The 144,179-nt window shown below is 37.1% G+C and overlaps 5 protein-coding genes, 2 long non-coding RNA genes and 2 other non-coding genes across 23 annotated transcripts; 4 read left to right on the top strand and 5 right to left on the bottom strand.

The window, feature by feature from the left end:
* The first annotated feature begins 2,276 nt into the window (after positions 1-2,276).
* Positions 2,277-4,369, top strand: LOC127418706 (uncharacterized). Its single transcript, XR_007893537.1, has 3 exons — positions 2,277-2,397; positions 3,028-3,107; positions 4,187-4,369. It is a non-coding gene; the product is annotated as an uncharacterized LOC127418706 (long non-coding RNA).
* Positions 4,370-8,093: 3,724 nt separating this feature from the next.
* LOC127418691 (transcription factor 21-like) lies at positions 8,094-9,837 on the top strand. Its single transcript, XM_051659402.1, has 2 exons — positions 8,094-8,685; positions 9,394-9,837. The coding sequence occupies exons 1-2, from the start codon at positions 8,245-8,247 to the stop codon at positions 9,481-9,483; spliced, it is 531 nt and encodes a 176-aa protein (XP_051515362.1). The 5' UTR covers positions 8,094-8,244; the 3' UTR covers positions 9,484-9,837.
* A 32,770-nt stretch (positions 9,838-42,607) lies between these two features.
* On the top strand, positions 42,608-84,072 carry LOC127418669 (eyes absent homolog 4-like). 12 transcript variants are annotated; one of them, XM_051659371.1, is made up of 20 exons: positions 42,608-42,938; positions 46,600-46,671; positions 56,296-56,345; positions 58,982-59,100; positions 62,911-62,979; positions 63,256-63,333; positions 66,684-66,750; positions 66,863-67,005; positions 67,163-67,306; positions 67,799-67,872; positions 69,318-69,498; positions 70,339-70,475; positions 71,667-71,750; positions 74,633-74,722; positions 74,888-74,946; positions 75,187-75,347; positions 76,457-76,571; positions 78,198-78,319; positions 80,658-80,758; positions 83,388-84,072. In XM_051659371.1, the coding sequence occupies exons 2-20, from the start codon at positions 46,639-46,641 to the stop codon at positions 83,466-83,468; spliced, it is 1,908 nt and encodes a 635-aa protein (XP_051515331.1). In that variant the 5' UTR covers positions 42,608-42,938; positions 46,600-46,638; the 3' UTR covers positions 83,469-84,072. The 12 variants fall into 12 exon arrangements, with proteins under 12 accessions (XP_051515331.1, XP_051515324.1, XP_051515323.1 ...); XM_051659364.1 differs by having other exon boundaries at positions 67,796-67,872; positions 80,658-80,772; XM_051659363.1 differs by having other exon boundaries at positions 62,911-62,994; positions 69,321-69,498; positions 80,658-80,772.
* Positions 84,073-84,922: 850 nt separating this feature from the next.
* Positions 84,923-87,472, bottom strand: LOC127418694 (40S ribosomal protein S12). The gene is made up of 6 exons (XM_051659407.1): positions 87,414-87,472; positions 87,238-87,284; positions 86,694-86,810; positions 86,401-86,503; positions 85,483-85,584; positions 84,923-85,015 (listed from the first exon to the last, which is right to left on the bottom strand). The coding sequence occupies exons 2-6, from the start codon at positions 87,249-87,251 to the stop codon at positions 84,953-84,955; spliced, it is 399 nt and encodes a 132-aa protein (XP_051515367.1). The 5' UTR covers positions 87,252-87,284; positions 87,414-87,472; the 3' UTR covers positions 84,923-84,952.
* LOC127419578 (small nucleolar RNA SNORD100) lies at positions 86,576-86,660 on the bottom strand. The gene has a single exon (XR_007893700.1). It is a non-coding gene; the product is annotated as a small nucleolar RNA SNORD100 (small nucleolar RNA).
* Positions 86,885-86,959, bottom strand: LOC127419574 (small nucleolar RNA SNORD101). Its single transcript, XR_007893696.1, has one exon. It is a non-coding gene; the product is annotated as a small nucleolar RNA SNORD101 (small nucleolar RNA).
* A 5,590-nt stretch (positions 87,473-93,062) lies between the features above and the next one.
* LOC127418695 (SH3 domain-binding glutamic acid-rich-like protein 2) lies at positions 93,063-116,635 on the bottom strand. The gene is made up of 4 exons (XM_051659408.1): positions 116,396-116,635; positions 98,431-98,616; positions 96,049-96,129; positions 93,063-94,908 (listed from the first exon to the last, which is right to left on the bottom strand). Exons 1-4 carry the CDS (start codon positions 116,438-116,440, stop codon positions 94,894-94,896), a joined length of 327 nt encoding a protein of 108 aa, XP_051515368.1. The 5' UTR covers positions 116,441-116,635; the 3' UTR covers positions 93,063-94,893.
* A 632-nt stretch (positions 116,636-117,267) lies between these two features.
* Positions 117,268-123,932, bottom strand: LOC127418702 (uncharacterized). The gene is made up of 3 exons (XR_007893533.1): positions 123,839-123,932; positions 119,637-119,705; positions 117,268-119,529 (listed from the first exon to the last, which is right to left on the bottom strand). It is a non-coding gene; the product is annotated as an uncharacterized LOC127418702 (long non-coding RNA).
* A 460-nt stretch (positions 123,933-124,392) lies between these two features.
* On the top strand, positions 124,393-142,092 carry LOC127419487 (lebercilin-like). 4 transcript variants are annotated; one of them, XM_051660909.1, is made up of 9 exons: positions 124,393-124,712; positions 129,465-129,823; positions 132,756-133,288; positions 133,526-133,663; positions 133,778-133,874; positions 134,539-134,672; positions 136,136-136,171; positions 136,624-136,870; positions 139,378-142,092. In XM_051660909.1, exons 2-9 carry the CDS (start codon positions 129,466-129,468, stop codon positions 140,184-140,186), a joined length of 2,352 nt encoding a protein of 783 aa, XP_051516869.1. In that variant the 5' UTR covers positions 124,393-124,712; position 129,465; the 3' UTR covers positions 140,187-142,092. The 4 variants fall into 4 exon arrangements, with proteins under 4 accessions (XP_051516869.1, XP_051516870.1, XP_051516868.1 ...); XM_051660910.1 differs by having other exon boundaries at positions 136,627-136,870; positions 139,375-142,089; XM_051660908.1 differs by having other exon boundaries at positions 139,375-142,089.
* Positions 142,093-144,179: the final 2,087 nt, after the last annotated feature.

The following is a 144,179-nucleotide window of genomic DNA, read 5'->3' as shown; positions in this document are numbered from 1 at the left end:
GGATTAGTCTAGACCAGCGCTACTCAACACGCGGCCTGCGGGCTGCATGCGGCCCTCAAGTGATCTTTTGCGGCCCGTGTTATGATATCATCATCAGAAATATATTTATCAGCAGCCTATCAAATCTGTATGAATTGTGAGGTGTCCATTTTCATGAGGTTTTATGTTAGTTCTCTACATTGCTGAATCACAATAGAGAGGGAATTCGACTGCAAAAATAATAAAAAATACTATCAGAGCATGGCTGATGTTATGAGAGCGGTGGGCCTGTCTGCGCACGCGTTCATACACAGTACATCTGTCAATCAAACATGAGCGCTCAGAACCTCACTTGAGAGTCACTCAACATGGCGCGAATCAATCTCTTGAATAGCTCATCAGAGATACAGTATGTACTCGTCATTACAACAGTATTTACAGGAAAAAGAACAGTTTTTCCGGCAGTGACGCGTTGAGACACCTTCATGCTTTTTAGTGATTTACATCGGCACAAAATGCTAAGGGGGTGAACAAATCTTTATGACTTCACTGAAGGAATTTTGGTGCTAATAATGGATATATATCGCTTTTGTTTTTGAACACGTCTCTGGTATATGTAATGTTGAACACTCATGATGTTTGTTAGTTGACAACAGAACTGATATATATCAGAAAATCGAACTGTTAAACCCCATATGTTTAAAATGATTACTAAAAGGGATAATTCACCCAAAAATGAAAATTCTCTCATCATTTCCTCACCCTCATGCAGTCCCAGATTTGTATGACTTTCTTTCTTCTGCTGAACACAGTCGAAGATTTTTAGAAGAATTTCCCAGCTCTTAAGGTCCATACAATGTAAGTGAATGGGTGCCAAAATTTTAAAGCTCCAAAATCCACATAAAAGCATCATAAAGTACTCCAGATGACTCCATGGTGGTAAAATCCATATATTCTGAAGCAATTTGATAGGTGTGAGTGAGAAATCAATCAATATTTAAGTCCTTTTTATACTATAAATTCTCCTCCCTGCTCAGTCAATTTCCACTTCACTTTCACTTTCTCATTCTACTTCTTCTGTTTTTGGTGATTCACGTCCTTCTTGCATATTGTCCACTAATGGGCAGGGAGGAGAATTTATTACAAAAAATGACTTAAACATTGATCTGTTTCTCACCCACACCTATCATATCATGTCTGAACTCACGGATTTAACCACTGGAGTCATATAGATTACTTTTATGCTCCCTTTATGTGGATTTTGTGGAGTTTCAAAATTTTGGAACTAGCAGTGCAAAGCTTACAAATTGCAACTCTGCTGTCATAGTCACCCAATTCAAAGTAATTCCACATAGGAAACATTTTCTTTCACACAGCATTTGAGTTGTATTCTAATTTTCTGACACGTTTTTCTACTCCCTTTTGACAGTAAATAATCAGCCCTGATTATCGGCTGTTTTAAAACAATGTGCTGCTGTTCAAAAGTGCAGATAATTGCTTCTATCAGCTTGCACCGATGTTTGGCTGATACGTTAGCACACATCTGGTGCTTGCAAATTTCACCACTACAGTGATAGTGAGGGAGTTACTATATGGTTGCTTTGGTGTTTTGAAAGGCTGCTAGGGCACTGCTAAGTGATAATTAGGATTTTTTTTTTTTAACCTAAGTATGTGCAATACGTAGTAATAGTGATGGTTGATGTAAGCATGCAACCAGACAATGCTTTTTTGGCTGGTAGAAAGCATGGCGGTCTCATGCTGGTCTTTTCAGCAGAGTTTCGAAGGGAGTGACTCAGACAGGATATCGGCAAGCCTGTTGGACACAGGAGGTTTGATACCAGAGTTTTGCTGGGAATTTTGGGGGTTGTTAGCTGTACGAGCTGTCCTCAATGGTCTGCACTCTTTTCCTGATGATAACAGGCTCTCTGTGGACATGGAATCATTTAGCTTCATGGATTGCTCTGGCTTTGCTCATTTGAACATAGAGAATTTGTCCCCTGTGACTGACTCCTACAGTAATCATGCACAAAGATTGCATCCTTCCATCTCTATTTTTCTTTTTCTATCTGTCTCACTCCTTCTCCATCATAGTTACACGCTCATGCATACAGTATGATGTTTCACGCACCTGGAGTGTGTGTGTGTGTGTGTGTGTGTGCATGTGTGTGTGTGTGTGCATAGACTGTAAGTGATTAGAAGAGGAGCAATAGGTTGAGTGTGATGAAGCTCATAAAAAGGAGAGAGTCGTTTATCTCTGGCCGTGTGAGAGATAGAATGTAAATAACCTAAGCCTCACACGATCAGTTTATCAGACACTTCAGGCTCAATCTCACAAAGCGTCCCATAAACACAGCTTCAGGGTGACCCCACATCTGTAAGACCGTCCCCACATGCACAACTTTAGGATGAACCCAGAATGTGAGAGTGTAGGAAAGCCTGTCTTTCTTTTATATAAACATAACTTTAAAAGAACCGTCCATTGAGAATTATTAGACTTTGAACTGTTTTCTTACATCCTGACCACTCCGAAGTGGAGCTGCCAACATTTTCCACAGGGTTTGTAGGGTCAGAGGCAAAATGTTGTTTGTAAATATTTCACTAAATATGATTTAATCTGCAAGACTCAACCATTTGAGGGTTGGATAATCCTACTAAATACAGTTGTTGGAAATATTCTAGAGAAACTTTTTATTTCCAAATTGGAAAATTAACTGTTGCAAATGTAACTGTTCCAATATGTTTCACATCACTTGCCTACATGGAAGGTAGGAAAACTACTAAGATTTATTCCTAACAAAATATGTATCAAGACTTTTATATTACGGTTGTGGAATGCGCATGGTCAAGTATGAGGCTGAGGCTGATTAGAACATTATTTGTGTATGTTGTAACCTTTTTGGAAAAAACAATCATGGATTATAAATCACACTCTTATAACAACAGATACATACTGAAAATAGAATATTATTTCTGTATTCATTCGACCATGTTACAAATCCTGTTTTAGGTGAAATATTAACTTCATTGTCTTCTGTGCCATCTCCTTAGTCTGGCTGAGATGATCGAGTTGGCAACTACACTATGAAAGTGTTTGACTCAACACCTGATGATGCCCACCAAAAGTGCAGGTTTGTTCTTGTCTATCCCCTTTCATGCAGTTTTATTCTAAATATTCTATTTGAGTTGTAGCTTCTAAAAGGGTTTTACTCTTAAAAGTATTCATGCTGTTGTATCCTCCCTAAAATTTTGCGACAAGTCAAAACACTTGTGCATTCCGACTATGGACATTGACTTTGGGAGTTAGCAGCTCCAGTGTAGGGGAGTAACACCACCACTCCCAGCCTCCCTACCCAAAAACACACAAACATCAGGCACACACATACACAAATACAACACACACAGCTGCAAGACATCTTGATAATATCGGACAGCTAATCCATTCCAGGTCAGTGTTCATCCCTGACTGCACGTCATACCCTTGTCTCCCTTCTTGCTTAGGTCCATGTCCCATGTGACACAGTAACGATGCTACAGGTTAAACTCACACACACAACTATGTGTTGGGGCTGATTGGCCCTTTTCATTATTATCTAAACAAAGAAGTCCTAACTCACAGATTCATCTGGTACATTCCAATATCTCATATGTGACAGATGACCTCTTTAAGTCTTTAAGCAGCATTTAAAACCACACCATCAGTCTATATTAAACAGTTTGTCAGTTATAAAGTCTTTCATGAGGTGTTATATTTTTATTAACTGACTCAACAATGTTTGACCCTGAGAGCTGCCTAACTGGATCATTTGTATTCAAGCCAGTAAATCACATTTTTGTCTTGTTTTGTTATTCTAATTCATCTTTTTATTTTAACCAGGGTTGTCACTTAAAATTTTTCCCCTTTCTAAAGTTTAGTTTTGGCCTGAAACTGCCGTTTGTTAGATGCCACGTTGCAGAGAGTGAGCCGTTGAGACACATGTAAGATTAAGTGTGTGTGCAGTTGCTGTGATCTGTCATCTTATGAGTTGGGTGACCGCCTCTACTGTTTGTGTGTGTGTGTTTGAGCTTTAAGTCGGATGCGGACATGTGAGTGTCCAGTTTCCAGTAACCTTTGACCCTACAGGGCTAATTAGTGATATCCCTAACACCACTGTGAAAACCACATTATAAGGCATTTGTTCAATCTCACTCCCTCATTTTTCATTTATAGAGGCTGCTGTTCACCTGTTGCTGTCTGTCACAATTACAATGGAGGGACTGAGAGACAAATCTGAGTAATTGCAGTCAGTAATGACAAAGAACTTTTGTAATCAATTAATTATGTGTCATGGAGTCACAATTTGCATGTATTGTGTGTGTAGTTGTTAAAATGTGTGCAGATTTTGCTTGCTGCGATGCCTATGTTGACATTATTAATAATAATTATCAAATATTAATATGAAATATTATTTATAAATTATTATTATTATTTCTCTGTGGCATTTATATGGCTCCTCAAAAAAAAAATTCTCTAAGAATAATTCACTTTTGATCAATCTGATTATGTATGAGAATGGATGCTCTGATTGTTTATATGAGATTTGAAAATGATAAATAAAAATCCTTTTATACTAGTTCTTTTATATATTGAGTACAGTAAAGGGGCTGTTTTGTATTAACCGTCTGTTTATCTTTCTGGGTTTTATTGTCAAGGTAGATGAGAGAGCTTAATCTAAGTGTGACTTCGGCCTTCAGGAACACAGAGGTTATTTTAAGCTCTTCACATAATGCTGCACTAGGACAGGACGATTAATCTTATATACTTCTTTTGTTTTCTTTTGACCAGCCCACCCACAAGGGAGGGAGATACAGACTCAGATACAGACAGTGAAATACAGACAGTGAAACTGTATGGCCCTACCATATCCTCCTATCTTTTATATACCTGCAACTGAGCATTCATCTTTTACAGTTTGTTCAGTTACTTTTGCATGATATAGAATTGCTACTTAAATTAGTATGCAACTTAAATACACTAGCAAACAGTTGGTGTGCAATTCAATTTAAATCTATCTATCTATCTATCTATCTATCTATCTATCTAAGTAAAATGTAACTTTGAACACAATTCTCCTGTCAGGTTAAGAACTATGGCAAGGTTAAAACACTTTTGGTAATTTGCTGCTGTAGAGAGAGAGGAGATATGCTGTTTCTAAGAGACACCGGAACTCTGAGGTGTCAGAGGGCAGATCTCTGGAGAATCAGTCTTTTCTTCTTTGGAAATGTCTACCCTGGTAATTAGCAGTTGGGCGTATCGTTCTTCTTGCAATTTTACGCACGCTTTCATTTAATCTGCGTCACCATAACTAGGGGCATCTGAGGTTGATGGGCACTAGGGAGACCAGACACCCCCGCGTGTGTCGTAGCAATCATCGCCTGATTTAAGTCGCCTTCAACCTCGCCACTTAGAGCTCGGGCAGATCGGGATGTTTTGGCTTGAATTAGGAGGCTGCATTAGAGACCGGTGTGGGGTGCCATTAAAAAAGCAAAACAAGGGGTTTGGGGACGCGGAGTATCCATTTCACGTGCCCCTCTGGAGGCGCCAGTGGGCCATATGAGACGCTTCGAGGGCATCGTTGCTGAAAGCTGGACGGACTCTCACGTGAGCAATGCGCGATTACGTGTGGGCTCATCGCTGTACCATCTTATGAATCCCAATGTTCCATTGCGCGCACAACTGTTATTTCCGGTCAGACAGACACCATTAAAACATCCAGCATACCACCTGTCAACTTAAAGGAATTCAAAGGGCACGTGCAGGTGCCACTTGCTGCCTATGAAACGCGCATAGAAGTTTAGACTACCTAAGTCTGACTCTGTAATTATAAACTAACTATTTATTCGAACCGATATGACCTCAGCCATACAACAGTTTTGACAACATATAATAATATATTAATATAAATATTAATGTTAATATATTATGAATTACAATATTATATGGAGTTATAGTCAGTTTATCAGTTTGGTTTAATAAAATGTAGAACAATATCACAGTTCAGAGAATATATAGGCTACTAATAATACTTGTTGTTATTGTTATTTTTAATTATTATAACAACAACAATAATAAGATTAATTACTATTATTAGTAGTAGTGGTGGTGGTGGTAGTAGTAGTCAGGGCCGGAGTGGCAATCGGGAAGATCGGGAGAATTCAAGTAAACTCAACGAAACAAACTGCACAGAGTGCCTTCAATGTTGTAACATGCGATAAAACCCTCTTAAAGAGACAGTAACCATTTTGCCTTTGTCCTGAACATTTACATTCCAAGTAAAAGAAAAGTACAAATGTGTTATTTGTAGTCTTTTATTTCACTCTTATCATTGTAAAATGGCACGTTTTTGAATAATGGCATGTAAAAATGTAAAAACAATCACTCAACCTTAATTGTTTCACTGGATCTGTTGCTATTTTAATGATCTAAAATACAAAGCACTGACCATTTAAAGTGTGAGCATGTTCATCTTGAAAGAGTTATAAACATTTACAGTTCTACAGTGTTATTATGTGCCTAGATAGTCTTTAAAATAAACTTAAGTTTACCCAAAAATGAAATTTCTCTCATCATTTATTCACCCTCATGCCATCCCAGATGTGTATGACTTTCTGTCTTCTGCTGAACACAAATTAAGCTTTTTAGAAGAATTTCTCAGTTCTGTTGGTCCTTTCAATGCAAGTGAATGGTGATCAGAACTCAGAAGGTACAAAAATCACATAAATGCAGCATAAAAGTAATCCATACAACTCCAGTGGTTTAATCTATGTCTTCAGAAGCAATATGATAGGTGGTGGGTGAGAAACAGATCAATATTTAATTTTTTTTTTTTTTTTTTTAATATAAATTCTCCTCCCTGCCCAGTATGGGGCGATATGCTTATTTAAATCACCAAAAACAGAAGAAGAATTCTTAAGAGAGAAGAGTGCTTATGAAAGTGAAAGTGGAGATTTATAGTAAAAAATGACTTAATTATTGATCTGTTTCTCACCGCTTCTCATTTACTTGCATTGAATGGACCAACAGTTCTTCTAAACATCTTCATTCATGTTCTGCAAAAGAAAGTCATACACATCTGGCATGGCATGAGGGTGAGGAAATTATCAAATATCCCTTTAACATTCACTTATTTTTACAACACATACAATGATGTCTTATGACAAAGTGAAAATCTTAGTGAATGCCGTATGTGGTATAATGACATGGAGAGCTTAAATCATTTTCAAGTAATTATATATATTGCACATTTTTGCTGTGATCTTTTTTTATTGTTATCATCTTCACCTCCAACCACCCTTTTGGGTGTGGGCTGACTTGGACAAGACATCCCGGGCTGAATATGAATCCCACTCCGGCCCTGGTAGTAGTAGTATATCTTAATAATAATTTTGAGATTTGTTAAGAAGCTACCACTAAACACGTACCGTACCGTTTACTCCAAAAATATTACGATTTTAGATTTCATAACAAAATTTCATCGAATTAAATTGTCATTTTAACAAAATGTAATTGATCAAACCTAAAATATTTAGTTTCACTGTGAAACACTGTATTTATTGGAGAGAAAAAAAGGCCTACAATTATTCGTTACACTCTGCAGTTGTTTAATTTCTGGGTATTTGATCAACCGCTGACCTTTATTGAAAATAAGTGGGATTGGCAAGAATGTTTTAATGAAACAATAAATAGTGAAAGAGCTAGAAACTGCATTATGCTCGAGAAATGCCAATTTCAGCTTAGATTAGAACATGTACTTTTTTTTTCAACTTCATTTTGAAATGTTTGAAGATTGCAACAATAATTCTGCTGAATGCATGAGTTATGCTTGTGTATTCTCTTGAAATCCAATAGACTATAAAGGATGAATTTGAACTATTGCACATAAAGTCTATAAATTGTTGAGAAATAGCACTATCACTGTACAGTTGGTATGAACTGAAATTGTATGAGTGTTTTAAATTAAAGTGCAATGATTCGATCATACACAGAAGAAATGATGTGAGTAACTTCCCACTATCTTGCCGCGTGCGGGGGCACGCCCCTGAGCGCGAGAGATAAATGGTAAGATTCTCCAGCGTCTGAGTTACAAGTTACTGTCATCCTCAGCTCGCACATGACACGTTTCTACACCAAAGACAGTTGCACTGTCTCAGGATTCGTTTAGGGAACCACAAACATCTTCTCTCCTCAGACTCGTTCTTCTCCACAACTCATCAGGTCTCCACCTAAACATGTCCACCGGTTCCATCAGCGACGTGGATGAATTTCATGAGGCTGAGCTGTTGGATGGTCTTTTGAAATTCGGTAAAGACCCGGGGACATTAAACGAGAGCGAGGACAGCTCCAACTGCGAAGGAACGTCTGTTACAGATCATACAGAAACCACGGGAAAGCGGCGCAAATCAGCCGCCATGCGGAAATCGGCGCTCAACGGTGTGGCCCAAGAGGGCAAACAGGTCCAGAGGAACGCGGCGAACGCGCGCGAGAGAGCGAGGATGCGAGTGTTGAGCAAAGCCTTCTCCCGGTTAAAGACGACGTTACCGTGGGTTCCACCGGACACCAAACTCTCCAAACTGGACACGCTGCGCCTGGCCTCTAGCTACATCGCGCACCTGCGACAGATACTTGCCAGTGACAAATACGAGAATGGCTACGTTCATCCTGTCAACCTGGTAAGAGACCATTTTATAAATGGCTTCAGAATTTCACAACACTTTATTCTTGTCCAAATGCGAATGCGAAACTATTTGACATTCCACAAGTAGATCTGTCACTCTTAAAAATAAAGGTTCTTTTTCGGCATGCATGCTTGCAACATGAACCTTTAACCATCCATGGAAAAGGTTATTTGTAGACTATTAAAAGGTTCTTTGGGGAACCAAAATGGTTCTTCTGTGGCATTACTGCATATACTGTAGAAGGCCCAAATTATTTATAGAATTGTTCTGAAATTGATTGGGCCCTTAACCCGTTCATTTTCATATTGATGATGACAAGCTAAATGTGCATATCCATCGCCCTGCTTTTTATAAACCAGTTTATAAAACTAATAAAAAAATGTCTGTAGCCCACTTAATAAAGACATTATATATCTGAACTGTATACTCTAAATTTCACACATAGCAGCATACTATAAAATTTAACTACAATCACTATTTCCTCTGTTGTTTTGTGTTTAGTATGACATTTTCATACGTAGAATTGTAATACAAATTACATTTTAATTAATTGTTATAAATATGTAATATATATATATATATATATATATATATATATATATATATATATATATATATATATATATATATATATATTATTATTATTATTATTATTATATTTATTATAATATATTTATTTATTTATTTATTTATTTCCCACAGACTTGGCCGTTTATGGTGGCGGGGAAACCGGAAAATGAACTGAAAGAAATGTTGAATTCAACACGTTTATGCGGGACTACAGCTTCCTGAAACACCAAATGGAGCTCATGGGCAAACATGGACCTATTCTAATTATTTTAATTAAAGAATAACGTCACGTTATCTCCTATCTAAAAACACACGAGTGGGAAGAACTGAGGGACAACATCCTCACTCGCATTCCTGTAAAGAGAGATTGATATCTATTTAAATATTCACAAATAGGCCTTGCTGGTTCGAGGCAATAATGTGTGATTTTATTCAACTGTTTTTATATAGATGCTGCCATCACTTTTTTGTAATAAAAGAAAAACACGAAAAATCTTTCTAGGTAAAATGGCTATGATGGAGTGTCAATAATGACATTAGAATATTTGTAAATAAAAAAGTACTGATTTTATAGTTTCATGGGATCCAAGTTGCCTTTCCTGAACTTACTGAGTTTTGACTGAAAAAAGACGGATAGTTTATGTTTATTCCAACCCGATCTATGAAAAGTCGTACATAAATTACGAGTTGGCTATTTCGTATGGTCTCGCACGATGTTGTTCATAAACTCGTAGGACTTGACTTCATCTAAATTTATTCACTTTGCTTTGACCTGTGTGAACCTTGTTATCATTTTGGCCCACCTTTTTCTCTCAAGATCTTTCACGAGAGGACATGTCACCCTGCCTGCAAGAGATAACATGATTAATTCCCTTAATCGGATGAAAAGTAAGCCTTCTCTTAATCATGATATATCTGTCATCAGATAAGCAAGTCTTTACCATTTTGGAAATCAGATGAACGCTTTTAATAATAGGAAAACAGTCCTTTTGTTCGTTTAAAGCCTTCTCCAGAACACTGTCTCCTGACTCTGAAAAAAAAAAGTTACTTTTTTAAGTAGTCAGTCCAGAAAAATGTAGGCTGACGTGGTCTGTGTTTAAGGTCAGTTGTTTTTAGACCAGTAAATCGCGCGGCTCTTAATCTCGCGGAGGAGCTGTTGTTTAATTTCGCGCGGGGTTGTGACCGTTCTGTTTATAGCGCGCGGACAGATATTTATGCGTCACTCCTCTGAGGGGCGCGAGAGTCTGAGTTACCCGGAGTTACTGATGATGGGATGCCCGATGTCACATCCACGCTGGGGCCTTAGAGTTTAGGAAAACACTGCCCCCGCGCACATAACTGTACTACACATTAAACTAGTCATCACAGAATTACAGAAAACCGCGCGGTGAGAACAAACGGTTTAATGGCGCAAGACAATAACAAACCCGCCGCCATCATCCATCACGCGCTGTTATTATAAGGAGAGGCTGATGGGTGATGTGCGCGAGGCTGAGGGAAGCTCTCTCTCACACACACACACAAACACACACAACACACACACACACACACACACATGTTGGTGCTGCTATCATTATGAGGACTCTCATAGACATAATGATTTTTATACTGTACAAACTATAAATTCTATCCCCTAACCCCTAACCCTACCCCTAAACGTAACCCTCACAAAAAACTTTCTGCATTTTTACATTTTCAATAAAACATCATTTAGTATGTTTTTTAAGCGATTTGAATTATGGGGACACTAGAAATGTCCTCATAAACCATATTTATAGCATAATACCCTTGTAATTACAAGTTTGTAACCTAAAAAAAAAAGTCCTCGTAAACCACTTAAACCTGCCCACACACACACACACACACATACACACACACATACACACATACACAAACAGGCAATAAAGCAGCACCGATCATTGTGAAAACGTTTGATAAGTCTTAAAGTGAGAGATTATTTTTAGGAGTACTCCGGTACTATATTATACTATATTATTATATTTTATTAGATATTTCTACTTTTTATTTAGCATAAATTGAACATAGTTCAATGGCAAATGGAGACGCAATTCATAGGAAGTTCTGTCGTCAGCATTTGTGGCATATGCCTAATGATGATTACTACAAAAAAAAAAAAAAAAAAAACTTGAGATTACACTTAGAATGGAAGTGAATGGGGCCAATTATAGGATGGCTTTAAGGTAAAGCTATTAATTTTATAAAAATACTTACATTAATTCTTCTGTTAAAACTTTTGTATGAGCTGTAAAGTTGTTTAACGGTCGTTTTAGGGATGAAGGGTTTATGGCGTTACGTCGTCATGTAAACGAAGTTGTAAAATTGGAAATAACTTTACACAGAAAAGGTTAGTAAGTGATTTTATCACACTAAAATCATGTTAACACAGGCTATATTGTATATGTCTTGTGGCTATACTTTTGAAACAGTCAGTATTTTCATGTTTACGTATTGGCCCCATTCAAATCCCCTCTCTGTGCCTCTCTGCAGCCTACATTTTTGCTGCTTTTTAATATATATATATATATATATATATATATATATATATATATATATATATATATATATATATATATATATATATATATATTACATTTTTAAGAAAAGGAGGGGTGAGTCCAAATTCATTTTTTTTGTGGTAATCAATATTATGCCACAAATGCTGACGACGATCTTAACTTCTAATGAACGCGAAATATTAATTTAATGTAAAATCCCTACGCAACAATCAAACAGTATAGTACAGCAACAATCAAAGCAGCAACTTGATCAGCGTACAACACATTAGCGACAACTGAGAAGGAAATATATTTCAGTGTTGCCCTCCAGGCCCGGTTCCAGATCACAATCACTGAGGGTGCTTCTGAAAATAGTGGGGGTGCTCTGTATAAAGTGGAGATGTAGCATAATTACACATTTTTAATAGATTAAATCATGTTTAAATGCTACTTAAACAGCGTAAAGAAAAGTTTGTTTTTTTAATTTACAAAACATTTATTGTTAAGTGTATTTTGGTACTGGGGCCACATCAGCCATTAAGTAGAACATGGAACAGAGAAGATAAAAAGTTCTGCATAGTTTTATCTTTTATGCCCTAAGTAGTTGTTTGTTTGTTTTTTGCAGAGAGAAAGCGCGTGCACTCGCATGCATGGTTGCCAGATTGCATAAATTAAGTATGACATAAGGTGAAATATTTCCTATTTGAGAAAGTATAAATCTCTGATTGGGGTGTTGCATCTATTATCTGGCAACATTGAGCATATTACAAGTTTGTGGATGCGCGATAGGTCCCAAAGCCAGATAAATGAAAGATCTAATAAAAAACTTTCTTGATAACTCGACCCGCAGGCAGTAGTTTGCCCTGGTCTACAATTGAGGGTGTTCTAAGGTTCGTTTGAGGGTGCTTATCTAGTGGGCCCTGGATTCCCATGCACTGCGGGAAGATGGCTAATTGTTTTGTTGGACGGCCGAACCTCTTTTTTATAGTCCAAAAGTCTCTTGAGAGGGAACATTGGCATGTGGTCTAGATGCACATACTGCAAAAACTGCCACAGATAAGTGTGTGTGTGTGTGTGTGTGTGTGTGTGTGTGTGTGTGTGTGTGTGTGTGTGTGTGTGTGTGTGTGTGTGTGTTAAAGTTTATGAGCGTTATAGGTTGTTTTAAAACAGAGCTAATTTTAATCTACTCATGCATGGACTGTATCTAAAGGCGACATATTGCTGATCTGTCACTCTTCACTTAGAGCCTCCTCTTTCATTATATATATTTTTTTTTCCAGTGGCTTAACTTTACTTAAACAAAACAATACAGAAACTAAATGACTAAGGTCTTTCAAATTTTCTCTGTAAACTAAACTATGTTGCAGAGAACTGAACAATGTGGGAGAAACTGCATCAATCATGACACGATTGATTTCAGCACCTAGTCACTGAACAGCGACTGTAAGAGCTCTATCAGCCCCACTACTGTAGGTTACATCGGTAACATCAACATTGCAGCAATATTCATTTACTTCCTGCAAGCAGGCCAGGCCTAGTTTAATATCTTTTGTTTTTAGAAATGTTACAGAGTGTTTTAAGATTGAAAAATGTGTGTGAAAAGAAATAATAGGCCAAATCAATGTTTTGATTACATTTTTAATTTTTTTTTTAAAGGTGGCGAAGGGGGTTATTGTGATATACAGTAGTGTATACAGGGGCAATAGTTATGCAAAATTTGTGAACTTATGCAAATACCTTTAAGACAGCAAGATGCTTTTTTTGAATGACAATTTATGATTCTCAAGACATGCTTATTCAAAATAACCACTTCAGGAAAAGGGTGCACCATTTCCTGTTAATTTCAATTACATTTGGCATTCCATAGCATCTCAAGCAATCTGTAAGCAAATTAATCTCCACTGTGGATCAGTCGTTGTGAGCAAACTCTGAACATTCTTCACAGCAAATCACTCACTTTAGCTGAAAAGTGAATAGTTTGCGTCCCTGAAATTACCTCAAAATCAACATTTTGACATTGCACACCACCTCATAGATCAGGAAAATGTTGCATGTATTTTATTGAAAACTTATCAATTAAAATTGATTTAATAATTAAGTATAGGCTACAGCAGGGATACTCAATAGGCGGACTCTGGTCCGGATCCGGACCGAAGGACATTTCAATCCAGACCGAGTTCTAAATCTTTGTGCTAGTTATCTGACACCTGGCTAGAGAGAAATATTTCTCTCTGGAGTGGGAATAAAGTGCGTTCTGCGCTATACGCTTTATTCCCGCGCCGCGCGTGTTGCCTCTCTCCCTGCCATCCACAATATTCCTGAGTCCCATGATGTTTTGCGGGCGATGTGGGCGGAACTTCCGGTTAAGTGTAAACAATCGTTATGTTATGTACTAATGCAGCATTAAAAATGACAGAAACCTGAGAACAAATGATCACAGAATTATATTGGCGATATTGTTCTTATCTCACTTCATCCGTTAATGATTATGGGTTTCAGGATGATGGCCACCAGAGGGCAGTGCCCCCTCAGCCAGACCACTGTGCCCCCTCTGTCAAAGTGTTGTATTTTAACCCATTTTTATAATTTAGTTATTATCTTTTAAATGTGTTTTACTTTTTTGCAAGCCTAACTATTCAAATAAATTGTAAAATAAATTAAATAAATAAAGCAAATTAATCCTTAAACTATTTGTAGTGAGTAATTGAACATTTCAGGTGGAAGGTGGGGACAGGAGATTCTCTGTCTGGCCAATCGACTGCTCTCTTCTTAATTAGAAAAATGTTTTCTGCGATTAAATTCAGTCAGAGCTCAGAGGCTCAAAGACTAAAAGAAGGAAATGGATTTAAGAAAAGGATTTTACCTATAGGATAAGGATGAATGAATGATGTAAATGATGTAACTAAAAAGTGCAAGCATAAGTGGAGAGATGTGGTCCTCAAGACAAGAGTTTCAACACCAGCACTCGGTGCATTCAGTTTCTAATTGTGAGTACAGCGGTTTACTACCTTTTGCTGTGTTTTGTTAATGAATACAAGTGAAGTTGTCTTAAACATTATTTAGGTTGATAAATGGATAGAATTTCATTCACACAAACAAACAAAATTCATAATAAAATTCCATCAAATTGAATTAAGTTTTATTAAAATTAAATTAATAGAAAAAAAAAGTATATGTAAAATGTTTTATTCATTTAATTTTGTTTAAGATTACTCAAATAAATTTGAGTACTCAGGTATTGTTGTGCACTGCAAGCTCCTGTCACCAAGACAAATCCCTTGCATGTGTAAGCATACCTTGCAATAAAGCTCACTCTGATTCTGATTCTGATCATGCACTCTGCTTTAGGAGGTGTTTAGGTTTTTGTGGTTTGCAAGCCCAGAGAATGTTTAGCAGAGACGGGTCACTTATATTAAATTGAATGGGAGAAATTGGAACGCCCAGCAGTCACCAACGGTCAACAGATGTAGAAAGGAAGTCCCCCCTTCAGGTAAAAGAGCCAATTACCTTTTAGATACAGACATTGCCTGTCAATCAACTTGAGAACGCGCGTGCATTAGCTATACAAGACGTGAAATTTTCGTTTTTTAGCGTAATCTGAGGTAAAGAAGCACAATTTATGATACCAGTGTAGTCATAGTTTACTGCTTGAAATTTTGATTTGAAATATGTTCTTTGATCATAATCTTGACTAACTGTTTTGGAGATTTTGGCCTTTCCCCATTCAAGTAGATAGGAGCTGCACTTGCATGCATTCCAAAGATGGCCGCCGAGTGAACAGCTGATGTTAGAAGCAGCATCTGGGACAGGAGGGCTGTGCTTTGCTAGTGGTTTCTGATCATAATATTGCTGACCATTAACTGCACACATTGTCCGGGATTTTCTTTTAGACATTTTACCACATTTAAAAATCAAGAATTTAACCGCATGACACGCAAGCAAGCAGTGATCGACTACACAAAAAAACCAAACCTATCGCACTTCCGCTAGCCAACCGGAAATTCCGCCCACCATGCAAAACACAGTTGACTCACTGAGAATATTGTGGATAGACATGAGGCGCCGCATACAGCCTGATTTACTGTGCGTTTAAGTTGTAGGTGTGGTTATTTTAACATCAAAAACATTAACATCAAAAAAGTTAACGTGGCACCTTTAGACTATCAAATTTTTTCCCCCGTCTAAATTTAGCTTTATTAATCAGCATGTTAGGAGTCTTTCATAATGAACAAACAGATATTTGTTCTAAATGTGTGAAAATTAGATGTCATCATGTATGGCAAGGAAAGCCTATTATACTTATAATGCAAACAGTATTTTAATGCTTCACGGATGTTATGTAAATTGTTTGTTTGTTGTTAATAGATTCTCACTAAGAATTTACAGAAAATATAAAAATGGTCCATTCAGACTTATACATTTTTATAAATGTGCTCTCAGGGGATATCCCTGAGCCCCCATACAGTGTTTTTTATCTATCAAAAGGCCTCCTGTGTCCCATACATACATACATACATATATATATATATATATATATATATATATATATATATATATATATAAATATTTAAACACAAAAACTTTACTGCTGTCATTCAGCTTCAAGATCTTATCTTTTAATATTCATATCCAAGTGCATTCGACTGATGAAGTCTTTATGAAATAGTTTAATATTTTGGTAAAAAAGATCTCTCTGATCCCACTACTTTGGCTGTCTCTTTGGCTGTCCTAATCCCTGCCCAGTTTTGAAGGGACTATTTTGACTGTTTAGGATATATATATATATATATATATATATATATATATATATATATATATATATATATATATACAGTAAATGTTGCAGTAAATGTGGTGAGGATGTCTTTAAAAATAAATAAATAAATAAATAAATAAATGTATCACTTAATGTCATACAAAGTCCAGTAAACATAAAAAAGCTAAATCAATATTGGGTGTGGCCACCTTTGCCTTTAAAACAGCCCCAATTCTCCTAGGTACACCTGGACACAGTTTTTCTTTAAGAAATAAGATGTTCCAAGCTTCTTGGAGAATTCGTCACAGTTCTTCTATCTATTTAGTTGCTTTAGTTGTCTCAGTTGCTTCTGTCTCTATATGTTATCTCAGACTGACTCAATGTTCAGTGGGGTGCTTTGTGGGGGCCATGACATCTGTTGCAGGGCTCCCTGTTCTTCTATTCTAATCTTTTCTATTGCAAAAGTAAGGTTTGTGAGTCTAACATTTATATTTCCTATTGACACACTAAAGTTGAAGATATAAATAACCATCTTAAGACAAATGCAAATATATATATATATATATATATATATATATATATATATATATATATATATATATATATATATATATATATATATTTATATATACAAATTTTTTTTTACAAAGTACTATTGCTGCCAACGTGGCAAGTAATAAAAAACTATTTATATTATAACTATTATAGATACATATTTTCCAAGCCATATAACTACTGACAACATGTAAGCTACATATTATTATCCGGAACTTTGCTGGGAAGGAAATGTAGAGACGGACCTCTTGGACCTTTAATTGAGTACCCCTGTGCTACAGTATAATAATAACTTTAACAAAACAGATCTATGGTTCTTACCAGATCTAAAGTGGCCATCTTTTTGTTCCTTTTAGCCTCTGTCAAATTCAGTCACAATGCAAAACTGTCACTCTATACTAATTATTGTGTAGCCTATTATAAATATTATACTAAATATTAAGTGTTTAGGAATCGGTAAATATCACAGTGTGTGGTATGGTGTAGGAAAGGGTTAGTGTGATCTTTAATATTTCCAATGAAAAACTTAAGATGTTCCTGGCTAAAAAGTGCTTAGGAACGTCTGGTGGACCCACTTTGATGCAATATTTAAAGTGAAAGTACCTGATGTAGCAGCCTCATCCTGCATATGGCGCTATAAGACAGTACTTCACAGTGCATTCTGAACTGAGGTGCCTTATAAGTTCATGAATGCTTGTTTTGAAAATGGCCACAGGGTGGCATTGTGACTGCAGGCAAGCAATTTGGCTTTCTTTACTTTGTTCTTCTCGTCTCTTATTTACCCCTTCTATGTAGGGTGCGTTTAATTCAGAACTGATCATCCCTATGCCCTATTACTTTCCAAGACTTTACCATACACCGTGAGCGCTTTGGAGGGCTGAAAGGTGTAGGGCTCAAAAATAAAGTTTATTTGGAACTCACCTGTTAAATAATTTTTATTGGAAATGTAATTTGAAGTGATCTTACTGCATGGCTATCATGATTGTTCTCCGATTGAAGTGCCCTTCAGAGGCTGATTTATCCCTGTGTTCCACATGATAAATCGGCCTCTGAAGGGCACTTCGATGGGAGAACAATCATGATAGCCATGCAGTAAGATCACTACAGCTAGTCATTGACTTTCCATGGCTCACACACAGACACACACACACGCACGTACACACACAAACACATATAGTGTTTGTTTCACTATATAAGTGAGGACATCTAAAAGACTTCCACTGATTTCATAGCAGGCTAATTAAATTTTCTATCCCCTAAACCTAACCCTCACAGAAACCTGTGCACATTGGTAGATTTAAAGCTAAACATGATTTGGCCCATATATGGGCATTTTTTACTAGTGAGGACCTCATGTGTCCTCACAAGTGGGTTTTTAACAAGTTTCTCTATATTAGTGAGGACATTTTCAAAAACTTTCAATCACAAATATAGTGGAACCTGCACACACACACACACACACACACACACACACACAGTAAGCAAAAACAGTATGTATTGCAGAAATGGGGTTTCTACTCAGGCCCACAGCTGTGTCTGTATATAGTATGTCTTTGGGTGTGCTTATACATATGCCTGTTCCTGGTGAATCAAGCGTAAACTGCTTCCACTTGAGTAAAATTGACCAGCTTCTTAACTGCCCCTTCCATATGCACTCAATAAAGAGCTTTAAATTCAATCCAGAAGTCCACTGCACATTAAACACACAAACACATACACACACACAAAGAGTGTCCTTCATCTCATAAGTATTTCATTAGAACCGTATTTTAAACTGAAGTGAATATGCGTGTGTGTTTTGACTCATTTGGATAAGTGTGCAGGGGTGGGTCATTGCTAAGTCTTGTAAACGTTGCCATGATGAAAGTGAAGTGAGTAAATGGCTCAGAGGATCACACAAGGTAAATATTAGAGGAACATGAGCATGTGCATGTGTACAGGGTGTGAAATGTTTGCCCAGGTGGGGGTGAATACTGATTGAGGGGTGGGCTAGGAGAGTAATTCACTGTGAATTGTGTCCTTTGAGAAAAAGGACAAATCTGTGTCTCTTTTTTGTCTCATTCTCCCCAGTCGCTCTGGATTCTATCAAAAGACAGCACAACATATGCATAAAATTAGATGTTTTTCTATGAATGAGACAGACAGAAAGCTATTGTATATGATAGTTGAGGGTGTTTGAATGTGTATGTTACAGTGTGCACTACTTTCTGCCCAGTATACGCCTCCCTGGTAGCTGACACACGGATCCAATTAAGGCTGGAATTCCCAACCTAAAGACTGGAATCATTCACTTCTCCCACCTCTGTGATATTCCAGGGTGTCCCCAACCATGTGCGCTGTGTTTGTACGTGTGCTTGATGCATCAAGTCTACATGTGTATGAGAGTACTTGTGCATAAGCATGCAAATGTGCGTGCCTCTGTGTGTGGGGGTAATTTTAAAGATAATTGAGAGCGGGTGAGGTTCCCACTCTCCGGCAATGAACGCTGTAATAAGACTGTGTTTGGGCCGGGACAGGGAGAATGTCTGATTTTAGCGTTCCTTTAAACAAAACTGAACAGTGCTCTCATTCAAAACAGATGGTGAAGGTCAAATTGAGGAAACAGTGACAGGAGTGAGTGAGGGAGAAAGAGCAACAGGCAGAGAGAGTGAGAGAGAAAGAGAGGGAGGGTTGGAAGGGGGACAATAGAGAGACAAATCGAAGAAGAGGTAGAGGGGAAGTGAGGCGAGGTGCAAAGGGGAAGAGAAAGCGACAGAGAAAATGAGAAATCCTTTCTCCTTTCTGCTGAGCAATCAAGTAATTAGAAAAACAAACTCAGCTGGACTCACTGATCCTTTGTGTGATGAGAATGTTTTTCTTCTGGACCTGGATAAGTGTGTATGTACGTGTACAGTATGTGAGCATGTTATAACCCAGAGGTTACTCAAAGAATTTTCTAGTTAAGCTTAAAGTGATGAAGCCACATGCACTGGGTAACAGGCACACTTTTTACACACTCAAAAAATATTTGTAAGATTAGTATATAACAGGGCTAAAGGCCCCCTGGGGTAAAAGGCACATTTCATTTATTTTTTTCCCCATAACACTAAATAGCAACAAAACCACAGCACTTTCCTAAACACATATTTGTCACTATGCACTGCAAATATTTTCCTTATCCATTAGATCATTGCGTTTAATATGATCTAATATTTTATATGATCTCATATTTTATAATATAGATCTGATATTTAATAATAATAATAATTTTTTGAATGTCACAAATTTCTGTAACTAATGAAATCCCTGAAATTATCACATTTATTTTGAGACAAAATACTTCAGATGTTGTGAAATGCCAACTGTGATTGGAATGAACTGTGATTGTGATTGGTGCATCCTTTTTCTGAAGTAATTTTGAATAAGCGTTTTCTTAATTTTTTATTTAATTTGTTACTCAAAAAAGCATCTTTGTAGCCCTGCTGAATCCTACGCATTTCAATTTTATAAAAATTTGATTTCCATCAAATTGAATAGAGTAGGCTAATAATAATAATAAAAAAAATGTACAGGCTACTGAAGGGAGTGTTTAAATGTACTTTTAGGCCATAAAGTCTTATGTTGGCTTACTGTTTATGAGATGTAGTCTTACCTTGTGTACAAGCACTTGTGTTAACTAAGCAATCATTATTAGTTCGTATTAGTCTTCATACTTTGTTTTTTCTCTGCGTTTCGGTTTGTCCACCCGTGAGGCCACGATGCCCTTCCGGAGAGGCCAAGGATCGCTTTTCACGCGACACCAGACAACAGTCTCCCTCTCGCTATTAATATTTAATCAATCCGCCCGCTGCGGACAAATTATTTTTTATTTCTGGCGGGCGGGCGGCTGCGGGCTTGAGTTACACGCGTTGAGCAGCCAATGGTTGGACGCGACAAGTGCCTCGTGCCCCAGCGCTTTCTGAAGCGTGTATCCTGGCACAGCGCACTTAATACACACCAGTGTGCGCGCTTGCCGCCAAAACCCATCAAGCGCTGTGCTGAAAGGACGAGGACGCGACGATTTCATTAATTCGGGATTAAAGAGACTTTTCATCTAATTTATATAGTATTAGAGCAGGACCACTTAATGCACTTCGCCAGTTCTTTGACATTGGAGACATAGGGTTAGGTGAAATATATGAGAGGTAAATTCACTGTTATAAGCTGGCAACAGTTAACTTAAAGACCTTAGTCAGGATGGACGCCATATGTAATTTTACTGGAAAAGTGAAAACGAGTCAATGAGAGATGTATAGTCAGTTAAATATAGTTGTTTGGTAGACTAGCCTGTTTGGTTCAATATAGGCCTAACTGTTCTTTCCCTCTATAATTTCCAATCGGCCTTTAGAATAGGTTTAATAACATGGCCTGTGGTTTACTATATTATTTGGAATAGTCAAAGGACTACAACCATCAAATGGATGTGAGTGTACCTGCTTGAGGTGTCCAACAACCTTATTTAGCAACTTGTTTGTAACTAAAAAAAAACCCACACACACACACACACACACACACCACCGCTTTCAGATTCACATTTGAGGTATAACTGTGTACCCAGATAGCACACATAAGTCCCCAAGATGTCTGTTTTAGATCTTTAGATCTGGAAAGCATCACAATCTGATAAACATCTTAACCCTTCTGTTATGTTTAAAAATAATGACACCTGTGATGTTCGGGTCAAAAATGACCCATATAGAGATCAATAAATTTTCAGTAAATTTACAGCACACTTATCTATAAATTATGATCATGAAAATTGGCATAGGATTACCTACATGTTTTCACACTGAATAAAGGCTTCTAAAGTAGCATTTTAACTGGAAAGAGTGCCACCTATTTGTGAGCTGTGGTACTACACATGTACAAGCTATACAGTTAGCTATACTGTAAAACTCTTAAAATAAGATGATACTCATGTCACTTACAAATTTAATAAGTCTGAAAGAAAAACAATCATGGTTTATATTCTGCAACATTACAACCTTAAGAATATGGCAAAAAAGAACATATTATTGTACAGCATATACATTGCCATCATTGTCAAATCAACATTTTGCAGCTGAACAGCTACAAATAACTGTGTGTGTTTGTGTGCATTACACAATTTTGGCAGTATGTGCAGGTCCGTGTATGATATTTGCAAATATTAACCCATCAAGCAGTGCGTATCATATTTCATAAACAACTTTCTAAAATCTCAACATGATAAATATTTAGCTGAAACCCTATTGTATGCAATGTATTAGATGCCCATTGCCTCCCAGTGAAAGTTTCTGTACTTCACTTATGAGAAGCCTCACAGCTGCATTGAAAACCAGCATTATTTACACCTAGGCTGAACATAACAGGTGTAGGCAAAAAGTTTGACATTCCATAAATATAAACAAATATTATAAAAACCTAAAAGCTTTTCTCATATTCATTTTGTCAATCTTGTGGATAACCCAAATGCATTTTGGCCAAATTTAAGATTAAGTCTAGATTTTCTGTTTTTAACTCTTAAATAGGTTAAAAATGACCCGTACATAACAGGAGGGTTAAAAAGATCCGATTTATGAACATTCCAAATCATAAACACCTCAAAGACATCTGCTTAATGTCTTATAGATATCTGAGAGGAAACGGATACAATACATCTAATAGACTTTGGGAGATGTACATGTGCACTATCAGGTAATTTATGTTGTAGAGAAAAATGTGAATGTCTCTTCAAGTAATGTTAACAACAGTACTTCATAAATCGACAACTGCTTTTCTCAAGTGAATCTATGGTCTAGCCGTCTGGGTTCCAGAAGTATTTTTCTCATTCATTTTTTGCATAAGATTTTCATAAAATCCTCCATAAAAGAGTTAAAAGCCACGAATCAAACCAACCAGCTCTGAAGTAAATCACAACACCACAAACTTTGTTTTGAGGCAAAAAAGTATTTGAAAATCGGGCAAAAAGACAAAGGTACAAGACTTACCGTCTTTCACGAGGGTACAAACTACAATTCCAAGATGCATTGCGAATTATGTAATTGAATAAAAAATAATGGGAATATATCAAACATTATGGGAGTATGCGGCCACTCCGAGGTTAATTTCAAGGGCTTTGTTGGCCATGGTTCTCTGATTCATGAAGCGTTTCAGCTGCTGTACCATGGGTAATGTAGTTGTTTACCAGGAATTCCACTATTAAACATGCTATTTAAACAATGAAGTTGAACGGATGGCTTCAGCAGAAGCATATACCATCGATAAACAACCTCGGAGCTCAAGGTTGGTCTGTCTTGAAATGTTTATAAGTTATCATTGAAAATCAATTAGTCTATGGAAAAACTGAATGAGATTTTTACTTCCAGAAACAGACCGTTGTGCTCTATTTGGTTGGACTGTCTTAAGGCCATAGGTTATATCTAACTTTCACTACCCATGTTTTCCAGAGATTTTATCCATTAGAAATGTTTTGGATAGATGTATTATCAATGTTTTGTCACCTGAAAGATTGACACCAATGTGCACATTTGTACAGCCAAATGAATGAACTATACGTCATAGCATTGTTTTCATTTGCGTCAAATAAAACATGGTGTCTACACTTACTAATGCTGCATTCCATTCAAAGTTGGATGTGGGATAATCCGACTTGAAATCTCCAGTCTCCAACCATAAAGGCATTCCATTGTCAGATGCTCGGAAGCAGAGACTATTTAGACGAGACAGGCCACTTCTGTTGAAAGGAATGGGAGAAATTGGAAAGCCAAATGGTCCACAGATGTAGAAAGGAAAACCCACCTTACAGGTAAAAGAGCCAATCACCTTTTAGATACAGACATCACCTGTCAATCAACTCAAGAGCGCGCATGCGCATTATCGATATAAGCCGGGAAAATAGCATTTTTTAGTGTAATCTGAGGAAAAGATGTACAATTTATGATTGTACTGCTGATTTGAGTTATCTTGACCAACCGTTTTGGACATTTCTTTCTTTCCCCATTCAAGTAGATAGAAGTTGTACTTTTGTATGCTGGTTTACATTGACAATAGCTGCCCAGTCTACCAGTGAACATTTCAAAGAGTGACTGAGTGGACTGCCCTGGCTTGAAAGTGACTTAAGTGTAACTCACCATGAACATCTGTCACTGCATACATTTCCTAAACAAGTTTTATTATCATGTAATGTAGGAATTTTGACTCATTGATGGATATAATTTAATAAAAATTAATCTTTATTATTAACTCTGTATATTTTCCTGGATGAAGACATGTTTGCATGACGTCACCCACCTGCATCTCGACAAAATCAGAGTTCAAGATTTCAGCACGAGTTTCCAAGTTGGAAGTCCGATTTCAAGTGGCATTCCATTGCACTTTTCCTAGAAGTTCCTAATAGAGAATTCCGACATTCTGAGTTAAATGGAGCACAGAATAAGGCTCATTAGGATATTTCTAGTTTGTACTGTTGAGTATTGAGTTAATTTACTTGGCATAAGAGATAAAGATGTGTTGAATAATAGTCTTATGTTGAGAGAACAGATCAAAATCTAATTTTCTAACACTAAACAATTACAAATATCTTTCTAAAATACTAAAATATATAATCTTGCTTAAACTGTCTGTAATCCACAAATCCCATCAATTAAACTCAATTTCCCATGATGCCTCAGGGACACTAAAGGTCACAACTCAGGTAATTGTCCCGTTACAAATCAATACTGCAAGTTATTGGCCAGGAACAGTAATTCATTAAGTGCCATATCAGATGTGCCCTGGGTTGACACACAATTACAATAAATGACCAAACTCGATTGCAACGAGGAAAATGTTTAACATTTTAAATTTCTTGACAATGTCTTTTTCTGTGCATAAACTAACTACAGTATATCTCTGAACAACAGAAATATTTACTGTTTGCTCTCTAATATTTAGGTAGGTCTGCATGCTGGTATAGAGCAAGCTAAGCAAAAAGGTTCAAATGGAAAGTAAGTGACTACAGAATACTGATTGTGAGCATATAATAATATAATATAATATAATATAATATAATATAATACAATATAATATAATATGTTACTCTAAATATTTTCAAATGTCTTCTTAATACACATCTTTAACTTACCTTTTTACTTGAGAGTAAAAAAAAAAATAGTGTGTGTGTTTGTGTGTGTATGTTATTGGCAGCCAGGTTTCCCATTGTCTAGTGGTTTCTAGCTTCAGGTTATTGGCATGGATTATTTTGTCCTGTTTCCAAGTCTTCATTTCACTCACTCTTTCTTATTGTTTCTGCTCTTTTCTTTTCTCTGAATTTGTCTGTTTTTGGGACGGGCCAGGCTGAGAGTTTTTTTTTTAATCATATCATTTACTAAGAGAAACTAGAGACATTCAGGGACCTATGTTCAACAGGGACACACTGGAGGATTACGGTATGACCCCCCAGGGACACTCACAAAAATACACACACACCTCAGTAACGTAAACTCTTAAACACAGACACAAACACAAATGTACACAATCTGAAATAAAAAAAATTATAATATGCAATTTCAACATTCTAGTATGGAGATTATATAATTTTAAGGAGAGAGACAGACAGAGACATTTCTTGTAAACTGTGCCATAGATACTGTCTCACACACACCCTTACACACCTGGTGTCCCTGTTCCTACCTGTGAGTGTGCTTAGCAGCTGTTGAGGTAGTCAGGGCTGGTATGACCTGCATCACAGATGGTGCAAGTGTGTTCGTATGCATACAGTATAAGTAATGATTTATTAGAAAGAAGTGTATGAATTTATAGTCAGATGTCTGAAGCATTGAAATGTTTTTGTGAGTGAGAGGTTATCTCTCTCTCTCTATTCATTTGTAAATACTGAATTTTGAAATGATGCCAAGTTTGTACAAATACTCAGACCGTGTGAGTGTGTATGTGTGTGTGGGTGAAGGGGACAGGATCATTTTACCCCAAAAATGTGGCAGCTATACAAAAGCATCCCATCCGGCAGGACCTGAGGGACCAGAGGTGGGAGGGGTTACCACGGCGATGGCAGAATCCAGGAAACTTGAGATGACATAAAAGAATGCATTAACAGAGACAGAGAGAGAAAGAGAGAGAGAGGTAATTCCAAGAGGGCAAAAAGAGGTAAGCAAGTTAATCATTTTGAACTACTGTATGAATGAGTGCATGAAGTTTGATGTGTGTATGTGGGTGTGTGTGTGTGCGTGTCCATTGTCTATCCCTTGTTTTTTGGGCGTGTTTGGGGACACATTGCGTTAGGTGTAACATTACTTAGGGCAGATTCTGAGAAGTTCTCAGCACATAAGAGGTTTCCCTTATGATTCATAGCAACAGATTTATGGATTGTGTGTGTCTGTGTGCACAAGATGGTATATGAATGGGACTTTTATTAAAAATCAGTTATGATTTATTCGAAAGTTAGGGATTTCCAATAAAGTGAAAGATCTGGATTTTCACTACCTTGAAGACTATTTTAGAATCAATTTCAGAATGTATGGTAATATATGAGTTATTAAATTAATGTAATAAGGGAATTGGTTATATTTTAAAAAGATTTAATATACAAAGTTTTGTGCGTTTCACATACCTCATTGAAATGAAATGCTAATAAACGTTGCATTAATAAAATGTTAAAATAGTAAAAAAAAAATCAGTCTTATACTCTCCCTCTCTCCCATTCCCACACACACAAAAATACAAGCATAAAAGAAACCTGAGCTTCTATTAGCTAATGAAAAAATCATTAGCACTCCCTTGATAGCATTAGCTATGACCCCCTGAATCAAGGTTATGGATTGGTCCTTGTCAGCCAGGCTCAGGTCACACGCACACACACTTGTTCAGTCACAGGCTAGTTAAAGAAGTGAGGGCATTACTTGAAATATGACTCTATGCATTGACTGCTTCACTTGGGTTAAAAAAGCCGACTCTGTCATCATTAGCCCACTTGGCCACTGGAGTGGCGTTTGAACTCACGATTGGATTTTCTCCACATGTCAAGTTCTGCCTTCGAGCTTAAAGGTTTCAATACAAGTTAAGCTCAATCGACAGCATTGATGGCATAATGCTGATTACCACAAAAATGTATTTCGACTCTTGTCTCCTTACAATGGAAATGAATGGGAGCCAATCCGTAAACGTTAAAATACTTTTGTTTTAAAAGTATAGCCACAAGACGTGAACAGTATGCATGTTAACATGATTTTAGTCTGATAAAATTACTTACTAACCTTTTTCTGTGTAAAGTTATAATCAATTTTAGAACTTCGTTGCCATGACAATGTAGTCAACAAACCCTAAAATGACAATTTAGACAACTTTACAGCTTAAATAATACATGTATTTTCACAGAAGAATTAATGTAAGTGCTTTTATAAAATCATAAGCTTCAAATTTCTACTTTTAAACCTTCCAAAAACTGGCCCCATTCCATTGCATTGTAAGTGCCTCACTGTAACCTTGACTTCCTTCTTTTTTTTTTTTTTTTTTAAAGAAAAGGAGGTAGGAGTCCAAATTTATTTTGTGGTAATCAACATTATGCCACAAATGTATCGATTGAGCTTAACTTGTATTTAACCTGGAATATTCCTTTAAATGACTTGAATAGTTCTCAAGCCATGTCATTTTTAGGGCTGTTTAATCTTTTAGAATAGAAGCTGTGAACGCAATACAGCAGTTCATAATGAGCTGGTAAGGTTGGAATGTTTTTATTTCTGAGAAAGAAAACATTCATAGTAATATATATGAATATTATTATGAATATTAGAATATTTTATAGTAATACTATGAATACTAGTCTATATTGTTATTTCTAAAAAAGAAAAAAAATATATTTTTTAAATGCACTGTGTACTGCATAAGTATTTATTTGATTTTATTACTAAAAACCAGTTTATTTTTGCAAATCAGTTCATTCAGATGGTTAGTTTCAGTGTTTCAATGTGTTATCATTCAAGTGTTATCACTCATTTGAAGTCTCCTTATAAAATGACCATGGAAACCATAATTTACACCAGAATATTGTTAATACAGTTAATGTTTATATATTAAAACCATAATAATAATTACGCAATATTACACTCGTAATTGTGCTGTATGGCCCTACATCAGCACGGCTGTGACAGGCCGTGTGCCACAGCTAGTTCACAGCCATGTTGATGTAGGGCCATATATAATAATTTTCTTTATTTATCATGTTATACATTTGCACATATACAGTGAAATTCTTCTTTTTCACATATCCCAGCTAGGCTGGGGTCAGAGTGCAGGGTCAGCCATGATATGGTGCCCCTGGAGCAGATAGGGTCAAGGGCCTTGCTCAAGGGCCCAACAGTGGCATCTTGGTGGTGCTGGGGCTTGAACCCCTGATCTTCTGATCAGTAACCCAGAGCCTTAACCGCTGAGCTACCATTGCCCCTATATAGCATGATTGCGAGTGTGATATTGCTTTTATACAACAGTTCAACTAACAAGTAAATTTAAAAAATGATGAAGAACTAAGGACTGTTTCACACACACAAAAATCACACTTGTACATGGAACTACTTTCTTACGCCACGGATCAGGATCTGCCGTTGCTAGTTCAAAAGATGCGCACAAGCCTCCGTTACTAAATTGAAAATGTCACTTTAGGACAAAAAACGACAGCTTGGGAACAAGGATGTGTGTTCGAGAGAGAGAGAGAAAGAGAGAGAGCATGTGTGATTACCTGCATCTGTCGCAACTCCCAAGCAGTGATGAACAGTAAAGCTATAGCTGTTAAACATTATTCCATAGCTGAAGTGTAGTGTTAGCTTGCTGAAGATAGTGGAATTCTCATCAAACACATCCTATTTTTTTCGGTGTAAAAATAGCCGTCCAAGTGGTGGGTCCGCCCTGAATATTTTATGGTAGCCGGTGCATACTCCTCTCTGCCATGTTGAATGTTTACATTTCCCAACGCGCACACTCCAGTATCCAATAGAATCAGGTAAGCGTATGTGCAATTACACAGTCAGTTGTGTCTCTGCTGTGATAAGCCTTAAGCTGTTAGTTCAACTGTATTTCCCAGCTGTAATGTATTAGCTGTAATCTGAGCAATCAAGGAATGTGAGACATTGCCGATGACTTCAAAGAAACCACTCGATGACTGATGTGCGCTGACTCAATGTATGTCAAACTTAACTGGCTCACAACACATGAAAATGGTTTTTGTCACCACCTTCTGGCTAAAATCTTTAATGTCACAGGGAAAAAAGACATCTAGCTGTTTTACACATCTGAGCTGCTCTTACGCTTTAGTTTAGAATGAACACAAGCAGAGTGATACGAACAGTTAAACGTCCGAATGCTGATGTTCTGAGACATCAGTACTCATGGAACGTGTCTCGTCCAATCAGATTCGAGGACCGGAACTAACTTTTGTTCTTGTATAATAACTACACTACGTAAAACCATAGTAAATTAATATGAGATCTCTTTCAAACAATGTAAGAAGCTTTCGGAATCTTTTTGTCATTTCATTTCATTTTTTTATAACACTGATGACTAAAACTAAGTTACCGAAGTTTTATTGTTGTAACAATAAATGAAACTAAGGCATTTTTGTAGAAAATATGGTTCAGGTAGAGTTTTGTAAGAGCATGGCATTTTATGTTTTTTTTTTATTTTTTTTTATTGTTTTGTACTGTAAATGTTGTTGTTGTTGAAATTCTGCTGTTTAACACTGTTTTTGATAAAGTTATTTAGATTGCATCACAATTTGTTTTTTGTTCCAACATGTCACCCATCTCACAGTTTTACTCCCAAAGTTCTTCCTTACACTCGAGTGACTTTCAAATGCTTTGATAATCAGTTCGACCAAATGATTTAAAAGAACCAGTTCAAAAGAATGACTCATTTGTGAATCGGACATCAGTTTGCTGTTTTGCATCAGTGCATCAGTTTGCTGTTTTAGAACTACATTAGTTTGTGGTTAAGTAATAATACTTAAAGGAATAGTTCACCCAAAAATGAAAATTTGCTGATAATTTACTCACCCTCAGGCCATCCAAGATGTATCTGAGTTTCTTTATTCATCAAAACAGAATTGAAGACTTTTAGGATTTCATTTCAGGCCTCTTCCTTTAAACAATGCAAGTGAATATCCTCCATTTTTTGACGGTCCAAAATGCAAATTTTGGGTGCATCAAAATAATCCACACAACTCCAGTCCACAAATAAAGTTCTTCTGAACCCAAATGATTTATTATTTTGAGAAACAAAACAATACTTGTATACTTTTTAACTACAAATGTTTACTTCCGTACATTCCGTACGTGAGTACATTCACTTGCATTGTTTAAAGGAAGAGGCCTGAAATGAAATCCTAAAAGTCTTCAATTCTGTTTTGATGAAAAAAGAAACTCAGAAACATCTTGGATGGCCTGAGGGTGAGTAAATTATCAGCAAATTTTAATTTTTGGGTGAACTATTCCTTTAACTACAATTAATAATTACTTAACTACAAATCATGAGGTGTCACACATTGTGTGACTTACAAATGCTTGAATGAATCATTTAAAGGAATCAGTTCAAAAGAATTATTTATTAATGGATTGACATCACTATTTTGAAGTTAAGGGAATTAATCAAATCAGTGATGAATGTACAACAATGTACAACAGTAGTAAAAGTACAACAGTGTTTGTCCAGTGGTCTGCTTCTCTGCATCCTCTGATTTCAGAATGACTCCCTCTCTGGTTTGTGTGTCAATGCTGGCGCCAATAGAGTGGGGTTTGGTTTTGTGTGTTTAGATATACTGTATGTGTGCAAGTCAGGGAGAGGGCAGTGTCATTGTTTACATTTGAAATGGTAAATTAGCAAATGACAACCCTCCCAGAAAAAACCCTTCCCTTTGTTTAAATCGTTATGTCATCATAAATTAAAGGGTTGATATCTTCTTTTTCACAGTCTCTCTTTAGTTTTTCCCCCCCTCTGGATCTTTGTGTTTCTTTTGCGCTTCCATACACACAAACACACCCACGCACATGAAACACAGGAAATGAATTCAGGTGTCAGAGTCCAGCAGGGTTGGTTGCTAGACGGTGACTATTTAAACACTGGTTCAGTCAAAGAGAGTTACAGATCTCTGTTTAATAAAGAGTACTGTCTAACATAATCACCATTAAAGACATACTACATACCCAGTGATCCAAATTACCATGTCAAACAACTGTTGTCTGTTCATCAGTATGTGCAGCAATACTTAACAGTTCAGCAATAAAAATTAATTGTGATTCTTGCACAACAGTAGCAACTTTTATTTATTACTTTCTTTCTTATTTCAGATTGGACTGTAAAAGACTCTTCTATCCACTTGTGGCATAGATCTTTGAGAAAAAGTGGTTAAAACTCCAAAAAGCAGTTGTGAGCGAGCTTGATTCTGGTTGGTTTTGTGTACCGATCCCTTCTCTACCCATATTTTCATGTAATTTTTCTGCTGTCTCTCTTGAGAAAAAGCTGGCAAGAGCCCAACAAAAAAAGATCTCTCCTAAACTGAGTTACACAAGGTCCTTACTTTGAAATGTATGTTTCAAAAGTTTCAGAGTGAACTGTGTTATTATTACTGAATTATATAAAAAAAATAAGCAAATAAAAGGAAAGGAAAAGTGAGGTGATATTAACCCCTCAAATGCTGTCCAATGAGTGAACATCTGGGAAGTTGAAGTCTTGTTAAAATTTTGATTAGCTTCATTTGAAGAATTGTGGAAATTTTGTTTGTTGATGAATAGCACAATTCTTTATCTATAATCCAGAATAATTCACGATCTCTCACATTTTTAAACAAAGAAGCAGCAATATGATTTACTAGCTTTTTATGTTTTTTTTTTTTTCTTTTACATTTTCATCTGACTGATATAATGAGGGCTCAGGGTTTGTCTTAATTTGGTTTCTTAACCCTTATGCATTGTTCATCATTAAATCACATTTCAGTTGTTCCCGGTCAAAAGGGACCAGAAACAATAAACGTGTAATTCTTTTAATTGTTATCAAAGAATTGTAACAACTCTAAATTAAATAATTTAAAAGCACTTAAGTTGTGCATTTTGGGTGTTTTTATTTATTTTTTTATTTTTTTATTATTATTATTTTTTTGGTTTAGACCTTTTTTATTTTATTTACTAATTTATTTACCTATATGACCTTGAGCTTGAGCTTGACAATTGACTTTTTTTACTATTAATATTTTCTCAAATACTGAACTGATCCTCATAAATTATATACTGTTTGAAAGCTTAAAGTCTCAAGAATCAAACTGTGCTGTCCATTTAAAACAAAATAAAAACCAGATGAAATTACAAGTATAAACACTAGATGGCTGCAGAGAGCTACTTATTCATCCCTGGTTGAAGAGAAGATAGAATTTGTCACAAGTTCTGCATTTAGATATATATTTAAACATTATCAAAGACAACTTTTGTCAAAGTTTAACATTTTGTTTGATTTGCTTGAGGTTATTTTTGTCAGTTTTTGCATACCTGAATTGAGTAGAATAACAAGTAATAACCTAATTTATCCCTGGTTGTAACAAGATGAATGTCTGTGTGTTCAGCATTGTAGATGTTTTTTGGCCTCACCAATTCATTTTGGTGTGTGTGTTCTGCATTGTGGCTGATTTTTTTGTTTGTTTGTTTGCTTGTTTGTTGTTGTTGTTGTTGTTGTTGTTGTTGTTTTGACAAATTTCTGTTTGTTTTATAGTCTTACCAGTTCAGTTTTGTGTGTGTGTGTGTCAGATAAAGGAAACCAGTTTTACTGAAGAAACAAAATTGATTTCGGTCAATAATGACTGAACATTGCATGAGGGTTAAGACTCTCAAAGGGCCCATGATTGTCAATTTAATTTCACAGTGACATTTCACAAATTTGTACGGCCATATTTGCAGGTGCAGGTCATTTATTATGATGTGTGAAATGTGTTTTTTTGTGCTAGTTGGACAGACCGGTTGAAGTTGAGAGTAATTGGGGACCTTTCAAACATGAGGTCATTAGCAGTGGAGATAAACCACACCTAGAATCAAAATGAAAACATTTCTGTTGATATTCGGGGTGGAAGTTTATAATTAAAGCTCGAAAGGCTAATTAGTTGGATTATTAAGGCATGTTGAAGGAATGTGACTCCAATGGAAAGAAGTAATATGTGAAGCACACAGTTTTCCTTTTTTTTTTTTTCAGATCATCTCCTTGCTAATATAACCCTTGTGTTTATTTCCCCTCGTGCACTCATTAGGAACGAAAACATAGTGCACATTTTTACGCATATATATTTTGGAGAGAAGCGTATTGTGGGTGTGTGAGTTCTATTATGGATTCCAAGAGAGGCGGAGTTTCAAGACTGGGCTGTAGTGTATTATCCTTGGAGATGGCTATTGTTGCCATGACATTGAAGCCAGGTCCACTGTCTCAAAGCAAGTAAGCTGTGTGCATTCCACTGTGTCCATGTCATTTTTGAGGCTTGATGGGTAAGATGAATGTTTAGTTTCACTGTGTCTGATGATGACTCTTTGATTAACAAATAATATTATCCACTTTTACTCTTATTCTTTTTGTACTCCTCAACTATGACTGATCATAAACTTTAAATTGTGGTAGCCCACTAATTTGTACATACTCAGAGGACACGCATACTCTGGCTTGAAGGCGTATCATCAAGGACAGATCAGAAATCATAAACAAAATATATCTTATACAACTCACTGGCAGCCAAAGACATGGTTTTGTTCAGTTCACCAGACTGTAAGATACTGGAATGCATTCAGTAGTCATTCTTACAGTCATTAACATGGCTGTGAAGACAGCAGAGATGTTGGGTATGTCAGATGCTTCCTTCTCCATACATGCAAACGCACGCTAATGCATTATAAAGACATGCATATATGATCTTGTATTGTTTCTGTATCTTGTCTTGTAATTCCAGTGGTCTTGGAATCATAAGAAGGATCGATGGGGCAGATGAGAAGTCAGGACCCAGTCTGGTAGCCTCTGGCATGAAGTAATACTCTGGAGCGCTGCTAACTATATAGATAGAGGTATATAATTTTATTGTACACTAGATATTGAGCACTCACTGAGACACAGTCTGACTCAAATCCATGTTGGTTTGGCGCTGGTCTTGCAGGTAGCCCAGAATAGCCATGCTGTTCACATTCAAAACTTAGTTGATAAAGCTGTTTGGCAAAGGACGTTTTGCTGGTTAAGCTAGTTAAGAAGCCTGGTAGGGACACCAAAATCCAAAACACAACATATGCTATGAGACACAAACAGTGATAATGTTACTGTAAAATAAAGTGCTACCTTTTTTGGTAACACTTTACAATAAGGTTCCATTTGTTAACATTAGATAATGCATTAGGTATCATGAACAAACTTTTAACAATATATTTTTTACAGCATTTATTAATCTTGGTTAATGCTAGTTAATAAAAATACAATTGTATTATATTAGTTCATAGTGCATTAACTAATGTTAACAAATACAACTTTTGATTTTAAAAATGTATTAGTAAATGTTGAAATTAACATGAACTAAAATTATTAAATGCTTAATAAATGTTGTTCTTTGTTAGTTCATGTTAACTAATGTTGTTAACTACTGTTAACAAATGGAACCTTATTGTAAAGTGTTACTTTTTTATATAAACAAATTAATTATAATTAACATTATAGCCTTACCCAAACACTACCCATAAAAGAAAACTTTTTGCATTTTTAGAATTAAATAATTTTATGTATAAATAGTTTTTCCATTTGAGGACATCCGTGGATTTCCTCAAAGGGAGGTTTTATCAGATTTAGCTAACTTCTGGGGACAAATTTGTCTCCAAAAGACAGACTGCATCTTTAAGGTGAATGTCAAGCCCTTTATTCATTTAGCACTAAGCTTGCCTTGTGATACTTTAATGGAAAGTCCATGTGTCCATGAGAGAGAAAGAGAGGTTCTTTATGTCCAGCCGACATGCTGAGTTAATGGAAGTAATCCTACACCCTAATGAAATAACAATGGTGCTGGACATGACACACACGCACACATGCGCACACACAGACACAATTCCTCTCTGTCACTCTCCTTTCTCTGTCTCCCTCTGTGTGCCTCCCCGGGTCTCTTTGCCTGTCTGTCTTTCGCTTTTCTATTCTCATATGATGTGTCCTCTAAAATCAGATTATGTGCGAGTGCTGAACCAACAATGAGAACTACAATACTCATTACATTGTAATCTCTCTAAAAGATTGTCCTTTGTCATTAAAATTATCTACTGTGAAGTATGTAGGGGTTTTGATGTTATTACAGGCTTTTGACAATAATCCTAGCACTGGTTTTAAGCAACAAAGGGGGGAGGTCTGATTTACGGTATTTTAGTGAATCAGTTTGCTTCAATGGACCAGTTAAAAAATAATTCACAGATTCATTTGAGTCATTGCACAAACTTGTTGCCTAAAGTTTCTCACTTTTCCCAAATTGCCATGCTAACCATAGTTTAAGGGATAGTTCACCCAAAAATGAAAATGATCTCATAATTTACTCACCCTCATGCCATCCCAGATATGTATGACTTTCTTTCTTTGCTGAACACAAGTGAAGATTTTTTGAAGAATATCTCAGCTCTGTAGGTCCTCACAATGCAAGTGAATGGGTGCCAAACTTTTGAAGCTCTAAAATGCACATAAACACAGTATAAAAGTAATCCACAAGATTCCAGTGGTTAAATATATGTCTTCAGAAGCGATATGATAGGTGTGGGTGAGAAACATGTCGTTATTTAAGTCCTTTTTTGTTTTAAGTGATTCGCATTATTCGTGCATATTACCCTCCTACTGGGCAGGGAGGAGAATTTATGGTAAAAATGGACTTGAATATTGAACTATTTCTCATCCACACTATATCATATCGCCGCAGAAGATATCAGTTTAACCACTGGAGTCTTATGAATTACTTCTATGCTGACTTTATGTGCATTTTGGAGCTTCAAAATTCACTTGTGTTGTATGGACCTACGGAGCTGAGATATTTTTCTAAAAATCTTCATTTGTGTTGTGCTGAAGAAAAAGTATTACATATCTGGGATGGCATGAGGGTGAGTAAATGATGAGAGAATTTAAATTTTTGTGTGAACTAGCCCTTTAACACCAAAATACCACAGTAACTACAGTTTGGCAGAAAACATGGTGACTGTGGTAAAAAATGTTAAGGGCTGCAAAGCATTTTATGATTCTTTTTGTAGTAAAATATATTTTAAATTAAAAAACTTCACTACCAATATATTTTGATAAGGTTATAGGCTATATTTTGATAGACTGCATCATAAGTTGTTTATTGCAAGTGTGGATCACTGAATACCTTTGCGATCTAAACTATACACCACACACCTCACACATAAAATCAGCCTTATCACTAGCCCAAATTGTTCTTTTACAGGAGCGGTCCCATTTACGTGATTTTTTTCCCCCCGAAACCATGCACTTAAGCTTATATCACGTCCCACAGTCATGACTAAACCCTCAGGAACATTTTCATTGGTCATCTCAATCACAGTGCTGATTAGCCAACTGAAAAGTGGGGTATAACACTGAGAAACTCACACTTATGTATGGAAAAAAAACTCAATGCCAACACAATAAAAAGGTTTATTAAAAAAAACTTTCTTTTTCAATTCTTTAATTCATCCTTCATTCTTTCATAAAGCCTTGCAAACAATATGACTTCATAAAATGTAGTTTTAGCCTAGAATTCATAACACTTCATCTGCATTAACTTATTACTAATTAACATTTTGAACCACTTATGGTGAATAATTAAACACACACATAACATACAAATATTTGTATAATTTCAAGCTTGGTGTGAGCTATTCATTGCCACAGATTATGACAATTTGTGGCTCTGCCAACACACACACAAAAAAATTTGTTTATAAAAAAAAACATTCTCTTCAATTCTTTAACTCATTCTTCATTCTTTAATAAACTCACACTGAATTCTTCAAAAACCAACAAGTAATTCTGACAATTAAATTGAATTGAAAACTACTGACAGGCATATCGTACTGTTTGTCGGCATTGGATCCATTCACGATATTTCTGAAGTCTGAACTAGGTGACTGTGTGATTGCGATGACCAATGAAAACATTCCTAAGGGTTTAGTCACAACAGCGGGGCGTAGTTTGCGCTTAAGTGGTTTGGGGGAAAAAATCACGCGGTCCCATTTACCTTTGAACGGCAAAATTCGAGAAGGGTATAGCTGCAGACAGAGCCCCAAAAAGGGTCAGCAGCTCCAAATCGCCAGTAAAGATTTAGGGAGCCCCTTACCTAACCCTTTCCCTATCCCTAACCATCTGTGGAGGTGTCGCCTCCTTTTGGATTTGGCGAAACCCCTTTTTGGAGTAACAACATCCCCTTGTGGAGAAACCACGCCCTATTTTGGCGATTGGGTGGATCTTGAGTATGTGTGAAATCAGCAAAAAATAACTGCCAAGCAGCCTCTTGTAGCTGTGTGCGAAGCACCACCAACACAGAGGTCACTGCCAAAAAAGCAACTTCATATTCGTCAGCACGGCCAATTCGCCAGTCAAAGTTCACCAAACTTGAATGCCATGCAAATTCTTCGCCACTGGAAGTCCATCGCGCTAAATTCACAATCATGTGGATTCCCATTAAGATGACTGTATTTTGCTCGTGGGATTTTGCCGTGCAAAGGTAAATGTGATCGTGCCTTAAGGGGGTACTTTTTTGCTTGGGGAAGACAGTGAAAGTCCGCAAGTGATTTGACCTTTGCCCCCTTGAGTCGACAACACCGAATTTTATATATTCCATATGTCATAAAACATAGTTTGAAAGTGTGTGTGTTTTTACCCATTATTTGTAGCTGCCTTCAATAACTTTTTAATAAAGGATGTATTGCTTTGATAGAATTTAAAGGCTGGCTGGCAAATTAAACTCTCTGTTAGTTCCAAATATTTATAATTTGACTGAAAGTATTCAGTCTCAAAATTCTAAGAACAGCAGCCAGAGTGCACACAAACAGAAACACATACCTATAAACACGCACTAACACCCTGACTTATTTTCCAAACACATGACCACTTAGAAATAAATCGAGTCAAACAGAAGTATACGCAATGTACTACTGAGGAAATGTTATAAACTATTTCCCGAGAACCTTACTAACTCTCATACAAAGACACATGGAACTTGATACCAAGATGTCTACATCAGCAACAATTCTAAAATAACAAACATGTCAAAGGTATTTCTGTCACACTCTCCACTTCAGTCTCTGCCTCTGTTGATTGGCTGTGTCCCTCTGTAAGTGCCTTAGATCGTGAGCGTATTTTTCGGGGTCCTTTCTTCAGGTATTAGCAGAATTTATGAGGTGTTAAATATTTCCTTTGCCCTAAGCGGGCAGCTGCTGGAACCATCAGAGTCCACACGGTCGAGCCGAGTTCATTAGCCTGCTTAAGGAGCCTGTCTCTGGGGCTCAGTGACCACAGTCCTTCCCTGCCTCCCTTCTCTATACTTATCAGGAGTTCAGTTACAGCACTTGAACCATTAATGAAATCTATTAAATGATGCCTTTTCATTACAATCCCTCACTGATGCATGAATCATTGTTGATTTATAACTAGTGTACGTTATCATTTACAGACACTTTAATAACAGACACATTGAGCTTTACAAATGAGTCTGGGACAGCATGTTTACAGAATACACATAAGCCTTTCATAGATGATTAACAGTCATATTATACAAAATAAATCATCAGAGCCTTTACTAAACTTGTGTCCACCTGCTGCTGACTTCAGTGCAGTCTTAACTTTAACCAAAAACTGCTGAGAAGATTTTATACAGCACTGGTTGTATTTCACATGCTTATTGCACAAGATCTGGGCAACATAGGGTTATATGAGCTGTATGGGGGAGTGGGGCATAAACTGTAGTTCTTTACGCCAGGGTGCTAGATGCAACCCCATTTGCGCCCCCTCGGTGTATTTTTATTCTTTGTTTGACAGGCATCTTTTGGTTCTACCGCGTCAGCAAAGAGCAGTGTGCAGCCAAAAGTTCTGCACAGGTCTATAAATAAGACCCCGCTGAGCTGCATGTTAGCCCCCTTGCCCGAAAAGAACATCCAGCCTGCACTTGCTCTAAAAGGCCAGTGTACCTACAGTAATTGCTTTCACCTTTTTGTTAGTAGCTTTTGACTTGAATGATCTCTTCCTGTTCATTTAGATTGTCTTCAAATTCTAATGAATTTCACTTCAATAAAGCGGTTTGAAATTATATTAGTAGAGGTGTGTGTGTTTGCATCTGATGTGTTTAGAGAGTGTGGAAAAATGTTTCTTTCCTTGTGTTTATGGAGCCTAATTCTCATGGAGCATGTGGAGTTAAGCCTGCAGATCAACAGCAAACCCCTGCTAGTTACATTCCTCTCAACAGCATGACATTTTTGTTTTCTTTCTGTAACAGTGTGTCAGTCAAAAGAGGCACAATACGGTTCTCCTGAGCATCATGTTTCAGTGCTTGAGTAGGAGTCTAGTGGAAGTTGAAATGTGTAAATTCTGCACCACTAGCATCACCAAACGGAATTGTAATAATGTGCCATTGGTTGGACAAACACAAAGTTCTACCCTAAACTCATGCCATTAGTCAAGTCAATAAGTGCTTTTCCACCATTGGGCCGAATGGTTCTGAGCACGTTGAGGAACGGTTCCAGTAGAATTTCCACTTGAGAGTGGTTCGGCGCGGTACGATTGGTTAGTTTACCATGCTCAGTCATGCTGGTGGAATGGCTTTAGTACATGACGACTCACGATTGACAATTTGTCAACGCCAAAGTAACTCTAGTTTGCTAATATTTGGGTAATGTTAATAAAATGTAAAAGAATAAATACAATTATGTATGTTTAATGAATCTTTATGTTGGGGCCTGGGTAGCTCAGCGAGTAAATACGCTGACTACCACCCCTGGAGTCGCGAGTTCAAATCCAGGGCGTGCTGAGTGACTCCAGCCAGGTCTCCTAAGCAACCAAATTGGCCCAGTTGCTAGGGAGGGTAGAGACACATGGGGTAACATCCTTGTGGTCGCTATAATGTGGTTCTCACGCTCGGTGGGACGCATGGCGAGTTGTGCGTGGATGCCACGGAAAGTAGCGTGAAGCCTCCACACGCGCTATGTCTCTACAGTAACGCGCTCAACAAGCCACGTGATAAGATGTGTGGATTGACGGTCTCAGACGCAGAGGCAACTGAGATTCGTCCTCCGCCACCCAGATTGAGGTGAGTCACTACGCCACCACGATGACTTAGAGCGCATTGGGAATTGAGAATCTTTATGATTTTATATTGATGTTTTAAATAGTATAGGCTACATTACTTTTCTAGAACATGCCTTTTTCGTCAGGGAGGTTATGCTAGCTTGCTAATTTTAACTCATATGACATATCAATGAATTACTTAAAATATTTTGTCAGTAAATGTCCTTTTTAGTTAGTCTGGGACTTAGCTTTCTGTGTGTTCGTATCCAGTGGCATGCACAACCCCTCAGCATAATATGGGAAACCGCTCGCCTTTTTACTCTTTGCAACATTGGCATGCCTTTCCTGTACATTAGCAGAGTAAAAATCAGGGGGAAAAATAAATCCTAAAAACATGGAATTTGCGATCATCCTCCATAGTGAACTCGCTCTAATATTTACCTCTCACACCATCGGCAACTGACGTATTTGTGACATACATTCCTGATTTCTCAGCACCACAGTGGAGAAAGAAACCGTAACCGTGCCAACTGGCTCGGATTGTCACGGTTTTGCAATGAGAACTGGGCCAAACCCAGTGGTGGAAAAGTGGTTTTGTTGCTATGTCTGGCTGGTAAGGATGCTCAAACAAACAGAGCAATGTTTTGATTGAGTCACAGAGTCACAGTTTACACTTTTTAGGGGGAAAATCAACCCACAAATGGCTTAGTTATAGTTGTCTGCTTATTAAACTTTGATAGTAAGAGAAAGTATTTTTACCAAAAATATTATGCACATCACCTTTAATAAAGCAATAATCACTTCTCTTTCTTTCTCTCTCTTTCCATCATTGCATCTTTCTGACACATACAACTAATTTTATCTGCAAAAAATAAAACAGTTAAGCTATCCTGAAAGGGGGATATGGTTAATTTGCAAGATGAAAACTTGTGATGCCACTGTTATACATTCCCTTGCCAAGCACATGCAAAGGTACCACTGTCTTTTATCAGTTAATGGTTTGTTAACTAGTTTATGCGAATCTACTTTTTCTCGAGAAATCTGTTGTCAGTGAATGGGTGATGCCTCATGCATACAAAATCACTCTCCTGAACCTTCACATTCATTGTACTTCGATGGTGGAATGATCTTCCAGGTGAATCGTAAGCACTTGACTCACAACTGTTATTGCACTAACTCTTTCTTACTCTCTATATAAACCCTCTCCATTCTCTTTCTTTTGTCATTTCACTGTTATAGCTCATACTTCTGTACTTTTCTGAGCAATTCTGAAACCTTCTAAATACATAAAAAAAATAAAAAATAATATATATATATATATATATATATATATATATATATATATATATATATATATATATATATATATATAATCACTGAATGCCAAGATCAGTGCAAGAGTGCTTAAACGGATAGTTCACCAAAAATTTACATTTTGTCATAATCTCACCATCATGTTGTCCTAAAACCTGTATGACTTTTTGGTTACACTTTACAATAAGGTTCCATTTATTAACATTAGTTAACAACATTAGTTAACATGAAATAACAATAAATAATACTTTTATAATTGTATTTATTAATCTTGGTTAATGTTAATTTCAATATATGCTCATACGTTTTAAAAATCAAAAGTTGTATTTGTTAACATTAGTTAATGCACTATGAACTAACATGAACTAACATTTTTTTTTCTTTTTTATTAACTAACATTAACAAATATTAATAAATGCTGTAAAAAATATGTTGTTTATTGTCTGATCATGATACCCAGTGCAATAACAAATGGAACCTTATTGTAAATTGTTACCAGTTTTTTTTTTTTTTTTTTTTTTTTTTTTTTGTACAATGAAAGTGAATGGAGACTGAGACTAACATTCAGCCTAACGTCTAATTTTGTGTTTCACGGAGTAAAGAATGTCAAACAGATTTTGAACAACATAAGGGTGAGTAAATAATGGTAGAATTTTCATTTTATTGTGAACTATCACTTTAAGTGATCCCAAAACAAGCGTTTGAGTTTGTTGTTGTGTGGTGTTAAATAAAACTGAGCTGATCACTCGTACCAAACTTTTAACAAGAGTCTTATCCTGGCATCCCCGGTCCTTGTGCTGCCCTATTACTGCCTTGGGTGCGAGCCAACAGCAGCACCCCGCATGGCAGCTGCGCGCATGCGCATCATGGAGCGCTCTTGCTCCGTCTCTGCGACAGAACTTTAATAATGAAGTTGACCACTGAGTGCGCGTGTGCTCACGTAAACTTTAGGAGCGCATATTAACCGGGGGAAAAACACTTGTCGCATCTGCACGGCGAAGGCAAGAGAGCGCTTCTTCGGAGTTTGTCTTATAGTGGTGGTCAGTTGGAACAGAGCAGCTCTCATGAACTTAGTGAGAACTTCTCCGCGAGCCTCACTGACAGCGCGTGCACTGACTGGCGCGAGCTGTTCCTCGCGCTTCACGCAGCTCTAACACTTTAATATTTTTGGATGAGCATGTCAACAGTGTGAATGCAACGACGCGCACGGACCTTCTGGGCAGTTTGGAAATCTTAGCACCGCACAACTCCTAAGAGTAAGTAAGGTACACGTTTTCTATGAATTGCCACAACATAGTTCGCCGTTATCGCTCTGCAAATAGCCTACTTTAAAAGTTTTTACTGAATATTCATCTGGCAACGGACAGTGCGCAAAAGCGGTTTGTTGGAACACCTGTTCAAACCCGAAAATTCCACCTTATTTAAATATCTGAAAGAGGTGAAATCATTTAAAACTTTTATAAATAGTTTAGCACTCTTAATTGATACATTCGGCACTAAAATTATTTAATACATTATTTTAAAGCACACGCTAAAGTGTTTCACACTTCTAAATAAAAACACCAGATTCCACTGAATACGTGATTCTGTTTCAGATTTATTGAGAATCAGCGTTTGTGCACTGGAAACCTATGTTTTTCTGTTGTTAATTTATTTTATTTTAATGCAAAGAAACAGTAGGTTTTATAACTGTCTTCTGAACCATTCTGTAGAAGGCTAATTTATTTTATTTTTTTTCCATTGAAAAGTTCACCAGAGAAGTGCGGCTCTGAGTTGGTCCGGTTACTTTTGAACCGCGCGTGCCATGTCCGTTTTCACATGCACGTGGAGTTTGTGTTTGTATTTGATACGGAGGTAACAGGAATATCATCCCGACACTGAAGCCGCTTCTCTGCGCGTTGGCCATTGGCGGCTTTCTCGCGCTGTCGATACCAGCTCGGGCCTAAACTCGATACCGGAGAAGGAGCTCGGATTATATTACACACTTAACACGAAATAATTCACAACACACAGGTCGGTCTGAAGGCTGGTAATAAAATGGACTGTATTAGCCGACAATTACATAAGAGATTGACATCCTATCTGACCATTTTCAGGCTTCACCTAGACAAACCTTAATTTTTTTTTTTTTTTTTTTTTTTTTTTTGTATAAACTTTTCAATAAATTAGAGTTTAGCATATTTTTAATTATAAATGAGGATTTTTAAATGTAGGCTGTTTAGAACTTTTTTTAATGTTCTAAAAACTGTGCTTTTCATTAAATGGTGGCACAAATTCAGGCAGGCAAATTTAAGATGTTTGTCTCTAAGTAGATCATTGAGGATCTTGATACTGTCTAATTAGAGCTTAATTTGATTACAAATTAAAACCATCCAGTGCACAACATATTCAATTAAAAAATAATAATATCCAAGTGTTTCTTTTACTTCAAAATAAGAAACTAATTATCTGTTCTAATCTTTTTCTTTCCCCCAAAATGATGCATTTTGACAGAGTTATAAATCTATCCAGTGTAATAGAAGATAGTAGTACATATTCCAGCTGTGCCTTTCGTATATGTTGTATTTATGTTGCCATAAAAACACAATGACATAAAGAGGACAGCCCATGGTGATTTGGATGCAACATCTCTAACACACTCTCATGGCGGAATCGTCAGAATTCGTACAACTTTTCTAAATTTGGCTAATTCGTATGATATCGTACGACTGCACTCGTATGAATTCGTACGACTTTCACTACAGCCAGTGACGTCGCTGGACATTGTTTCCATCTAATATGCCACAATTACTTGCTTCTGTCACACTCAATGGCTTCCTATCATGTTTACACACTCTACTGATTGATTAAGTTTAGATAAGGGGTTTGGGTAAGGGCATAATATTAATAAGCATGTCCTTAACGCCTCGTGCGCAGAACATGAAATAGCCAACTCGTAAAATATGTACGAATTTTCATGAGATCGGGCTGACATTTCATCCTGGTCAAAATGTTTTTAAAGATGCTTCCACTGTAGTTTTTTGTATTTCACAACAGTTGTAGTTTTAACAATGGAAACTGGTCTTGTAATTGTGAGTTTAGTCAAATCTGTAAACAACTGTTAAATAATGCATACATTTTCTCATTGTTAATATACAAAAAGGCGAGAAAGATAACTGTGATTACATGTGAGACGAGGATAACAATTTAGGCAATGCCATTAAACCTAATAGAGCCTTTAATCTAGGATCTATAAATGGAATAATAACATCAATTATAATTAAACAAATAATGAAACTACACTTAATGCATTAAATTGAAAAATATCCCCTCAGAGAGACAAACACCTTTCCTCCTATTAAAACCATTTGTTCCTAGGCTGACTTGTTTATTAATTTATAGGCGATCTGTTTTGAAGGTGATGGGAGTGCTGATGATTTAAAGGGAGTAAAACGAAAGCTTTGGCATATTTGGCTTTTCTGTGCATTGCGCTCGTGCTGCGGCTGTGCAGAATCGTGCATAGAATGCTGTGCCACTAAACGCTTCGCATGCTTTCATGACAACAGCAGTAAAGCATACTGGAGTGCTTTGTTATTTTGAGGAAGCATGATCTACTCTAATTGTTCTTGCTAAGACTTAATCAAAGTTTTGGTCTGGGAAACAAGAGTTGGATTTTGATTTGAAAATATATGTGTTGACAGAAGAGCAATATATTTTAATTGTCTTACTCTTAGCATAACAACCTTATAACAAACCCATAGCATGGTTGAGGTAATGTGCCTTCTGCTCTTTGGCTGTCCGTCCGTTCAGTGTGTGTGTGCGCCTGCAAGGAGGTAGAACTGTGTGTCTGGGTGTGTGTGGGTCTGGTTGTGTGTATCAGGACATTATAGGCTCAGAGGGCACAGAGTGATAACAGTAAAAATCAATGCTGCTCAGCTCATTCCCCCGCCTGAGCATTAAAGGCTTGAATTTCAGAACACAGCTTCACCAAGCAAATGAAAAATTCAAATGATCTGCTCTTCAGACTGTGCCCTTCAACTCTTTCTCTCTCTCTCTCTCTCTCTCTCTCTCTCTCTCTCTCTCTCTTTCTCACTCACTCACTCACACACACACACACACACACACATAAGTTATACACATTTCCTTGTTGGGACTTCACATTCATATCTATTATTAATATAAGGTAATTGTAATTGATTTATCATAACCCTAACTTCACCCCCAACTTCATCCCTAACTGCACCTTTTTTTATTTTTTATTTTAATTAAGACTTTATCTGGCCCATTTATTAACCTTCTTCCTTGTGCATCCCCAAAAGGAATGATTGAGCTATTTCTACTTGGCCTGATGCTTGAAAAATGCTTTTGTTGGTGTATGTATTTAGGTTCATTCAGGTTGACTTAAATATACTGCAATCAGTTAAAGTTAGATGTCACCACATTAAGCACCTTTTGAGGTTACTTAACAAAACCTTTTTACGGTATTATAAGGACATTAACCCAAAGTTAGCAAAGCAAAATACAAATTGAATGTAAAAAATTAAGCATTTTGCAGGTAGATTTGTAAACCACAGGTCTCCACCTGCAGCTGGACAAGTAAGAATAAACATTCTCCTGATCCAAAGGACTGCAAGGTCTTTTGAAGAGTTTTTTGAATAAGAGTGCTCCCCTCCCCAAATCCCCCCCCCCCCCCCCATTCTTAATAGATGTCTCTTTGTGTGTATGTGCATATTTCCCTCTGCCCATTGTTTAATGTTTACTTCTGTAAATTATATTTACTTCAGCCTTGTTGGCTATGATACAGTGAAGTTACCAGACTTCTTCCTTCCCCTCCTACACACACAGACACAAAGGGAGAGAGACAGAAAGGAGAGAGATGTCTGTTCATTGTATTTTGCTTATGGCAATTTTAAAGCATCCTTGATTTTTGATTTGCAGGTGTCTGGACTGTTATTGTGGGCAGTGGAAGTTCAACTAATGGAGAATACCCGGGAGCTGAATGAGCAAACCGTAAGTGAACTACAATAGCTGTTTTATGGGAATTTTTTTGACATGTCTGTATCTGTCAGAAGATGATCTAAATATCTCTTTGTCTTTCTCTTTCAACTTTTGTGAATTTAGCATCACTCCACACATTTCATACAATGAATTCTGAATTTATCAGGATGTTGGTGTACATATGCAGTATCATTTCAGGTGTATTTCTGTAGTGTGTGCATTGCTTGATTATGTGTGAAGAACACTATGAATCTTAATTTGTCAAAATTGTGAACATATTATCATAATTGAAAAGATTAATTGCGTGATTTTAAGTGAGTGTGTTTGTGTGTAGTACGAATGAGTGTGTTTGTGGAAAGGCCACCCAGGTGTGTATTGAGCAGTGTAAGGTCTTTAATACACAACAGATGTGAGCTGAAGTGTCGAGCACAGTAGCCATATGGCCACCACGAGTCTGAGCAGTGACACACACATGCACACATAGAGACATATTACAATGCACATGCTGCATACTGTAGAAGCATATTAAGCCAAGTGTGTGTGTGTTTAAAATCATCTGTTATGAGACAGTACTCTTTGTCAAACCTTCCTTTCTTTCTTTCCCTGGAAAAAATGTCATACATTTCATTAATCCTGTTTAGATCTTATTCTAACATCTGATTAATGATTATAACAGTCTTGCATTTGAGTTGCCACATTGACATACTGTATTAGAGTTGTGCAGTTTTTCCTTTCTTTATATTGGTTTGTGAAAATTATGAGTGTGTTTATCCCAGTGCTAAGGAAAAGACAGACAGGCATCCATAATCCATACGAGGAAAGATACTGATCTGGGGGTGTCTGGGGTAATGGAGGGAGAGGAAGAAGGACATTGAAGTGTGGGTGGAGGGGGTATTTTGTGACTCAGGGGATCAATGCTTTTGGTTGTGGAGGAAAAATAGCAGAGGAGTAAAATGAAAAGAGGGGTGTAGCTGCAGCCTTTTCCTCTGGCGCAGTCTGTGCCCCAGAGCCCCAGAGCACAGACCACAGACACAGAGAGAGGACTCGGGTTACACACACTCTCTCTCTCTCTCTCACACACACACACACTCGGAGGGAAAGAGGCAGAGAGAGGAAAGCAGAAAACAGGACATTACATTCACCTTACATTCACATATTTACAGCTCCCTGATTAACTTGACTCAGCGAATAACCACTAAGAAGAGTAAAAAATTAAGAAGAGTACAAGTGAGCCACATTAATGTGTTGAAAGCTACTGAGCTGTTCTCACAGAATCACCTTACCATACTTACATTTTTACGTGGCTCGTTGTACGTATCATGGTAGTTTCTTGGTGAAATAAACACTAGAAGAGGTACAACAATGAAAAGTTTACCCTTTCACACAAATCACGAGAAAAACAGCAGATTATCTGTTCATAAACACTTACTTTTTGCCCTGTTCCCTACACAATGCTCTCTTATGACATCTAAGATGGATGGATGGATGACTTGTTAAGTGATACATTTTAACATTTGCATTACATAACCAATTACGTTTACAAGCTTGTTCAAGTGTGATCAAAATGCATGGAAGCTCAACCGATAAAGTGCTGCACTTGTGATGCAAGGGGTAGGAGTCCTGAAGAGCACGCAAGTCGACATGTGAGCCAAAAGTGTCACAAAATGATGTGATTGTTTCAGCAATTGCCTGTTTCATCTTGCTTTTTCTTTTTATGACACTATCAGGTAGGTTTATGGAGACAGAAACAGAAGGTTCAAATATGCTTGGAAGAAAAATATTTCACCTTGGTCCTGCCGCGATATGTGTAAGGAATCACATAAAATTATTTTTAATTTGCTGGGAAATTTAATGTGTTAAATAGTCAAATATTAATCCCAGAAATTAACACATTAAATAAAATAAAAATTAACATAATTAATGCAGGATGTTTTTTTTTTTTTTTTGGTTTTTTGGTTTTTTTCACTTCTTGAAACTTCACTAATGTTTTTCCCACTTCTTGTGGCTAAAATTGGCATACATAAATTTCACAGGTTAGGGGAGAGATATGGGCGAGTTGCATTGCCGAAACTCTTACGCACTGTCATCTCAACCAGTGTCAAAAGCAAAACCGCACAAAAGAGACCCAGTGTGTGTGCAATAGAGACTGAGACTGACCTGGCTGTAGCTTGTAGAGACTGAATGGCAGCCAAAGAAAATAACAGTTTTGAGATTTTAAACTAAAGCAAATTAAACATCAGCATTCAGTTAGTTTTATATCTGGAGGCCTATATATAGTGTCTTATAATGCATTGACACTGTACACTTAAGTTTATCTTGCCAATAAATCTTAATATAAATTGAATCTGCCCATTTGATCCTATTATTGAAAAACTCAACTGGAAACGTCAGAAGATTTTGCCCAACTTTGAATTACAGCATGTCCACTGATTTTATAGCATGCATACATACTGTATACTTAAATTTATATCTGTAAAAAATGCCTAATTAACTATATCTTCAAAAAACTGAACATTTTAACATTTGCATTTTTAAATAATTAAATAAATGATGACTAAGAAGTTTCTTGCAAGTTCTTTGAGACAAAGTATAAAGTAAATATATTTAGAATGATATTTTTTTTAATGTTTGTAGTTATGTTCCATGTACCATGATTAATCACGATTAGGTCAACTCATCAAATTTTACAGCTTTGTAAACTGGTCTGCACTCTGCAGTAAGGTGCTAACACTTTTTCAGAGGGACTTTTTAAGATTAGGATATTTACATTAGAGAATTTTTTTATATTTTAGTATGAAAGATGTGTATGTGAGTGCTTGTGGTGAATTTCATTATACTAACTTGAAGTATGCAGTCTCTTTAAATCAGTATGAGCTGCTAGTTTGATTGGACAGTGTTAATTTCAGAAGCTGTACATACGTAATAGATTTAGGTGTTGTTTTAGAGTTGTGTGAATGAGTTTGTTTACATGCAACAAAACATTGATAACTATCAAAAGATGACTAATAAAAACCTGTTTTTGGGGGGTTACATGCAAATTAATAAAAGAAAAACACAAGAAAAGCACTTTTATGTGATGACAGATAAAGATGTTAACATGCACGTTTTGTTAGTGCAAATTAGGTTTGTTCATCAGGTTTTGCTTAAATCATATACTATGATCTTTTCCTGATGGCTTATTAAAGGCATAATTCTTTCAAACCAATATAACTTTCTTCCATGTAACACAAAAGAAGATGTCAGGTAGAATGACAGTCACAGTCACCATTCACTTTCATTGCATCTTTTTTCTTTACAATTGCAGTGAATGGTAACTGAGGGTCATACAGGTCTGAAACAATAAGAGGGTGAGTAAATCATGAGAAAATTTTCATTCTTTAAGCATAATCTTTTAAGCATAATGTCTGTGATTAATAAAATGATCTGACAGCTGACCACCTTATCGTGAAACCTCCAGTTAGACATGGAGAATTAAATGCACTAATGTACTCTGTTATGGTTCTTGTGTGAAGTTTTGGGTTGAAACCTGGCTGACGGCTTCGGGTCCAGCCTGAGCACATTATTTAACAAGCACGTTGACATCTGGGAAGCAGTTCATCATTTAATTAAATGCTCCTGAAACCTGGCCCTTCGTTAATGAGATTAATTTAAATAATTAACGAAAAGCTGACACAAGCACAAGAACTCATGAATAATTAACAGCATTTTTTCTGCTGCAATCAGAGGGGAAGGGAGCACTTCAATGCTAGAGTGCTTTTTTATATAAAGTTGCAGTTAATTTCTTTAGATAAACACACACACACACACACACACACACACACACATCAATGCACACGTACAGAGACTAGTGTGTGTAGACACTCTGGTTGCTGTATAAAGATAAGTGAATCAATGAGCCTGTGCAAGAGAGAACAGTGTCACTCACGTAGTTGCACACACATTCATTCAAAGCTGTGAAGGTGTGTCTGGCTATAGGGCTTGGCCCGGTGTCCAGTTTCCCACTGACCCCTTTCCCCTGGCAGAATACACCATTCTAACTCCACACACAAGGTTGGCATGGAAACGGAGCAGTCCAACACAGAGTTGGATGGTTTAACAAGTCATTTAAGTGTACCTTATTGATCAAAAACACATTTCTTCTATAAGGCTGCTGTATGACTATGAATACTTAATTTATTTTTATACAAATACTGGTTAGTAATAAATACACTGTTATGCTGTATATAAACAGTAGAATAGGTTGAAAAGTGCATTTGAAATACTCTTAAATTTCCTCTCATGTGACGTTTTACATTTATTGGCCAAGTTTGACTGCTGTATAAGGAATTTTGACACATTGCCCACAACTTTAAACACAACACAATATGCACAATCAAATGCAACATGTAATACAATTCAGTGCAGTATAACACGATTAGTGGTTTACCAATATGGTTAATCAATGACAATATAATGATTATATTTACTTGGTAATTCAATACAGTGAAAGCAAAATTAAATGAACACTTATTTTATACAGTATTTAGTCCAAATTCACTACTATTTACTGTCAGAAGATTTTAGGAATTGAACAAAGGGGGAAATAACATTTCTGTTAATCGCCAAAACAAAAACGGTTATCAGCTGATGCCAACAATTCCTGGCTGATACTGTATATCAGTCTATCACTAAACATGATACAGGCCTACCCAATAAACAAAGCAATGCAATAGCAAAATGAATAGTGTTACCCCAAAAATGTGTGACAGAATGTGACAAAGTGACCATCATACTGTTTGTTTATATATGTTTAATAAACTTAATCTTGATCAAACAGCATGATAGAATTAGTTTAGGAATGATGTTCTAGTTTTAGTTTCAAGTTTTATTCAATGTCCATGGTGAGTTTTCATCTTTTCAAAAAATATAACATCATAAGCCACTGTCACCTGATCGGAAGACCCTAAAAAACACTGCTGTTAGACTTGCTGTGTGTGTGTGTGTGTGTGTGTGTGTGTGTGTGTGTGTGTGTGTGTGTGTGTGTGTGTGCATACTTAGCTTTAGTTTTTTTGTTTTTATTTTAGTTTGGGGACAGAATTGATAAAACCTGATAAAACCCCCCTTTGGGGTCATTCAGAAATGTCCTCAAATGGAAAATTGATACATCAAGTATTATGTATTTATTTATTTTATTTAAATCTAAAAATGAAAAGGTGAGGTGGTGGGGTAAGGTGATGGTTTTGGTTAATCTTTGTAATTAGCTTTATATTAATAATAATAATAATAATAATAATAATAATAATAGAAGTCTGTCTATGGTATCTCCCCATTTAGATATTTAGATGTAGCTGGTGATTTTAAAGAAACAACAAAGGATACAAAAATATCTTTTTGGTGTTTCATTCTGACGGCTGTTTAAAAATATAGAAAGAAAGAACAAAACTGAAATATGGTAGAGGCTAATATCCAAATGAAAATACAAACAGGGCATTAGCCTACCCATATGCTTCAGCATACATCACCTTAATACATGTTTATATCATTCACAGCATTTTATGATATAAGATATGATTAATTCTAAATGTACATACCCTGTCCTTGCATCTGCACAAAACGTGGTCAAACTCCACACATGCAATGCATATGCACCCTTTAAAAATTATCCATAACAAACACTCTATTTTAACATACAACTATTCTAAACACGTATTTAATGTAATTTATAAGCATTTTGTGTCAAATTTGATATTTACCCAAGAATTCTCAACCGATGAACAAAACTGGGAGCTCTCTTGCGCAATACATGGTCTCACATTTCTAACCAGAACACATGCGCAACAGGAGAGAGTGCCGGAAAAACAGGTGTCACAAAACTCCGGTTCTTAAAGGGGCCACATCCAATTTATGACTAGAGTTAAATGTCATTAAATTTCTCATCTTGTCTACATAAATTAAACATTGTGTGTGTGTGTGTGTGTGTGTGTGTGTGTGTGTGTATCAACAGCCCTTTGCCTAGTCACACACTCACTGTTCTTCTCTGTTTCCTTTTTCTTCCACTCTCTTCCTCACTTTTTTATGTTCCTTTACCTTTAGAGAAGAGTGTTTCAGGGAGGGGACACATCAGATAATCTTACACCTCCCTGGGGCATATGCTGAAATGTGTGTGTGTTGGGTAGTAGAGGGGTGGGGGACACAGGTAACAATGTATTTTACATGAAAGGAAGAGTATAAAGTTACAGAGCTGATATCCATAATACTGAAAGCATGAAAAAAGAACAAGAAAAGGGGGACTGTTCTCTCTCTCTCTCTCTCTCTCTCTCTCTCTCTCTCTCTCTCTCTCTCTCGTGTGTGTGTGTGTGTGTGTGTGTGTGTGTGTGTGTGTGTGTGTGGCTATGCAGAGCTCTGCAAATTTCCTCAGAATTAAAACACCCATCATTTGCAAAGGTCTACACAACCCCGCACCTACCATGCTTGTTTATAAAATATTTTGGCAAATTTTATCATGCTTTCAGCTATCGTATTACCTTCCACTCCATTTAACATATTTTATCTTGTTTAAAAGCACATTTTAAAATGTGTAGAATTCCACAGATTTTCCCCACAAATTTGCACGGAAAGGTCCTCATTCATGAAACAGAACAAGCAGAAAACATTCTTCGTAAATAGTTTATGAATCCATTATGTAAATTCCATTATGTAAGAATCGTTTTAAGAATGATTTACCTGTAAATTTGTTGATTTTGTTTCAAGATTGAGGTCCAAAATGACAAAAATAGTCCAAAGATTCTAACTGGATATGCCTATGGATGTGTTACAAGAAGCTTACCTGTGGATGTATGCAGGTTTGGGGAGTAACGAAACACATGTAACAGGATTACGTATTTAAAATACAAAATATAAGTAACTGTATTCCACTACAGTTACAATTTAAATCATTGGTAATTAGAATACAGTTACATTCAAAAAGTATTTTGATTACTGAAGAGATTACTTTGCATTTTATCGTAATTTGTTTCATTTAATATTTAGTCTTTTCAGATGGAAAACATTTATACATATATGATGCGATCCAAAGTGCGTTTGAACAGCGGTGAAACACTTTCTTATGATGTGTTACATTCATACGAGCAGACAGAGAAGTAAGTGTGAAGTAAGTTTGGAGCAGAAGAAATAGAAATAAACCTTGTATAAACTGTCAGCTTTATGCTAAGCTAAAATGCTATTTCTAGCCATTTTACATGCACATGTTACCAGGCACGATCATATTTTTTTATCAAGAAAATTCACATTGGATCATAATTTCTTTTTTCTAGTAAGACCTTTGATATTAGGGAAAAATCATATTCTTGATAATAATTTTTGTATTGTTTTCCTGTAAAAATATCTAAAAATCCTTAAAACAAGATCAGTTTGATTTATCTTGTTTTAGAAACAACACCGCATAAGATATTTAGGTTTTTCAGAGAATGTTTTTTTAACATGTGTATTTTGTCTTACTGTACTGGAAGAGTTTTTATAGTCAAAACAAGTGAAAAAATCTACCAGTGCTGAAGAAGTAATCCAAAGTATTTACAATACATTACTGACCTTGAGTAATATAACAGAATATGTTACAAATTACATTGTACAGCATGTATTCTGTAATCTGTAGTGGAATACATTTCAATAGTAACCCTCCCAACCCTGGATGTATGTCATCTTGCAGAAAGGCAGAAATCAGAACTGGTACACTTGCACAGTATGTGAACTGTTTCACCTCTTTATTAGTTGCTTTTCAAACCGTCTGCCAAAACATTACCAATTTCACTTCATTAATCTGCATACAGCATACAGTTAAAAAGTCTTATATCACCTCTATTCACCAGCAGGCCTCATTGTGAGTTGGAGCCTGCTGGGTTGCTCTCAAATGCTCTATTAACCGCTCTAAGAGCACAGATGCTGCTGAACAGGGAAGTAGTTACAGTCCTACTGTCAAAGAGAGATTTACAGTAGGCTTAGAGCACTGCACTGCCTGCCCTTCATCACCTGCTCTCCCTGAATGTGTCAGGCTAATTTGAGGAGACTATATTGGGTGTTTCCATATACTCAAAAAACAGCACAAATAAGACCCCAGAAACTGAGAGATGAGCTTTAAACCACAGGTACTTTTCCGAGAAGAACCTTAATGCTTCACGGTGATTTTGGTTCAGTCTCATGAGCATGTGTGCAGCAGGGGTGTTTTCTCTAAAGAGGCAAAGGAGGCCAAGTAATACTGTCCAATAGTTAGTAGTAACAAATGAAAGAGACAAGGAAGACTGTATGCTTGTTACTGTATTTTATTTTATTTTATTTTATTTTTTTAAATAAAGAAGCATAATCTTTATGAGACTTTAATATGACTTGGTTTTGATAAATAACATGTTAATAGAAACATACAAATAATCAGATAAAATGTTTTCCAAATGCATAAATGTATTATAGTATTGGCTGCTTGATGATAGTGTAAAATATAATATATAAACATATAACTGTTTACACAGGAAATGTTCAAATGGACTGGAACATGAATTTACAATGGATTTTAAAAAACACAGAAAAGGGACTTTGCCTCCTCATTTCAAGCATCCCTTCCACATCACTGATGAGCAGTGTATGTGTGTTTGTTTTAACCTGAATGTGAGTTTACAGTAGGTAATATTATTCAGTGACAACTCTACAATCCAAACATTCTCTCAAAATCCACACGCTACATCTGACACACACGTGTACATGCATGTGTACTCGCAGATGTGTGTGTGTGTTTTTTCAATTAAGAGGCCAGATGACCATGAGCAGTGTACGATGGGAGGGGTGTACTGTGTAAATCGATTGTGAGAAGTTTATAGACGCTTTAAATTTTGGCACTCTTTGATCCTTCCATTCATTCTACACTGTGGTTACATTATTCAACAGCACAGGAATGCATTAACAATGTTAAAAAAATATATCAGATATGAATTTGAGTGCAGTATGTTGCATATATAAGATGCTAGACAAAATGCACCGTTTTATGTGTGACAGTACAAAATGCATCGGCAAAAGAAAGAAAGAAAGAAAGAAAGAAAGAAAGAAAAAGAGATGGTACTGCCATGGTTTTATTAACTCAATATTAAGACAGATTGAGTGTGACAGAAAGAAAGAAGCAAGATATACTGCCAGAGAGAAAGAGGGATAGCTTTATTTATTATATTACTAAAGAGAAAAGATTGTGGAGTTCATAAAGCATTTTATTTTGAAATAAGTATGTCCAGTAAGCTACGTTCACACAGTGTTCGGAACTAACAATCATATTACAAACAAGCGTCACATTTACTTTCAGATATGAGATCAAACCAGTCATTTATATTTGCTTGGATTTCCCCCTTCGCCCAAACACTTACAAGGAATTTTGTGTGCTCTGCGACCACACATGACCCTATTTTCTGCCATTTGTTTTATAACCTGAGAGAGGTTGATAGCAAAAATAACCCACGAAGTGCGTACTTAAGTTTGTCAGTGACATGACCGACAGCTAGTTGTCCCCTGTGGATCTGTTCAGTTGATGTTCAACATCAAATTTACTTGCAAAATTCAGTAGTGACTCCTGAGGTAGGTAAGGTAGTCATAGAAATCAGTCTCTCTCCTCTGGTCTTTCCACAGGTGAAGAAATCTACCACTGATTCCCATGCTCCAGACCCAGTAGACAACAGGTAATATGGACACACACACACACACACACACATGTGCAATCACACAGCAGAATGAATATCCAGTGATATGCATTTAGTGTATTATTTATGAGTGGCTATGACAGAGAATTGTGGGAGTGAGTGATTTTGTGCACATAAAGTCAGACAGAGAGCGAGGGATGTTAAAGTCATTGTGTGTGAGTGGGTGTAAAGCAGGCTGCTTCACAGTACCTGAATAAAACATGGCTGTCTTTCTTGACAATGTGTCTCTTCACTCTCTTCTTTGTGATATGAAATGATTTTTCACATATATGTTAATGCTACAAACAGAGATAGAAGAGCAACTGTGTATCTGACTTTATACAGTATAACAGACTGACATTACATCATTATAGAATTTGAGTCTATGTGTGTAATTTTTGTGCTTTTTTTCTCTCTATAATCTAAAGTAACATGTTGAGATTATCTGTGTAGAACTACATTAAGATATGACGTGCAATATTTAAACATAAACAGTAAAGTAGTAGGGGGGGAGACTGGGGCTAGTTGTCACACTTTTGCTTCAGTGAACATTTCTCAAGGTAGGTTTATTTTCGAAATTTCTGCATAACCACACGTTCCCCTATCATCACTCCGCATCACAGCAACCAAAACAAAATCTACGCCTGTCTGTAAATATTTGCCTGCATGCATTAAATGGCCTATTAAAGGTTTTTCAGCTTATTGTAAAAAGTAAAACAATTATGGGGCACAAAACGATTCATGAAACAACAAACATGGAAAATGTTACAAACAAAAATATCAAAACACTGTTTTGGCCAAGTGATTTTGTAACTAATAAATTGTATTCATTTTTGACATTTAAAATACGTCTGACAACCTACAGTAATAAAACTGTGACAACATGCCCACCTTTGTCCTTAGAACACATTTAACACATTTGGCTTTTGGTAAAAATCTGCCTTCATAATGACTAAGTTCAGGCACGAAATTCTGAATGGCACAACATGATAGGTTCTTTTAACTTCTGTGATATCTGTGAGCCAACCAGCTCACTCACATGTGATACTGTTTGTCTAGCCAAGTGGCTCACATTGTGTAAGCTAATAGGTCCAATACCCCGTCAGTATGTCACACCTATATTAACATGCTAAATCTTTCCGATAGTTTTGATGACTGAAACATAGTTGACCCTTTCCTGAAGGTATGCTAGTATGGCTTGATTATGTTTACTTATAACAAAGCTATAACAAAAATATGATGCTAATGAAAATTTACTTTGGAGGGTAGAATTCACCATAAGTAATCTAATTTAAGAAGGTTTAAACCAACATTTAGAACTTCTGCTACAGAAAATGCACATTTGTACATTTTGCTCCAAATTTAAAAGGAAGAATCACAAATGAGATTTCTTGATGGATTTTCCTAGACAGCAGTGATTTAACAGAGTAAATTGAGACTTTTACCTACGTCCCTTACTTCTGACATCCTGTCTACACCAGGCCTGTCCGTTGACGTGACGCATAGACGCAAACTTTTTAAACCGTATGTCTTGTTGGCAGGAGTAATGCCAGCGCGTGCAGCATAAATTGAAATGGGACATCCATTTACTGTCGGTGCGATGCGTTGCGCCACAATGGATGCTTCCAACATTGACAGCTTCATTGACATAATGGGATCTATGTGCTTTTGATGTGACATGACGCAACGCTTGCGTCCGGTGTAAACAGGGTGTCTGATTTTTTTCTCTTGAGGATCGGGTCCAAGTAATTTCTCCTGTGTCTACTCTAAAGTTTAAAAAAAGATTTCAACTTTGTCACAAACTGTGCTCAGAATTACCAAGATTCCAAAGTCTACAATCACAATATTCCAAAGTCTACAATTTCAATACGACTCATAAACATCAGATTCTTCCAAGACCAAATTATCTGATCTATAATTATCAAATACTGTCTGATTTGATCCTTTACTTCTGTTATACACTCGCCGAGCATTTTATTAGGAACATTATGGTCCTAATAAAATGTCCAACGTGGTCTTCTGCTGTTGTAGCCCATCCGCCTCAAGGCTCGACATGTTGTGTATTCTGAGATGCTATTCTGCTCACTACATTTGTACAGAGGGGTTATCTGAGTTACCGTAGCCTTCCTGTCAGCTCGAACCAGTCTGGCCATTCTCTGTTGACCTCTCATCATCAACAAGCTGTTTCTGTCCATAGTACTGCCACTCAGTGGGTGTTTTTTTGTTTTTGGCACCATTCTGACTAAACTCTAGATACTATTATGCATGAAAATCCCAGGAGATCAGCAGTTACAGAAATACTCAAACCAGCCCGTCTGGCACCAACAATCATGCCACGGTCGAAATCACTGAGATCACATTTTTCCCCCGTTCTTATGGTTGATGTGAACATTAACTGAAGATCCTGACCCAAATCTGCATGATTTCATGCATTGCACTGCTGCCACATGATTTGCTGATTAGATAATCGCATAAATAAGTAGGTGTACCTAATGAAGTGCTCTGTGAGAATATTTTTCCTAAGGAATTTTAGGCTGGTTCTTCAACTATGAATGTTAGTATGTGGTGAGTTTCTGAATTTTGACTTGTTTGTAAATAAAACATTGTCTTAATACAGATATATGTGTTTGTCGCAGGGGCTTGGAGATGCAGGAACTAACAGACACTCAGCACTCTGTTACAGGTGGCAATGACAGCACTTCCAAACTGGACAAAAACCTCCTCAGCAACAACATCTCAACCAATGGAACAGGAGGTGAGAAAAAATAAGAGCATAGAAAACAAACAGAAAGGAAGGAAGGAAGGAAGGAAGGAAGGATGGATGGATGGATGGGTGGATGGATGGATGGATAGACAGACAGATAGATAGATAGATAGATAGATAGATAGATATCAATATAATCATAATCAATAGGGCCTTTCAACCTTGCTGAACTGGAAATCAGCTTTGGTGCTGTTCAACAGAATCTGCTTTCATGCTGTAATTGAAAGCAGTGTAGAATCCTGGTGTGTGATGTCTGGATAAATTGTTTCTTGTTCTGTTGGTTTTGGTGCAGTCCAGAGTGTGTTCGGTGGATTAGCGGTGATGTTGTTTTTCGAGATGTTCTGACTCGACTCTGAGCTCTCTCTAACATCAAAGGTCAAAAATGCTCTGTCTCTCTGTCTGTATCAACTGTATACAGGCCTAATTGAAATAGAAAAAAACGTGTGTGTATGAGTGTCTTTGTGTTGAAACGTTTTCCAGCACTTTACTGTGTGTGTTTCAGCGGGAGCACAGAAAACTATTTCCTGCATTTAAACTCTCATTTTCTCTTAGATGTCAACACGCGCTCGCTCTCTTTTCTCTCCTGGAGGAAAACGCTGAACAAACGTTTAAAAAGAAAATGTTAAGCAAACATAAGCAAGGCTAAATTGACTTTCAACACTCTAGCAGGCGAGCGTTTGATCTATGGCTGTGACCGTGTGATCCAAAACACAGGAGAGATAGTAAAGTTTAGAGTCTTTTGAGAGATCTATGTTGTCTGTGGCCTGTATGTACATAAATGTGTGTGAGTTGTGTGTAATCTCATCTGTTTTTGAGATGTAGCCGGAATAAAACAATAGAGAAAGACCAGGCGAGAGAAAAGGAGCAGAACTCAGTAAATCATTTAGATTAGAGCTCAGCTAATGATTTTAACAGCTTGAAAACACACACACATATTCACACACAGACTGGAACTGTGCTTCTGCCAAAACAACGACATATTCAACATTCTCCTCTGTCTACCTCATCAACTCACAGCCGAGACTGAATCCCTCCATGCACACACATGTATACACACACACACACACACACACACACACACACACACACCAGCCACCTACACAACCACCCACACAGACACACACATCCCAACATGGATCCCACTGCCTATGAAGCCTCATTCATCTTACTTTACAGGACTTTTCGCTCTCTCACAAACACACACACAGAGAGAGATCAAAAAGAAGTCTGTTTTTCCTGCAAATGCATCTTTGTCACTCAGTACCTTGTCTTGACAAAGCTGTAATAAAATGATCATGGCAAATTGAAAATGATTTTGGAAACTTAACACTAGGTATGAATGTAAGCATGTTTTTAATGAAGAACATTTGAAATGTCCTAATTCTGTCTAATTCCTTCTAAAGAAAACATGACAAATGGTGACTATACCCCTTCTGAACATTCATTAAAATGGAATTTAGTGTCAGCTCAAGCTCTGTTTGTAAAACAGAAATAAAACAAAAAACTCCAAAGTTCTTGTCCAAAACTTGAACTTCCATAAGATATTGGATGATAAATTGTCTAAATTATACAGTGGTCCCACAAAGTATTTGGACACTTAAGCCTTACAGATGTGAAGACCAGAAGTTCACTCTGGCCTGTGAATTCATATGATGAGAAGTGGGACCCACAGAAAATCAAAACGTCACAGACTGACCTCTTGGCTCAATACAAATAATACATATGTCTGTTCCAAAAAGTAGTGAGCTGCCACCAAAAACAGCGTTATAAGCCATCATAAGTGCACTCCCAACACAAACTGTTTGTAAAGGTAGGTATCTTAATTAAGCTGCCAAGTTAGACAAAAATCGTAATTTTCGATTATTTCCCTTGATATTGTAATCACAATTATTTACAGTAAATTCCTTTTTTATGTGGGGCGAATTATAATCCATATTTCTTATGTAAGCTACACCTCCAAAAACAAGCTTAGAACTTTGTTCCTTAATTTTCGATGTTATATTGTTATATTATAATGGAGCGTTCTAGTTTTTTTGCATCATTATTGATAGGCATATGCACTCAACGAACATGTCTGCGATTGGTCGCAATGTTCAACAACTGAAAAAAATTTAAATACAATATTTTAATTCAAGGGGAGTAGATCTAAATGGAATGCTGTAATTGGCACTAATCATGATTAGTTAATTGCAGTAGCTGTAATTGCGATTATTTTTTTGATAAATTGTGCCGCCCTAATGCTGCCTTCTGAGATATCTTGTTTTGGTCGAAATCTAAGGCAGTATCATATGTATCCTTTCCCAGGAAGACAATCACAGAATGCCCTGTGATGAACTAAATCCAAGATGGCGTACAAAGTGAGAGATATTTAGATTATTGATATACTTAGAATACATTTAATACTAAAAAGTATTTATTATTTATTAAAAGTATTATTAAAAGTAAGAATAGAAAACTATTTTACCCAAAATGTGTGTGTGCAATTTACATTTGTGCTCATTTGTTACATTTGTGTACATTTGAGTATCGCATAGTTCCTCTTGTGTCAACTGTATTGGAAATCAGTTGCTGCGCATTAGGAGCTATTTGAATAATGCATGGAGTTGCTGCCCATGTACAGCATTTCAACTCGTTCTCTTATAAGGCTCCGTTTCAGTTAGTATACTGCCATAGAAGACAGCTGCCTATTTAGACAGGAGACACTGAGGCAGCTCATTAGGTTTTGAACCAGACCCCATATTTCAAAGCTGTATGTTTTTATTGTTGCAGGAAATTAAGTAGATGGAATGTTATAACATTTTGAATGCATTATTATTTGTTATTTTTGATTTATTAAAACCAGAAGCCCTCAAGCGTGACATCATATCCTGTCCTTTGCGGTGTCCGAAGTTATTTGCATGCTCAAAGCCTAGTGTGACCACAACTTTAGTGGAGCATGTCCATAGTTAATGTGATGAACTACACCTGCGGTTACTCTGCTAGGACATCTGTGTGAACTTAAGGGGGAACTGACTTCATACACCCACTAAAAATCACCTTGGGACGAGTTGATTAAAAATGATTGCAAAAATGGCAGTTAGAAAAGTACATTTAGGCTATGTTCAGACTGTCAGCCCAAATCCGATTTTTGTGCATACACGGATTCGATTGGAATCCGATCATATTTAGTTAGTCTGAATGGCAAAAAATCTCATGAAATACGATGCTTACAAATCTGTTTCAAACTACATTCATATGGAAATTTCTGGAAATCTGTTTCAGTCTGACTGCACTGAACAGCTCTCAAGTGGTTTTTTGCCATATGTAACTTTTTTTACGCTATGTAAGACACGTTATATGTCACACATTATTGCAGGAAATATGCTCGCAGTGGTGGCAGAAATAAGCTGTGTGGTGGCAGAGTGAAGGTCTAGCTGAGAATATTATTAAAGGAATCATCCTGCAGGCATTCTGAAGTTTGATAGCAACATCATTTCATCAAAGGTGGCTACCACACGAGTTAACCAGTCATTGCTAGCTCTATTCCATTCCCCTCCATGTAATTCTTTTGCGTACTGACACAACATCATTGCTATAGCAACCAATGCAGGTATGCCAAAAAAATGAAGATCGGGACACACAAATCGGGTCTGATCAGTTGCGATACACAGTCCAGATCAGCAAGATCGGATTCTGATCGGATACTCATAAAATCGGATTTGGATTGACAGTCTGAACACAGCCATAGTTCTGAGGCAAGGTCTAGCATTATTTGTTGCAATGTCGTCCACTGTGCATCTGACTCCACCCCCATCCCCCCAGGAGAGAACATGACAATTCTAAACACAGCTGATTGGTTGCTGGGCTGCAGTACTCCGCCCACTGCCCCAAGTATGAAGAACGATGGTATACTGCATGTGTTTTTGTAGTGTACATATATGATAAAGCACGTGTTTGTGTGTGTTTGGGTGCAGTGCTTTTGATTTGTTTTGTTTTTTGTTTTTTTCTGGAACTTTTGATTTTTCTTAAAAAAAAAACAGAAATCAGAGAATGTTGCTGTACTAATACTTTTAGAGTTTATTCGATTTTGAGAGGTTTGGAGGTTTAGATCCAAGTTTGACAGTTGATAGAATGTCTTTTCTGTTTCTTGCTCTCTTTCTTTTGAAGTTAAGTCAGAGCCTCTAAACAGCAGCGAGGCTGTGAGTTCAGCAGGAGACACAGGGCTGGACACTTACACTGGGTCAGGTAAGACATCCACACACACACAATTGCATGCGCTGCATTGAGAATGTCTGCTGTAATCCTGCTGGGGAAGTTGCTGAAAGCTCTGAGCCCTCAATCTTTTGTACTGCCCTTGAGCTAACGTCATCAGAGCTACAGACTCTTTATTTAGATCAATGCGCTCATACACACATACATACACTCATAGATTGAGAAACCCACTGTCCATGCGGTCCCCTGCAGAGAAGGTTGAGGCCCTTGCTTGAACTGACAGTGAACTGTGACGTCTCTATAGAGAAGACAGCAGCATGTCTGTTTATGGTTTATTTTATTGATTTGTTTTGAGCCATTTTTCTCACAGTGAGATAGACCGTAGTCTGTTTTTTCATGATTGAAAGTGATGGAAGTGAGGGATAGACCTATAGTCTTTTCAAGGATTTCTACTCTTTGATACATTGGTTCAGCTGACAAAACATAAAAAAATGGCATGCTAAAAAATTCCTGTGGACAAAAAACTCTGAAAAAAACATAGGTTGTGAACATTTAGATGCACATCAATCCCTCACAGCCTCGCTTTCAATCTCAAAAAATTGTGTCTACTCTGTCTACTCTATTGGGAAACATTTCAGCTCAGGAAGAGAACTTTGACAAGCCTGCTAAAAAGTCCAACTTAGTCCAGTAAGAATTTCCATGCTGATCTTGGCTGATTCTAGCTGGTGGACCAACATAGCAATGCTATTCACTTGCAAAGCCAAGGTTGCAAAGTTAACCAAGGTAGTCTGGCTGATTAAAAGAATGTTTCGGATTCAATACAAGTTGAGCTCAATCGACTGCATTTGTGGTATAGTGTCGATTTCCACAAAACATAATTTTGACTAAAATTACGGTTACAGCAAGGCGAGGCCAGTCAGTAAACATTAAGATACACACTGTTTCAAAAGCAGAGCCACAAGACGTAAACACAATGTGTTAACATGAATTTAGTGTGATAAAATCGCTTACTAACCTTGTCTGTGTATAGTTATATCCAATATTACAACTTCTTTTTTATGACATCATAACACCAGTAAAGTCTGTAACCTGGTAAACGCTGTAAAACCAGTAAATTCCTGATTTTATCACACTAGAATCATGTTAACATGTATAATGTTTGTGTCTTGTGGCTATACTTTTGAAACATTGTTTATTTTAAGGTTTATGGACTGGCCCCATTCACTTCCATTGTAAGTGCCTAACTGTTTCCCTGATTTTTGCTTTTTTTTAAATAAAGGAGGGATGAGTCTAAATATTTGTTTGGTTTTTTTTTTGTTGCGGTAATTAACATTATGCAACACATGCTGTCGATTGAGCTTAACTGTTGAACCCAGCACATTATGTTAAGCCTGGCAGGGACACCAGCACACCAGCATTCAAAACACAGCATATTCTGGTGAACAGCAACAGCAGTTTCTCCATGAAAGTAGTTATTGCCAGTTTACATTTTTTACATTGCATATTAAGAACTTAAAGAAAGGAGAGGAAGAGACAGTGGATGAAACAGGAATTGGGAAGGCAAGAGGAGGAAACCAGCATAATCACTGATGTAGACAAAAGACTGGTTTTAGAGTATCGTTTGCATTATATTTTCCCCCCATTTTTGTTAAATTTAATCCAGCTGGAGAGAAAGACTGTGAGCTGTCAATCAAAACCTGTGTTTGCGTTAGCACACATATAATACGCATGTGTGTGAGTGTGTGTGTTTGGGTTTGCATTGAAGTTTCTTGGCAAATGCTCTTCAAATGGAAGAAGTCCAGCACACATTTTATTTTATGGTTTTGATATGTAATAAAGTACACATCCAGGGGAAACAAATGACAGCTGACAAACGGTATTGAGTGCTGATACAGTATTTCTCAGAAAGGTGTGTGTGTGTGTAAAAAGGATTCAGTCCATCTACTATAATAAGAGCAATAATTATGTGCAATTCACAGTCTAATCTTTTTTATACTTAACCAACGCACCCAACCTCTTCTGCCATTACATTCCCTTGTACTATATATGACAGATTTGTATTTAGATTTGCACTATGTATGTGTATGTGTGTATGTATGTATGTATGTGTGTGTCTGTGTGTGTGTGTATATATATGTGTATGTATATATATATATATATATATATATATATATATATATATATATATATATATATATATATATATGTGTGTGTGTGTGTGTGTGTGTGTGTGTGTGTGTGCATATATATATATATATATATATATATATATACATATGTGTGTGTATGTATATATATAGTCTTATTGTGTATTCTATATATACTTTATTTTCTATAATTTTTATTTTTTTATTTTTTTTTATTATTATTATTCTTTTTTATTATTATCTATGTCTTGCTGCTGTTTTGTATTGTTTGTGCACTGGAAGCTCCTGTCACCAAGAAAAATTCCTTGTATGTGTAAGCATACTTGGCAATAAAGCTGATTCTGATTCTGATTCTACTGTAGCTGATTTATTTACACAACTGAATTACAAATCATTATCATTAGAAATGTACATTTACATTCATTTATTTTATTCAAAGCAACTTACACAATGAGAAAAAACACAAGCAATTTATCATACAGAACGTAACAATATTAGTAGTCCCTGAAAACTGAATTTCAACATTAAACCTTTTGAAAAAACAACAACGGATTGTAACCTTTGAAAAGAAGAGAAAATATCATTTTTGCCTTTATTGCCTTTAAAACATTTAAAATAAATTTGCCTTTTTGCCTTTAAAAGTGCCGTTATTTATAGTTATTGAAGTATATGTGAGAAGAAATCATCTATATCAGGGGTTTTCAAAATGGGGTCTGGGAACCCGCAAGGGGGTGCAAGATCCCGTAGAAAATGTAGTGTAAAAAAAAGTACAAAAATAAATAAAATAAAAATCCTTTAACACTTTATCCTTTATCATTTACTGAATTTCACATTATTACTGTTATACTCTGCTTTGTAAAGACTAGGTTTATACATCTAACATTAGTCTTATATTGAGTAGGAACAAGATGCACTGTCAACTTACGATGGAGACTTTTATATTTTCCAGATAATATTTTAATCAATTCTTATGACTTGAGTATAATAACAAAAAAAAAGCTAATTATTTATTTTTGCATAAAATATGTTGTCTTTATAATATTACACTTACAATTTTTCTCGCACACAATAACTGGGTCTTTATATATAAAAATGTATAGCAGCCTTTTTATTTTATGAAGGAGGTCCCTTGTAAGAGGATCATCATATTTGGGGGTCCTTGGCATCAAACATTTGAAAACCCCTGATCTATAAGATCTCTTTAAACTATTATATTTATTTTCTTTTTATGTGTAGTTATAAGCAGCAGTGGATTCAGCCCTCGGCCGGCTCACCAGTATTCACCTCCTCTCTACCCCTCAAAGTAAGTCTCACACACACACACACACATTCATTCACGTACACACACATAGCATCTAAAGAATCTAAAAATCTACTCTAAATCTGGATGTTTTGTTTTTGTTTTTGATTTGCAGGCCTTACCCCCACATCTTGTCTACTCCCGTGGCTCCTCCCATGTCAGCCTATACTGGCCAATCACAGTTCACTAGCATGCAGCAGTCGACAGTTTACACGCCCTACTCTCAAACTACTCCACCTTATGGCCTCTCCACTTACGGTAGATCCTTTATCATTGTTTACATGTGGGTAGATGAGAGTATGTGTATATATGTGTATTTGATGTTGTGTTTGTGTATTCCTAGCTGTATCTCTAAAGATTGTAATCTTCAATCCAGTTTGATTGACAGGCCCTCTTTCTTGCTCTTGAGCTACAGATTTGGGGGTGATGTTGCCAGGCATAAAGACAGAGGGAGGACTCACACAGACTCAGACAACCCTCCAATCAGGGCTCAGCTATAGTCCTGGATTTACCACGCCTCAGCCTGGACAGACAGCATATTCACCCTATCAGATGCCAGGTCCGCATTTATAGGCCTAATCATGAATATTATACAGTCCAGGGCAGCCATTTCAGTTTGTACTGTGAGGCACCTAAGATATTGACCCAGCGCTTCACTGAGGTGGCTGACGGTATGGTGTGGTATCTTACAAGAAAGTCTGTGGCTTTGACATCAGTCCACATTCGAGGCCGGAACAAAACTTCTTGGGGCCATTTTTTTTTTTTTTTTTTCGGGTTTTCATGGGACAATTAAAGCATCTGTTGAACGAGGTTGCTTGAGACACAGATGCAACTGATGTTGGTGTTAGACTTTGTCTTCAATGACAACGTTGTCCTGAAATTGCTGAATTGTATTGCCCAATCAGATTACAATATGATTGATTTGAATGGTTGATTGTTTTTTCAAAGCAGGCCTTGTAGAGATCTGTGATAAGGCCAAACATCACCTGTTACATTTACTTAAACGTTGAACGCGTGTTTTGAATCCACTTCATTTTCTCTCTCTCAGCAGGGTCAGGTTTCACGACTTCTCCGGGTCTCTACACTTCCAACAACTCCAATCCAGGCAACTTTGCCACACAACAGGTACACACACACACACACACACACACACGTTGTTAATACACATACACATTAACCAATAACATCAGAGTTCAGCAGTTCAAAAACAACCCAGACCTCGCAGAGCAAGTCACCATCCTTCATCAGAGAGAATTTATGTTTTTAGGACTTAATGTTTCCCTCAATTTTTATGATGAAACGTGCTGCCAAAGAAAAGGACCAAACTACACTTACACTCCCCCCTTGATGAATTTAGCTGTGTAAACAAAGTGAAGTTCTGGCAGTGGTTTAAATGAAGGAGTGAGTGGACTTGGGACAAAACGAGAGAGTGAAAGCTGTAGTGCAGTTTTGCTGTGAGCATTTTACTGTGCCGATCTTGTTCTTGCAAGAACGAGTCAGTGACAGTTTTAGAGTCATCTCCCGTAAGAGACCCGCCTGTGTCTGTGCATATAAAACTCTCTCAAAGATACAAGAGCAGCCTGGGAGTGATAAAAACCTCCCATCAAACCCAGTTCTGTGTGGATGAGCCAGAAATCTTCACATCCAAGATCTATTGCTTTCTCTATTTTCTCTCTTCAATATTCCCCTAAAAACTCCCTCTCTCTTGCTCACTCATTTAAAGACACCATGAAATCGCTGGATGGGTGCAGGTTTCTGGCCTGTGTTGACATATTTCCTGTTGAGACAGGACGTTTGGACAGGACATGTTTTAAATAGCCAATAGGCTTCAGTTACGGCCACAGCCATGAACTACGCTGCTTGCTGATCTGTTGCAGGGGGAGGGACATTCTCATTCTAGAGAGCATTTGATTGGACAAACAACTGTGTAGTGCAAGATGAGTCATCAATATTTTTGGTCTATTTTCCTAGAAGAGAAAGACTGTAAATTTAAAATGTGAATATCTGCTAAAAGTTAAGAGTACACTAGCATATACTGTAGATGGACTCCAAGGAAACAAACATGGACTAAAATCCATAAAACTCTTCTTTTTATTTAAAGAGATAGTTCACCCAAAAATGAAAATATTTAAGTACTTTTTATTATAATTAGAAAATACTTAAATATTGATCTTTTTTTGTACCAAAATTGATCGTATCACTTTAGAAGACATGAATTAAACCGCTGGAGTCCTATCGATGACGTTTATGCTGATTGTCTGTGATTTTTGGAGCTTCAAAAGAGAAATCTCCATTCACTTGCATTTTAAGGACCCACTGAGCTAAGATATTTTTATATTTTTCTTCAAATGTGTTCTGGTGAAGAAAAAAAGTCATACACGCCTAGGATATCATGAGGGTGAGTAAATAATGCGAGAGTTTTCATTTTTGGGTGAACTATTCCTTTAATGTTTTTTTTTAAATGTGATGAACTTACAATCGTCCAACATTTAACTGAATTGTATGTTTGAGAACCGTCACTATATAAATGTTCACATACATTAGTGATACTTTTATTTGTTTGTTTGTAGCAGGAGTACCCATCATATACAGCGTTTGGGCAGAATCAGTATGCTCAGTATTACTCCACCTCCTCCTACGGTTCCTACATGACATCTAACAGCACATTGGATGGCACAGGTTCAGTCTCCTCCTATCAGCTGCAAGACTCCACCCCCATAATGACAGGGCAAGCAGCTGACCTGAATCCAGGTAAGCACCAATCAGTAAAGATGTTTCAAAGCAAAACACTCTTCGGTCAGTGTGTCTAAATGATTAACATGAAGCTACATTCAATGGTTACAAAGAAGAAACATATAATAGCTGCAGTTGGTAGTTTACTTAAACTTTTTTGAATGCCATTTTTCTTTTTTTTTTAGTTACTCTACTGCTATCTGTTATCTGTCAGAAATGAGAAAATTGGCATTGCATTTTAAAGGGAATTGTCCCAAATGAGCAGCTAATCATGCAGTTGACAGTTAAATTAATGTTAAAATGTTTTAACTATTGCAACATGGCTTTTGGGACAAAGGTTTTTTGCAGTTGCTGATTATGTTAGATAGAGCTGTGGTGATTGGGAGTTTTGTCCAAAAGGCCCAAAATTCAGTGGGGTCCAAGAGCTGCATTTCTCTGTGATTTAGGCTGGCTGCAGTTCAGAAGAGCTCATTACAGTACCTTTGCTCATACACACTCACACACACAACATGTTCTATCAGGCAATTTCCAACTTTCATGACTAATTTAAAAGGTTTTTCTTGAAAGAAGGCATGAGAATACACAAACATTGCCAATTTAGAACCAAAAATAGCCTGTAGCCGCTGATGTAGATTTAATACTGTAACAGACACTACATTAACTGTAATTCTGCTTTAGGAAAGTTGCCAGAGTATTGACCTGAACTTGATGTCCACTGAAAAGTTTATGACTGAGACACAAATGTGCACATTCGAGTTTGAATGCATGGCTTTCCTACTAGGACCAAGCGTCTGATTTTTTTTAACTTTGATGCTGCTCAACAACAGCTCATAAGTTTTTCTCGCTACCCATTTGTAGGTGAGTTTGAGGCTGGGCAAAGCCCGTCCACGCCTATTAAGGAGATGGAGGACCGGTCCTGTCGAGGGGGTGGGGCTAAAGCAAGAGGGCGGGGCAGAAAGAACAACCCCTCCCCACCACCTGACAGTGACCTTGAGGTATGTTTTTATTTAAACACAAATACAGAATATGCAGGGGGCCTGGGTAGCTCAGTGGTAAAAGACACTGGCTACAACCCCTGGAGTTCGCTAGCTCGCTAGTTCAAATCCCAGGGCATGCTGAGTGACTCCAGCCAGGTCTCCTAAGCAACCAAATTGGCCCGGTTGCTAGGGAGGGTAGAGTCACATGGGGTAACCTCCTCGTGGTTGCTATAATGTGGTTCGTTCTCGGTGGGGCACGTGGTGAGTTGAGCATGGATGGCGCGGTGGATGGTGTGAAGCCTCCACATGCGCTATGTCTCCGTGGCAATGCGCTCAACAAGCCACATGATAAGACGCACGGGTTGGTGGTCTCAGATGCGGAGGCAACTGGGATTCATTCTCTGCCACCCAGATTGAGGTGAATCACTACGCAACCACAAGGACTTAAAAACACACTGGGAATTGGGCATTCCAAATTGGGTGAAAAAGGGGGGGAAAATAAATAAATAAATAAAAATACAGTATATGCATAAACCAATGTACTGTATATACAGTAGGGTCCAAATGTTGTTGTTTTTTAAACCCGGAAATCAACAAAGTTTCAGGATTTTGAAAAATGTAAAAAGAAAATGTATTTATGATGTAAAATGTAAAAAGTATTTAAGAATTTGCACTGATTCTAGGCCACTAATTAAATGTAAGCAAATTTGTGACCATATTAACTTCTTTGTACAAAAGGTCAGATTTCCTTGCTTCAGCTGAAACACTGAAACACTTTTTCAAATCATGTTGGATAGATCATCAGATTTTGCACATACTTGTGGAGTCCATGCCAGCTTGAGTGCATGCTGTCTTTAAACCAAAAGGGGGACATACCAAATACTTAGAAATTTTGAAATTCATGTACATATTATTAAATTATTTTATTAGAAAATTTGAAAATTATTAAAGTGGAAAATTGCAAAATAGAAACATTTTCACCAGTGGTCTCAGAATTTTGGATGCCACCTTAGATATGAAATAGATATAAGGAGCAAGCAAAAAAATTACAGTTATGTATCCATGCAAAACACTTCAAAATAAATATCAAAACTGACTCTTGCACACAATCACAGACACAGAAGAAGGAGATTGACACTCATGCAGTGTTATCACTGTTTGTTTACTGAGATCCAACATTTCATTCTGTGTGTGTGCATGTTTTTATAGAGGGTGTTTGTTTGGGATCTGGACGAGACAATCATTGTGTTTCACTCACTCCTCACGGGCTCCTATGCACAGAAATACGGCAAGGTGAGAGCAAACACATGCGCATTACACACATATACATAAATGCTCTCAAAGAGTCACATAAAGACTCACACTGACACATATAGTAGAGTAGATCGCCACAAATGTGCAGTCAGGCAGTATTTAAAATAATTTGATTTAGCATTATATTATTATCATAAATACACATGCTGTGGATTTCATGCTTTGTGCTACATAAAGGATTCACAGGTTCTTTAGTATTCAAAAATTTCCACTGACCCTGATCTTTTTACACAGAGGTGCCTGTTAAATTAATTTGAACACACACTTCACCCCAGATATCCTCCTGGGCTTCATATGTGTGTTCCAGAGTCCTTGCTAGAAAAAAAAAAACTAGCATATTTAAATTGAGGATAAAATCTTGAATTTTGAATCTTATGACTCCCTTATACAGGGTTATTAGATTCAGCACTATGATGGTCAGACTTAAGAGGAGAGAGAAGTGTCACACTTCGTCTGACACCTTTCCTAATTTCTTGTCATTCGGTTGGTGAGAGACATGGAGACAGCTGCGTCTATTCACGGCTCACGGCTATTTCTGCAGTCTCTATGACGATCAAAACCCTACGTTCTTAGGCACTCCCGTCAGAGACATTGCACATGCTGTCACACACTTAAATGGCAAAACAAGCACACTGACTTACAGAGACATCAGTGCAAAGAGTGTGAAATCATCATTCCAAAGTATTAAAAAAAAGGGCAAAGCAGTTCTACGGCAATATGTCTTGGGTTGTTTAATTTAATGTAGAAAAATCACCTCAATTATAATTTTTTAACTTATGCTTATATTAAGTTTTAAACATTTTTAAACAGTTGAATCATCATTTCCAAACTCTGAGTTTCAACACTAAGTGTGTGTGTATGTGTGTGTGTGTGTGTGTGTGTGTGTGTGTGTGTGTGTGCTTTTCTATTCTCGTTCGCTGTCTTGGCCAATCGCCTCTGAGCCAAGAAACTCCATCACATATGATGATTTTTACAGCTGTATGCCCTCCCCCTCTCTCTTTCTTTCATTCTGTGTGTGTGTGCACGCTTGAAGGGTGGTCGTGATGTTCTGAGACAAGTGTAGTGTCTGTCATCATCTGCTGAAAATGGTGAACATTATATTTAAGGAGCAAAATGTGTGTTGGAATTGATTATGGGTAGCTGACATTAAATACTTTTGGGAAGTTGACATGCGTTGTGGTATGACATGTATTACTCCATCTAAATCTATTCCATGTAGAAAGACTACATACTGTTTAAGTGATTTGGGGACTATTTTGACTATTTAAGAGAACTGCAAAAAACCTAAAAGGTGATTAAAAATTGTGCAAAACTTGTCACAGCACATAAAATATGCCGTACATTTTCCCTTATATATGGGTGTTTCTTCAACTTCAAGCAATTTCATGTCCCAGGGGTTGATTTTTAATAAAACCAACTGATTTCATCTTTTTTCATTTCTTTTTTCCTATAAGAAGGTAACATTATAACTGACTTGGCAACTTTTTACTAGGCCTTCATAATTTCCTTTTGGTACTTTTCTAATGGCTTTTATGTATAGATATTACTGTTTAGCCTTCTTCCAGACCCAGACAATCAATTTTAAACTATGAAAATCCATCATAAAAGTACAAATTATAGCATGGTTAAATCTACGATAATCAAAACTAAGAGTGAAATAAACATTAACTATTATAATATTTATTGTAGGGAAATGATATTTATAACTACGACTGTCCCAAAGTTGAATTACGACTGTCCCACAGTTGTGGTGTCATTTCCACCACAGCAAACAATTTTGCCCCTAACAAATTTTTTTCAAAAGTTAATGTACTTGTTTACCAGGTCAACAAAAGTGTCAGTGAAGAGCATGCTTGTGATGAAATATAAGGTAAATTATGTTTAAAGAAAAAAAAATTCAAGGTAAATATCACTTATGAGCAGAGTATTTTCCAATCAAGTTGTAATTTTGCCAAATTTTGCAAAACGTTTGAAAACATTATTTAAATGTGTGTATGTTGGCTACATAAAATGTAAGCTATGAAAATAGCCTTAGCAAGAGAAAGGAGTCTGCCATTTTATTTAAAAAAAACATTTTTGAAATTCTACCACAGAATTCTGTTAAAGGTGCTGTAAGTGTTTTTAGCGTTCTGAAGCATTCACGTGACTGAGCCATTGAATTAGCTTGGCCCCCTCATTCCAAAACCCCGCCCTCCAAAGATAATTTTGAGACTAAAACCGAGCAAAAGTGCAGCATTGTTTGATCCTGGGCTGTCAAATTCAATAGTGGCACAATAGCGCCCTCAAATGACAAACATTATGAATCATAGCTTCAATGATCCACTTCAAATACAACACTATGAGAACGAGCAAAATGATTGACAGGTGAAAAGCATCAATATCCCTGGTCCGCGGACACATTTTTGTTTGCTGTTTACAAAGTCTACAGCTGTCACAGAGACTGGTGAGATATCTCAGGACACTTATTTCATTAATATCTTTAAGGGAGTAGGAAAAATTTTTGCATACTTTTCCATGAAAAAATCGCTTACAGAACCTTTAGACACAATATAGAATTTGATATGTGGTAAAAAAAATAGTCAACAGTGCTAAAAGTATCGAAAGTTGAAGAAACACCCAAATACATTTGAATAATTTAATCATACATTGTCGTAATAAAAGGTTCATGGACATGTTGTGCATCAACAACCCTCAAGTAACTTGGTAACACCTTTTAAATCAGCTTTCAAAACTGTAAGATTTGTGGCTACTTTAGTGTTAACTGCACTCCTTATGACAATGTTGGTATTATTGAAAATGATGATGATAGTAGTTATCAAGAGAAATGTATCTGGATCTAATATTGAATATCAATGCTATAGGACCCTCCTTTGGCTGTGACTCTTGGTTTAAGGATGGAGGAGATGATCTTTAATCTTGCTGACACACATCTATTTTTTAATGATTTAGAGGTAAGCAAACTCTCCTCTCCTCCTTTTAGCAGTTTTCCCTTTTTTGTTCTTCCAGTCAGATTGTTAGAACATGTTTGTGTGTGCCAACGTCCTTTTGTAAATGTTTATGTGACTGTGTGGCCCCCTGCTGGTTAGCTTTGGTAACCCCATTGTGTGTTCCTAAAGGAGTGTGATCAGGTGCACATTGATGACGCCTCATCAGATGATAACGGTCAGGACCTCAGGTGAGTTTATGACATGTACAACAAACAACATGTACAACAAACAATGTATGAATTGTGTCTTACAGTCATTACCCCTCAATTCTATTTATTTATTTATGTCAAACTATTTATACAGTACAAATTGAAAAGAACAGTATAAATTATTTTCAAAGATAAAAACTTAAAAACATATTCATAAACATGAGTGAACATGTATTATATTTGTACGTAAAACAAGATTGTTATTGTTATTATCAACAGTACTTACAGTTTTGCCACTGATGGCTTCCATGCAGCTGCTACAACCGCAAGTCTGTGCCTAGCAACAGGTGTTAGGGGCGGAGTTGACTGGATGAGGAAGTTAGCCTTCCGTTACAGACGAGTGAAGGAATTATACTGCACCTACAAAAACAATGTGGGGGGTAAGAATTTGATTGGCTAAAAGTTCAGTGCAAAGCCATCTTTACACTGCAAAAGTGGCACAGAAGCTGTAACTGAAGTGGCATTTATGTGTATTTAGTCTACACCATGCTGTCTTTCAGGTAGAACTCTTCTTTTGACCCCTAAAGATAGCTTCACTAATAATCTTCCAGAATTGTCTCACATACTCAGTAAGCCAAAAAGTCTAGAAGAACTTGATGTAATAACAGAAAGTGTAAATACTGCATTATAATTGCATAAATAATGTTATGAGATTAATGTTTTAAATATAAAATTATGAATATAGAAATATGAAATGAATGAAAATGTTAAAAATTAGTGCTGTTAATCAGTTAATGATTTTTAACTAATTAATTGCAGAGTTTTCTGTAATTAATCACGATTAATCGTGGTACATGGTACATTCAAACAAACATTAATATAATCATAAATATGTTTATACTCTGTTTCAAAGAACTTGCAAGAAACTAGTTAGTCTCTATCGCGCGCACGCTGAGTCTCTCTCACGCGGTTTCGCTGTTGAGTCCAGCTTCTGTGCTAGAATGTGGAGTTGAGCCGAGTGAGCCCAGCCCTAATTAAAATTATACTATTAAATCTGAAATTAAATTATGAAATATATGCTCTGTCATGACAACAACTAAGTTTAAGGTTGTTCTGATGCTGCATTTCATTTATACAGAAACAAAGTGGTATCAGAACTGCCTTTGATGCTAGGGGCTGAGGTGATCAGAGCCGGCTTAATTTAGTCTGGCTTTTATGCATTGCTTCTTTACACAGAATGTTGAGCAGGCACAGACCAACCTTAACTCGGCTGTGTAAAGACTTAATGTAACCTGGACGCTATAGATTTGGGCTGATAATCAAAGGGCCTGGTTTGGTTTCAAATACCACAATCCATGATTTATCATTGTGCCCTTGAGCAAGACTCATAACCAGGCTGTCATACGGTAGATGTACAGTAAGTTGCCAATGAAACATAAGTAAATGATTGTAATAGTCTATACATGACCTTGTTTGTATGATGTTGGCCTTAAATGGTGAGTATGACATTATATAATGAATGTGGTGTTTTGTTCATGTCCTTTTGCAGGGTTGCTGGGTCCAGCTAAAAGAGAGGCGTGGCTCCAACTGAGGGCAGAGGTGGAGGCCCTCACAGACTCCTGGCTGACCACTGCGCTCAAGTCCCTGTCAATCGTCAGCTCCCGGTATGTCGGTTCATACATCATAAGCCTTTGTCATGAAAGGCCATATACTGTAAGTAAAGTCAGGGTCCAAAACCAACTTTTTTTGTCCACACCTTCCACCTTCCAATGGCGAGAAAATTTGCTGGCCATAAATATGTTTTACCGGCAATGATTTTTTTAAAAATAAAAATGTATTATCATTACGGCTGTAAATCGGTTAAAAAATTTTAATCAAATGAATTACATGATGTGCCGATTAATCAATCAAAATTATGACATATGTCAGTATTTACTGAGAAAGGCCCCCAAATAAAGATAATTTAGTAAAAAAATAAAAATAAAAAATAATTATATATATATATATATATATATATATATATATATATATATATATATATATATATATATATCATAAATATTTGGTTGAGATAATAAAAAAATATTACGACATATACATATGTTGTGACAGCAGACAAGTTAAGCATAAAATACAAATAGAGCTATTTTTAATTACTGGTCTATGAACTCATGCATCAGACGGACGCTTTTGAAGCATCTCACTTTGGTTGTGTCGCATTTCATTAGTTTTCAGTGGGTCTAGTCACAAGCACTATGTTTTTAGGATGCTGTGTCAAGTAAATTTACTTTTAAATGTCAAGCTTCTCAAGATACCTGCTTTCTGTTGTGCTCAGCCCAGCATTCTTCGAGTGCAAAAGCTATATATAAAATAAATATATTTATATATTCTGTCTATACACTCAGTGATCAGGGTTAGGAGTTTCAGTTAATGTTCACATCAACCATCAGAATGGGGAAACAATGTGATCTCAGTGATTTCGACCGTGGCATGATTTTGGAGCATTGAGATCACATTTTTTTCCACATTCTGATGGTTGATATGAACATAACTGAAGCTTGTGACCCGTATCTGCATGATTTTATGCATTGCACTGCTGCCACACCATTGGCTGATTAGATAGTTGCATGGATAAGTAGGTGTACAGGTGTTCCTAATAAAGTGGTCACTGAGGGTATATATACATGTATTTATACAGTATATATACACCGATCAGCCACAACATTAAAACCACCTGCCTAATATTGTTTAGGTCCCCCTTGTGCCGCCAAAACAGCGCCAACCCGAATCTCAGAATAGCATTCTGAGATTATATTCTTCTCACCACAATTGTACAGAACAGTTATCTGAGTTACTGTAGACTTTATCAGTTCGAACCAGTCTGGCCATTCTCTGTTGACCTCTCTCATCAACAAGGCATTTCCGTCCACAGAACTGCCACTCACTGGATGTTTTTTGTTTTGGCACCATTCTGAGTAAATTCTAGAGACTGTTGTGTGTGAAAATCCCAGGAGATCAGTAGTTACAGAAATACTCAAACCAGCCCATCTGGCACCAACCATGAGTCGCAACCAATGTTTGCTTTTATAGACGTTTTTTTTTTTGTCTTTGATTTCAATCACCCGTGACCCTTAATGTACATCAACAAGGACTGGACTATTATTCTTACAGTTCCACTTAAACATTGTATTATGTTGCGGTTCCCTATAAAGTTACCGTTTTATCACAAAGCCACACATCAAAATGTATAAAGTGTGTAACATCTCTCTCTGTCTCTCTCTGTTTCACAGGAGTAACTGTGTTAACGTCTTGGTGACGACGACACAGTTAATACCTGCACTTGCTAAGGTGTTGTTGTATAGTCTGGGCTCTGTCTTTCCGATTGAAAACATTTACAGCGCAACCAAAATAGGTGAGTTATAATTCAGGTGATAAAATAGACATAAAAGACTTTACATTGAGTTAACGGATGCTATTTCCACACTTTTTTTTGCAGTTGAGGGTAATGTACAGCAGAGAGTTCAATCTGACAGTGCGTGTGTGGAACATGCTTTGGCTCACATTGTAGCATTAAATCATAAATCAAAACAGATCAGGGTGACCTGGTCATGGCATTCTTCCTTTCTCATTAACTTTCGTTCACTCTCTCTCTGGTCATGTGGAGTTTATTCTGATTGGCTGATCAAAGCCGTATGCTGATCTCTCATTATTCCCTTGAGTCAAGTCAGTCTTGCGTTCCGCTCCTTTATAGACTTTTGGTCTTTGGGATCCTCCTTAGATCACAAAGGAAATGTATTTACCCCACTCTCTTCTCTGTGACAATTTCACACCCAGATGTCAGCTAGTGGTCAAAAGCAGTGCTAAGACACATAAAAGGAGTATTTATTAAATACTGTACATATATAACACTATACATATACTGTATGTATGATTCATTTAGCTCAACTGGTAGAGCATGGCACTAGCAAAACCAAGCTCATTTGATTCCCAAGCAAGTCATATTCTGACCAAAAAGAATACCTCGAATGCATTGCAAGTCACTTTGGATAAAAGCGTCCGCTTAATGCATAAATGTAAATATTTCATTTCTATAAGCTATTTTTGGCCTTAATGCATGTGCCCCTCCCCCATTCTCATTGACCCCCATGACTGATGAAGTTATTTTGGTAGTGCTTAGCGTTTGGCCCAGGTTTAGTTTTTTACCCAAAACACCATTGCTGTTTCTTTTTATATTGTTTTCTTTTCGTTTTATGCTACAATTATGCAAGTCGTAAAAATGTTTTATTGAAGAAGACTTTTTGATTCAAATCTACCTGTGTGACAAGTCCAACATGTTCCTTTGTCTCATTGACCCAAAGTACGATTCTGCACACACACTTCCACAAATCCCATGTTTGTTAAAGTTGTCATGGTTACAGCATGAACAAAATGTTTTGGAGGTCAGGGTTTGTGTCTGTGTGCAATTGAGTGATTGTCAGTTTGGATTTATGTCTTTTTGTCTGCAAATTAAATTTGAAAATTCTTTGTCCCTATTTTTCTCCATATTGAGCTCTTGCTCTATTCCTTCATCTGCCTCCCACTTTTTTCTCTCTATTTCTCCAGTTTTCTCTCTCCATGTGGTCATGTAATCTGTCTTTTTTTGAGTGTGTGCTTGTCAATGTGTGTTAATGGAATAGTTCACCCAAAAATAAAATTCTGACATCATTTACTTACCCTCATGTTGTTCCAAACTCATTTGACTTTTTTTTTTCAATGTAACACAAAAGGAGATGTTTTGAGGATTATACAGCTCACTCTTTTCTATTGAATTGGAAAAGGAATGTAAAAGCACCATAAAAGTATCAGAAAACTGGTCCATACGACTTGTTCACAATATTCCAAATCTTCTGAAGCCATACAATAGTTTAGGTGAGGAACAGACTAAATTTAAGTCGTATTTAGTTAGGGGGCATAATTTAAAGGGATCATGACATGCCTTTTTTATTGTTTTAATGTTCCTTGATGTTCACTTATAATATTAGTAAAGTTTTTTGCACAAAAAAAACAGCCATATATTTGTAAAACATGATCATTTTCCGCCCTCATTCTGACCCTCTTTTAGAAATGCTCGTTTTTGGTGCTGCTTCTCCTTTAAGACTTGATAGTAAACGCCCACTCTTATGATTGTCTCTCTGCTCTTGACTGACCTGTTCTCTCATTGCCATCTCACTGCTCACCACTACTGGGCGGGGCTACAGAAGTAACAAGGTAAATTAGGCTTTGATGTGTTGTTGTGGAGGCAGTCAGATGCAAATATATACCACAGTGTGACATCACAATGTGGAGGAAGTAGAGAACTAGTCATTTTGGCAGCTTGGTTTGAACAAATACTCTTTTTGCAGTGAGGAGGAAGTTTTAAGTTTTGAAACTTACAGTATGTTTTTATAGGACAATTAACTCTTATATGTGAAAAGATCAAGGCAAATTGAATTCCTCATGTCATGATCCCTTTTAAGGTCCGACAGGTTTGGAACAATATGAGGGCGATTAAATGATGAGAGAATTTTAATTTTCCTAGTTCATTAAAGTTTAAGTGTATGCCTTGTTTTCACAGGTAAAGAGAGCTGTTTTGAACGTATAGTATCCAGGTTTGGCACTAACATTACGTATGTTGTGATTGGTGATGGGCGCGATGAGGAGCATGCAGCCAGCCAGGTAAAATCTCACCTCCGACCCCCATCCTCTGACCTGTCACCTTGTTTATGTTGCAGGCAAAGAGAGTTGCTTTGAACGCATAATTCAGAGGTTTGGCAGGAAGGTAGTGTATGTTGTTATTGGGGATGGTGTAGAAGAGGAGCAGGCTGCTGCTAAGGTAACAACGCCCAGGTGAACCAGAAGCAGTGTGTGACTTCTCAGATTGGACTTCCTGGCTGTGTGTGCTGTAGAGCTTTAATTAGGGCTGAATTCCAAATGGCAGTTTTGCACCCTTAAAGGGCACTGCTGGAAGGGGACGCTACATGTAGGGTAGTTCCAAACAAAAGTGAGCAACTGAATGCCTTCACAAAGGGTTCTTCCGCAAGGTGCTTAGTGAGGTATACAGACAATGGTCATTTGAGGAAGTAATTTAGCCATTTGTGTCATTTTTAAACCTGAGGTAATATAAGATCACACCTGACATTTTAAAACCATTAATTGCTCTCATAAACCCAAAGATTATCAGAAGAAAATATTTCTGATATATTTACATAATTTCATTTTTGTTGTGTTATTACTTAAAGGTGTAGATCACCCAAAAATGAAAAAAAGTCTGAATTTACTTAGCTTCATGTCTTTTCAAATCTGTATGACTTTCTGTGTCAAACAAAAGTAGATATTTCGAAGATCACTCTTATTGCATTTACAATTATTTGGGACTGGAGCTTTCAAGCTTTAAAAAGGATGCAAAAGTGCTGTAAAAGTATCAAAAAAGCCATAAGCTAGTTTTTGGAGAGGAACAGATCAAAATTTTAGGCATTGCTAGTAACAGACCGAAATTTAAGATGTTAAGAAAGTCATACGGCAATGAAAAATATGGGGTTGTTCAAAACACATATGACTATCTTAACTTTCATAGAACACTAAAGGAGATGTTAGGCAAAATGACAGCCTCAGTCACTTTCACTGAATAGAAAAAAGATGCAGACTAAAATTTTTTATTACATTTTGTTCTGTGTAAGAAAGTCATAAGGGTTTGGAACAACATGCGGGTGAGTAAATAATGACATAAGTTTAAAAAAATTGGTTATACAGAGAGATATTTAACTTCGTGTAGGGTGCTCAAAATCTGTACATATGAGTAGATGCTCACTTTTGAATGGAATTTGCCCTAGATGTAACTGTTCGGCAGTGCCTTGTGTGCTTCATTTCCTTATCTGTAGTTTCAAATTGGATTTCAGTAGCAGTTGCTTTTCTTTGTTAATATGAGACCAGCTGCTTTTCCTTCTCAGATCCCAAATGATCTAGAACAGAGCTATTCAACTGAGGGTTCTCTAGGGTCTTTGCCAATATCACTTCCCATGTGCAGACTCTGTGAAATTCTAGTGCAAAAGTCTGCTATGATTTTCAGGGAATCACATTGGGCTGGTAGCCCAGATGAAGACTGCATTTAGTTTTGGTGTTTGTCTCAAGAGTATCAAGATCAACTCAGTCCAAGATTAGTTCAGACTCAATTAAACCTCCTGTAAAACATCTGCTGAGATGCAGCGCTTTAAGACCCAGTTGAATACCTTTGTCCTAGAAAACTATGGTGCATTTCTAAACAATACGTGTGATGACTCAGATCAAAATATCATGTATATTTTGCACAAAAAAAAAAAAAAGAACAAAAAAAAGTTGCAAGACAGTGCTATGTCTAAGGATTTTGAAAAGGATTTTTTTTTTTTTACTTTGGTTTTACCTTTCTTATGAAGAATGTAGCATGATTTTAAATCCTTTATAAACCCTATGTAGCTAATCATGGGCTAATTCACTGTGATGAATATCAGAGACTTATTAATCTTTCTCGGTGTCTGGTTGTTTGATTTCTTGCCACATTAGCAGGATTGCAGCAAACTAGTTTAGTGAACATTAAACTGATCAAGGCCAAAATATCAACAGAGTACAACACTCTGGTTCCAGAAGTAAAAATCCCATTCATTTTCTCCATAGAGGAATAGATTTTAAATGAGAGCTTGTAATCCATTAAAGACAGACCTACAGTATGCTCCGAGGTTTATAAATAATGACATATGCTTCTGTTGAAGTCATTAATCTCTGTTTTCAACTCCATGAAAAAAAATCTTGTTTAATAGCAGAATTCCTTGTGAAGAACTACATTATCCATGATCCTGAAGGGAAACGATCCACCAGTCAGAGAATCACAGCGAACAATGCCTGTCAAAAGAGCTGCAATGACCTCCCACTTCCATGACGTGCCGAGAAAGACCTTCGGTCTCCCTATGGTCTCAAACTACATATATATTTGCATGTATCTGAATATCTTGCAATAAAAATAAATATATTGTTTAAATACTTATAATACAACAACTTTATATCAATATATAGTTTTATCTTTCCCTTCGTTTTTAATTCCATTATGTCATTGCCTTGGTTTTGTTTTTTCATTTTTCAATTTTTTGCTTCAAATCAAAGTTTGTAATGTTGTGATTCACCTCGGAGCTGGTTGAATTGATTCATTGCTTAAAACTCTTTTATGAAGGATTTTATAAAATCCCTATGGAAAAATATGAATGGGAAAAAAACTTCCATAACCAAGACAGCTGAAAACGTGTGTGGGCACTGTTGCGCTTTAGTTGGCTCAAAGCAACCCATCCGTTATGAGTGAATTAACATGCACGGATGATTGTTGAAATGTTAAGCAAAGATACAGGATTCCGTATGACTTTTCAAGTGTTTCAAGCGTGCTCTTTTTCCAACATAGAACATGTGCATACTCACACATCACAATCTGTTTCTCCCCACAGCACAACATGCCCTTCTGGCGAATATCCAGCCACTCTGACCTGCTTGCCCTCCATCAAGCACTGGAATTTGAGTACCTGTAAAACTCGACACCTGTATTATAGGCCTTTTTTGTACAACTATTTAAGAACAAGAGTACACTGCAATCTGTTTTTACGTTGTTGATGTCTTTTGGATTATTTTTAAGAAAACTCTGGCTTTTGAGATAATTCTGCACTGTCTTAAAAAGACTAGGAAAAGGAAAACTGGGATTATAATGGTCAAACTAGGCTTGTGAAGAGCTTACTAAGGTCTTACATCAATTACACACTGCATTTCATGTCTGAACAAAGGGAAGTGGGGTATCCCTTTCGTTCACTCAAACAGAAAGCTACTTGTCACAATACATATTCTCATTCTTGTACAGGAAAATTTTCACTATCTATATACTTAATCTCTATTTCACCTCTACTTAAACAATTGAAGCTCCGTACTCTAAATAAGGAGAATTTAGGATAGACCCATAACTCATGTAAATTATTTTACAGTAACTAGATTAAACACTTAAGGACGCTGTTTTCAAATCGTATTGTGTTTTGTAAGTTTTTGGCAAAAAGTCTGTGTATAATTTGTAGTGTCTTATAAAATGTTTTGTGTCAGTTTTTATTTTGAGAATGTATGTAGATAAAAATGTAAACATCTGAGAAACTTGTTTTCTTGATTTCTCCATTTTCTAAATATTTTAACTTTGTCATAACTGGTTGACTGGTGCCTCTGGAAGTCAAGGAGATAACTTTCATTTTGCTTCGAGTTGGATTTGAGGTCTTGACAGATTGGAAACAAAGAGTTTAATTAAAAGCCATTAAATCCTCAACAGTGCACCATTACACATTAATATTTCATTTTAAAAAGTGACAACTACACACCAATATGGGCAAAACACTTCAATTTTAAGCATGCAAATCGTCAGTGCATATTTACAAAACTGAACTACAAGTCAAAAGTTTATTTCTGTGGTAAAAGCATGTCACAGACGCTGTAAGTACAACATCATTTACTGAGGGTTCCCATCCTTCTTGACCATCATATTTTCCAGTCATTTGATTTTTAAATATTAGTCTTTTTTTAATTACATATAGATTAGTCAGATTGAATGTTTCATTGAAAAGAACAGAATCAAAAGGAGGAGCTTGAGCAAGTTAGTTGATCGACAGGAGAACATTATCTAGCCAAATAAATATTTTAAAGTATATTCATTAGAAATTTCCATGACTTTTCCAGGCTTGAAAAACTTAAATTCCCTGATATTTGCAGGTTTTCCCATGATCATGGAAACCTGGTTTACAGAACCAGGAATTTTCAATCACACAGTGCTTTACAGTTTCTGGTGTAGGCAGTCATTTTAACTTGAGCTAAAAGGACAAAAAAAAAAAAAAAAAAAAATTTATTTGTAATAAAGCCAAATGTTGGTTTACGTCACAGGTATATTCACTAAATTATGTTGCATGAATCAAATAGCAACAACTTTCATTTGGTTTAAGAAATACTGACAAACATCTGGTTTCCAAAAAGATCTTTATTTGGTGCCTTATTTCTTAGATTTAAAGTACTCCTCGATGACATCCTTGGCCTGAGACTCTTTGCCGTAGTCCTGCAAATGGACACAAAAGAATACAATGTTTTAAGAAGTTTAACAAAATTCATTATTAAAACGCAGATGACAACTCTATCTCTTTACAATTCCATGCTGCAAAAATAACAAGAATCAAAAGACAAGTTGTTGCCCTTCCAGGGACCTCAGCAGCCACAATAGGGTCGTGAGGCTCGTGTTCACGCCCTCAATCTTGCTACGACATTAAAAACAGACACGGGGCACAGAGAGCCAGCATCTGGACTCGGCCTGGCTAAAACACCACAATCCCACCCATACCGAACTGCCAGTTTCAGCCAAACATTCAATTGTTTAGACCACCCTCACTGAAGCGTATACATTCCTTTTTAATAACGCCAATTGTAAAATGTAAGCTATTGGCTGCTTCACAGCAATCTATAAAATTTTAGGTTGAGGGAACAGAGTAAATTGAAAACACACTCTGGATTCAGACTTGCCCGACTCACCTTGATGACTACACAGCTGCAGCCCACAACCTTGCGAGGTTTGCCCTCTCTGTCTATTTTGCACAGACCAACCCACTCACCAAGCTTCTTGTTGTCATCAACCTATATGAATTCAACAGGCATGTTATTTCAAATCAGACTAATGAGCCCAAATAAACTAATGAAAAAAAAAAAAAAAACCCTTGTATCAAGATTTTTCCATTAATTTAATGGGTATTTAAAAAGGAAACTAAAACGGCAAAACAACCTGGACCCCAATGCCTGCAATAGGCATCATGACCACAGTTCAAACACTTGACATTCCATAACTTGTCCACTTTTTTTTAAGATTATACTGGATGAGAATCTTTTTAATCCTTTGAGACTGCACACCGAACAAATTCCAGCCAATTAAAGCTGAACTCAACTTGGCTAATTATTTATAATATATACAAAACTCAATTAATGGTGTATACATATTATTTGGTCATAAATATTACATTTTATTTGTAGATAAATAATATTAAATATGCACACGTATTTAACATACGGTATATAGATTATTATAAATCTGTTTAATATATATTTTAAATTGTATACACAAACATACACACACATTAATATTACATTGTTCGTAGATTGTAAAAATTTTATGTATCATTTATAACATGCATACAGATTTATATTATAGCTCTAATATTAACAAGTTACATTAAACATGAAATATGTAAAACTACAGATTGTGTTATTTTTATATACAGACATTAATATTATATTTTATTTGTAGATTACAAATTTATTATTTTTTAACATTTTTACATTTCTAGGCATGGAAACCAATTTTAAAAATTACTTAACCTGGAAATGTCTTCCAAGATCAAACATTGTAGCATTGCTCATAAATAAATAATAAAATAAAAATCACATTACTAGGCACACCTTGATGAGGTTGATCTGATGCTCGGCACAGAGAGCCTCCACCAGCTTGACGTACATGGGCTCATCACAGTTTGCTGCCAGGACACAAAGATGAGCCTGGCGCCTGCGGGGCACAAATGTAGAGATCACCATGAGCCTTCAATCTTCTACAACAGGCATGACTGGACACATCAACAGAATCTCAGACAGAAATTGGGTAACAAGTGGCAGTTGTCTTCAGAGACTTCAGTAGAGGGAGCCAAATTATCATCATAGATGCACAAAGTTAATTACAGGAATTCAACTTTTCTTACTTGTCGAGGGCCTTGGCAGCCTCACGGATACCGCGGGCCAGCCCGTCGTGGATGAGTGCGGTCTTCAGCACTTCAGGCAGAGCGGTGTTGACATCCATCACACCTCCGGCAGCAATGCTGTGAGACATGACAAAGGATGTTATTAGGGTGTAAAAGGGTTAGCTGTATGTGCACATGATCGAGAACCTCCGGCTTATCAGACTGCATGTCTCACTCATAATTAGAGTGAAGGGGTATCCGACTAAAGATTGAAAAATCATCATAGCCGAGGTTTAATACAAAACATGTGCAACATGTTCAGTGAACATTTGGGCAATGCAAACTTGCTCTTATAGTGTATTTGAATGACCAGACAAGACATCTGAGTGGACTTTTAAAAGTGAATGGGATATTAACAAGTGGTGTAATGATGCATTACGAGCTCTTCAACAGAGGTTCTGCATTAAATTATATCAGGCAGTGACTGAATGATCCATATTAGACAGTAGACGTTAATGCAACATCACCAAGCAGTATTTTGAGTTAACAATACAATCATGCTTACCCTTCCTCGGCCATTGTTGATTAGCGATGGATGAGAGGTTTAAATTTCTGAAATGGAGGCATAAAACGAGCAATATATTAATATCCATTCCTTCTGATGTAGTTTTGGTCATTTTAAAGGAACGATGTTGGATATTCTGAACAGATTCTGCCAGAGATTACAAAAACTCGCCCTACCTTCCCTCTGACTGCGAGTAAAGAGAACGTCATAGCGTCGACAACATTGTTTTAAGAGCAAAAGGACCCGAGGGTGTCTGTCTCACTGCCTGTATGCGCGGTTCTTCACTCTTTCGTCTTTTTGTGGTTTCAGTTGATTGTGTTCTTGTTTGAATTTGTATTTTATTATTTTCATTTTTATTTTTTCATTGGACGACGCTTTTTTAATGTATTTTTTAATTTATTTAGAACAATGCAAAAAGTACAAACAAGATATATATATAATATAGCAAAAAACATGTCAGGCGCTTACAGGGAAAATTACATGAAAAAGAAAAAAGAAAATAAATAAAAAAAAAAAGAAAAGAAAGAAAAAAATACATTAAATGAAAAAGTTAAGCATAGTAAACAGTTGTATAGTTCGTATTGCTTTCAAATTTCTACTTTTAGAGAGTTTCCAGATATGTTTTAATGTACATTTTAAATTGTTCAAATACAGGTATATTTCAATACATTTGACTTTATGTATATAATAACGAGCCATAATAATGATTAAATCACATATAAATACTAGATTTTTTTTCTTTATCAACTGAGAAACACTTTTACATCACATCACTTTCTTCAAAATGAACAACAATATTAGCTTCTTTTTGGCAATAATGTTCTACCTCTCTCCAAAAGACTTGTACCTTAGGACAATCCCAAAATAAATGATTAATAGTCTCAGGGGCACTTTTACAAAATGTACAATTATCTTCCACCCTAACTTTAAAGCGTTGTACCACAACTGTCTTGACTGGGTATACTCGATGTACAATCTTATATGAAATCTCCTTTAGTATTGGACGACGTGTTAAATTAACACTTCTCAGATCTCCATTTATTCAGGAGAGTGCAAACAATCTTCATCCACCACTAGGTGGCGCCGTCTATCCCTTAGTTCACAGTGGACTTAAAAGACTTACTAAAATGTATGAACTTCAATGGATTAGATAAGAAAATATCTAACCATCCGCAAACAAATGATGCAAGACCTTTTCTCAGAACTAACTTTACTTTTCTTAGCCATTTTTGCCATTTTCTTTAACCATCTGCTTTCAAGAGTATTGAAATTAGTTGTTATATGAGGTCTTGTGTGTGTGTGTGTGTGTGTGCGTGTGTGCATGTTTATACTACATTGTGGGGCCCAGCCAGTGGTCCCCACGAGGGAAATGGCTTAGTAAACATACTAAACACTGTTTTTTTGCAAATGTAAAAATGCAAAAAGGTTTCTGTGAGGGTTAGGTTTAGGGGTAGGGTTAGGGGATAGACATTATCATTAGATTTGTATAAAATGCATGGAAGTCTATGGAGAATCCCCACAATGATATGAAAACAAGTTTGTATGTGTGTGTGCGTGTGTGTGTGTGTGATTGTGTGTGTGGTACAGAGAATCTGCACTTGTGATAGACTGACAAGGAAGTGGGGCCGTCAGATGAACTATGTCAAAACTTGCTTACCTGGTCCTTGAGTTGGCTAAATACGCTGTTGTGTTACACATTCACACAACCTATTAAAACCCTGATCTACTTCAGTTGGCAATTTTAATTTCAACAAACTAGGATTTTTGAAGATGTATTACAGCAGTGCAAGTGGCTCCAGAGAGGTATGTGTCTGTATTTTACTTCTCATGTTTCTAGTAGCTGATATGACTTGCTGTTTGAAACTGGGTGATTTAAATTGGATGTCACGAGTCAAATGTTTGAATATATATACAATCATTGCTTTATGTATTGTTTGACCTGTTAGACAGTTCACTTCTTAAGTCAAGTTAATTCTGCAATGAATCATTTGTGAATCAAGTCAATGAATCAAATCCTTTGGATTATGTGAAGTCATGGGGGTGATTATGATTGTGTCTGAACAGTCATATTTAAGATTTAAGATAAAGATTTGAAGTAAATAAAAGTCCATAGTAAACACACTTCTAATTTCTTGCCAAATTTTAATGAGAAACCAAATATGTTTTTTGCTCCCAAAACATCCATATCTCAGGAATAGCGTTGAAAACACCATAGGCTCTGATGTAGAGTTTTTTATTTTTTATTTTTTATTTTTTTTCATGTCTTTATCTCATCCTCAAGCTGAAGCAACATCAGGCTGAGATTTTTCAGTTCCTGGATGCTAAGAAGATCAAGTACTGTGTGGTGGACATAACAGAAAGCACAGACAAGAAAGAGGAGATGCGGAAAAAATATATATACCAAAATATTATTTTAGCCTATTTTTTATTTATTTTATTTACGCATTTCAATTTCATGACAAAATTCCACCAAATTGAACTGTGTACTTTTTAATGAAATTAAATGAATTAAACTTAAAATAATTATTTATTTTTATTATTATTAATAATTAATTTTTTGTTAAAGATTACACAATTACATTTGATGGAATTTTGTCTGAATGGCTATTAGACATTTTTTTTTTCTTTCTAAATTATTTTATCATTACATACTAAACAGAGTTACCTATCCAAAAATTTTATTTTGCCAATATCTATGATGTTTACTTATATGAGTGGTAAATCATGGGGACACTAGGGGAGAATGAGCCAGCTACATTTATGAAGGAAACATAAATAAGTTAAAGCTATGATCTGTAATGAAGTCAAACAATGTGGAAATCTTCAAAACAAATACCTGTCAGTACACTTTATGGTTCTGGTGTGGCAGTGTGACTGCATTCAAAGAGGGTGTCAATGTTTATATTACAGTTGTGCTCAAAAGTTTGCATACCCTGGCAGAAATTGTGAAATTTTGGCATTGATTTTGAAAATATGACTGATCATGCAAAATCCTTTTATTTAAGGATAGTGATCATATGAAGCCATTTATTATCACATAGTTGTTTGGCTCCTTTTTAAATCATAATGGTAACAGAAATCACCCAAATGGCCCTGATCAAAAGTTTACATACACACAAAGTGACACACACAGGTTTAAATGGGAACTAAAGGTTAATTTCCCACACCTGTGGCTTTTTAAATTGCAATTAGTGTCTGTGTATAAATAGTCAATGAGTTTGTTAGCTCTCACGTGGATGCACTGAGCAGGCTAGATACTGAGCCATGGAGAGCAGAAAAGAACTGTCAAAAGACCTGTGTAACAAGGTATTGGAACTTTATAAAGATGGAAAAGGATATAAAAAGATATCCAAAGCCTTGAAAATGCCAGTCAGTACTGTTCAATCACTTATTAAGAAGTGGAAAATTCAGGGATCTCTTGATACCAAGCCAAGGTCAGGTAGACCAAGAAAGATTTCAGCCACAACTGCCAGAAGAATTGTTTGGGACACAAAGAAAAACCCACAGGTAACCTCAGGAGAAATACAGGCTGCTCTGGAAAAAGACAGCGTGGTTGTTTCAAGGAGCACAATATGACGATACTTGAACAAAAATGAGCTGCATGGTCGAGTTGCCAGAAAGAAGCCTTTACTGCGCCAGTGCCACAAAAAAGCCCGGTTACAATGTGCCCGACAGCACCTTGACACGCCTCACAGCTTCTGGCACACTGCAATTTGGAGTGACGAGACCAAAATAGAGCTTTAGGGTCACAACCATAAGTGCTATGTTTGGACAGGGGTCAACAAGGCCTATAGTGAAAAGAGTACCATCCCCACTGTGAAGTATGGTGGTGGCTCACTGATGTTTTGGGGGTGTGTGAGCTCTAAAGGCATGGGGAATCTTGTGAAAATTGATGGCAAGGTGAATGCAGCATGTTATCAGAAAATACTGGCAGACAATTTGCATTCTTCTGCACAAAAGCTGCGCATGGGACGCTCTTGGACTTTCCAGCACGACAATGACCCTAAGCACAAGGCCAAATTGACCCTCCAGTGGTTACAGCAGAAAAAGGTGAAGGTTCTGGAGTGGCCATCACAGCCTCCTGACCTTAATATCATCGAGCCACTCTGGGGAGGTCTCAAACGTGCGGCTCATGCAAGATGACCAAAGACTTTGCATGACCTGGAGGCATTTTGCCAAGACAAATGGGCAGCTATACCACCTGCAAGAATTTGGGGCCTCATAGACAACTATTACAAAAGACTGCACGCTGTCATTGATGCTAAAGGGGGCAATACTCAGTATTAAGAACTAAGGGTATGCAGACTTTTGAACAAGGGTCATTTCATTTTTTTCTTTGTTGCCATGTTTTGTTTTATGATTGTGCCATTCTGTTATAACCTACAGTTGAATATGAATCCCATAAGAAATAAAAGAAATGTGTTTTGCCTGCTCACTCATGTTTTCTTTAAAAATGGTACATATATTACCAATTCTCCAAGGGTATGCAAACTTTTGAGCACAACTGTATATGTTAATACTACTGTATATTTAAATTATTATTATTTTGTACAAACAGCACTTGAAATATAAAGATGTGCATATGAACACAGGAGACCAGTCAGGCTTGTTCAGTTACTTCAGAATTAAAACTCACCCTTTAAGACACTCCCAGTGGCTGGAACACAAAATACATTTCCACTGCTTAGAATGCTGGTTACTCATTACCTGTATGTTGTAGACAGACACATGAATAGATTATGTCTGATGCTTCTTAGTGTATCCCTTTCTTTACACAGATGTTTAGAAGAAAAATTTTAATTCAGTTTAATTTTCTACTATTTCTACACACACCAATAGCTAATCACTTAGTGCACTGTCTGCAGATATTGTCTTGATATTTTTTATGATGCTCAGTAAAGCACGTGCCTCTGAAAAGTCAGCAAATAATCACTCAGCTCAGATTTCAGAGACTCTTCACACAAACTGCTGCATGTATTTGCAATACTTTACTACCAGTGGCTTTAAAAAGTGACTTAAGTTCTTTAAAAGTGATAATTTGAAGAGACTGCTTTAGCCTGACTTTTTCTAAAGCCACATTTCTACTGGACTGTTTATCAGTATGTTTGTTTCTCAGACTGTCATAAGATTTTTGATGCAGTGGAGGATGGGAAACCAGAGGCATTCTTTAAACTCTGAGCTATGGCTGAGCACCTGTACTAAATGCATTTGTTTATGAGATTGAAGGTTTTATATGTCAAGAAACGAAATAGTTTGCAATTAAATGGAAAAATATTTTCTATCAGGTGTATTTCTGTCATTACATGATACTCTTCCTACTCTAAGAATAGATTGGTACAGCTGGATCACAAGCAATGCAGGAAACATTGATAATATATGTAAATGCATATCAAATCATTCGATTTTGGATTGGATTCCACTGGATTTGGGATGATAGAGCAAACTTCACTCTATTTGGCCACTAGGGTCCAGTACTGTCTTTTATAACAAAGACACCTAAATATTGCAAAGAGAGGAGAGGCCCAAACAGTGATCACACATTCAACTAATACCTTGATCTGATTGTCCAAAATCAACAATATGTTCTTCTGTATTTATTCTTGATCTTTGTACACTGTACTCATCCCTTTTATTTGGATTAAAGCAGTGGGTAGTGCACATCCGCATCTATTTATAGTCACAATATGTTCCCACACTCTCTACTAGCTAATAAAGAGCTAATGTACTTATGTAGCTGTACTTAAATTGTAACTCTACTTTTAAATGTACATGCCTTAACCCTCCTCAGGACACAAACAATCAACAGAGACAACCACATTATTTAATAGGCATTTGAATATATTTATTACAAATGATATTTTATATCTTAATCACTTAGATTGTTATAGTAAACAATAATAATGTCACACATATATATAGGCTAGTTTAAGAGAGGAATTATTCCATTCAACAGTATACGAGTGTGCAGTGTGTTTATACAAACAGAGACAATGGGCAGTGAACACAATCATGTCAAGTGTGTGTATTTGTGTTTGTGTGTGTGAAAATAAATGCAGCACTCATTCATGTGGAATCATTTAATGAAAGGGTGGGAGGGGTGATTATAAAGAAAATGTATGGTAAATGCAAGAGAAAATATTTTTGTGAGAGTGCGTCTGTGTGTGAGTGTGTGTGTGTGTGTGTGTGTGTTTGTGTTTGTGTGTGTAAATGGGTCTGGGAGTGAAATTAAAGCGGTTCTCTGAAGCCTGAGGCCAGACAACACTGCTGCTCCATTTAGGAAAAATAGACACTTCTGCATTGTATGTGAGTATGTGCAAGCTCACTTTTGTGTTAGAGAGATGTCTGTGTGTAAACATAACACATTTTTCACAAAACCAACTTTCTGAGGCCACATCCACATTGATACATTTTCAGTTTCCTAACGTCATCATTTTCCAAAGTCTGCGGTAACGGAGAGCGTATTCGAAACGCTATGTTTTCAGTGGATGAAAAAGAAGTTCTTATGTAGATGTGAGGTGTTTAATGTAGCAAAATTAATGCATATTCAAAAGACCTGAGTAAACTGACTAATTTTCACAGCGGTGTGTGATAGAAGTGCCGCTATATATACTACATTAACAGGTTTGCCGTGAATTGAGGCATCACAGTGTGCTACATGCTAAATGCTAACATACCCCTGAGAAGAAAGACCACACATTTACAGAGAATCAACGAGGAAAGAGACTGAAATATCCCCCAACAAAATATGAGTTTTTATTTCCCAAAGGAACAAAAGGAGTTAGGCTGGTATAGCTGCAGGAATGGGATCCAAACCCCCAAAATAAAACTTGAAGTGATAGTTTTAGGTGCAATATCCTTTTATCAGGGTTAAAATACAGATTTCAGACTAGTTTTACTCTCAGCAAACCACTGAAATGTCTGTATGAGCAGTGGAAATACTGAGCTCAGACGTGCACTATTATGTTGAGATCTAAATGCAGGTCAGGATTTGGTTTCCTGTTTTGGGGTTGAGTTCTGGCTTATGATCTGAACTTTTTGTTACAAATACAAATCAAATCCTGCGGAAAAGACAACATTTTATCAAGTTGTGCTATTTCCCAACATTTCCTTTTTGCTGTTTGTCTTAGCTTCTTGACAAAGAAAATCTCTTACACATGCACACAAACACAACTTACAACAGAGTTTGCGCAGATTACAACACTGTAGGTCTTAATCAACGTTGGCAAGCTACATCTAAGCCAGGAAAGACCAACAACATCACACACAGATCCTTTTCAAGCATCTAACAACTGCTTCGTGGAAGTAGGTTTAGAAAACCACTCTACCCTAACTGTTCTGCACAGACACACATACATACAGTACACGTTCACTTCCATCGTTGTGTAATTGATCAACTGTAGAATAGGCTTGTCATGGAACAGAAACACATATAAATAATTTGTTGGGTGCTGAGGCCATTGAAAACTTCTGTAACCACCCCATGTATGTGTGTTTGTAAGGGCAGTAGTTTCTTCTGAAAAGCTATGTTGAAGGGCAGCATGTGTTTGGCAAAAGCATTGCTGGCAGTGAAGGCTCCTGACCAGAGGAAGAGAGTTACATCACAGAAGAGGAAGCAATACCACAGTGTTTCAGTCCAAGAAATGTCATCTACACAGTCTAGGATTCAGAGTCCTGCAGAGAAAGTAATTTTATAACATTAGATTTTAATTGTCTTTATAATCCACAATAATATCACATGAATTGCAAATGGGTCCGTGTCAGAACAAAACTATAATGTCTGAAGATAAAAAATAAAAAATAAAAAATAAAAAAACTATTAAAATTGCAATTGTAATGTCACACTGGCTGATTCAACAATATTTTGTGAGTTTGTGTCCCAAGTGACAAACAATCAGATTATCCTACAATATAGAGGCAGTGTAGACATGCAATATGTAAAATTGAGCTGTGTATAAGAGGTCGACCGACACTGGATTTTGCCAATACCGATAACTAAAGTGGTGGACAAGACTTATAACCGATTAATCATCCAATAGTTTTTAAAATCAATTAACTAAATGTAAAAAAATAATAATAATTCTTAGCCTTTCCTTACTTTTACGGCACAGTACTACCAGTCTGGCCATTCTCTGTTGACCTCTCTCATCAACAAGGCATTTCCATCCACAGAACTGCCACTCACTGGATGTTTTTTGTTTTTGGCACGCCTTGTTGATAAGAGAGAACAACAGAGAATGGCCAGACTGGTTCGAACTGACAAAGTCTACGGTAACTCAGATAACTGCTCTCTGTACAGTTGTGGTTAGAAGAATAGCATCTCAGAATGCTATACTTAGATGTGGGTTGGCGCTGTTTTGGTGGCACAAGGGAGACCTACACAATATTAGGCAGGTGGTTTTAATGTTGTGGCTGATGTATATATATATCTATATGTCTATATCTATATATATACTAGATATATACAGTATATACAGTATATATAAACATATATACTGTATACATACTGTGTGTTTATATATTTATATATATTAGTTAATTAAACTGTTAATCAGTTAATTAAACTGAGCAGTCTGCAAAACCAACCTGCACTGTGCTAATTTGCAGCATCTCTTGAACTGTAGGACTGCCACACTAGAATGTCATCAAAATATGAATATTTGCAGTAAAAGAAAATTAAAAAAGGGAGGGAGATAGATATAGAGAAAAAGTGTTTTAAGAAGTGGGAGAATCGTTTGAGGTAAAAAAGCGATTGTGCCCACATGTGTGTCTGTGCGTGCACATGTGTGTGTGTGTGTGTGTGTGTGTGTGTACCTTCACAGAGGGCTGTGATCTCAGGCGGAGGAATGAGAACACTGTGTTAGTCTCTTTAGACTGGAAGAAATCTTCATAGTCCTGCAAAATGACAGTGTACATCTGTAAACATTATACTCTGAATAATAATCTATATTGAAGTACCTAAATGGTTTTGGGCATATTTCCTTTGAAAGTGTAACACGCTAGCTCTAAATGTTTCAACGCCTCCTCTTGCCCTCTATTAGCGTCAATGGTTAATCCTTGAGACATGTTGTGAAGGTAGCAGATCTGCAGTTCTCATTGGCTTAGAGAAATGCTGAGGCGGGGTTGAGAGTAATCAGGATTATTGTGAGATTACATCAACAGAGCACTCAGCAAAATCCAAATATTACTGCCATGAGTCATTCACAAAATGCATACAAACCTTCCCATTGTAAATGCTGCTTGAACTCTAATTTAAGATCAGAACTTTGATGGCTTGCTGACTCCTCAGCCCTAAAAGGCAAGAGGGACACACTGACATATTACACTAAAATGCTAATTAAAAACAGACAAGGGGAACTGTTCGGCATCGCTCCACCACAGCAGTCCAGGCACCTGAATACAGTCTAGGGCTTTTTATACTGCATGGAAAAAGTCTGAAAAAAATGCACTGACTGTGTCTTGTTTCCTTCCCAATAAAGGTAATCCCATGTGTTTGTGTGATTGGCTAGAGAGAATCATGAGACAAAAAGACATTTGAATGTAATTGGCTGAAAAATAAATTGGTGCTACAACATCCGCCAAGGATCAGATGAAGCGTTTACATTCTGTGGGGGACAGGGGTTCCTCTTCAAATGCTCCCAAATTGTAGAATTCGCTCCCAAGTGATATAACAGAGGGATTGACTCATATTTCATTGTGTGACGAGGAGGAGGGCATGGCCGGACCGAGAGGATGAAGGCCTGGCGCCGAGTTGCCCAATCAGCAGGAGGAGCTGGGGACGCCAGAGGGAGAGAGAGAGACGCACAAAGCTGTGTGAGTGTGTCATTGTTTATGTTTCAGTTCAGCGTTTTATGTTGTAATTAAAGTTTTTTAATTGTTAACCCGGTTCCTGCTTCCTCCTTTCCCGATGAACAAGAGGCTTGTCTGCCACACATTGGAATCCAATCTTTTTGTTGTTGTTGTTGTATTTTGTATTTCATAATTTTTATTGCTTTTAATATATGTGTTTATATTATATATATTTTGTATTTTTATATGTTAAAATTATGTGAATGTGGTAACATTTTTGCAAAAGGATATTCAGTGATTCATCACGTTTCATGGCAGTTCCGAGGTGAAATGTCCACTATGTGGCACTAAAAAGCAAGTTAAATGTTCTCCCAAACAGACCCTCAAAACCTAACTCCCAACCCTAAACCTTAAACCTTAACCTAACCGTTAGTGTCAATAAAAGCAAATGTTAGAAGAAAAACATAATTTTGTGGTGCTTCTATGACACTTTTGGCTCAAATGTCGACTCACATGCTCTTCTGGATTAGCACAGCAGTCCTTTGTGTCGCAAGTACAATGCGGTTGAAAAATCGGTTGAGCTAGTGTGCAACTTGATCCTATTTGAACAAGTTTGTAAATGAAATTGGTTATGCTAACGTTAAAATGTACTGCCTTCCAAGTCATGCGATATAGTAAAAGTGTTTAGATGTCATAAGATAGCACAGAGTGAGGAACAAAGCAAAAAGTGCTTATGAACTGATAATCTGCTGTTTGACTTATGATTTGTGTGAAAGTGACTACATTTTTTGTTGTTGTTGTAGCGCTTCTAGTGTTTACGTAGTGTACAAGCTACATCAAAATCATTAAGCAAAAATCTAGGTATAGAAACACCATTTTATGAGACCAGGTTACATTTTTGCTATGTAAAGCACCTTAAAAGTATTATTATTATTAAGTATAATGACCAAAAAACCAACAACTGAACCTCATTGGGTCAGAAACAAATACATTTTACCTAAGAACATGCAGCTAACACCATAGATCTTTGTTTACATGTATTGATTTTTAATAAACAACCTCTCAAACCAAGTACAATGTGGACTCATTGGCCAGACAAAGAGCTTTTAGCTTATCACTGATTAAAAAGAGTATTACCTCAGTGAATACCTCCAAATCCCTAAAACATTTTACAGAACCAATGAATACTGTATGAATTGAGCTCTGTGGGATATTGATGAAGTTCTAACCAATGTGCGAGTGTCTGGCAATAAATTTGCTTCTGATCAGAGGCTATTAGTTAGTCTTTGAATTAAATAATAATGTTTTAATGACAGCAGCTGTCTCACCCCTCCATAGTTTGACCTATTAAGCACATAGATTAGTTTCTAATTAAAATAATTTATTGTACATGTGAGGCAGACTCACGCCACAATAGTCGTCTCCATTGAAGATCTGAGGGGGGAGAGGATTGCCCTTTTCAGGTCGTTTCTCCTCCGGAATGTTCCGGTACATCCAGAGCCTCTGATCCTCCAGCATGGTGATGTCAACCTCCTCAAAGTTGATCCGGTTGGCCTCCAGAAAGCTCACGATGGCCTGCTGATTTTTCTTCACCTGAGGAATCACATGATGAAACTTTTAAAGAAATGTCATATAAAATAATGATATAAATTTGTATATTAACTTTTACATTTAATTGAATTTCTACAGTATATATATATACAGTTGTGCTCAAAAGTTTGCATACCCTGGCAGAAATTGTGAAATTTTGGCATTGATTTTTATTTAAGGATAGTGATCATATGAAGCCATTTATTATCACATAGTTGTTTGGCTCCTTTTTACATCATAATGATAACAGAAATCACCCAAATGGCCCTGATCAAAAGTTTACATACCCTTGAATGTTTGGCCTTGTTACAGACACACAAGGTGACACACACAGGTTTAAATGGCAATTAAAGGTTAATTTCCCACACCTGTGGCTTTTTAAATTGCAATTAGTGTCTGTGTATAAACAGTCAATGAGTTTGTTAGCTCTCACGTGGATGCACTGAGCAAGCTAGATACTGAGCCATGGGAAGCAAAAAAGAACTGTCAAAAGACCTGCGTAACAAGGTAATGGAACTTAATAAAGATGGAAAAGGATATAAAAAAATATCCAAAGTCTTGAAAATGCCAGTCAGTACTGTTTAATCACTTATTAAGAAGTGGAAAATTCAGGGATCTCTTGATACCAAGCCAAGGTCAGGTAGACCAAGAAAGATTTCAGCCACAACTGCCAGAAGAATTGTTCAGGATACATAGAAAAACCCACAGGTAACCTCAAGAGAAATACAAGCTGCTCTGGAAAAAGACACTGTGGTTGTTTCAAGGAGCACAATATGACGATACTTGAACAAAAATGAGCTGCATGGTCAAGTTGACAGAAAGAAGCCTTTACTGCGCCAATGCCACAAAAAAGCCCGGTTACAATATGCCCCGACAACACCTTGACACGCCTCACAGCTTCTGGCACACTGTAATTTGGAGTGACGAGACCAAAATAGAGCTTTATGGTCACAACCATAAGTGCTATGTTTGGACAGGGGTCAACAAGACCTATAGTGAAAAGAGTACCATCCCCACTGTGAAGCATGGTGGTGCCTCACAGGGGTGTGTGAGCTCTAAATGCACGGGAAGTCTTGTGAAAATTAATGGCAAGATGAATGCAGCATGTTATCAGAAAATAATGGCAGACAATTTGCATTCTTCTGCACGAAAGCTGCACATGGGACGCTCTTGGACTTTCCAGCACGACAATGACCCTAAGCACAAAGCCAAGTTGACCCTCCAGTGGTTACAGCAGAAAAAGGTTAAGGTTCTGGAGTGGCCATCACAGTCTCCTGACCTTAATATCATCGAGCCACTCTGGGGAGATCTCAAATGTGCAGTTCATGCAAGACGACCAAAGACTTTGCATGTCCTGGAGGCATTTTGCCAAGATGAATGGGCAGCTATACCACCTGCAAGAATTTGGGGCCTCATAGACAACTATTACAAAAGACTGCACACTGTCATTGATGCTAAAGGGGGCAATACACAGTATTAAGAACTAAGGGCATGCAAACTTTCATTTTTTTCTTTGTTGCCATGTTTTGTTTTATGATTGTGCCATTCTGTTATAACCAACAGTTGAATATGAATCCCATAAGAAATAAAAGAAATGTGTTTTGCCTGCTCACTCATGTTTTCTTTAAAAATGGTACATATATTACCAATTCTATGCAAACTTTTGAGCACAACTGTATATATATATATATATATATATATATATATATATATATATATATATATATATATATATACTGTATAAATATTTCTGAGAAATAAATGAAAATACAACTTCAAGAGTATCGAAACAAAAAGAAAAAAATGCCACCAAAATGAAACAAGAAGAAGAAATGGAGGAAATCAAGAAATCCTTGAACTTTATGTCGGAGGAGGTAAGTTAAGTCGCCAAACAACAGACCAAACTTATAGAACTAATGGATGAGGTGAAACTCATTAAAATGCTTATCAAGGGAAAGGATAAGAACATTGAAGACTTGGAGAAAAGAATTGATGACATGGAACAATATACACGAATGGAAGACTTGATTATAACTGGAGACCAAGCAACAAACATATGCCAAGGCAGCATCAGTCACAAACAAAGGTGAGGATGCCCTTGCATATGAGTTACAAACACTGGAACAACAACTCATACAGTTTTTTAAAAGGCAAAATATGCCCATTGAAAGCAACAAATTTGCGGCTTGCCACACTTCCCCAAAAGGACAGCAAAATAAATCCGGCAATCATTGTTCATTTTCTGAATCGAAACAGCAAGATTGAGCCATTAAGACAGGCTAGGAAGCTGACAGGGACGGGAGTGTGTCTGAATGAACATATCACCAAAAATAATGCTGACATTGCCAGGCAGGCACGCATTCAACAGAAGCAAAACGAAATATAAGCCACTTAGACAAGAAATTGCAAAACCATGATTCGGCTGAATGGATCTCACCAAATCACATAAGTGGTTGTGTAAGAGAGCTAATAGACCTAGATCAGTACAGATGATAACTAATAATTCTGCTCTGTCCCGTGGAACAAAAGTCATCAATAGATAGTGACGTTGATTAACATACCGCAGCAGACATTGGAACAAACTGTGTGTGAAATAAATAAATTAAAAAATTTTGTGTGGGAATATCTGAATAGACAATGACAGTCAAGAAGAGAACAGATGAGGACTATTCCTTTCCTTTCAAAGATATGGAAGATGGTGAGTTTGGAGAAATAGGATCATCAGACTGTGTGGATAACAAATTACCTGAACTTGAGAACTAAGAAAAGCTGATCTTGAAAACTTTTGACTTTACAGAACACAAAATGTTGAGAATGACATTGATCCTGAGAATCACTACTACAATAACAACAACTGCAACTGTGAGTATTATACAAATCAGCAATTCAAAAGTAATGTAATAATGGACGGAACATTGTCAGTTATACACCTCAATAGTTGAAGTCTCTATAGCAATTTTCCAAAAATTAAGGACTATTTAAGACAATTCACCATGTTTAATGTAACTGCTATATCAGAGACTTGGCTCAGCAAAGAGAAGGGAGCTGATGTGGAACTTGAGGGCTATGAGCTATTTACAATCAATAGATCAAACAAAAAGGGGGGAGTTGCCCTATTTGTGAATAATGAACTTAACTGCAAAAAAGTAGAATGTCAACAACAATAGAAAATATCATGGAATGTGTTACTCTAGAAATAAATGTGGAGAAATCTAAGAATATAATAATAAGTTGTGTACACATGAAGTCAGAAGTTTACATACACCTTAGCCAAATACATTTAAACTCAGTTTTTCTGAGTTTCTATTGAGGTCAGGGCTTTGTGATGGCCACTCCAGTACCTTTACTTTGTTGTCCTTAAGCCATTTTGCCACAACTCTGGAGGTATACTTGGGATCATTGTCCATTTGGAAGACCGACTGATGTTTTGAGATGTTGCTTCAATATATCCACATAATTTTCCTTCCTCATGATGCCATCTATTTTGTAAAGTGTACCAGTCCCTCCTGCAGCGAAGCACCCCCACAACACGATGCTGCCACCCCCATGCTTCACGGTTGGGATGGTGTTCTTCGGCTTGCAAGCTTCACCCTTTTTCCTCCAAACATAACGATGATCATTATGGCCAAACAGTTTAATTTTTGTTTCATCAGACCAGAGGACATTTCTCCAAAAAGTAAGATCTTTGTCCCCATGTGCACTTGCACAAAGTAGATGTCCTAAACGACTTGCCAAAACTATAATTTGCTAATATGAAATCTGTGGAGTGGTTAAAAAATGAGTTTTAATGACTTCAACCTAAGTGTATGTAAACTTCTGACTTCAACTGCAATTTAGGACTCCAGGATCCTGTCTTGACATATTCAGTGATAAAATGGTTGATATGTATGATAAGATGAATAACAAAAAGATGGTCTTTGTATGTGGAGATTTTAACGAAGATTTGTTAAACCCAAATGAACACAAAAAGAACAGAGACTTTTTGGACACGATGTATAGTATAAGTCTATTTTCTACAATCTTAAAGCCAACCAGAATACCAAGTGACAGTGCTACATTTATAGATAACATTTTTATCAATTAAATTGGGAGTAGAATAGTAAGTAAATATGACATAAATGACCACCTTCCTGTTTTTGCAACTTTACAGAACTTTTTTATGACAAAAACTCATAGAAAATATCTGTAAAAAGAAAAATCTATTATATAAGCAGTACTTAAGATATAGAACAAAAGAAGCAGAACATAAATATAAAAATATAAAAATAAATTGATTATTATAATGAGATTCAATAAGAATGGTCATTACGACAATCTACTGGAACAGCATAGAAGTAATACACAAGGTACATGGAAAATGCTTAAAAGCATAATTAATAAAGGTACAGGAAAATTAGATTTTCCAAATTATTTTATTAAAATATAAAATTAACCTAAAATAACCAAATAAAAAGAGATTACTAATGAATTTAATGATTACTTTGTGAATGTTGGTTATAATTTAGCAAATTATATTGTGGACCCAATAATGAAGGAGTGTGTAGATGTCTATATTATTGATATGAATACCAACACCATCTTTCTGAAGAAAAGTGAAGAGAAGGAACTAATTGATGAGGTAAAAAAATAATTCCACAGATTGTAATGATACTGACATGACATTAGTAAAAATAGCAATAAGACTTATAAATAGATCTGACTATTATGAACCAACAAACCATTTATTTATAAACTCACATGCTCTCAAATTTAGAGATTTGATGGAGTTCAAAACTGCACAAATAATGTATAAAGTAAAAAATAAGATGCTTCCAGACTGTCCAGAGGTTGTTGCAAATTAGAGTGAGTCAGTATGAACAAAGAGGAATTTGCAAAGATTAGAACAAATGCAAAACACAGATGTATTTTAGTTAAAGGAGCTAATCTGTGGAATAGTTTTGAAAAGAAATTAAAATGTGTTAAACAGATTTAAAAAAATATTTAAGACTATTAACAAATATAAAACAAAGGTATGAACACTAATGTGTATATTAATTTTTGTTTTGGGACTTTTGAGTATATAAAAATACATATTTACAGTGTATAAATCTAAAGGGATCTGCACAAAATAATAAATGTAAAAAGGGTAGGTGTAATAAGATAAGGCTTCAGCCTTCACCTTTTGGGTCAGTTGTATAAATGTATGATTATTTATTTACTATGTCTATTTGAGTTGAATGACCGAAATAAACTGGACTATAACAATATAAATATATACAGTATAAATGGTTTGTGATAGCTAATAAAGGCTATTCTCAAAATTGTACTTGAGTATGAGCGTTTATGAGTGTTTGGGCATGTGCAGGAATATTTACTCAATAAATATTGCCATGAAGACAACAAACTCCAAAGGTGAGGCACAATGAGCAGGTAAGAAATTTAAAAAGCAATGCCATCAGAAAGTAGCCAAAACAGAACAGAAATATATCCACAGAGGAGATCTCAAAACAATCATAGAGGCAGGTTGAGTTTGTGTATTCTCAAACGAGACTAGACAGTGAGTGGATGGAAATGGGGAAGAATAAGTAGGGCTCTGGCTGATGGCTTGATAGAAAACAGGTGTGCTGAATTAACTCCAAAATCCGGGAAGTTGGAACAGATAATAGCAGGGGAAGAAGAGTACCAGGTGATAAAGTCCACCCCCAGATGAGACCACGGCCATTGGGGAACCGGTAGAGGCTGCAATTTACCAGCAGGAAAGTGACAGGGTATGTTACGTGCCCAAAGGAAAACAGAACAAATGAGCATGGGCACATAACAGGGTACTTTGGAAATTGCATTCTCTGGGCAGGCACACACGTAGTCAGAGATGTCATGATACAGCCGAGACCACCAGTACTTGTTCAGAGCTAATGTCAGTGTCTGTGATACCCCTTGATGCCCGAAGTTGAGTGCAGCCAGTTGAGAAGCTTATGGTATAGGGAGGCTGATACATAAGTGCACCATAGAGGGCATTTGGAAGGAACTGATCAGTCTTTGTGGCTCGAGCTATCTTCTTATCCATATAGGAATAGAGGAAGGTGAGTGAAGGCGGGAGACAGCATCAGCTTTGACGCTCTTCAATCTTTGCCGATAGGTGACGGTGAACTGGAATCTGGTAAAAAATAGAGCCCACCTGTCCAGACGTGTGTTAAGTCTCTCGACAGAATGCAAATATTCCAAGTTCCTGTGATGACTTTAAAGGAAAATGGGCCCCCTGTAGTGAATGTCGCCATTCTTCCAGCGGCAATTTTATGGCAAGCAGTTCTCGCTTACCGATTTTGTAGTTCTGCTCAGTTTGGGATAGATTCTTTCAAATCATTGCAGTTCTTTAGTGGTGGTAGGTTGTGGTCTGGTGGTAATGGCTTGTACCTTAGAGGTATCCATCTGTTTCCGCTGGGGGCTGATGACAGGAAGTGGATTGATGTCTGATGGAATAGACATTTTTTGGCTTTGAGGTACAGATGATGGTCTTGAAGGCATATCAGAACTTATTTTACATGATGAATGTGTTCTTGGAGAAAAGAGTAATAGATGAGGATATCGTCTATGTAGATGATGACAAACCGCTGAAGGAAATCACAGAGAACTTCATTCATGTAAGATTAGAACACTGAGGGGGCACTGACCAAACCATATGGCATGACTCGGTACTCATAGTGACCGCTAAAGGTGATAAACGTGGTCTTCCATTTGTCCTCCTTTCAGATGTGAATAAGGTTATAAGCAATCCGCAGGTCCAGTTTGGAGTAAATGTGGATGCCCCTCAGTAGTTTGAGAGCTGTTGGTAATAATGGTAGTGTGTATTTGAACTTGACAGTGAGTGCTCGAAAGTCAATACAAGGTCGAAGTCCTATGTCCTTCATCACCACAAAGAAAAAGCTTGATGCTGCTGGTGATGTGGAAGGGCGAAAATTACCTGATGAAGGGCTTTGTCTATGTATTCCTCCATTGACTGCTATTCTGGAATAGATAATGGGTAAACTCATCTGCAAGGAAGGGGGTACCTGGCAGAAGGTCAATAGTGAAGTCCCAATGCCGATGTGGTGGTAACTGAGAAGCTTTGAGAGAGCTGAAGACATCGATGAAGCCATTATACTCCGATGTGATGTCAACTGTCTGAGCAATGGAGGGATTCTTGATGGAGGTGGTACATTAAGGAAGTGACAAGCAGTCCTTAAAACAGCGTTCGCCCCAAGCGCACAAGTCATCGGTGCTCCAAAAAAATAACTGGATTAAACTAACCAAGATAGCCCCCGGATGACGTCTGCAATAGAGTTGCCTAAGATGAGCAAGGATATGATTTCAGTGTGGATGGCACCAGTTTGGAGGATGAGAGGTTCAGTCTGTTGTGTGATGAAGCCTGACCCAGTGGGTTTCCCCTCAACCAAATGGATAGGAAGCGGAGAATGTCAAGATTTTATCGGGATGCAGAGCTCGAATTATTATCTGTCAATGTAGTTTTGTCTAAAATGGTGTATGTTTACTGAGAAAATGCAGAAGTTTCCCTCGCTTTCTGTTCAACCCTGTTATGCTGTGATGAATGTGAAAGTGAAATAATAAAATATGATATACTTAGACAATATTAAGATCAAAGGCATATGCATCTCTCTCTCAAATATGTGAACTTACATGCTCTTGCTGTATTCTTGCAAGTGAGCCTGATTTCTGAAGTCATCTTTTCTTGGCACAAAATATAAAAATACTGATTGTAAATAATTCAGTGTGGTCCACTAATTTTTGCTAATTAAAAGCACTGACCTTCAGCTCTATGATGTTCAAACCTGAAAAATGGAGAAATGGAGGAGAAATGTCACATAGAGTATATATATATATATATATATATATATATATATATATATATATATATATATATATATACTTCTCACCACAATTGTACAGAGCAGTTATACTGAGTTACCATAGACTTTGTCAGTTTGAACCAATCTGGCCATTACCTGTTGACCTCTCTCATCAACAAGGTGTTTCCGTCCACAGAACTACCGCTCACTGGATGTTTTTTTGTTTTTGGCATGCCTTGTTGATGAGAGAGAACAACAGAGAATGGCCAGACTGGTTTGAAGTCTACGGTAACTCAGATAACCGCTCTCTGTACAATTGTGGTGAGAAGAATAGCATCTCATAATGTTGGCGCTGTTTTGGCGGCACGAGGGGTACCTACACAATATTAGGCAGGTGGTTTTAATGTTTTGGCTGATCGGTGTGTATATATATATATATACACACACACTACCAGTCAAAAGTTTTGAAACACTTGACTGAAATGTTTCTCATGATCTTAAAAATCTTTTGATCTGAAGGTGTACACTTAAATGTTTGAAATTAGTTTTGTAGACAAAAATATAATTGTGCCACCATATTAATTTATTTCATTATAAAACTAAAATGTAATTAAAAAAAAATTTTTTTTGAAATGGATGACTTGGACCAAATAATAAATAAAAGCAGCCACTAAGTGCCCAACATAGATGGGAACTCCTTCAATACTGTTTAAAAAGCATCCCAGGGTGATACCTCAAGAAGTTGGTTGAGAAAATGTCAAGAGTACATGTCTGCAAAATCTAGGCAAAGGGTGACTACTTTGAAGATGCTAAAATATAACACAGTTTTGATTTATTTTTGGATTTTGTTTAGTCACAACATAATTCCCATAGTTCCATTTACGTTATTCCATAGTTTTAATGACTTTTCTATTATTCTAAAATGTGAAGAAAATAATTATAATAAAGAATGAAGTGTGTTTCAAAACTTTTGACTGGTAGTGTATATGTGTGTGTGTGTGTGTGTGTTTGTGTGTGTGTGTGTGTGTGTGTGTGTGTGTGTATATATATATATATATATATATATATATATATATATACACACAGTTGTATATATATATATATATATATATATATATATATATATATATATATATAAAACTGTGTGTATATATATATATATATATACAGTGGACGTGTCCCTTTTTTATAGTGGTACTCCCAATGTCTGTGGTGATTATGGCCCAGGTACTTTGTGTAGGAAAATGTGATTTCCTGAAAGTTCAGAAGAATTCTTTTCAAATGGTATTGAATGACCCAGTAGTTTAATATTTGTGTGTAAGTGTGCATATGTGTTCATACTAGATGGCAGCACTCAATGAAATTCTGTGGTTCTCGTTAGCCAGATGTGAGAAAAAAGGATTGATCCACAAGTAGGGATTTATTTGAAAGTAAATGGAAAAAACACAGCTGGGACTTAAACACACCTTAAATATTAAAAATACTGGATTTCTCCAAAGCTTCAGAAGATCAGAGTATGCATTTAGAGCACATCAAACATAGCACAAAGAAAGTAATCAATACAACAACCACAGATTTGCGTATATGTGTGTCAATATGCATGTCCATAAGTGTGGTTAAAAGTTGTTTTGAATACCTGCTCCCTGTCTGGTGCCCTGTTTTAGGTTTTGAATCCTTCCCTATACCAACTTTAAACTTTTTATTCTTATCTTTCCTACCTGTCTGTTACCCACCACCCTCATCTCATTGACTGCCTTTGTACTGTTTAAAAACTCAGTCAGTCAGTTTCAATGCAACAATGGCGAGCAAAAAGAAAAAAAATAGACTTTAAACATGCTGGCAGTTATTCTGTGTTAAAATGTTATTTTAACATTCCTAGAGCTCATAGTTAAAGAATGCATTAGGAAAAGGCATACAGAAAGAAAGTGCTTTAACAAAAAGAAGTCAAAGTTGCTGAAAACTGCTAAAAAAACCCCAGCTATGATACACAGATTCTTGAATATTTTGAACACTTTATACTGTGCGTTGCTGCCCTTTAGAAAATATTTATAAAAAAACATGTTTTAAGATAACCAACAAAAAATACGGTGTGTACACATTAAAATCTTTAAGTCATCACCACATACACACAAAAAACACTTATGCTGATGGTTTAGCTATATGTAATACATTAGCTGAAGGTATTTACACACACATTATCCCAGAACAGGCTCCATGACTGACACTTCTTAAGTCAGTACACCAACTTGAAATCTAGTTTCATACCACAGCTTTTTGCAAGGGCATGACTCACAAAAATATATACATACACACCTGTATTTTGAAAGTATCACAGTGTCTTTTCCTAAGTGAGTGTATTTGGAAGTGTCCATATTGTGGGGGAGAACAGATGGAGTACAAAAAGTCCCTTGCTGTCTCTCTTTTACTGCTGACTTTGCAGACTGTGTTGCTGGGAGCAGCTTGTCAAGTCCTGTTGAATTCAGTCACTATACAGTCACATACATACATATACATACATACATACATATATATGTATATATATATATATACACACACACCTGTGCACGTGGATTAAGAAAAGCACTGCTGCAAAAAGATTCATCCTCAGTGATGTGTTGAAAAGTGGTTTACATACAGCATTATACATGCATAAAGAGACAGAAAGAAAGCGAATCTGTGTCTAAAGGTAGAGTAGTTCTCCGTTAAACATTATGTCCCGTCTGTGCCTTTTAAAATCTCCCTATAAAACTCCTGCCCTGATAAACAGCATGCAGGACAATAGCTGCTCTTAGCCTTATGTTGACCCAGCAAAGCTACACAATGCAGCTATTGTTTCATCCTTGAAACAAAAGACTGAAGACTTTGTCTATATGATTCATTTTAATTCTGGGGCCTGGGTAGCTCAGCGAGTATTGACGCTGACTACCACCCCTGGAGTCGCAAGTTCGAATCCAGGGTGTGCTGAGTGACTCTAGCCAGGTCTCCTAAGCAACCAAATTGGCCCGGTTGCTAGGGAGGGTAGAGTCACATGGGGTAACCTCCTCGTGGTCGTGATTAGGGGTTCTCGCTCTCAGTGGGGCGTTTGGTAAGTTGTGCATGGATCGCGGAGAATAGCATGAGCCTCCCGTGCAGTGAGTCTCCATGGTGTCATGCACAGCGAGCCATGTGATAAGATGCACGGATTGACTGTCTCAGAAGCGGAGGCAACTGAGACTTGTCCTCCGCCACCCGGATTGAGGTGAGTAAACACGCCACCATGAGGACCTACTAAGTAGTGGGAATTGGGCATTGTCTGCCTGAACACCTGTTAACTAAAGTCAATCCGATCTCATGAAAAGTCATGATAATAGTATGAGATTGCAAAATTGTAGGACTTGCCCTATACAAAAACGTCCGACTTTTACTCCCACAGAGAAACATTTATGAACCAACAAACAATGTTATTATGATTTTTCTTAAGTTTAATACCTAACCCAAACCTAAACCTTACAATTAAGTCCTTACCCAAACCCTAAAACTAACCCTGATTTTAACTCTCAAAACAACCTTTTTTTTTTTTTTTTTAGCTGACATCAAAAAGCCTTCTTATTTTAAACCCCTCCCCTCCAGCTACCTGGCTGCATTCTGGTATAATGCCCACTTTTCAAAATTTAATCAATTCCTCATGGAATATTAGAATTTTAAATATTCTGTTTTACTTGTAAAAACATCAGATTACGAAGTGAGATTTGTTTGCATTTCATGTTGACCTTTACACAATGCAAAAAATTATTGTCAGAATTGTGTTTTTCTGTAGATTCTGAATATATCAAGATATCGGTCCAAACAAACCAAAAGCTCAATAACAAAAATAAAAAATATGATTAAAGATAAATAAGGATCTTAAATGGGTCAAGGAATGACAAATGTCAAGATGAGGTTGTGTGCGTGTCACTGACCCCGTTTCCACCCGGTATTAAGATGCGTCTCGGGTGATCCAATCACATGTGGTCAGATGAGACACATCGCTGTTTACACCAGGTAATTTAAATGCATCTCCTGTGACCACCTGTGATCGGATTTGAAGGGGAGGGACTCTGTTTCATGACGACATACATCAATCACTATGTCAGTGTGTTCCTGCATGACAATAAACCACAACAAAGTCTGAAAAGACAAAGAAAGTGTGAAAAAAATGGCACGCCATTTCTCCCTGATGCAACTGAAATTTAATCATACACAAAAGCAACATTTCAAGCAGAATTGTCTGTTATTTTAGAAGTGGATTAGTTGTATTAACCTGAGCTGCAGATGTTTGTGCTTCTCATAACTGTCCCTGCATGTTGTTATCAGACACGCTGAAGAAGATCTGTGAAGTTCTCACGTTTGTGAATACTGTATATCTGCTTTTTTTATTTTTCCAATCGGATGATTATTTCCTTTTAAACCGCTCGTAACCGACAAAGTTTAAACTCTTGTTTTAGGGCAGTGGTTGATTGACAGATGAGGGGAGGCGCTTCGCTGCTGCTGGGACAAATACAGGATGGATTAGCATTCACACCTCAAACGTTCAGATGCATTTTTTACCACATACATATGTGGTTTTTGTGATCTGTATTTAGCGCTGACCACATGTGATCCGATTACCAAAAATGCATCTTAATACCAAGTGTAAACGGGGTCTGTGTTCTGAATCAATGAGCTAAATGCAGTTTAATCACTCCCACTTAACACAGAGATGCAGAGCATGTATCACTGATGAACCTATCTCTCCACTAAGCTTAAATGACTGAAATGTCTCAGTCCTTTGCATGCATGTGTAAGTGTGCAACAGTGGGAGGTGAATGAGTGTAATGAGTGGAAAAGGTTAGTCAGGGGTAAGACCATAATAATCCCACTCTGACCAATGCTTTTGAGTTAATGTGAATCAGAGAGTGTGTGTTTGTGTAGCTATCAGTACTGACATACAGTATAGCACTGGATTTGGACTGATGGGTTTGTCTCACTTCCACTCATCTGATCCTAAAATCTGATTTGTCACTGGAATACTGCACTGCTCTGAGCAAAAATCTCTTTGTAAATACAGAATGGTTTTCCTCAACCATCACTCACTCCACATAAACATCTTCTTGACTCAAAATGCACTTTACATTACATCTGGGCAACACTTTACATTAGTGTTCTCTTTTCTGTGTTCATAAAGTGTTCATTAATGACTAATAAGACATTAAAATGCATTATAAATCATTGATCTGCAGTTTTAACAACATTAATAAAAGGGCAACTTTCATGAAATGCCAAATAGTGAGCATTTTAACTTACATGTTATAAATGCTTACTATATACACTTATTCATACTTAGGTATGGGTAAGAAACAGAACAATATTTAAGTCATTTTTTACTCTAAATCTCCACTTTCACTTTCACTTCTGAAAGTCACATGTGGTGCCCGTTTAGTTTCACTTTCACATCTGAAAGTGAAAGTGGAGATTTAGGGTAAAAAAGGACTTAAATATTGTTCTGTTTCTCACCCACACCTATTATATTGCTTCTGAAGATATGGATTTAAACACTGGAGTCTTATTGTTAACTTTTATGTTTCCTTTATGTGATTTTTGGAGCTACAAAGGTCTGACCACCATTCACTTGCGTTGTATGGACCTCCAGAGCTGAGATATTTTTCTAAAAATCTTTGTTTGTGTTCTGCTGCAGAATGAAACATCTGGGATGGCATGAGGATGAGTAAATGAGAAGATAATTTAGATTTTTGGGTGAACTATCCATTTAATTACTGTGTATCGTCTGGACTCATTTGTGCTGTCACTATCCTTGTCAAGTTACCACGTGACAATAAAGCCTACCTAGTCCTAGTTACCTAAAGTCCTTTGCAAAACACTTTTCAGGTCTTCGTGCTCATTCACAGCTTAACATTTAATAAAGCCTGATGACTACTCAAACTTATGGACCTTAAATGTACATATATTAATGTTAGGGTTATTAAACATTTATAACATGTGAGGTAAAATGGCTCACTATTGGGCATGTATTGCATGAAAGTCACCCTTTTTATGCATGTTGTTGTAACAGCATTGGTTTATAATGCATGTGTAAATGAATTATTAGCCTAGTCATTAATGAACCCTTTATAAACCCTTAACAAAGGGAACATGTAAAGTGTTACCCTTCGAACACATACACTGCAAAAAGTTTGGAACAACAGATTTTGCTGTTTTGTAAGGAAATTGGTACTTTAATTCACCAAAGTGGCATTCAACTGATCATAAAGTATAGTCAGGACATTACTGATGTAAAAAACAGCACCATCACTATTTGAAAAAAGTAATTTCTGATCAAATCTAGACAGACCCCATTTCCAGCAGCCATCACTCCAACACCTTATCCTTGAGTAATCATGCTAAATTGCTAATTTGGTACTAGAAAATCACTTGCCATTATATCAAACACAGTTGAAAGCTATTTGGTTCATTAAATGAAGCTTAACATTGTCCTTGTGTTTGTTTTTGAGTTGCCACAGTATGCAATAGATTGGCATGTCTTAAGGTCAATATTGGGTCAAAAATTGTAAAAAGAAACAGCTTTCTCTAGAAACTCATCAGTCAATCATTGTTTTGAGGAATGAAGGCTATACAATGCTTGAAATTGCCAAAAAACTTAAGACGTCATACAACGGTGTACACTACAGTCTTCAAAGACAAAGGACAACTGGCTCTAACAAGAGAGAGATGTGGAGGCCAGATGTACAACTAAACAAGAAGATAAGTACATCAGAGTCTCTAGTTTGAGAAATACATGCCTCACATGTCCTCAGCTGACAGCTTCATTGAATTCTACCCGCTCAACACCAGTTTCATGTACAATAGTAAAGAGAAGTCTCAGGGGTGCAGGCCTATTTCTATGGGAAGAATTGCAAAGAAAAAGACACTTTTGAAACAGAAAAACAAAAAGAAAAGGTTAGAGTGGGCAAAGAAACACAGACATTGGGCAACAGATAATTGGAAAAGAGTGTTATGGATCTTAACCCCATTGAGCTTTTGTGGGATCAGCTAGACTGTAAGGTGTGTGAGAAATGCCCGACAAGACAGCCACATCTATGGCAAGTGCTACAGGAAGCGTGGGGTGAAATGTCACCTGAGTATCTGGACAAACTGACAGTTAGAATGCCAAGGATCTGCAAAGCTGTCATTGCTGCACGTGGAGGATTTTTTGATGAGAACTCTTTGAAATAGTTTTCATATTGTAATAGTAATTTTTCACGTTATTAATGTCCTGACTATACATTGTGATCAGTTGAATGGCACTTTGGTGAATAAAAGTACCAATTTCTTTCCATAAGAGCAAAATCTGTACATTATTCCAAACTTCTGGCCACTAGTGTAATTCTTTTCTCAATGATGAGAAAAAGGCAGAGGCGTCATGCCCATTCAAAGTAAGGGGGCACGAGTCACCTCAGATATTTGAGCCAAGAGGATTTTAAATGGATTATTTGAACTTCCAAAAACATATTTTTACCTTTGATAATTAAATTGAATGATTATTGCATGTAAAAAATAATGTGTATGTGGCAGAAATCTTTATTCACATTCTAAATTTAGTTTTTTTGTCAGTCCAATTGAGTCACATGTTCCGCTAAAGGCGACGTACCGTGGCTGATCGCGCTCATGGGGAAGGTCGAGCACATATGGGAAAGCACAGTGTTAAGCTAATTAACTAAATCAACTTATGTCCACTTAACCTTTCCTAACTGTGTCTGTCTCAGTGGAACAGTCAATCTTTTTTTTTTTTCATAGTCTAATATAGATTATGTCAATATTTTTGTTGGTTGCTGTTCATTTCCTTTGGCGCTGAATTGCTTTTGACTGGTTTTGCAGCGTAACACTCTCTTTTCTTCATGTTTAAAGAAAGCAGCAGTTCCTCTCCTTTCCAGTCATTATAAAAACTGGAGACGACCCGTGCTGTTCACATTCTCTGTCTAGGGGAAAACTGTAATGTGTCAAACAGTGATGGCAATTGCCATAACTGCCATGATGAAGAGACAGTATTCCATGTTTTCTTGGCATGTTTCAGAAAACGAAAGACAAACAGATATGGTTTGCTTGCCAATATTTCCACAGTATTTGTCCAATTACTGTAAACGGTGCAGCGACTCTCTTGTCTATGGGTTCTTCTCTTTTATAAAATTGTACATCCTCGTTCCCTTTCCTTGCATAATTTCTTCACTAATTTTCTGTAAAATATCAAGAATATTTTTATTATTTACTGTGAGCATTTTTGGGCAGAACCTTATTGTTTTCTTTTTGATTCTCTCACGAATATATATATATATATACAAAAAAAAAAAAAAAACTCTCTGCGAATTATAAAACGCTGCCATTTAAAACACATTAATTTTAACATGAGGAGGCCTATGTTTAAACTTCAATGCCCTGTTCAGTTCTTTATTTATTTTAAATGCATTGACAGATTATTATTTTATTTTTTTATAGCCTACATATGAGCCATTCATTTATTATCATGGTATTTTGAAACACTGATGTTTGATCTGTAATTTAGACTCTTAGACTATCAACTAAGAGTAAGTTAGGCTAACTTTTGGGCTTAGGTTTATGTCGTGTATGGAAAATATGTGCACAAAAGAAGTGGCAAGAGAAAGCGATGTAAAACTGTCTGAAGATGCAAAAATGCAATCGAATGCAACAATTACTGATACAATTACTGATTAAAACAGGTGTTTTATACCGTTTTCTGTGATTTATACTGCTTGTTGCAGCAATATGAACTTTGCATAAATGGCAGTGGTGGGCTGGGTTTGGTTGACCCTGGTGCCCCCTCAAAAAAATGAGATGCATGACATCCCTGGAAGGAGGGAGAAAGAGTCAAAAGAGTGAGTAAGATATCCAGTATGTGTGTGTGCTGAGATGACAGAGTTTTAAAAATAGCTCTTTTTGGGTAAACAAATCTGGGTCTTGTAGAAATAAAGAGATTGCCGAAATCATTGCATAAATTATTTAGATCATTACCTCATTCTGTTACTATTAAAATGCTCGATCTCCTTCTTAATCTAATAACATCCAAACACACTATATACCATAGCTTCATCTTCATATCAGAACTTTCAACTGCGCAATGAGTCACTGTCCAAACACACTTCTTCTTTCATCTGAAACACAGACACAAAGAAACAAAACTGCCCAACCTTCCTCCCACTCCCTGTTCAGAGCCAGTCCATCGTGAAACGCTTCAGAGCTTTGATCTCCTCATTTAAAGATCTAAAAATCAATGTCACTGGACCAGCCCGTTAAAAGGCTGAAATATAATCCCTGCAACATCTCTGCTCTGAATGGATCAGGGCATTTCTTGTGCATTCCCCAGATCCTGCAAGCCGAGTCATTTAAAATTGCGCAGGTCTGTACGCTCGAGACTGAGGCGTTGGAGTTGGCAGTGGGTTTGTTTGTACTGTAAACATGCACTTTGTTCAACCTCTAAGCTTTATGACTGTTTGCAGTGCGCTGAGGTGAACAACAGTTTTGGATTATCTCGCGACCACATCTAATCACCATATGACATATTAAAGAAGTATTTGGGAATATTTAGATAGACCTTTTTTTTTTTTTTTTTTTTTTTGAGTGACCTGCATAGGCCTACGTAAAATGTATTTATGCATTAGAATCAGAACTATCCGGAATATTCTTCACCGTGTGTTTTGCAATTAAATGTGTTATTGCCGCCCAGTATTGCGCACTTACATGTAATAAATGCAATGCATATAACCAAGTTATTTAAATAAGTATATCCTATATGATACTTACTTACTTATAGAAGAGTTGTGTAGATTATATAGAATTACATGTCATATTTAAATAGTCACAGAATACAGATTGACAGTCAGTGTGTCATTCCTCTCAGACAGTCTCCAGCTTTACAGCAAGCAACTATGAAATGCGCGTTATAAACACTTACTCACCGCGATAGAGCCAGACGAGGAGGCGATATATACTCTGATGACCATCCTAATCCTCACTTGCCCTCTCTACAAAGGCTAAAGGCAGGGAAATGTTGCGCTCTCCCTTTCTATAGACTTCTGAACCCGATGACGTCAACTTCACCCTTTTAAATTAAAGTGAGTGCGCGCTCCCAGTGTTCAATATTAATAAAGACGCTCGCGCTCCATCAGTGCACTTCACTCAGTCGGGTGCACGAAACTCACAACGATTATCTTCTTGCTCCAGCGCAAAACATGAATCATGGGTAATGTAGTTTCCATCGCCTCCAAAAACGAAGGCTGCTTTTTGGTTTATTACAAACCCATCGTGGAGGACTATCATATGTCCAAAATTGAAAAACAATGTAAATTCTCCTCAAGTTTAAATATTGATATTTGGTTGGAACAGTTGGAATTTTTGTAACTTCACTAAAAAAATGACTAGTAAGATTTACTTTTTTTTCTTCTTCTTTTTCTTTTCTTTTTTTTTTTTTTTGCAGAGTGTTTCTAAATAAATTATTATGGTGTCAAATAAACTAAAATCTTTTATCTTAATTACATAATATTGAAGAGAGTAAATTTAACAAATATCTACAGTAATTTAATAATCTGATATATAGTACTTAAAATAAACGTTAACAATTAAAGACGAACATTTTATTAGAACATTTCACATTGGATCTTTCCTTATTAAAGCATTAATAAACATACATCACATGACACTCAGACATCATTGACAGGGAAGCTTTAATGCATGCTATGTCACCTTGCATTTTTGGTGATAAAAAACAAGATACTGCTCACACATATCTCAACACTTGGTGCACAAAAGACGATGATGGTAACAATCAACAGATAATTGTATTTATTTATTTAAATCATGAACAGGTCATTTTGAGTTGAAAATTAGCTGCACATTTCACAAAACAAGTTATCAAACATAAAAAATTCAACAATAAAACAGTGAAACAATGCAAGCTCATTAATTATTCAAGCCCTGTGCATGCTAGGAATACCAGCCTCGAAATTTTGAGTAAAATGTACTTATTTTCTTCAGTGAAACTAACTCTAAATATAGTTGAAAGCAGCAATTAAGGGGCCAAGCACATCAACCATTATTAGGCACAACAATGGCAAAAAAAATAAGTAAGCAATCTGGTCATGATTTTAGGCAAAATGTTTGAAAAACCATGAATATTATCAATTGCAATGGGACATAAAAGCATATTACTTATTATTGACTAACAGGTGGCACTGTCACCAAATTGATATGGTGTAGTCAAGGTGCTGTCATGATGACACATACAAAGTTTCATGTCAATATGCCAAAGCGTTGCCGAGATAGAGCCTGAAAACCATTCTGGCACCGTGCCATCAAATTCACTGTTGTGTTAAACGAAAATGGTTTGGTTTATCAACATGAAATCCATAACTTTTTGTTGGCATGGTCTGAAGATGGTCTGATTCGATTTTGGTTAAAATCTGACAAACGCTCAAGGAGTTAGAAAAAGTAGGTTTTTAAAAATATTTCAAAATGGCGGACAGGAAGTTCGATTGATCATGGCATAATTGGTATCCACGTTCTCGGCATGACCCATGGAATCTACCAAGACTAATCTCATGACAATAGCACAAAGTAATCAAAAGTTATTAGCATTTTAAGAAAATTTGGTATAACTTTTGACCAGAAAGTGGCGCTGTCCCAAAACATTTTGAGTACCTTCAGGGCATTGTGCCAATGACACATAACGAGTTTCATAAGGATATGTCAATGTGTTTGAAAAATAAAGCATTTTACAACAAAATTCAAAATGGGCGACACCCAAAATGGCCGACATAGGAAAATTTTGTATCATTCGACTCGGCATCCCACACAGAATCTAACAAGACCAGGTGAAACCGTTCAGAAGTTATAAGCAAAAATATGCATTTTTCATATCTCGTGACCACTAGGTAGTGCTGTGCCGAAACTGTGCAAGTACCCTCAGGTCATGGTTGTCATAACACACACCAAGTTTGGTGTGAATAAGCAAAAGCGTTGCGGAGATATAGCCTCACATCCAATTTGGCGTGCTCTACGTCGAATTTGTTCGCGGGTTATTCAAGAACAGTTTGACTAATCAACTTGAATTCCAAAACTTTTTATCAGCCTGGTCTGAAGATGATCTGATTAAATTTTTGTGCAAATTGAACAAACGGTCTAGGAGGAGTTAGAAAAAATATGTTTTTCGAAAAATTTTCAAGACGCAAAATGACGACATAGGAGTCGATTCGTCTCGAGTTAAGGAATCAGAGGAAAAAGGAATTTTGATTCTAGCGCTTACGGTTCAAAAGTTATTAGCATAAACGTGTGAAAATTTGGCCAGTTGGATGCGCTAGAGGGTTTGAGTTAGAGACTCCAAATTTGCTCCAGTTAATGTTCAGACTGTCCTCTATTTGTGTGCCAAATTTCACAACTTTGCCACATAAGGTTCTATGGGAAGCCATAGACTCAATGGCAGAAGAAGAAGAAGAATAAAAAGAACACTAACGATTACAATAGGTGCCTACGCACTTTCAGTGCTTGGACCCTAATAACAAAAAGAACACTAACGATTACAATAGGTGCCTAAGAACTTTCAGTGCTTGGCCCCTAATTAGTGAATAAATATGACCAAGTTTTCTACTTTAGGATTGATACATGATGATACACTGTAAAGATAATAACAAGCAGTCATAAATACTATTTACTTATAAACTAGAGCATTCATTTTCACATGTTTGAATTGAGTACAAATGTAGAATTTAATTAATATTTTCAGGTTCATGCTTAACCAGACTTATTCAGTGTAGAAAGTACTAAATCTTTGATGCTATGTTTACTTCACCACAAAATAATTAATTTTTTCATTGTATGTCGATGTCATATTTTAGTGATAGAGAGCTAAAACATAAACGTGGCTTTTTAATGCAAATATCAGGTAAACTGCTACAATGTTGCCCCTTGTGTTTGCCGTTAATTCAGCAAGCCTGTTCAGGATATGTTAGAAAACACTGTAGGTGTGTACCAGTCGACCATTAGGGTCCTCCGAAGTGAACTTCACATGGTATTCAGTCATTTTAAGGTAGATTCCAATCTGAAGGAAACGTTTATGTTAAGTCGGAAGGGCACAGTAAACAGCATAGGGAATAAGTGTACATGGATACATCACTTCACAGGAAGTGGAGAGGAATATTTGCCCACCAGTCATTGCGAACTAGCAGAGTACTGACACGGCTGCGTCTGAAACCAGGAAAATGCTGCCTTCGGAGGCTGTATATGGAAACATGGAAATAAGGTGCTTTTCAAACTGTTCGGAGAACGGTTTTCTTAAGAGTTCCATTCATTCAAAACAGCTGTCAGTGAAGCCATTAACTGATTAGGTCAGCTGCCTATGTTTTCCGATGCAGCGTAGTTTGTCTAAAATAAATGCTAAAATCAAATAAACGAATTGAGTTTGAGATGGTTTCGTTTTAATTAAGCTTAATTTACATAAGGTGTGCTTTCTATGCGGTTGTGCTCGAGTGCAAAATAGTGGCTGTGTCTCGTTTGGAAGCGTAACGTAACATGGTTGCTATGACGGCACGCCACTCTTTAACAAGCCTGAGCGCTTTGAGTGAGAAGGGAACAAAGTCCCTCTGGAAGGGAAGGTATGAGGTACATTTTAGGAGAGTTATGATGTAAAGAGAAAAGAAAATAGATTTTACAAGTGTACTTTTAGTCTAGTACTTTATTTTAATTATATAGTATTATAATTATACATATTATATACTCTGCACCCTTCTACTGAGGTACTTCTACTTGCGTTTGAACATCATATTTACGGGCAAATTGGCGTCATTTTTTTAGATATTTCCGTTGAAGCAAAGAATTGTGGGTTGTGAGTGCCCCCGAAGGATACACCTCATGCATCCTCCGAATTCCAGAGAAAGCAGGTCGCATTTAAGGCTGCATTCGAAGTGTCCTACTCGCTTTTATGAAACGAGACAGCCTCGATGACGTATGTGGCCGACAAATATGACCTCAGGAGGACGCATCCTTCCAAACGAGACACAGAATCTTTTATATGACTCAGAAGAACGAGTAGTCTCAGAGAGTGATTCGTTCATTTTGTCGCAGCCACACATGTGCAAAATCCGTGCTCGTGTTTTGTTCATTTGGAGCGGGGACAGCTCTGTACAGGAAACAGAACTCATTAGTTCACCTCCCGAGTCGGTCTTTGGGTACAAGTCGTTCACTGACAGCCGCAAAGTCTCTGTATTGCAAAAAGAAGTTACTTAATACTTCTTAATGCTCCCAACAAGCAGTTTGAGATGCTTTATTTTTGCCCTTACAGTCACACGAAATGTTTCTGGTCACTAATTTTATTTCTTGCAATTCATAACTTTGTGAATATTTCTGTCATGATGTTTTTTCCCATCCCATAGAATCCGGTAATAAAGAGTATTGTTTTAAACTTTGTATGACTTTTATCTTCTCATCAGAAAATATCATAAACTACAAGAGCTATAAGGAAACCCCATATTATTTACTTGTTTATTGAGTTGATTTTAAATAAATTGTAATGTATTTTTCCTTCATGATGCATCCCCTCGTTGTATTATTTATTTATTTATTCTTATGTTCTTGTTGGGAGAAGACCCAAATTGAGCATTATTTATTTATTAACTAATTTTACACTTAAATAAAACATCGTCTCAACACTTCCTGCATGAAATACATGAAAATAATTCATCATGACAATTCATATGATTTTAAAAAGGCATTTATTGCCATACTGACATGTACTGATGGGTCGTAGGAGGAGAACATCTGCAGTCTGGACAGCAACTACCTCCCATGCACGCTTACATGGATGACATGACCACCCTGACCTAAACCATCACATGTACCAAACGTCTACTGGAAAAGCTTCATGCCAACATAATGTGGGCACGGATGAAGTTCAAACCCAGCAAGTCCAGAAGCATATCCATCGTCAGAGGGAAACTTGTAGACCAGAGATTCCACAACGATGAAACACCCATCCCGACGGTATTGGAGATGCCAGTCAAGAGCTCAGGGCGATGGTACAATGCAAGCCTCAAGGACTCAGACCAGAGTGACCAACTGAGGGAAGAAACTATCAAAGGCCTTGTTAGCATAGACAAGAACTTGCTTCCTGGTAAGTTGAAACTGTGGTATCTGCAGTTCGGATTGCTGCCCCGTCTGATGTGGCTTCTAACAGTCTACGAAGTCTCCATTACCAAAGTCGAGAAGCTGGAGAGGACAGTCAGTTCGTACATCAAGAAGTGGCTTGGACTCCCGCGTTGCCTCAGCAATATCCGCTTGTATGGGAACGGTGCTCTGAAATTGCCTGTTTCTAGCCTCACTGAAGAGTACAAATGCACCAAAGTGAGGCTGGACATGACCCTGACCAAGTCTCAAGATGCTATGTTACAAGCGGCGTATCCCAGACTGGCAACTGGGAGGAAGTGGACCCCGTCTGAGGCTGTACAGCAAGCAAAATCTGCTCTCAGGCATAGAGACATCGTACGACAGGTGCAGCAGGGAAGAGGGGGTTTTGGACTTGGGGCAAGAAGACCCATATGGCACAATGCGACAGCCACCCAGAGAAGAAAGCTGGTAGTAGCCGAGGTCTGGCAGCAGGAGGAGGCAGAGAGATGAAAGGCAAATTCGCCATCCAAACAGGGCCAGTGGACTAACTGGGAAAACCTGGAGCATCGTAAACTCACCTGGAAGGATCTTTGGGAGATGGAAGGAAGTAGACTTAGCTTCATCATTAGAGCCACCTATGATGTCCTTCCCACACCCAAGAATCTAAACCAGTGGGTTGGAGAAGATCCATCATGTCCTCTCTGTCAAACCAGTCTTTCCCAAGGCCGTTACACCTGGAGGCACAACCAGGTCCTGAGACAACTTGTGAATACCTTGGAGGGAATGAGAACTACTACCAATGCCCTCTCTCCCCCAATACCTGGATTCTCAAAAACCACCACCTTCATAAAAGCAGGACAACTTCCAGTGGACCCAACTGCAAGAAGGGAATCGACCCTGCTGGAGGCTGCCCGGGACTGGAAAATGCATGTTGATCTAGACCAGAAGCTCATCTTTCCGCCTGAGATAATTACAACTAATCTCAGGCCAGACCTGATCTTGTGGTCAACCTCGCAAATGTCCCTGTTCATTGTGGAACTAACTGTGCCTTGGGAGGCTACAGTTGGTGAAGCGTATGAACATAAAAGGCTGAAGTACTCAGACCTAGCAGCCGAGGCAGTACAACGGGGCTGGCGAACCCAGTTGTTCCCCGTAGAGGTTGGTTGCAGAGGTTTTATAGCTACATCAACAACTAGGCTGCTGAAGGGGTTGGGAGTCAGAGGGCAGGCCTTCCGACGAGCCGTCAGTTCGCTTTCAGAGGCTGCTGATTGAAGCAGCAACTGGCTATGGCAACTGGGCAGCAAAATGACCAAGAGGGGTAAAAGCGGAGGGGGGCTCACCTGGGACACCAGATGTCACTGTTGAGCCCTTTGGAGGTGTCGTGGGCTTATCAACGAAACACCAAGGAAGGAGGGTGCCCACCTGATGACCCCAATGAAGTTAGTACCCCTACTCCCCACCCAAGATATCAAGATAGTGTCGATTATTCTAAGGGATTGTCCTATAAGCTCAACAAATGATACAAACAACAGCAACACACTGTGACTGTGAGCTGTAAAGAAGAAAAATAATGGAAAAAGACCAGTAATTGTCATTCGTGAATGAGTGCAGAGCCTGGAGGTCACGTGTCAAATGAACGAAGACTCAGATCCGAACTCTGAAGACCGACTCGGGAGGTGAACTAAATCAATATTGTTTCCTGTAGAGCCTGTCACATGATGAACGAAATGACTTGAAAAAAGATTTGTTCATTTTGCTGAATGAGACTCAAAGATCCAAGTCAGTAAAATGATCCGATCTTCCCATCACTGGTGCAAGGCGCACGAGATGCGACCGTTACATCCATTATCATGACAATGGGTCATATAACAGTTAAGAAGACACACATATTATACAATAACCACATAACATTTATTTTTTAAATTAATAAGCAACAGTCATCTAACAAGTCTAGAGAAATATATTAATTAAAATGTATAACAGTCAGAGGCGTAGTTTCCAGGGGGGATGGGGGACGTTAAACCCCTCCAACAATCAAAACAAGCAAGTACATCCCCCTCAATATTTGAACCATGATCAATGGAAACATGTAAATACTTCAGGCTGCAACCCCCCAATATTCAAGCCAAATCTACGCCATTGATAACAATACATTTTTATAAGTATACACGTGAATGTATAATATAAATGCATAAGGTTATTTATTGTACATTTGTATGTGTTTACAAGAGTATTTTGTGTCATCTTACTTGAACCCCGTGATCAGCGCGACTCAAGCGTCGTCTGTGTTTGATGACGTGGCAGGGTATTCCAAAGGAACGAATTTTGTCAACTGAAGTGGACTTCACCAGATATCCCGTGCTCAGTGAGTAGGGAGCAGTACACACCTTGTGATGAAGAATCTGACCTTAAATCATTAAAGGAATATTCCGGGTTCAACACAAGTTAACCTCAATCGACAGCATTTGTGGTATAATGTGTATCATCACAAAAAAAGAAAAATATCGACTTGTCCCTATTTTTATTTAAAAAAATTCAAAGATCTGTGTCACATTGAGGCACTTACAATGGAAATAAACGGAACCAATCCATAAACGTTAAAATACTCAGTTTATTTATTTATTTATTTTTTTTGCATGTCTCTTTGACAGGTTTTGCTCTTGTTTTACTTTTAGCATTGTTGCCTGCCGCCACCTTATGCCTGGCAGTCAAAAGTGTACCGTGCTCAACAAGTGCTGACCGACAGGCGCGGCGCACGTTGCCATGGCGAAGCGTCACTATGACACCGGTAGCAGAAGGCGAGGCGTGGATTCAGAGATTTCACTCCTTCAGTAAAGCACATATTACTCTTCAAAAACCACCATCTCCGCCATAATCGACCTCAGATGTCGCTACAACCAAACGACCCCGCTCTGCATCTCCTTACCGAACTAGAGAACGTTTTGCTGATCGTTTTGGGTCGTCTCTAGAGTGTTTTGTGCTGTCCTAGTTGCACGATATAATCCCAGCTAGCTCGTCATGTAGCTGGCTAGCGAGTTTGTGAGCCGTTAACCGAGGCATATTATAGTTCTACCCGAAGAAACTGAGAAGAAAGACATGGAGACTTAAAAGGACAAGAAACTGGTAAGCACTTTGTAAGAAACTTCCACTCAGGTTCAGTGTTACACATTCTTCGTTTGCTATGGATGTGTTTTTGTCTCTCGTGAAAACAGTAACAGTCAGGCAGTAAGTAAATAAGAAACAATCGCAGATTCTTTTAATTTTGTAAATATATATGTGTTAAGTATGCACGATGTTTACTTGCCATGGCAAGGACATGAAGCTGTTCATAAGATGACGTTTATACATGCTGCCTGAAAGCGTTTTGTTTTAAAAATGAAGACATGTTGATGAAGATTCCTGTTGTTTATGAAAACCTGTAGTTTTACTAACCTGACAACTGTTTTAGTACTTCCCTCATAAAGCTATTCTGTTGTGAAATTGGGCAATGTTAATGATAATGGTTTCCGTAATGTAAGAATTTTCTTTACAATTTATATTGTATATGTTTGAGTAATGTACATTTTTTGTCATCACATAAAATGTTTAGGTGGAAACAGTGTCTTTTAACCTTAACATCAACAGAATTGGCTGACAGCTGTTGTGTTGTGATGGTTAAAAAATGTCACTGCATGTTCTTGGCCTGTCAAGTGCAGATGATCTCAGTGTGATGTCAGAAAATTCCCCAATTTATAGCAGTGCAGCAGCATTCTTGGACTGGCATTACAGAATGTTCTACTGTGATCTGAAGAATCAAGTAGTTTTGACATTCCTGAGATTTGGTGACTTTTAAGTTAGGTATTCACAGTTATTTTTAATGTAAATATTTATAAGGTATTTAAAATGTAAATGTCAACCGATCACAATTTTAATGCGCTTGTTAAAAAGAGTAAAAACTATTTGTAAAGTTAAACACTGCTTTGGGCCTAAAAGTCAAAATTTCAAATAATTTTTGAAATTAATTTTTTTTAGTGATTCCAAATACAAATTTAAACAAACAACACAAGAATACACGGAATCAACTTTTAACAATTATGTGCCCCCTGCCACCCAACATACATCCCAGTGATCAAACATTAAATAACAACAGACTCACATATAAACAAACAATCCAAAGAAAATACTCGATGACATAACAAAAACATATACAATTAACCAACATAAAAGAAAAAGGGTTCCACATCTAATTTTTAATAAAACTCATCTCTCTCCACTGCTCCTCCCTGGCAGTTAAGTGCCCCACTTCTTCCCAGATGCACCCAAACTGCCCAGCCATCTATATGCCATCTCTTCGAATGCTACCACTCTGCCCAGCTCAGTGCACCACTCATGAAATGAGGGCGTATCAGCCGACTTCCATCCCCTTAGCATTACCTGCCTGCCGATCATAACGCTGGTAAGGACCCAGCTCTTTACATGTTTATTCATTATATTAATACCTGCCCCATCACCCAAAATACAAAGTCTGGGGCAAAATAAGATCAGAGTGCCCAAAACCTCACAAATAAAATTCTGAACCTTTGACCAAAACTCTTGAATCTTAGTACAGGACCAAAAAACATGGGCTACGTCCCTATCCTCCAACTGGCATCGCCAGCATGTGGGTGTGTCTTTAAGGCTAAGCCTATACAATCTGGAGGGAGTCCAATAAAAACGATGCATAATCTTAAACTGAATGAGGTGCACCCTTGCATCTCTAGATGCAGACTTGACGTTTTTTAAAATCTTACCCCATTCTCCATCTTCCAGTACTAAATTCAAGTCTTCTCTCCCGTAACTTCTTAAGAGATGTTAAAACCCCATCCCCTAAACTTTAATTAGCCAGGAATAGTACACTGAAGCCTTGTGACCCTATCCAAAAGCAGCAAGCACCATCTCAAGAGTGTCTTCCGCTTTAGGGGGCTGCGTACTACATCCAAAGATGGTGCAAAGCAGCTGTAAGTACCTGAAGAATTGAGATCTGGGAATCCCAAACTGCTATATATTATTTTCAGAAGATCTCAACACTCCATTTTCATACAGGTCACTCAGCGTAGCAACTCCCTTCTCAATCCATTCTGTCCAGCAGAAAGGGGACTTGTTAATGCACAATTTAGGGTTTAACCAAATACTTGCGGCAACGTTCAGGTAAATGTCTGAACTGAACACGTGGGAAACTTCTGTCCACACTAAATGCATGTGCGAGATAACGGGATGTGTATTTACTGCTCCGGGCAGCTTGGTAGAAAGGCTTTGCAATGGCAGGATAGAGGCAAGGACCTCCTGTTCAATAAAGAGCCAGGTAGGGGCTCTTTCAGGCGGAAGCGACCAATGCGCCAAATGTCTGAGACTTAAAGAATAATAGTAAAAAAAAATCTTGGGGAGACCTAACCACCTTTGTCAATTGGCCTGTGTAACTTTTTAAAATGCATCCGAGGACGTTTGCCATTCCAGATAAAAGATTTAGCAATACTATCAAATTGTTTAAAATAAAAGAGAGGAAATTCAATGGGGAGAGACTGTAGTAGGTAGTTGAATTTTGGAATACAATTAATTTTTATAACATTAACCTTTCCAGTCATAGATAAATGTAGTGAAGCCCACCTGTCCACATAGCTCGAAAACATTTTTATTAAAGGGTCAAAATTAACTCTGACTAAATCACATAAATTTGCTGGGAATAAAATACCCAAATACTTAATGCCCTGATTGGGCCACTGAAAGGCGCCCGGCTGAAAAGCCGTTACCGGGCAGTACGTTGTCAGAGCCAAAGCTTCGGATTTAGATCAATTGACTCTATATCCTGAGAACTTAGAAAAGGAATTAATAATTCTATCTAATTTCAAATAATTGAAATCATTTTTAATTGATTGCATGTCCTCCATATGAAGCATCTTTGGCAAAAATAAGTGCTAAATAATCCCCCCCCCATAAAATTAAGAGTTTAGGATTACATTCTTTCAATAGCATGTATTCTTATGTGGTAATTTTGTGTGATTTGACATTTTAACACTTATAGTGTTTAGTGTAGTGTAGTGTTTTTGTGTGTGTGTGTGTGTGTGTGTGTGTGTGTGTGTGTGTGTCCGTCCCTTGATTTGATTGTCCACCCATATGCCATGATACTGTGACATTTATTTAAAGATCTATGTTATGAAGTGACAACACACTGGAGGTGACATCAGCCAGTAAGCAAATTAATGTTGGAGTTATTTGAGATGTGTAGTGCTTCTGTTTTATATATGTTTTCCTTTATTTTGTGATGTTAGTCTTATGTTGTCATGCATAACTTGTCTCTGTTATGGATAGATATTCGGAAAATGTATGTACTTTTAAAATTTGAATATATTTATGTTAACAGATTTTACCCACTAAATGTCCACCCTGTTATTTTCTACCCTGACCCTGCCCACCTAACCAAATGGACATCTGAATTTGTGAAGTCGTTTAGCTTGACCTGAGTGTTTTATAAAATCACACACTTTAAACATAAAGATATCTATAAAAGTATGTTTCATTTTTCAAACGTTTTAAACCCGAAAGTCACCAAATTGAGTGAATGACCAAGTTTGTTCTCTACGGTTTACTTTGCTACTTTACTTTGCATGTTATCTGAGATCTAACATGTTATCTTATCTGAGTCAAGACTTGTTTGTTTTGTATACAGAAATGATTTTACCCAGGTATACAGATTACCAATTAATTCAGGATCATATTTTTAGGGCTTGCTTATTATAAGCAGGCTTATAATTGCAGTTGGACTGCATATGTCTCGGGGTCACAATATTTATTCTGTGAAATCCATTAGACATTTAAATGGATTATAACCATTTGAGATAAAAGAGCGAGGTGAAATGTGAGGCAGTAATTGAATATGTTTAGCATACCATTAAGGAGTGAATGATATTATTGGCAGCTTACAAAGGGCAGTCTAGCCTAAATCTCCATGGTGACAAAGCGGTAACACAGAGAGGTTATCGGGATTCTGTAGGTTCAGTGACTGAAAGAGGAAGGACTTGTCCGTGGTCTTACAAAATGGACGTTTATCATACTTATTGTATGATGTTACAACAGTTCTGCTATGGTTATTTTTTTTGCTTTTCTTAATAGCACTGCAGTTAAATTGCCATATTGTTCTCATTGACAATTGGAGATTTCTTATTTGTACTCAACTTATGCACTTCATGAATTACTGAACTTCACAGACACAATATAATCTATTTCTTTTAAGTTAAATTTGGTAAAAGGTGTTTGCAAAGAATATAAATTCAGTGTGAGTTTAACTTGCACTGTAAGACTAAGTTTTATTTTAAATTATGCTATGTCAGTTGCTTTTGTGTGTGATTTGCTTAATCATGCCTAAATAATGTTAATGTTCCTAATTTTACGGCTGAATACATTGACAGTATCTGTTAGTGGTTCTGGGCTCAATTAGCTGGAAACTATCCAAACCTCAGTAGTAGCTGAGAACTGATGACACGTTACTGGCGTAAATGAGTGTAACAATTATGACAGTAGCTTGATGCAAATCTTGATGGAATCTTTCAGACAGCTTGAGTGAGTGTTTGTCTTTGATTTTTGTGTCACGATTCACTCAAGGCTCCTCAACAACAACCCACACAAACATACATAGACACTCACGCTTGCACACGTACAACCTATTATGTTTTCTGGTTGCATATCTTCCCACTAAATTGCATCTCAACCACACTCATTTGCATACATACCATGCCATAAGACTTATTCTGATTTGTGTGTTTGTATATATGTGTGCTGCTTATTAATTGTGAGTGAAGCACCTGTATCAGTGACATATTCAGTCTCAGCCTAATCCAAATCATTTTGTATTTATCGTTGTAGAATGTGGGAAGACATGGATTCAAATGTAGATAATCAGGAATCAGAGCACAGCCGATTGTCTCATCGTAGGGATGGCAAACTCTCGGAATCTTCTTTCCAATCTCAGAAAAAGGAGAAATACCATGATGACATAGAGAGCTCAGCTGGGGATTGTGCACGAATCCGAACGCGAGAACTGGACGGAGACCCAGACCGTGATCGTTGTTCAGATGGAGATCGCAGCAGTGCCTCTTTCTACTCTGATGATTATGAAAATGTCTCACACTCTGATCAGTCTCTCTCGCCACGGTCAGCGTCTCCATCAGCACACAAAAGAGGGAGATCTAGAAAGATGTCCAGCAGCCCCTTACATCGAGCAGGTACACACACATTTGCTCACGTCATAAATTTACTTTATTTTGAATTTTCTAAATGCCAGATTTTCAATGTGGTTTCAGACTTTTGGACACCTCTGTATATAGGCATAACCCAAAAAAGGATCTGAGTGATTGGAGGCAGTATGTTTTCCCGTTAACAGAATCTCTATTGTTCAGTCTTAATGAGCAAAACACTTTGAGGATGAATCTCACAAAATAGTCTGGGTCATATTTCACCCTAAAATCAAAATAAATAAATAAATAAGTAAATTGTATTTTGCTTAAGAAATTGAAGCCTATTTTTTAGAATAATTTCAATTTCTTTTTCATTGTGACTATGACATTAATTTAATGAGAGTTAAGCCCATTTTCCCCACAATTCCTAAAGGAAACATGTCATTCTCATTACTGAAATGCAAAAAATTATTATATATTGTATAAATTGTAAAAAGTATTTATATACTCATGGTAGTATTTGTTGTACTGTCTTAAATTTATACTGTTTTAACTTGGCATACCATTAAGCATACCACAACATTTTTATTTATACTGCTTAAAAACAGATTTTAGTATGGTAATATTTTTACTGTTATAACAATAAAAAACAGATCTAAAGAGAATCATCATTGGGAAAAATGAGAATTAAAAAAAAATTAAAAAAATAAAAAATTGTTCAGATGCAACATTATAATGAGAATTAGGAAGGAAAATGTGCTTAATTGTCATAAAAATAATGTAAACAGTGCAAAAAATAATGTAACATCCTAAAATAAAATATTATTTTTTTTAGGTGAAATATTTTGGGGACATATTTTTTGTGAGATTTCCCCCTTGACCAGACTGAAACATCTATTCTAGAGAATTAGAGAAAGAGAGACTGGAGACTTTTGTGTCCTGCAGTACCGATAATGACCAACAGATTGCACAAGAGACATTCAGAGTACAATCATCAAATTAATGGAAAACTACTGCATTTTTTGGCCATTTTCAGTATCACTTAACTATATGCATGTTGGGTCGTATGTATTCACGGATGTGATTAAAACTGACCATATTAACATGGTTAAAATGTTTGAATATGCTTTTTCACTTATTGCCTTATTTACTTACTGTATGCAAAATATAGCAGTGTGTCTAGCAAGTACATCATACAGTGGATATAAAAAGTCTACACACCCCTGTTAAAACAGCAGGTTTTTGTGATGTAAAAAATGAAACCGATAAATCATATCAGACTTTTTGCACTTTTAATGTAAAAATTACAACCTATGCAATGCCACAGAAAACCAAAGTGACACATTTCAGAGAAAAAAAATAAAAATATATAACTTAGAATAACTTAACTGCAGAAATGTGCACACCGTTTTATAATTTATAAAAGTGTTCAGAATCAACCAATCATCAAGCTCATGTGAAATTGTACACACCTGACTTCACTTGAAGTGACTCCGATTAACTCCAAATAAATCTCAGCTGTTCTTGTAGGATTTTTATGACATCTTGGTTGCATGCTACTACAAGAGCCATGGGCCACAAAGAGCTTACAAAGTATCAAGCTGAGGGCTACAGTTTTTTTTCCAAGGCATTAGATACATCATGGAACTCAGTGAAAACAGTCATCAACAAGTGGAGAAAGTATGGCACAACAGTTACATTATCAAGAACAGGACGTCCCTCCAAAATTGATGAGAAGACACAGAGAAAACTGGTCAGGGAGGCTGTCAAGAGGCCTACAGCAACATTAAAGGAGCTGCAGCTCTTTCTGGCAAGTACTGGTTGCTCCCTACGTGTGACAACTATCTCCCGTATTCTTCATCTGTCTGGGCTATGGGGCAGGGTGGCAAGACCAAGCCTTTTCTGACAAAAAAAAAAAAAAAAACATCTAAGCCCGGCAAAAACCTATATCCAGTCTCCCAAAACCATTTGGAAAAATGTGTTATGGTCTGATGAGACCAAGGTTGAACTTTTTGCCCAAAATTGTAAAAGGTATGTTTGGTGCAAAAACAACACAGCACATCAGCAAAAGAACACCATACCCACGGTGAAGCATGGTGGTGGCAGCATCATGCTTTGGGGCTGCTTTTCTTCAGCTGGAAATGGGGATTTAGTGAAGGTGGAGGGAATCATGAATAGCTCCAAGTACCAGTCAATTTTGGCACAGAACCTTCTGGCGTCTGCTAGAAAGCTGAAAATGAAGAGATCTTTCACCTTTCAGCATGACAATGATCCAAAGCACACATCCAAATCAACAAAACAATGGCTTCAGCAAAAAAGGATTAATGTTTTGGAATGGCCCAGCCAGAGCCCAGACCTGAATCCTATAGAAAATCTGTGGGGGGACCTGAAGAGGGCCGTACACAGGAGATGCCCTCACAATTTGACAGATCTGGAACGTTTTTGCAAAGAAGAGTGGGAAAATATTCCAAGTCAAGATGTGCCAAGCTAATAGACTCTTATCCAAACAGACTGAGTGCTGTAATAAAATCAAAGGGTGCTTCAACTAAGTATTAGTTCAGGGATGTGCACACTTATGCAGTTAGGTTATTCTGATAAGTTTTTTATTTTTATTTGAAATGTGTCACGTTGGTTTTCAGTGGCATTGCATAGGTTGTAATTTTTACATTAAAGGTGCAAAAATTCTGATTTATCTTTGTTTAATTTTTTACATCACAAAAACCTGCTGTTTTAACAGGGGTGTGTAGACTTTTTATATCCTCTGTAGTTGTAAAGCAAAAATCTGTACAAACATTCATAAAAACAATGTACTTATTTTTAATGGTTGACCAAAATGGGTTTTTCAATATCTGATGTTGATACTGATGTATATAAATTTATATATGGTAAAATAACAAATAAGCAAATAATAATTTGATTAATCAGCCTGGGCAATGTACAGTAAATGTCTATCACTATTCAAATTTTCTCTTCTTTTCAGGTGTTCGTAAAGGTGTGCCACGGCATCCCCCGCCCCACTCCCAACATCCCCCAGGAGGCATACGATCCCATAGCTTGAGTAAAGATGCACCATCCAAAGATGTCGACATGGTTACTAAGCGCATGCTCTCTGCACGTCTGCTTAAGATCAACGAGCTGAAGAACGCACTGTCTGAGCTACGTTTACATTCGGATGAGCTGCAGCGTGAAAACCGTTTATTGCGACAGCTGCAACTGCGGCAAGAGAAAGCATTGCATCGCTACAACGACACAGAGAGTGAGATTTCACAGCTGCTGTCTCGCCACAACAACGAGACTCATGTTCTGCGCGAGAGGCTGCGACGCAGTCAGGAGAACCAGCGTGCAGCTGAGCACAGACTCAGGGAGACGGATACCCAGCTCCAGCGCTGTCGAAGCCAGCTGCAGAAACTGCAGCGACTTGCAGACGACCAGAATCTCGGAGAGAGGGAGGAACTCTCACGCAAACTTATGCATGCTCAAGCAAAACTGCAAGAGAGTGAACGCAGAGTGAAGGTAGATGGACAACAACAAAAAAAATTTACACACACAATATGTTGTATACTTGCATGCATGCATGCATGCATGCTTGTGTAGACACCAGGTATCTTTCAATTAAAATAGAATTTTAAATAGAAGTTAAAAAATTTTAACATCTTTAGCAACTGTTACCAGAGTGATTTATTCCAGAATGAAAAGGTTATTTATGTGAATGTCTTTTTGAATTACTGTGTGTGTATTTTGTGTCCATAGGAATTGGAGAAGAACACTGAGTTGAGTAGCGGGAGCTTTCAGAGGCAGCTAGCTAATGAGGGGAGAAAAACTCAAGATGCCCAACAGGAAGTTAAAGCACTGCAGGAGGAAGTGGAGAGACTTTGCACTAAACTAAAGGTCCCAAACACATCCAATAGACCAGTTACAACACAAGTCATATGCAGTTTTGGGTGTTAATGTCATTCATTTGATCAGATCCATCAGTGTTCAATTTGTTGTATCTGTTTTCAGGAGAAAGAAAGGGAGCTGGATGCTAGGAACATCTACTCTAACAGGATGGTGAAAGCTTCTTCTAAGAAAGAAGTAGATAATGGCAGCAAGAGGAAAGGTAAACCAGTCTTTGTTGATACTGTTGGTTGAAGTCCCAATGCACATCTGCGCCAATGTACCTTGCTCCCAGGGCCCTCTTTGATACTTAAACATTCAGTCCATAATTACTACTAGCAGACAGACAATGACTCCATAGCAAACATCTTCCTATGGTGATAATATTCCCATGTGCTTCAGTGGTGACTCCAACTCTTTGTTTTCAAAGGCAAAGATACAGTAGTACAAGTAAAGCTCTGTCAGCAGTTATGAATTAGATACTTCACCTAAATATTCACACAACAAATACACAACAATGGGCTTGTTTGAAAAATAACGTTTTAAGAGAACTCAAGGTTTTATATGGACCTAGAAGGTTGCATTAATGTATAATGACTTTGAAGCATATTTTCGGGTAATATTTCTATTGTGTGGAAAATTTACAATGGGGTCCAAAAATCTTAGACCACTAGAGTAAATGCTTCTATTTAGCATTTTTCTAATGTAGTACAAATTTATTTCATTATCAGTATAACAATGTGAATGAAATGTTGATTTGCAAAAATTACATAAATAAATAAATAAATAAAACCTGACTTTTGGACCCCACTGTATGTGTATGCAGTATATACATGTCTTTGCAATTAACTTTTTTTTGTTCTGTTTTGTGTTTATATATTTTGAAGACACCAGTACAACCAGAACTAAAGCTGTACAGACTGAGGAAAGGACATCCTCAGTGGATTTCCCCTCGCCTCCTCCAGCTCTTAGCAATGAGCTCCCACCTGATGACCAAAGTGATGATTACCTCTCTCTGAAGGCATGTACAATTAATTTAATAAAATCTTGAGATAACAGTGTGTATACAAATTTCATTTCTTTTTAAGACAAGTTTATTTTCTAAAACAGCACACTGGTTTATGTGCTAAAGGGGTCATGACATGAGGAATCAAATATTCCTTGGTCATTGCACTATAAAAATATACTGTAAAGCCCAAAGTATACTTCGATTCTGATGCGAACGCTCGGTGTCTGGGTACAGTCAAACGCGAGCCTGTCAAAGTATATTCCATTTGACGGTGGACGCATTTACAGGCGTTTGATGCATGCACACCACGACTGCCATGAGACGCCGGACAATTTCTCTTCATAAGTTTAGACCCATAAAGTTGTCTTTATAGTCCTTCAGACTCGAGTTATACAAAAGCAGGTATCTCCTGACCTCCTCACACACGTGCTCTTGATGTGCATATCTACTGTTGCTGTTTTTACCTTCATCTCCTGTTATTTACCAGCGATTACATCTTCTAGCGTTTCTTCATGATAGCAATGTCTCAAATGTGAGTACTACCACCTTGTGGATCCACTAATTTGTGCAAATAATTCCAGGCGCATGCACATTCTGCGCGTTCAAAGAAGCGAGGTTAGATAAATCGGGCTGCACGCTTTCAATGCTCAAGCACTCTGCTGATGACGAGATTTGCTTCACGTGTCTATACTTTGGGCTTAAGTTTCAGAACTCAAAATGTCCTCACTGCAAAAAGAGCATTTGTTGAAGCCAAGCTGCTAAAATGACTCATTATCTACTTCCTCCACATTGTTATGCCACACTGTGGTAGACATTTGCATCTGATCGCCTCCGCAACGACACATCAAAGCCTAATTTACCTTGTTACTTCTGTAGCCCCCCCCCCCCCAGTAGCGGTGAGCAGTGAGATGGTAAGGAGAGAGCAGGTCAATCAAGAGTAGAGAGCCAATCATAACAGTGGCCATTTATCGTCAAGTCTTAAAGGAGAAGCAGCACCAAAAACAAGTGTTTCTGTCAGAGGGTCAGAATGAGGGTAGAACATTTTATTTATTTATTTATTATTTTTGTGTATAAAAATGTATTCATATTATAAGTAACCCTGAAGGAACATATTAAAATAATAAAAAAGGCATGTCATCAAGACCCTTGAATACTTAAGCATTTATAATTACATAGCTGCTGTTTATTATATGTCATAAAGTGTTCACATTAAATTCTGCATGGTGTCATCCCATATGAATTGTCTTCAGTCATGTTTCAGAGTCAGTCATCTCCTTTCATATGATAATTGCAGTTCTTCTTTTTTTTTCTTTTTTTGATAGATTGCTTTAGCTGATTAGGTTTTGATTTATCCCTTTCCTGTCTCTCTCTCTCTCATTCTATTTTATCACCTATTGATCTTTTAGTCAGCGCACATACCAATGAAACTACTTGTTAATTAATCTCGGAGTAATTTTTTAATTATTGATTTCCAGGTTCGAAAGCCTACTGGGAATCACAGGGTAAAAAAGGTTGGACTTAAATGCCTGTCCTTTTACCGAATGCAGCACTGTTTTACCACAATTCTTTTTGTGCTAGAATAGACACAAGTCTGCACTTACTGTGGTTCAGATGTTTTCTCCCAGAGCAAACTTTGGCTTCTACACATGTCTTTAATTTTGAATTGCATTGCTGCATGAAGTGCTAACCTCTTAACCTCATCTAAATCGTTTTAATTAACAGAAGAGCACTAGTAACCTAGTTGATTACATTATCCTGCTTGCATGGCTACTTAATAAATGGACATGAAATATTTATATACAAGAATGACAACATTTAAATGCATGTGTAAGATATCAGCGAGCAAACCTTGTGTTAAATTGGTCTAATTTTATTATTTCTCTCTCTGCACCTTTCTGTTGTTTTGATTTATGTTCTTCTCTTTCTGTCCTTTTGTGTCATCCTTTTTTCTATAATACATCAGCAGGATCAGCAAGGCAGAAAGCAGAGACAGAGAGAAGTAAAGGACTGGAAGATCCAAGATTTATGGAGAGAGAGGGAGAAAGAAAGGGAGAGGGAATCAGCAGTGGAACATACAAGAGAGGAGAAATCAAAAGAGATACCACAAGACAGAGAAAGAGAAATGGAGCTACTGAAAGACAGGGTGAGGCAAAGACTACTAGATCAACAGCTCAACTCGCATGAGAAGAACTCAAATGGACACAGAAATGGTAGGAACAGTTTATATGGTCTAATTATGCTGGTTTGACTGATTATTGTAGATATTTGATATAAGAAATATACAGACATTCTGTAAAAATACAGACTTTTGACAAGTGTTAATATAGACTTTAATTTGTAAGAGGATAAAAAATGTGTGTCCGCAAATTATTATATATATATATATATATATATATATATATATATACACATTGCATCCGGAAAGTATTCAGAGCGCTTCACTTTTTCCACATTTTGTTATGTTACAGCCTTTTTCCAAAATGGATTAAATTATTTTCCTCAATTCTACAAACAATACCCCATAATTACAACGTGAAGAAGTTTGTTTGAAATCTTTGCAAATTTAAAAAAAAAAAAAAAAAAAAGGAAAATGTACATAAGTATCCACAGCTTTTGCTCAGTACTTTGTTGAAGCACCTTTGGCACCAATTACAGCCTCAAGTCTTGGCACACCTATTTTTGGGCAGTTTCTCCCATTCTTCTTTGCGGGACCTCTCAAGCTCCATCAGCTTGGATGGGGCACGTCGGTGCACAGCCATTTTCAGATCTCTCCAGAGATGTTCAAGTCTGGGCTCTGGCTGGGCCACTCAAGGACATTCACAGAGTTGTCCCATAGCCACTCCTTTGTTATCTTGGCTGTGTGCTTAGGGTCGTTGTCCTGTTGGAAGATGAACCTTCACCCCAGTCTGAGGTCCAGAGCGCTCTGGAGCAGGTTTTCATCAAAGATGTCTCTGAACATTGCTGCATTCATCTTTCCCTCGATCCTGACTAGTCTCCCAGTTCCTGCCGCTGAAAAACATCCCCACAGCATGATGCTGCCACCACCATGCTTCACTGTAGGGATGGTATTGGCCAGGTGATGAGCGGTGCCTGGTTTCCTCCAGACATTACGCTTGCCATTCAGGCCAAAGAGTTCAATCTTTGTTTCATCAGACCAGAGAATTTTGTTTCTCATGGTCTGAGAGTTCTTCAGATGCCTTTTGGCAAACTCCAGGCGGGTTGTCATGTGCCTTTTACTGAGGAGTGGCTTCTGTCTGGCCACTCTACCATACAGGCCTGATTGGTAGAGTGCTGCAGAGATTGTTGTTTTGCTCTCTCCGCAGAGAAACGCTGGAGCTCTGTCAGAGTGACCATTGGGTTCTTGGTCACCTCCCTGACTTAGGCCCTTCTCCCCCGATCGCTCAGTTTGGCCGGGAGGCCAGCTCTAGGAAGAGTCCTGGTGGTTCCAAACTTCTTCCATTTACGGATGATGGAGGCCACTGTGCTCATTGGGACCTTCAATGCTGCAGAAATTTTGCTGTACCCTTCCCCAGATCCGAGATCCTGTCTCGGAGGTCTACAGACAATTCCTTGGACTTCATGGCTTGGGTTGTGCTCTGACATGCACTGTTAACTGTGGGACCTTATATAGACAGGTGTGTGCCTTTCCAAATCATGTCCAATTAACTGAATTTACCACAGGTGGACTCCAATCAAGTTGTAGAAACATCTCAAGGATGATCAGTGGAAACAGGTTGCACCTGAGCTCAATTTTGAGTGTCATGGCAAAGGCTGTGAGTACTTATGTACATGTGATTTTATTTATTTTTTATTTTTTATTTTTTTTATACATTTGCAAAGATTTCAAACGAACTTCTTTGATGTTGTCATTATGGGGTATTGTTTGTTGAATTGAGGAAAATAATGAATTTAATCCATTTTGGAATAAGGCTGTAACATAACAAAATGTGGAAAAAGTGAAGCGCTGTGAATATTTTCCGGATGCTGTGTGTGTGTGTGTGTGTGTGTGTGTGTGTAATTAATATTTTTTTTTTTTCTTTACCAGAAAAAAGAGTTTATGTATCTAAGTATGGTAAAATTATGTATGCTGTTTGCAAACATTTTGGTTGTGACTGAATATTATTACTGTACTTTTAACTTAACCAGCTGTGTATGGTAAAAAAAAAAAAAATGTGTACAGTTAATTTAGTGATGAGTACTTCAATCATACATTACCAAAAACGTATTTATAGGCTTCCCAACACACCATAGGTACATGTTTTAAAGCTATGGCTCTGAGGGTCATAAAGGAATAGTTCACCCAAAAATGAAAGTTCTCATCTTTTTCTCACCCTCACGTCATCCCAGATTTGAATGACTTGAACACAAATGAAGATTTTTAGAAGAATATCTCAGCTCTGTAGGCTCTTAGGAAACAGCCTTGAGCAAGAATAAATAGAGCTTCCTACTACTGTAGAGGCATTAAGAGCCAATGACACTCTTATAGAGCAAATAAATACAAAGATAAACCTTAAATATATAAAAGGCCTGTAGAAGTGCAGCTAATATCGCTGAACACAATCTTCAATAACTGAATTTTTCAATCATACTCTGATGTAAAGAGACAGAGAGAAGTAAAGGACTGGAAGATCCAAGATTTTTGTCAAATATTTTGTGTATTTGTTGAAGGGATTAGCTGCAAATGTAGAGATTACTCTTTCTATTACTTTTCCAGTAGGTCTGCACAGAGAGGAAGAGGATTGGAGGATTGGCCTATCTGATTCTCGGAAGGAGGAAGAGATCAGGAAGCATTGTGAACTGGAAGAGGAAGAACTTAAAGTGAGAAATCAGGAAATCCATGTGGTCAATCAAGAGCGAGCTGAAGAGGAACGTCAGCGCAAGGAGCAACTATTGGCGAAGATGCGAGAGATTGACATGCAGACTCAAGGCCAGGACTCTGACTTCTTTTCAGACGAGACGGGAAGTGTCCGCTCTCCACCACGGTTGTCCGAGCAGCGAAACCAGAGCGGTATTTTTAAATTAACAGACCCAGATGAGAACCTAAACAAGCTTGGGAGCGGGAAAAGAGCGGCTGGTCTCCGAGCACAGCGACCTAGTGAGGATCTCGACCTTGCCTTTAGCAGCTACGCCCCATCTTTCGGTAAATCTGCTCCCCGGGGTGGTTTGGGCTCACGGAATGCAAATCAGACCTCAAACTCACAGCCTCCCCGAGAGCTGGATGGAGGGTTGGATCTCGGTGGTATTGTGAAAGAGAGGAAGTCAAACCTCATGCAGCAGCTTTTCGGGTCCACTGCCACGCCTCCACTTTCTGACCCACCCAGCAGAATGGAGATCCTGAGCCCCCCTCTTACGGCCCAGCTCCCATCAGGACCAATGAGTGGACGCAGCAGGGACACAGACACACCAACTGTACTAAACACCAATTCTCTCCTCTACAATAGAAGCACTCTCCAAGTCTCTGAGAGCCGACCCGCAGTTAGGGCCATTACATCATTTGATGATGACATAGAGGAAGTTACACTCTGAATGGGATGCCATTATAAACACTGGGTATGAAAGAATCAGTTTCTTGAAAACAGGAAAAGAGCATCCAAAGACCCCCTTGGTATTGTGCTCCTTTATGAATAATCTCTGATTAAAGAATACTTAGTTTGTTTACCATGCCACTTTCTTTACCTTCCATGCTCTGGGTGAATCATAGAGGAAGTTTCACTATTTTCACTAGTAAGTTATGCAAGGGAAAAGCTCATTTCATGCCTGTGTGCAGGGTCCAAATTTTACAGTCGCCAAGCACCAAATGTAAGTTAGAACTGTAACCAGTTAGCTGGGAACATTATTAGGAGCCTCAACATGATACATGGTTTAAAGACTGGATTACACTCCCCAACTTTAACCCCAATTTGCTATTGGGATGTGTTACTTGTCGACTCCAGTCAGCAGATTTTGGGCCAGTTGGAGTTGACAGATTTCACAGAATATTTTTAGTGTATGATAGTACAGACTCCGATTTCTTACCCTCAAACTATGATTACACTCACTTTAGAGGGGACTATAGAAGAAAATCTAGCAGTGTATGATGCTCCAAAACTCAAATCTGAAGTCATGCGTGCATGCTGGTCATACAAATGGAGATGGAGAACAAGCACTTGAAGTTGGACTGTAAAAATAATAGTCTCACAATAATGTAAGTGATTCAAATCAAAGTCATAAAAACCACCTATCTAAGAAAGCATCTGACAGGACATGGGAATGTCCACTAAACATCTTTTTACCTCAGTGAAAAATCTGAGGTTTACCTAGAATGACTAAAGGTTTTTTTTCCATGTGATGACATGTGGAATAATCCTTATATTCCATTGCACAAAAACAAAAATATATCAACACAGTCATGATGTTTCTAAAGGTTTTTATGGCAGTTGCAATTTCACTGTAGACTGGTTCATTTTAAATATGATGCTGCGTTTCACTCGATGATCTGCACTGTTTGCCACAAATGTACAAAAAAAAAAAAAAAAAAAAAAATTAAATTGCCATAAATACAGAAAAAGATATATATTTTTAAGACAAATTATGTGAAATACAGTTTCATGGGTGGTCAGATACAGTAATGGCCAGTACATTTTCTTAGTTCATTCACCTTTGGCAGATTCATTTGGAACCTGCCAGTGTGTGTTGTTATAATTGCTGAGAAACTTCCTTGCATACCACATGGAAAGCAATTATTGTTAATATTGTTTTGAGATTTTCTTTGGAAACATTTACTATAAGAACTTGATAAGTAGGAGGTAGTGTGCATTAGCTGGTAGTCTACTGTAAGTTACAGTTTATGTGTTTGTCTGTGAGAGGAAAAGCTCTAACCCTTCAGTAATGATATGACTGTGGCAAAGCTCTGTCCTCTCACAGAGCCACTTTGTGGCTTGGCTGACTCATCTTAAGACTGTGTCCTCTTTGAACCAGTCCTCCCACACAGCACTTTTTTAGTCATTCTCCTCCACATCTTGCATTAGATGAATGTCAGTGTCAATTAGTTTATGTGACAAAGGATAGTGTTTGAGAGACAGCTGAGTTTGTAGTTTTCAGATAAAATAATGAGCCAAATACTCAGAGTCCGTTCTGTTGTTTTTGTGTTTATGCACACTGTGTGATCACATTTGGGTTATAATATTAATTAAACCATTGAGAAATTTGAGTAAAATAGAATTCTCTGCAGATGTAGTGTCTTTGTTTGCTTGGTTACACATTGTGAGTTGTTTTAATTGTTTGATTTATCAAGTAATTAAATCGAACATATGTAATGGACAAATATAGTTTACTAGGTTTATACAATTCTAGTGATTTGGTCTGTATTACTACAGTGTCTCAGGGGTATGTTGAACCAACTCATATACTGAGAGACCTCTTGTAAAATTTAAAGGGATAGTTCACCCAAAAATGAAAATTCTCTTTATTATTTACTCACCCTCATGATATCCTAAGTGTGTATGACTTACTTTCTTCACAGAATCTGAAGAAAAAAAGAAAAATGTCTCAGCTCAGTAGGTCCTTAAAATGCAAGTGGAAGGTGATCCGACCTTTGAAGCTCCAAAGTCAGCATAAAGGTCATTCATACGACTCCAGCGTTTAAATTAATGTCTTCAAAAGTGACACAATCACTTTTGGTGTGAAAAATATAAATATTTAAGTACTTTTTAACTATAAAGCACCGCTTCCAGTCAGTAGCGGTAGGCGCGTGTGACGTAATCGCATTGGCATGTTCACGTGAGAACTGAGGCACGTGCGACACACCCGGAAGAGCAGTGCTGTTTACAACTGAGTAGGATGAACGCTGTACAGAAGCTTAGTTGGTTTTGGTTTAAATCTATATTTGTATCTGTCTTTACTCACAATGGTGCGTTTGTGTGCCTATCCTGGATGTCTCAACCGAGAGAACATGAGATTACGTCCGTAACATGCCAACGCAAATTCATCACACGAGAGACCACGTGAACTCTGTGCTCTTGTCAATGCGTATACTGCTGCTTACCGGAAGCGATGGTTTATAATTAAAAAATACTTAAACGTTGATCTTTTTCACACCAAAAGCAATCGTGTCACTTAAGAAGTCATTAATTTAACCACAGGAGTCATATGGATGACATTTATGCTGACTGTCTGTGATTTTTAGAGCTTCAAATACCTGATCACCATCCACTTGCATTTTAAAGACCTACTGAGCTGAGATATTTTTCTATTTTTCTTCAAATCTGTCCTGGTGAAGAAAGATATTCATACAGACATGTGATATCATGAGGGTAAGTAAATGATGAGAGAATTTTCATTTTTGGGTGAACTATCCCTTCAAGTAATTATGTGCTTGATATTGTTGTTTATTGTGACCTTTGATGAGGAAATTTACAAATGGAATTAAAGCCAAGACTTAATATACAGATTTACAAAAAAAAAAAAAAAAAAAAAAATTTTTTATATATATAAACATAAAAAAAAAAAGTTCAATAAGTTTCAAACTTTTAAATAATTTCAAAGGATTTCCAAAGTTTTAATTTTAAGGCCACGTTTACTCCACTTGAACATTTTTTAATTTTGGTGAGTTTTGGCCTTTTAAACTGTCCCAGAATTCTCACTATGAATTGTTAGATATCTTTGATATATTAAGTGTTGATCCCATAATTACAAGTTTCAGGCTTTTGTCCCACGCCATTCAGTGCTATGAAGCACTATGTTATGTTACTTTGCACCACAACTGTAGCACTCAGTGGTTTCGTTGTGACTGCAAATTCTATTATTTTTGATATAATGTCAGAAACATCATAAGCACTGGAATATGCAAGGCCATGTGTTCATCTCTTTTTGTCATTGTGTGTGGAACAATCTCCAGTATCAGATCCATAGTTGCATTTGGCTCAGAAATAAACACAGGTTGCATAAACACTCTCTCATTAACAGGAAATCTCTGATTGTCAGCTCTTGAGTGGCAACAAGGTTCCAGAGATACAAGTGTGTTGTAAAGTATGGTAGAATGTTAGCCATTGTGAAGTTACTATAGAATGTCATATATTGTAAGGTCGTGGCAGAGATGTGGCCATTGTGAGGTCATTGTGGAGGGATGCTATTGTGAGCTTGTGTCTGAATGGTTCTATGTATTTTGCCTTAAAACCACATGACTGTTACACATGAATATGTTTAAGGTTTATCTTAATGCCACCCCAGGATCTAATATTACAGTTTCACATTTTCTAAGCAACATTTATTCCCTTGATTAATTCATGCTTAATGAACAGCAGTGATACTGCGGTATAAGTGTTATATTCATTGTAACGAGTAGTTAACTGTGTAAAAAGGGTAGCCTAATAGCTAAATATTTAGGGTCTGTTATTTGATAAAAACACAACCATAGTTGTGTTGACTATGTTACAGGATTACTACTTTATTTACTTATTTTGCACAGGAGTAGTGTAACATTTCTCTTTTCCAGCATAAAACTGAATTTATTTGCGTTCCTTTGAGGCCAAAATGGTAGTG

This window comes from Myxocyprinus asiaticus, chromosome 28, assembly GCF_019703515.2.
Source record: "Myxocyprinus asiaticus isolate MX2 ecotype Aquarium Trade chromosome 28, UBuf_Myxa_2, whole genome shotgun sequence".
NCBI classification, from domain to species: Eukaryota; Metazoa; Chordata; class Actinopteri; order Cypriniformes; family Catostomidae; genus Myxocyprinus; species Myxocyprinus asiaticus.
This window is presented reverse-complemented; position numbering and strand designations above follow the sequence as displayed.

Bases quoted from the DNA above. Each gene is read 5' to 3' on its own strand.
- LOC127418695 (XM_051659408.1), bottom strand. From the start codon at position 116,440: ATGGTCATCAGAGTATATATCGCCTCCTCGTCTGGCTCTATCGCG. The intron at 98,617-116,395 runs GTGAGTAAGTGT...GTGATTCCTCAG, and splicing joins CCTCGTCTGGCTCTATCGCG to GTGAAGAAAAATCAGCAGGC. The intron at 96,130-98,430 runs GTGAGTCTGCCT...GTCATTTTGCAG, and splicing joins ATGGAGACGACTATTGTGGC to GACTATGAAGATTTCTTCCA.
- LOC127418691 (XM_051659402.1), top strand. From the start codon at position 8,245: ATGTCCACCGGTTCCATCAGCGACGTGGATGAATTTCATGAGGCTGAG. The intron at 8,686-9,393 runs GTAAGAGACCAT...TATTTCCCACAG, and splicing joins ACGTTCATCCTGTCAACCTG to ACTTGGCCGTTTATGGTGGC.
- LOC127418669 (XM_051659360.1), top strand. From the start codon at position 46,639: ATGGAGAATACCCGGGAGCTGAATGAGCAAACC. The intron at 59,101-62,910 runs GTGAGAAAAAAT...CCATCCCCCCAG, and splicing joins CTCAACCAATGGAACAGGAG to GAGAGAACATGACAATTCTA. The intron at 67,307-67,795 runs GTCCGCATTTAT...TCTCTCTCTCAG, and splicing joins TTCACCCTATCAGATGCCAG to CAGGGTCAGGTTTCACGACT.
- LOC127419487 (XM_051660908.1), top strand. From the start codon at position 129,466: ATGTGGGAAGACATGGATTCAAATGTAGATAATCAGGAATCAGAGCAC. The intron at 133,664-133,777 runs GTCCCAAACACA...ATCTGTTTTCAG, and splicing joins GACTTTGCACTAAACTAAAG to GAGAAAGAAAGGGAGCTGGA. The intron at 134,673-136,135 runs GCATGTACAATT...ATTGATTTCCAG, and splicing joins ATGATTACCTCTCTCTGAAG to GTTCGAAAGCCTACTGGGAA.
- LOC127418694 (XM_051659407.1), bottom strand. The intron at 86,504-86,693 runs GTAAGAAAAGTT...TGTGCCCCGCAG, and splicing joins GCTGCCAAGGCCCTCGACAA to GCGCCAGGCTCATCTTTGTG. The intron at 85,016-85,482 runs GTGAGTCGGGCA...GTCCATTTGCAG, and splicing joins GCAGCTGTGTAGTCATCAAG to GACTACGGCAAAGAGTCTCA.